This window comes from Balaenoptera acutorostrata, chromosome 7 (assembly GCF_949987535.1).
Source record: "Balaenoptera acutorostrata chromosome 7, mBalAcu1.1, whole genome shotgun sequence".
NCBI lineage: Eukaryota > Metazoa > Chordata > Mammalia > Artiodactyla > Balaenopteridae > Balaenoptera > Balaenoptera acutorostrata.
In genome coordinates this window covers 67550957-67695135 of record NC_080070.1, presented here as the reverse complement: position 1 = coordinate 67695135, position 144179 = coordinate 67550957, and the positions used below count along the sequence as shown (strand labels likewise).

At 38.1% G+C, this 144179-nt stretch overlaps 2 protein-coding genes across 2 annotated transcripts in view; both read right to left on the bottom strand.

Annotated features, from left to right (window-relative positions):
* Positions 1-32073: 32073 nt before the first annotated feature.
* On the bottom strand, positions 32074-114885 carry SCIN (scinderin). The gene is made up of 16 exons (XM_007164903.3): positions 114522-114885; positions 107792-107946; positions 102937-103098; positions 87508-87657; positions 68981-69073; positions 66598-66730; positions 66105-66193; positions 65080-65295; positions 62465-62586; positions 56648-56738; positions 50778-50948; positions 46639-46816; positions 46218-46339; positions 42931-43008; positions 40803-40863; positions 32074-33034 (listed from the first exon to the last, which is right to left on the bottom strand). The coding sequence occupies exons 1-16, from the start codon at positions 114718-114720 to the stop codon at positions 32907-32909; spliced, it is 2148 nt and encodes a 715-aa protein (XP_007164965.2). The 5' UTR covers positions 114721-114885; the 3' UTR covers positions 32074-32906.
* A 24049-nt stretch (positions 114886-138934) lies between these two features.
* LOC130708564 (uncharacterized) overlaps positions 138935-144179 on the bottom strand; it is an 18509-nt gene continuing 13264 nt past the window's right edge. Inside the window, 6 exon segments of the mRNA XM_057549655.1 lie at positions 138935-138985; positions 138987-139031; positions 139595-139734; positions 140961-141011; positions 141014-141044; positions 143261-143701. Coding sequence (XP_057405638.1) covers positions 138935-138985; positions 138987-139031; positions 139595-139734; positions 140961-141011; positions 141014-141044; positions 143261-143701 — 759 coding nt within the window.

The window sequence follows — 144179 nt, the reverse complement described above, 5'->3', positions numbered from 1 at the left end:
TTCCTCCCCTCCTTCTTTGGTCTCTTCTGCTCAAGCTCCTTGGAAAGCTTTATTTTCCCTCCCACCTACCTCTTAAATGTCATTATTCCCCAGCCTCTGTCCTTGACCTTACCTTTTCTTTCTCTCCACACCTCCACGGGCTTCTGCATTTCCTCTTAGGATTCCAAATATCATCTAAATGACAACGACTCTGAAATCTACATCTTCTCCGTGGAGAGATACACTCAGTTCCAGACCTGTGTTTCTGACACCTTAACTCACAGAGCCTCCTGGAAATCCCACAGGCATCACAAAGTCTGAATGCTCAAAACCGGGCTCCTGATTCCTCCCTCAAAGCCCACCTGTTCCCACGTCCATCTCCCTTCCTCACGGAATGACACACCATCCTCCCAGCTGACTGAGCCACAAAACTGCCATCACCTTTCACTCATCGAGTTCCTTTATATCCAGCCATTCGTGAAGCTCTTCCTACTGCTTTACCACTTCGGTATCTCTCAGAACTGTTCACTTCTCTCCATCCCTGAAGCGGTTACTCCAGTTTATGCCGTGACTGTCTCACATCTGGATGGCTGCCCAGTTTCAGTGCTTTCCCTGCCTCCTTTCCTGCCCCCTCCTGTATATTCTCTACACTGCTGCCAAGGGGGGCTTTCTGTTATGCAAATTTTGCTGCTGGCTTCTTTATCTAACATCTTTTACTGCTACCCCACAGGCTCCAAGGATAAAGTCTAAACTCTAACATGTTTTAAGGTCTTTCGTTGACCTTGCTCCTACTTGCTTTGTCAGCCTTAAGAGTCACTCGCCATGCACCAGCCACTGCAGCACTGTTTCTGTTAGCGATTACATCCAGCCACATGTAAACAGTGACCTGAATAACTGAATTGGGGAGGGCGGTGACATTATTATTATAATTTACCATATCAGGAAATCCAGGAGTAGACGGTTCAGGGCTAGAACTGTAGCTCCATGATATCATCAACCTCCCAGGCTCCTTATTATATCCTTCTATGCTACCACCCACAGCTCCTGGCTTTCCTCCTCATGGGTACCTCACGGTAACAGGATGGCTGCTTCACCTCCAGCAGTACATCCCCATTCCAGATAGGAGATGCGGGAGGAAGCAACAAGGATGAAGAGATAGCACCTACATCATGAAAGCAAAACCTACTCATAAATCACCTCAACACCCACTTATGTATTGGCCAGAACTCTGTCAAATAGCCCTTACCTCTAAGTCAAACAAGAAAAATGTAGTTTTCTGTTTGTTTTTATATTTCTTTTAACCTGGGTGTTTTGCTCTTTTGAACAAAATCAGAGTTCTGTTAAGAAGAACAAAGTAAATAAAAATGACATATTGACTAAATAACAGCACTTACCACAGGAATTTTTATGAATTCCTGAAATATTACAGCATTCTCTATCAGGCCCTTTTGTCATTGTCCCTACTGCTCTTTTCATCTGGAGCAATTTTTCATATCTCCGATTTGCCTGGCTAAATTCTACTTCTACTTCAGGTCTAGCCTAAATGTCACTTCTTTTAGAATGCCTGCTTTGAGCCACTCCTATCCCACCTTCCCTCAACTTCCAAACCTACCTTCCTATATACTCTCAGCATGAATGACTTTTTAAAATGTGATATAATTTCCTCTTTAATCCTCAGACTTTCCCACTAGACTGTGCCTATTTTGCTCACCACTGCATGTTCGAAGTACATAGTATATACACTCAATATAACTTGTTGAATGAATATGAAATAAACATGGATATGTTAGTGATTGAAAGGATATTGTATATATTAAAATATATATCTATTCAACACAGTATGCAGAGATCCAAGAAATTAGTACATACCTGAAGACAAATATGGGGTGAATCGTGTGGGGTGGATCAATTTTACTTGAAATTAATAATGTGTGCCCCCTGCCATCACCACCATCATGTTACTGGCATTATTCTTCCCTGCACCACTTGCTTATTTTTCTCAGATATATCATTCTTAAGATGTTAGTATATATAAAACAGATCAATGAGATTTAAAAGTGCTAACTATTTTGAAGAAATGAATGCCTAGCATAAAGATCAGGATTAAAGAATATATCAGGTAATCAATCAAAGGAGAGATTTTAATATTTCTCTCACCTTGACAATGAAAGCTCTCTAGTTGGAACATAATAGTTTTATTACCACTTTATGAAGTCTTACTCATGTTTTAAGCTATCAACATCAACTTTCAAATGTTATTACACATCCTCTCCCAATTTCCAGTGTCTTAGCACTTAGCAGATAGTAAGTAAATATTTGTTGGATAAAATATGTGCCAGGAAAGTGGCTGAATATGTCATTATTCCACATATTAGGGGAAAAACGGTGGAGATTGGTAAAACGTAGCTTTGAAATTCTTGTCTAGGAATTTCCATATTGTATTTTTCAGAAGACTAAGACTCCATGCAGGTTTCTCAGGTCTAATTTTTCATGGTGCAAAATTCTGTAGTTCTTTGCTAATCATTCTCTTATGACATGTACTGATAAGTTAACACAAAAATCCTCACTCTTAGATAAACAGGGGCTCAAAAATCTAGATTATTTAAGAATTAATGCTTTCTGAAAATTAAAGAAAATTTGAAATATAAGCTAAAAATTAAGATTCAGGAAGAGTTAATGTTTGCTAACCTCATTCCAAGTGGGACAGCCATCAGAGAATATGCTTTGGGAAAACAAGCCATATCTCCAAATGAAATATACAATTTCACTTCCAAGTTTCACTAATATGAATAATGTAAAACACTAAGTGATGACATCATCTGTGGTGAAGCATTTATATTTTCAGTGAGCTAGCATAAGATGAAAACATTTAAATAAAGAGTAACTTCAAGGTATAAGTGAAGTTAAAAGTCTACTTGTAAATAAACCATTACTTAAGCATTCTCTATATCTTCATCCAAATTCATCACCTGCTGTGATAGAAGGGAGGTCTCTATTGGCCAAATGTTTGCTCCTAAACTTAGAACCAATATTTTTCTTTTTTTCTCCCTCTTATTTTATTTTTTCCCCAGATTTACTGGGAGATAATTGACATATAACATCGTATAAGTTTAAAGTGTGCAGCATGTTGATTTGATATATTTACATATGGCAAAATGATAGCACTATAGCCCTAGCTAACACTCCCACCCCATCACATTATTACCATTTCTTTTTTGTAGTGAGAACATTTAAGATCTACTCTGTCCACAACTCTCAAGTGTATAATGCAGTATTATTACTATAATCACCATGCTCTATGTCAGACCCCCAGGACTTGATAATCTTATGACTGGAAGTTTGTATACTTTGACTACTATCTCCCCATTTCCCCCACCCAGACCCTGGTAACCATCACTCTACTCTGTTTCTCTGAGTTCTACTCTTTTTTTTTTTTTTTTTTAGCTTGCACATATAAGAGCAATCAAACAGTATTTGCCCTTCTTTTTCTGACTTATTTCGCTTAACATAATGCTCTCAAGATAGAACCAATATTTCTTAAGAAATCATTTTTTGCGTTCTCTAGGGAATAACCTTCATTTCATAACTTCAGTGGATTTCCCCAAAGAATGATGAGGAAAGCAGCTTTTCTGATTCACACAAGGCTAATACATTCTGTTTAATATCTGTATTTGATTTATCAGAAATTGTTTGGATGAGTGTCCAAAAAAATTGGGGGAAAGTAAATTCCTACATAATAGATAGTTGCCAAAGAGAAGTTTACATGATTAAAAAAAAAGAAAGCAAGAGGGAAGGAAGGAAAGAAGGGAGGGAGGAAGGGAGAAAGAGGGGGAGGGGAGGGGGAGAGGGAGAGAAAGAGAGAAAGAGGAAGGAAGGGAGGGAGGGAGGCGGGGAGGGAGGGAGGAAGGGAGGAAGGAAGTTGCTGCCCAACTGCCACTAGTTTTCCATCAGGGGATGAAGAGCTTTAGTGTTTGTTTCCCCATCATCACACCATGATACTGCTTCTACAAAAGGGAGCAGAGGCTAGCAGGACATTGCTCCACATACGTTAACAGGAGACCAAGCTACTGGTAAAGGCTCACTTTTTTCCTCTCACTATCCAAAATGCTTTACTTCTTCCAGTCCAAACACATTACTCTTCTTGTAAACGATTCTCCCTCAAAATAATGTGCTCACTGATAACACACAAGTGCCTCCATTCTTCACCATAAACGTTCTTGCATCACAACACATCACCCAGGTAGAGCAAAGTGTAACTGCCCCTCCATCCAGGCTGACTCCTGGTTAACCACACCCCTGGCCTCCCAGAAGCACCAAGCCATACATTCAGGGAGACACGACCACCAAAGCTCTGAGGGATGCTGAGCCATTTTCATGCCTCACCCTGTCACAGTCTCCTTTCTTAGAAGGTTTCAAGGACATTTCTTCATGTTGAACTGTCACAAGGTCACAATCTTCCTAACTCCCGAGAGATCAACATATAAATGCTGCATTGCTCATGTGCTCAAGATTTCTGAAGGTGCCCAAGCAATTCCCCTCCTCTCCTGACAAAGACAGGGAAGCGGGGTGCTACCATCTTAGTCCTGGCAGATTGAAACTGTCTTGATATAGGAAGACCCTTCCAGTTTTCAACCCCCGCTCTGAACCATATTCTGTATTTCAACTATGGAAAAGCTGTTCTAAGTTGTAGCGCAGGTCTGGGTAGCAGGGGTTTTCATTACCAAGTGGAGGAACTTATACACTCAGGAGCATTGGCTCCTGAGTGTACAAATGGGGCACAGAGGTTAGCATTATAGGCTGTGGGGCCAAGCTACCTACGTCCACATCACAGCTCAGCTAATTTTACCAGCTTGCACTCACAGCTCAGCTAATTTTACCAGCTTGCACTCTGTGCACTCTTGCACAGAGAACATAACAAGGGAAGATATATATAGATATATAGATATATAGATATATAGATATATATCCATTTAGGCTTTAACTCTGTGCATAATTATACAAAGAAATTTGAGTTGTAGTATGAATTTATACCTGGGAATGTGAACTTATTTAGAAAAAGGATGTTTGCAGATGTAATTAAGGACCTTGAGATTAGATCACCCCGGGTTAACTGAGTGGACCCTAAATCCAATGACAAGTCTCCTTACAAGGAGACCCAGTGAAAGAGGCCCTGTGAAAGAAGGAGTCAGAGATTGCAGTTATGCTGCCAAAAGCCAAGGAACGCCTGGAGCCACCAGAATCTGACAGAGGCAGGGAGAGACTCCCCAGAGCCTTCCTAGTGAGCACTGACCTGAGAACACCTTGATTTTGAACTTCTGATCTCCAGAGCTGCAAGAGAATAAATTTCTGTTGCTTTAAGCCACCAAGTTCGTGGTAATTTATCACAGCAACGTAAGATCTGCCACTCTTCCACCCCTTCTTCCCTTCTAGGGAAGAAAGCACCTTTGGTCAGCTCAGCCAGCTACCCTTTGTTTATTTTGGGGCTGGATCATGTTGAGAGGCAGAAAGGAGAGTAACACGAAGAGCAGGAAGCTGAGGACAGTGAGTGTGGGAAGAGAAGGAGAAAAAGTAGGAAAAATCAGCAGCTTCTGTGAAGAGTAGAAGATTCGGGGTAAGACTTGCTCTGTGTTCTAAAATATTAATCCTCCTTTTGTTGCCGTCTCAAGAGAACCTCATAAACACTGGAACGACTTCAGAGGCTCTCTGGAGCTGGTGTTTGTTTTTTTAGGACGTATTATCACGCTGGGATCAGAGGGCTGCTAAATTTAAGTGACATTTTTATAATCCGAAAATAAAGGTAATTTCTCTGACAAAACAGGATGTGTGAGTATGAACACCAGGCTACTCTTGATATCTCGTATTCAGGGAGGGTTACAGATGTTCACGAAAAGAAAAGATTTCTCCTGCCCCGACCAGGGGCACCCCGAATCCATCCAGACTTGCACCATCAGGGCTTTTGATTCCAGTTGGACAACCACTGTCCTCTCCTAGTCTTCAGAATTTCTATCCTTGCACAATTTGCCTGGGAAACTGAGCCCCGAAGTATTACTTTCTCATCTGGAAGTGAAAGTTGCTTGTCAAATCTGCCTTCTGGGCTGTGTGGCACTAATCCCGTTATAATCCACCGCAGCCTGGAGCAACTGCAGATAAGCCTGGAACTCTCGCTCCTCTTACCCCATAGCCTGCATATTTTAGCACAAGTGTAGCATATGTTTTGGGTACCACCCAAAACAACAATAGAAGCAGCAGCAACAGCAACAGCAATATTGTGAAACCTTCTGGAACCTCAGCAGCCAGTTTACCAGTGAGTCTATAGCACCTTTCTTTGGTGGGTCAATGCTCCAGTAAAAACTTGTCCACTTTCATCTCTTCCTCTGACCTTTCTAAGGAGTTAAGGCCATTCCCTGTCGTTCTTAGTCCATTCCAGCCAGGGCTCATCAGTCCCGTGGGGAAAAAAAGATCTGACAAAATATATTCCAGCTATAGATCTAGCACAAGCTAATGCCAATATCAGATAATTAGAAAAACTGAAATTAGTTCATTCTTGTTTACTTGTTTACTGAGGAGTTGGCATTAGCCAGAATGATTGGGATAACATCAACATTAATCTTAATTCATGAATTATTAAAACCTTAGACTGAGTCATAGTAAATTTTCAGGAATAATAATTTAATTTGGTACTGTTTGCAGTCAGTGCAGAAAAGATAGAAAAGCATTTTATGATCAAGCATTGGTAATAAAGGTGTCATTTTTATTATAATAACATTGAAAATAATCCCTCTAAATAAGATGAACTTTGTCATATTAACTAAATTAAAAAGCCCGTTTTTCACAGGCAACAGAAAACATTATGGCTACTGAATTCTTATTCTTGCACTAGGAGAAAAATATATTAGAAATCATCATTCTGAATAGCTAGAGACCTGATGAAATACATGCAAGTATCATAGCCAATTATATAGTGAGAATGACATCTTAAGAGGAGACTTATGTTGTCAAAGAACAGTCAGCTGCTTTTCATATCAGTATGAAAAAGAGAAACACAACAACGGACACAGGGGACAACAATAATACCTCTGATTTGTCTTCTACTGATTGCAGTATACAAGAAAATTGCCGATCAGTATCTTCATTTCTTTGCCAATGCAAGAGAGAAATTTATCACTTAGAAATTCAATTACATCCTTTGGTGCACTTCTGTATGCATTTCTGTTGGGTATATTCCATGGAGTGGGATTTCTGGGTCGTTGCATATGTGTATGTTCATTTTAATAGAAAGTGAAAGCTTTTCAAAACCCACACATCAATTCACACTTTCTCCAGCCTTGGATGAGAGTTCCAGTTATACCACATCCTCACCAGTATTTTTACTTGGTATTGTTATGTGACACATTTGATTTTAGCCACTCCCTAATGAATACTTGGTTTAAATCACTTTTCATAGGTCTAATGGCTTTTTTATATCATTCTTTATGAAGTGCATTTATAAGCCTCGGGTTGTTTGTCTTAACCAGGGGCGACAGCAAACTGGAATGAATGGTCATTCTGCATATTTTTGACATATGCAGTCTTTAAAATTCAAACCCAGTTCAAATGCATAATAAATACTTACCATGTTTTTTTTTAATTCTCAAAAATAAGTCTCAGCTTATTATTTTAGTAGAAAGGCTGGTTTCTTTATACAACGATATATGTTTACAGTGTGTAGCTTTGGAAAATGACCGATATGAAAACTGCTGTATGACTGAGTGATAAACCCAGGGGACAGATGCTTAATGTGTAAAGCTACAGTGGGTTCCTAACCATTACTAGAGTCGAAGCATTACTACAGATACAATGTGGAGGCAATTCTCTTTACCAGGACTGTTAGAAACAGGCGGTGTGAAAATTTATCTGAAGCTACTTGAGATAGGAGATGAGATACCAAGAATTACGCTTGTATAAATATTGATGATCTCAGTAAATGACTCTCTAAGGACAAGGGTAACTGCGCACCTCTGATTGATGGAGTAGAGTATGTACTTTGGGGATCAGAGCGGAAAAAAATGGGAGTGATCTCTGCTAACAGTAGATCTGGATCCCTGTTGGATCCAGGTAAAGGATATTCCTTTCCTTGCCTCTGATTATATATTAGATTAATATGCCAAAATATCAATTTGCAGGGACGTCAACTTATTAGCTTACTTGAGAACACACACATCTCTCTCTCTTCCACAGGCACCCAGTCAAATGTCTTCGATCTTAGATTCGTGCATATAGTTGACAAATATAAAATGTTTCAGGTGTATTTTTTTACAAAAATATTACTGCACAATAGATCAAAAGTTTTGAGCAATTTGCATAGTCATTAACAGTGTATTTATGAACCTGTGTCCCTATACTCTGATGACCACTAATATTTGGATGTTTTAACATTTGCCAGTTTGGTAGATAGACAAAAATATGTTTCTGATGTTTTATTTTGAATTTCTTCAATTATAAGTGTCATAGAACATCTTTTCCATATTTATTGGTCATTTTCATTCTTTTCTGTGGACTGTCTCTTCATGTCTTTTGACCATTTCTCTATTGGGCTGTTGACTATTGATTTGTAAGGGTTCCTTTTCAATGACGGAAATTAGTATTTGTGTAGCGATAATGTTAGCTATATGTATTATACATTATTTGCTAAGTTTTCCAGTGTTTGGTACTATTATGGCATATTTTCATCTAGTAAAATGTACCATATTTTTCTTTTATGCCTTCTGAGTGCATATGTGTTTGCTGTGATACATTCAGAAATTGTCTAGCTGTGTTTTCTTCTCTCTTCTTCTTTTGGGCAGGTTAAAACTCTCTGTGACAGGACTGAATAATCATTTTAGGCTCTCAAAACATTCTACTTTATTATCTCGCCACGTATCCCATTTTTGAGATTGCCATTCAATGAATATTAACTGAGACTCAACTATTTGGGTAGACCTATGCTGAAATTGGGGATGAGAAAAGCCACTAGCTAAACTACAGAAACGTGGTCAAATACAAATTACACTGAACCAGTAACCTTGCTCTTTACTAATTTCATGAAAAAGTCCTCTTTAGACATTTCCTTCTCACTAGCCTTAAACAAGTATAGAATTAAGCTTGCCTCATATGGTACTTATGAATATATATTTTGATTATTTTGCACTCCACTATTATTCCTGGAAATAAATGCCTTCCTATCATTCTTGTTGAATGCAGGGGAAGTGCTATCTTTATTAGTGTACATGGTAAGCTGCTGTAGCAAGATTACTTTTTAGGCAAACATCTCATTGGGTAAATGTCTGCACTGAGTCACATGGCCACAGTCTGCTCCAAGTGAGGCTGAGAAATTTCATTCTACTTAGACAGCCACATATTTGCTAAAATTTTGGTGGGTTCTATGATTAGAAGGAATTAAGAGATATTGGATACTAGGAGACACTTAGCAGCTTTTACCATAACCCATTTGTATGGTAACTCAACTATCTCTTGTTTCTTTCACCCTACATGAAGGACGCACCTCTTTTCCAAAGGTGAACAATGTAGAGTCCAACCCAGTTTAGCTCAAAATCTAGAATCTCTATGTGATGCAAAGTTCTTTCCATGAGTCCTGAGGAGGCTTCATCTGGTTCTGTGACTGACAAACTGGCAGATAATTTCCCTGCCACTCCCCCCAGCTCCCACGTCCCCACACACAAACACCCAAATACACTGATATACAGCAGTGGAACAGAACCAGAATAACCACAGTAAAAATTCCCACTTGGAGGAGAAGAATGGAAATTACACAGAGATGCTTGTCTCTAGCAAGGCTGAAATCTTGCTGGGCAGAAATCAATAAGACTCCCCTCACTAGCACTGGAGTAAGTTCCTTGATGAAATCCTGGCTCTGCCCTCTGGGAAACTCCCTTGTCCATTGTCCTTTTGGTCTCCTGGCTTTGTCCTTTGGGAAATTCTTCTCTGTCCATCATCCCCTAGGACACATCTATGGCGCACATTGGAAAGCATACCCTCTTGTCACTTTAGATGTGATGATGGACAAGAAGTTCTAGGGTTTAAATTGAATGCAGCACGAGTTTCTCAACTCTCTGCAGATGCAGGGTTAGAATCTCAGGAGGTGCCTTACCGTGAAACAATCCCAAACTTTTGTAGACTAGACTTGCAAGTTCTTTGGCAATATTATTTGCTCAAAAACATAGTTGATTCCTTGTCTATCTGGTTCCAGGTAGTTGTTTGTGAAAGAAATTATGGCCAAGGGCTTTATCTGGATATAACCCTGAAGATTCTATCATCTCTCTCTCCCTTGAATTAACAGCAGTTACACTGAGTATGAAAACAACACCCTTAATCTGATTTGGGATTGGCTCACATTGGCTCACCCTTAATCTGATTTTGGATTGGGTTCGGGTTGAGAACCCTTAAGGGAAGGCTCTTGAGCAAGGTCCTGGGTGACAACTTTATCTACTGTTATTTTGTTTACAGAAACAGTTGGCTTTTCCAAGTTACTAATCCGTCAGTCAATTTAGATTAAAGGCCACCTGCTGAGAATAGAGCAGAGTTATACTCCCCTTTCAGCTCTGCTTTACACTGATTAATTCTTGCCTGAGTCGTCTCTCTCTTTTAGTGCATTGCTAAAAGCTGCAAGGAACAGCCAACGCACATTAATATTCTGAAATTTCCTGACCTTTTCCAGGAGATACAGGCTTGGTAGGCACATGATCTGCCTTCTTAGTTACCATGGGTAACAGTTTTATTTAATGTTTACCATAAAAAGGATTACTGGCTTCCCAGCCTGCAATATCTATTTACTCACACTCAGCAAGTCTATCATTAAGGCAGGGCCACATATGTTAGAACAGTTTTACAGTGTAAAACTCCACTTCTCATACGAATGTTTGTATTAATTAGGGTAGAGGGTGAACTGCTCTAAAAAGAGACTCCAATGGCTCTAATAAGAAGAAAATTCTTTCTTTTTATCTATTCATCTTAAACAAGCAGATCCAGTCATAATAGGCAAGCTCTGCCAGCTGCTACATGTGGCTTCCATCTCTGAGTCCAAGGTGGCTATTCAAGCTCTTGCTGTTTCACAGCCAGTGGAAAAGGGAATAGAAATGTGGAGGACAAAGAGCTTCCTTTTCAAGGAAGTGACTAGACACCTGCCTTTATAATTCAAAGAACTTTTGCTCACGTCATTGGCCTGAATTTAGTCAGATGACCTTGCTGCTGGGAACACGAAGAATGTGACCTGCAAGTTATGCAGGTGGGTTTCTGTTATTAATACTAACATGAAAAAGGGAAGAATGGATAATACAGAATGATCAGCAGATACAGATAACACATGAACATATTTTGCTATTCCCTTGCTTGTTTTTTTTCTTAGGAGTGCCCTTAACAGCTTTATTTGTAACAGACAACGCAATCATATGTCATCAACAGGTAAATGGATAAACAAATTACAATATATCCATGCAGTGAAATACTACTCAGCAGGACTGGGATTAGAACGAAGCAAGTGAGGTGCCTAGGGTGCAAAATACAAGGAGGTGCCCACTCCCAGGGTCTTGGAAGTCCCAGTGCTGCCTTTGCAGGATCCTGAGGGTGAGCACCTGCTTGCACTTTGCACCCCAGGCACCTCCCTTGCCTCACCCTAGTCCCCCCTCTGCTACTCAGTAATAAAAAAGAATGCTCTATTGATACATGCTACAACACAGATAAATTTCAAAATAATTGTGCTGAGGGAAAGAAGAGTACGAACCAGGCAAAAAGAGTATATACCGTATGCTTCCATTTATATTGTATATTATACAATTCTAGAAAATGAAAACAAGTCAATCTACAGTGACAGAACCTTGCTTGTTTTTTTGACATCAGTTTGGGGAAATAGCATGCATATTTAGAAACACTATTTGTAGTTCTGAAGTTACATACAAAATTACATATTTTCAATCTAGATTTCATGTCTTTTGAATTCAGGCTGTTTATCAACACCAAGTCACTAATCAATAAAAATATTTTTTATCTGTGATACTTTCTGCTTTTTTATTGTTCTTTGCCCTTTAAATTACACTCAGTTTTTTTCAAAGCTCTCTAAACTTCTACCCTCTACTTTCTGAAATGTTCGATAAAATCAAAACTTCTTACTGATGTGTATGATGGTACGAGACTACATATGCTAAATGCAAAAGGTGAGTGAATATATAAAACAGTTGATGATATTCTTATAAGAAGTGGGTTTTTTCCTTCCAAAAAAAAATTCCTTCCAAATTCCAAAAAAAGAGGAATTCTCTCTACTTTCTGCATAGGTATTGCTCATCTTATTTTTTACTTCTCGCCTCTGCATATATAACCCATCTCATTGAGCACAAAGTACTGCAAACTAGTAATAGTTTTTAGCATTCAGTTTTGTTCCCCATCACCCCGCCCTCACCACCATTATTGTTTTATTCATTCTACTCAATCCTTGAGCTTTTCCCAATATCCCCTCCTTTCCCACCAAGGTTTCCATAAGTAGTTGGACAATTAGGTTTATAATTCCCTTCCTCAGCATAGCCACTTTCTGACATATCTGCTAATTTTGGTTGTGTTCAGATAGTCTTTCTTCACAATATTCTGCATGTCCTGAGACTGTGCCATGCTCTCCTCCCTCCTCCTTCTCTTCTCATTTGGCTTAACCTGGGGTAGCAGCTAAACCACCTCCCCCCACTTCCGGCAGCTATGCTGGGTTTTTTTCCCAGCACCCACGCTAACCACTGAAGACCATCTAATATGTGGATTGTAAGGAGAGTAGGCAGGCAGAGGCATGCTTAACCTTTAGAGAAACTGAGGTTAAAAAACAATTAAGTGATTTGCCTAATGTACTTGGCTCAACTAGTAATGGTGGAGCCAGGATTCTTCCCAAGAAACCTGACATCCTCTTAATTAGAGGATTAATTAAAAGACCTAACAGGACACCATACAGTGTTCTTTAGCATTGCACTGTTAATATAACCAACCACACTGCTTTCAGACAAAGCAAAGGAAGTCCAACAGCATCAGTTGGACTGTCAGTTATATTTAACTATTAGGTGTCATCCTGGGGATCTGGTTCTGTCAAGGCTGAATAGTTTACTTTCTGGGAGAAAAACCATGCGCAGAAAATTGAATGAAACTATACTCTTTTCTTTTCGGTCTCACTTAATAATTACCTTAAAAGCCAACAAGTACAAAATACATTTTAAAAACCTATAAAGCTGGATATTTTAGGATCTTAGAATATTTTAACAAACTACAGTGTACCTGTAATCCTTATTGGGAAACAGAACATAATTTCCATACTTTTCATTAATTCCTTTTTCATTAAAAATTGGGGAATCATTATCCTGTGGCTATTTTTCCCTACAAGTTCTTCTGAGTTTGTGTTAGTTTTGGTGCTGGAATACGGAATGATTTGCTCCAATGTATCATTTATGAAATTCCATGAGAATATATTGTGTTTGGCAGTGACCTCTTCTCTTAAGGAGTATCATCATGGGAACATAAAGAAGGGGGTTATGTGGATCCTACAGCAAATATAGGCATTATATAAATTTCCTGCTTTGAGTAACTGATGACCTCTTGGGGCTTGAAACATTACAGAAAGAAAGAATAAAATGTAGACTCAAATGAGCAGCTGATTCAACTACTGTTTAAAAAAAAAAAAGAACAAAGATGTTATCTCTGGTGTCCTCAATAAAAGTGCATGTAAAATAATACTTGACCTTATAAAAATATGACCTGTTTTGAAACACTTTTATATTCAGAAGTTATAATCTCAAATAAAGATTCTTCTCATTCAAACCTCGGCTGAATATTATGCACCATTAGAATGCTGTTGGCTAACCTCACTGATGACCCACTGAGAATACTGTCATTCTAGCAGTGTTCCTCCTGGCTCTTCAAATACATAAAATTCACAGATATCCCATGACTAAGAATAGAAAAACACTACTCTCAAACACCAAAGCTTGGGGATTGGTTCAAGATGGCGGAGTAGAAGGATGTGTGCTCACTCCCTCTTGCGAGAGCACCAGAATCACAACTGAACAATCATCAACAGGAAGACACTGGAACTCACCAATAAGGATACCTCACATCCAAAGACAAAGGAGAAGCCACAATGAGACAGTAGGAGGGGCGCAATCACAATAAAATCAAATCCCATAACTGTTGGGTGGGTGGCTCACAAACTGGAGAACAATTACACCACACAAGTCCAGCCACTGAAGTGAAGGTTCTGAGGCCCACGTCAGGCTTCCCAACCTGGGAGTCTGGCAACAGAAGGAGGAATTCCTGGATAATCAGACTTTGAAGGATAGTGGGATTTGACTGCACGACTTTGACAGGTATGGGGGAAACAGAGACTCCACTCTTGGAGGGCACACACAAAGTAGTGTGCGCATCAGGACCCAGGGGAAAGGAGCAGTGACCCCATAGGAGACTGAACCAGACCTTCCTGCTGGTGTTGGAGGGTCTCCTGTAGAGGTGAGGGGCAGCTGTGGCTCACTGCAGGGACAAGGACACTGACAGCAGAAGTTCTGGGAAGTACTCCTTGGTGTGAGCCCTCCTGGAGTCCACCATCAGCCCCACCAAAGGGCCTGTAAGCTCCAGTGCTGGGTAGCCTCAGGCCAAACAACCAACAGGGAGGGAACTCAGCCCCACCCATCAGCAGACAATCGGATTAAACTTTTACTAAGCTCTGCAATTAGCAGAGCAACGCCCAGCTCTACCACCACCAGTACCTCCCATCAGGAAACTTGCACAAGCCTTTTAGATACCCTCATCCACCAGAGAGCAGACAGCAGAAGCAAGAAGAACTACAATCCTGCAGCCTGTGGAACAAAAACCTCATTCACAGAAAGAGAGACAAAATGAAAAGGCAGAGGACTATGTACCAGATGAAGGAACAAGATAAAACCCCAGAAAAACAACTAAATGAAGTGGAGATAGGCAACCTTCCAGAAACAGAATTCAGAATAATGATAGTGAAGATGATCCAGGACCTCGGAAAAACAATGGAGGCAAAGATCGAGAAGATGCAAGAAATGTTTAACAAGGACCCAGAAGAGTTAAAGAACAAACACCTAGAAGAACTAAAGAATAAACAAACAGATGAACAATACAATAACTGAAGTGACAAATACACTAGAAGGAATCAATAGCAGAATAACTGAGGCAGAAGAATGGATAAGTGACCTGGAAGACAGAATGGTGGAATTTACTGCCACAGAACAGAATAAAGAAAAAAGAATGAAAAGAAATGAAGACAGCATAAGAGACCTCTGGGACAATATTAAATGCAACAACATTCAAATTATAAGGGTCCCAGAAGGAGAAGAGAGAGAGAAAGGACCCGAGAAAAGATCTGAAGAGATTATAGTCGAAACTTCCCTAACATGGGAAAGGAAATAGCCACCCAAGTCCAGGAAGTGCAGAGAGTCCTAGGCAGGATAAACCCAAGGAGAAACATGCTGAGACACATAGTAATCAAACTGACAAAACTGAAAGACAAAGCAAAATTATTAAAAGCAACAAGGGAAAAATGACAAATGACATACAAGGGAATCCCCATAATGTTAACAGCTGATTTCTCAGCAGAAGCTCTACAAGCCAGAAGGGAGTGACATGATATATTTAAAGTGATGAAAGGGAAGAACCTACAACAAAGATTACTCTACCCGGCAAAGATCTCATTCAGATTACACTGAGAAATCAAAAGCTTTACAGACAAGCAAAAGCTAAGAATTCAGCACCACCAAACCAGCTCTACAACAAATGCTAAAGGAACTTCTCTAAGTGGGAAACACAAGAGAAGAAAAGGATCTACAAAAACAAACCCAAAACAATTAAGAAAACGGTAATAGGAACATACATATGGATAGCTACCTTAAACGTGAATGGATTAAATGCTCCAACCAAAAGACACAGGCTCACTGAATGGATACAAAAACAAGACCCATCTATATGCTGTCTACAAGAGACCCACTTCAGACCTAGGGACACATACAGACTGAAAGTGGGGGATGGAAAAAGATACTCCATGCAAATGGAAATCTAAAGAAAACTGGAGTAGCAATACTCATATCAGATAAAATAAACTTTAAAATAAAGACTGTTACAAGAACCAAGGAAGGACACTACATAATGATCAAGGGATCAATTCAAGAGGAAGATATAACAATTATAAATATATATGCCCCCAACATAGGAGCACCTCAATACATAAGGCAAATGCTAACAGCTATAAAAGAGGAAAATGACAATAACACAATAATAGTGGGGGACTTTAACACCTCACTTACACCAATGGACAGATCATCCAGACAGAAAATTAATGAGGAAACACAAGCTTTAAATGACACAGCAGACCAGAGAGATTTAATTGATATTTATACGACACTCCATCTGAAAACAGCAGATTACACTTTCTTCTCAAGTGCAAACAGAACATTCTCCAGGATAGATCACATCTTCGGTCACAAATCAAGCCTCAATAAATTTTAAAAAATTGAAATCATGTCAAGCAACTTTTCTGACCACAACACTATGAGATTAGAAACCAATTACAGGGAAAAAACACAAAAAACACAAACATATGGAGGCTAAACATTATGTTACTAATTCACCAAGAGATCACTGAAGAAATCAAAGAGGAAATCAAAAAATACCTAGAGACAAATGACAACAAAAACACGATGATCCAAAACCCATGGGATGCCGCAAAAGCAGTTCTAAGAGGGAAGTTTACAGTAATACAATCGTACCTCAACAAACAAGAAAAATCTCAAACAATCTAACCTTACACCTAAAGAAACTAGAGATAGAAGAACAAACAAAACCCTAAGTTGGTAGAAGGAAAGAAATCATAAATATCAGAGCAGAAATAAACGAAATAGAAACAAAGTAAAGGAGAGCAAAGATTGATAAAACTAAAAGCTGGTTCTTTGAGAAGATAAACAAAATTGATAAACCTTTAGCCACACTCATCAAGAAAAAGAGGGAGAGGACTCAAATCAATAAAAAGGAGAAGTTATAACAGACACCACAAAAATACAAAGCATCATAAGAGACTACTACAAGCAGCTCTATGCCAAAAAAATGGACAATCTAGAAGAAAGGAACAAATTCTTAGAAAGGTATAACCTTCCAAGACTGAACCAGGAAGAAATAGAAAATATGAACAGACCAATCACAAGTAATGAAATTGAAACTGTGATTAAAAAATATTCCAACAAACAAAAGTCCTGGACCAGATGGCTTCACAGGTGAATTCTATCAAACATTTAGAGAAGAGCTAACACCCATCCTTCTCAAACTCTTCCAAAAAATTGCAGAGGAAGGAACACTGCCAAACTCATTCTATGAGGCCACCATCACTCTGATACCAAAAGCAGACAAAGATACTACAAAAAAGGAAAATTACAGACCAATATCACTGATGAATATAGATGCAAAAATCCTCAACAAAATACTAGCAAACAGAATCCAACAACACATTAAAAGAATCATACACCATGATCAAGTGGGATTTAGCCCAGGAATGCAAGGATTCTTCAATATATGCAAATCAGTCAATGTGACACACCATATTAACAAACTGAAGAATAAAAACCATATGATCTAAAGGAACTTCTCTAGGCAGGAAACACAAGACAAGGAAAAGACCTACAATAACAAACCCAAAACAATTAATAAAATGGTAATAGGAACATACATATCGATAATTACCTTAAATGTAAATGGATTAAATGCTCCAGCCAAAAGACATAGACTGGCTGAATGGATACAAATACAAGACCCGTATATATGCTGTCTACAAGAGACCCAGCTCAGAGCCAGGGACACATACTGACTGAAAGTGAGGGCATGGAAAAAGATATTCCCTGCAAATGGAAATAAAAACAAAGCTGGAGTAGCAATTCTCATATCAGACAAAATACACTTTAAAACAAAGACTATTACAAGAGACAAAGAAGGACACTACATAATGATCAAGGGATAAATCCAAGAAAAAGATATAACAATTGTAAATATTTATGCACCCAACATAGGGGCACCTCAATATATAAGGCAAATACTAACAGCCATAAAAGGGGAAATCCACAGTAACACAATAATAGTAGGAGACTTTAACACCCTACTTTCACCAATGGGCAGATCATCCAAAATGAAAATAAATAAGGAAACACAAGCTCTAAATGAGACATTAAACAAGATGGACACAATTGATATTTATAGGACATTCCATCCAAAAACAGCAGAATACACTTTCTTCTCAAGTGCTCATGGAACATTCTCCAGGATAGATAATATCTTGGGTCACAAGTCAAGCCTTGGTAAATTTAAGAAAATTTAAATCCTATCAAGTATCTTTTCTGACCACAATGCTATGAGACTAGATATCAATTACAGGAAAATAATCTGTAAAAAATACAAACACATGGAGGCTAAACAATACACTACTTAATAACCAAGAGATCACTGAAGAAATCAAAGAGGAAGTCAAAAAATACCTAGAAACAAATGACAATAAAAACACGACGACCCAAAACCTATGGGATGCAGCAAAAGCAGTTCTAAGAGGGAAGTTCATAGCAATACAATCCTACCTTAAGAAACAAGAAACATCTCAAATATATAAAAAACCTAACATTACACCTAAAGCAATAAGAGAAAGAAGAACAAAAAACCCTCAAAGTTAGCAGAAGGAAATAAATCATACAGATCAGATCAGAAATAAATAAAAAAGAAATGAAGGAAACGATAGCAAAGATCAATAAGACTAAAAGCTGGTTCTTTGAGAAGATAAACAAAATTGATAAACCATTAGCCAGACTCATCCAGAAAAAAAGGGAGAAGACTCAAATTAATAGAATTAGAAATGAAAAAGGGGAAGTAACAACTGACACTGCAGAAATACCAAGGTTCACGAGAGATTGCTGCAAGCAACTATATGCCAATAAAATGGACACCCTGGAAGACATGGACAAATTCTTAGAAATGCACAACCTTCTGAGACTGAACCAGGAAGAAATAGAAAATACAAACAGACCAATCACAAGCACTGAAATTGAAACTGTGATTAAAAATCTTCCAACAAACAGAAGCCCAGGACCAGATGGCTTCACAGGCGAATTCTATCAAACATTTAGAGAAGAGCTAACACCTAGCCTTCTCAAACTCTTCCAAACTATAGCAGAGGGAGGAACACTCCCAAATTCTTTCTACAAGGCCACCAGCACGCTGATATCAAAAACAGAAAAATATACTACAAAAAAAGAAAATTACAGACCAATATCACTGATGAATATAGATGCAAATATCCTCAACAAAATACTAGCAAACAGAATCCAACAGCACATTAAAAGGATCATACACCATAATCAAGTGGGGTTTATCCCAGGAATGCAAGGATTCTTCAATATATGCCAATCAATCAATGTGATACACCATATTAACAAATTGAAGGAGAAAAACCATATGATCATCTCAATAGATGCAGAGAAAGCTTTTGACAAAATTCAACACCCATTTATGATAAAAACCCTCCAGAAAGTAGGCATAGAGGGACCTTTCCTAAACATAAAGGCCATATATGACAAACCCACAGTCAACATCGTCCTCAATGGTGAAAAACTGAAACGATTTCCACTAAGATCAGGAACAAGACAAGGTTGCCCACTCTCACCACTATTATTCAACTTAGTTTTGAAAGTTTTACCCACCGCAATTAGAGAAGAAAAAGAAATAAAAGGAATCCAAATCGGAAAAGAAGAAGTAAAGCTATCACTGTTTGCAGATGACATCATACTATACATAGAGACTCCTAAAGATGCTACCAGAAAACTACTAGAGCTAATCAATGAATTTGGGAAAGTTGCAGGATACAAAAGTAATGCACAGAAATCTCTTGCATTCCTATACACTAATGATGAAAATTCTGAAAGTGAAATTAAGAAAACACTCCCATTTACCACTGCAACAAAAAGAATAAAATACCTAGGAATAAACCTACCTAAGGAGACAAAAGACCTGTATGCAGAAAATTATAAGACACTGATGAAAGAAATTAAAGATGATACAAATAGATGGAGAGATATACCATGTTCTTGGATTGGAAGAATCAACATTGTGAAAATGACTCTACTACCCAAAGCAATCTACAGATTCAATGCAATCCCTATCAAACTAACACTGGCATTTTTCACAGAACTAGAACAAAAAATTTCACAATTTGTATGGAAACGCAAAAGACCCCGAATAGCCAAAGCAATCTTGAGAAAGAAAAACGGAGCTGGAGGAATCAGGCTCCCTGACTTCAGACTATACTGCAAAGCTACAGTAATCAAGACAGTATGATACTGGCACAAAAACAGAAATATAGATCAATGGAACAGAATAGAAAGCCCAGAGATAAACCCACGCACATATGACCACCTTATCTTTGATAAAGGAGGCAAGAATATACAATGGAGAAAAGACAGCCTCTTAATAAGTGGTGCTGGGAAAACTGGACAGCTACATATAAAATAATGAAATTAGAACACTCCCTAACACCATACACAAAAATAAACTCAAAATGGATTAAAGACCTAAATGTAAGGGCAGACACTTATCAAACCCTTAGAGGAAAACTTAGGCAGAACACTCTATGACATAAATCACAGCAAGATCCTTTTTGACCCACCTCCTAGAGAAATGGAAATAAAAACAAAAATAAACAAATGGGATCTAATGAAACTTAAAAGCTTTTGCACAGCAAAGCAAACCACAAACAAGACGAAAAGACAACCCACAGAATGGGAGAAAACATTTGCAAATGAAGCAACCGACAAAGGATTAATCTCCAAAATTTACAAGCAGCTCATGCAGCTCAATATCAAAAAAACAACCAACCCAATCCAAAAATGGGCAGAAGAGCTAAATAGACATTTCTCCAAAGAAGATATACAGATGGCCAACAAACACATGAAAGAATGCTCAACATCATTAATCATTAGAGAAATGCAAATCAAAACTACAATGCGATATCATCTCACACCTGTCAGAATGGCCATCATCAAAAGATCTACAAACAATAAATGCTGGAGAGGGTGTGGAGAAAAGGGAACCCTCCTGCACTGTTGGTGGGAATGTAAATTGATGTAGCCACTATGGAGAACAGTATGCAGGGTCCTTAAAAAACTAAAAATAGAACTACCATATGACCCAGCAGTCCCACTACTGGGCATATACCCTGAGAAAACCGTAATTCAAAAAGAGTCATGTACCACAATATTCACTGCAGCATGATTTACAATATCCAGGTCACGGAAGCAACCTAAATGTCCTTCAACAGAGGAATGGATAAAGAAGAAGTGGTACATATATACAATGGAATATTACTCAGCCATAAAAAGGAACAAAACTGGGTCATTTGTAGAGACGTGGATGGACCTAGAGACTGTCATACAGAGTGAAGTAAGTCAGAAAGAGAAAAACAAATATCATATATTAACACATATATATGGAATCTAGAAAAATGGTACAGATGAACCGGTTTTCAAGGCAGAAATAGAGACACAGATGCAGAGAACAAACGTATGGACACCAAGGGGGGAAAGTGGGAGGGGGGGTGGGATGAACTGGGAGATTGCGACTGACATATATACACTAATATGTATAAAATGGATAACTAATAAGAACCTGCTGTACAAAAAAATAAAATAAAATTTAACCATTACCAAAAAAATAAAAAACAAAAGCTCAAAAATTATCTTAGTAAGTTAGGTGTTTAATTGTTCTAACTCTTTTGTTTTTGTTTAAACGCAAATGAAATATCATACCCACTCTCTTGTCTCCAAAGTGTCTCACAAAAGGATATATAGTAGCGTTACTGTAATTGTGAAAACAGCAAATGCCTTATGTGAATATAGTATGGGAAATTTCTCTCTGCCTCTGTTTATAAGATGGTCAGGTTGGAACTACAACAGCCCCTTGCAAGGAATAGGAAAGAGATGAAATGCTGACTAGATTTTCCCCCAGCTACAATTATATTTATTTTCTATTTTAGAAATTGGAGTCTAATTGGTGGAGCGGATAGAAGAGAGTGGGAAAATCTACCGGCTTCCCAGGTTATCAACTTTTATCCACTATGCCAACTGACTACAATACTGGTTTCATTGTATACCTTTCTACCCAGTGTGGTAGGTGAAATAACAACCCCCCAAAGATGACCACATCCGGCCCTGAACCTGTGAATGTATTACCTTACAAGGCAAAGGGACTTTACAAATGTGATTAAATGAAGGATCTTGAGAAGGGGAGGTTATCCAAGATTATTCAGGCGAGTCCAAGATAATTACAAGGGTCCTTATAAGGGAAGGAGGGAGGCAAGAAAGTCAGAGTTGCAGAAGGAGATGTGACTGATGGTCACATAGCAGAGGTCATATAGAGAAAGAGAGAGAGAGCTTTGAAGATGCTACACTGCTAATTTTAAAGACGGAAGAAGTAGCCACAAGCCAAGGAATGCAGGAGGGAGGCCACTAGAACCTGAGCTCCAGAACCAGAAGACAATATATTTGTGCTGTTTTACACCACTGAATTTGGGATAATTTGTTATAGCAGCAATAGGAAATAAATATACTATGATTCAACAATACCAATTTTAAATATAGAATATCAAAATTGTACTGTTTTAAAAAAAATTTTTAATATCAACTTATACCTGTATCCATATACTTTATTTTGTTTATTTTTGTTTGTTTTTTTTTTTTAAAGAGGAGGCGCCTCAGGGAGCAGTTTTGTTTTGTTTTTTTAAGAATTTTAAGTCATTACAACAGTCGCCTCTTTTTTTTTTAATTAATTAATTTATTTATTTATTTTTGGCTGTGTTGGGTATTCGTTTCTGTGCGAGGGCTTTCTCCAGTTGCGGCAAGCGAGGGTCACTCTTCATCGCGGTGCGCGGGCCTCTCACTATCGCGGCCTCTCTTGTTGCGGAGCACAGGCTCCAGATGCGCAGGCTCAGCAGTTGTGGCTCGTGGGCCCAGTCGCTCTGCCGCATGTGGGATCTTCCCAGACCAGGGCTCGAATCTGTGTCCCCTGCATTAGCAGGCAGACTCTCAACCACTGCGCCACCAGGGAAGCCCCTTTATTTTGTTTTGTTTTGTTTATTTATTTGTTTATTTATTTATTTATTTATTGGCTGTGCTAGCGTGGCTTGTGGCTTAGTTCCCTAACCAGGGATCGAACCCTGGCCCTCAGCAGTAAAAGCACAGAGTCCTAACCACTGGAACGCCAGGGATTCCCTATCCATATATTTTATATTTTTAAAATAATTAGGTCTTAGGTATAGGGTCTCTTATGTCATGATGACAAGAATATAGCAAGTTTAGTTAATTAATTAAGAGCTCTTATTTGGTCCTTCATGTGAAACATCATGTAAAAAAAAAAGGAAGCAGCTGTCCTACTGCATGGTATTACCTCATTTTAGCTTGTTCCCTTAAAATTTCTCTGAAGAAACAATAGATTTCCGTTTTGAAATGTAATGATTCTAGGTTAGGGATTCTCAGCCTTGGCACTATTGACATTTTGGACTAGATAGGCTTTTGTTGTGAGGGGCCCTCCTGTGCACAGTACAATGTTCAGCAGCATCCCTGGCTTCTACCCACTAGATGCCAGTAGCACTAGATGTCCCCCAGTTTTGACAACCATAAATGTCATCAGACATTGCCAAATATCCCCAGGGGAGCAAAATCGAACCTGGTTGAAAAAAATCACCGCTTTAAGAGTGAAGTAAGGGCTTTCCTAGTGGCGCAATGGTTAAGAATCCGCCTGCCAATGCAGGGGACACGGGTTCAAGCCCTGGTCCAGGAAGATCCCACATGCTGCAGAGCAACTAAGCGCATATGCCACAACTACTGAGCCTGCGAGCCACAACTACTGAGCCCGTGCACCACAACTACTGAGGCCCGCGTGCCTAGAGCCCGTGCTCCACAACGAGAGGCCACCGCAATGAGAAGCCCACACACTGCAACAAAGAGTGGCCCCCACTCGCTACAACTGGAGAAGGCCCACACACAGCAACAAAGACCCAACACAGCCAAAAATAAATAAATAAAAATTTAAAAATAAATATATATTTAAAAAAAAGAGTGAAGTAAGTCAGCAAGAAAAATAAATATTGTATGTTAACACATATATGTGGAATATAGAAAAATGGTACAGATGAACCAGTTTGCAAGGCAGAAATGGAGACACAGATGTATAGAACAAATGTATGGACACCAAGGGGGGAAAGGGGGGGGATGGGATGAATTGGGAGATTGGGATTGACATATATACACTAATATGTATAAAATAGATAACTAATGAGAATCTGCTGTATAGCACAGGGAACTCCACTTCACTGTACAGTAGAAACTAACACAACATTGTAAAACAACTATACCCCAATTTAAAAAAAAAAAGAAAAGAAAAATTACTGCTTTAGTTCATGCACAATCTGGGGAGAAATGCCCCATAAGCATCCCCTAGAATATTCACAAGAATATTTGGTTATATTATTAGGAAATCATCAGAAAGAACAGGTTGTTGTTTCCTTAAAATACCTTCAGTTTGTAACTAACAACTTCAAGAAAGCATTCTCTCATGGACTCCCTTCGTTTCCTTCTTGCCTCACTGGGATCTTCTCATCCTCTTTGCTGGCTCTCCCTCACCTCCCACACCTCTACATGGTGGAACATCCCAGAACTCATTTATCCTCTTAGACATCTTCTTTATCGACACTCACACCCTAGGTCATCACATCTACTCTTAAGTCTTTAAATGTATCTATACACTGACTCATAGCAAATATATGTCCCTGGCCATGAATTCTCTATTGAACTAGAATAGCTGCTCAACAACTTCGATTAACTGTCCAATAGGATAAGCATCTCAAAAATGAACATGTTCAACTCCCGTTTCCCCACTCAAACCTTCTCCTTCCACAGTTTCCCAGCTCAGTAAATGGCAACTCCTCCGATACTTGATTTCTCTCGTTTTCTCACACCCTCTATCAAATCAACTATCCTCCCATTGGCTCCATATTCAGAACATTTTGGAATCCAATCCCTCTTTGCCACCAGCACCATCAGCTCTGTCCTGGATTAGAATCATCACCTCCTAACTGGCCTCTCTTTTCAGGCTTGTCATCCTGAAGTCTCTTCTCAACTCAGCAGCCAGAGTGATCCTTTCAAAATGTCAGACAAATCATGCCATTCCAGTAAATCCCATCCAGAGGGAAAATGAAAATGCCACAAGTTCTATATGATCTATGCTTCTACTACCTTTCTGATCTCATCTCCCACACTTCTCCACCTCTCTCCATCACTCCAACCACACTGGCTTCCTCACAATTCCTTGAGCAAACCAAGCAGCTTCTTATGCCTCTGCACAGAAAGGCTCTGCTGGTCTCCACCCAGAGATGTGCCCAAGGCTCTGTGTTGGTCACTAGTCATGCTTCTCCACAGAACAAAACCAAAAGGATAGATAGATAGACAGACAGACATATAGATCTTGGTATCTACCTATATCTATCTATACAAAATAAGATTTATTATAAGAAGTTGACTTACGTGATTATGAAGGCCGAGAAGTCCCACAATATGCCACCTGCAAGCTGGAGACCCAGGAAAGCCAGTGGTATAAATTCCAGTCTGAGTCCAAAGGCCTGAGAACAGGAGACCTCATGGTGTAAGTCAGCCCAAGGGCAGGAGAAGACTGATATCTCAGCTCAAGCAGTCAGGCAGAGAGAGCCAATTCAACCTTCCCCCATCTTTTTGTTCCACTCAGGCCCACAGCAGATTGAATGATGCCCACTCATATTGGGGAGGACCATCTGCTTTACCCAGTCTACCGATTCAAGTACTAATCTCTCCAGGAAACACCTTCACAGACACATCCAGAAGTGATGTTTAACCAGGTATCTGGGCATCCCTTGGCCCAGTCAAGGTGACACATACCATTAACCGTCACAGACTCATTCCCTCACTTCCTTCAGGTCTCTGTCCAAATACCACCTCAGAAAGGCCTTCCCTGTTCACTCTATCTAAACTAGAATCCCTCATCTCACAATCCCTGGCCTTATTTTTCTCTTCCTGTCCTATTTTCCTTCATAACACTTATTGCTATATGGTAGCATATGTATTTTAGTGTTTGCATCTTCTCTTCTCCACCCACTAGGCTGTAGCTCCACTGAGGGAGGGCATCCTTAACTATCTGCTTTCTGTTGTATCGCCAGCACTAGGCTATATACCAGGATATATAGAAGGAGATAGATAGATACATATAGGTATGTATCTATCTCAGAAAGATATATACTGTATATATACATATCAGGATATACATGACAGGATAGCCTAGCAGGTAGCAAATACATTATAAAAGCAATATATGATTGCACTCCACTGAACCCCCAAATTGGAAGAGTATAAAATACTTCCACAGCCACATTTGACCTGCCTAGAAGCACTATTCATGTCCAATCTAAAATAAAAGTAAATATGACTGTATTTTTCAGTGTTTTCAGGACCATGTTTATTAACATGGACAAGGAGTGCCCTCTACTGTGCTGCTTGGATGTATACATCTCTGAAGGTACATGTATTTTTTAATTTCTTAATTTTTGCTTTAATCAGGCAGAACACTGTTTTAATGTACTTGAAGAGGTTTACAAATAGATAATTTTCACCCTTAATGCTATTCCTATTTTTAGAGTAAACAGAAAGTAAATCTTATGCTGCTGGGGTGTAGATTTTTCTTTAAAAGAGTATTCACTACCTCAAATTTGATTTGAGGCAAGAGTAGAACATGAACAGGGTTTTTAAGTCAAAGGGATGTTTTGCTGGTTATCAAATACTGTGAAGGATAAATAGTTACAGTTTTGGCTGTTCCTACAACTGAAAATAATCTAATCAGTCTCCCTGGAGAGTGAGGCCAGGCCTAGAGTCAGAAAGAGCTGTATTTGATTTGCAGAAGACTCTAGTAGGTATTTATCCTGGCTGCATATTATAATCACCTGGGAGCAGTTAAAGACTATTAACACCCAGATGACTTTCACCAAGAGTACTCCCATCTCCCTTTCCAATCTATGAAGCTTTTAGTTCTTTCTCTTGCCTCGTTGAAGTGGTTCTCCATTGGGGGCAATTTTGCTTCCCTCTCCCCCCAAGGACATTTGTAATGTCTGGAGACAGTTTTGATTGGTACACTGGAGGTAGGGGTGGGAGAGATGGGGGTTACGGTTTTCTGTTAAGCAGAGGCCAGAGATGATCCTAGTCATCCTCTAATGCCCGGACAGCCCGAAGAGCAAAGAATTGTCAAAATATCAGTAGTACCAAGACTGAGAAACCCTGCCTTCTCCGCCTGGCTAGGACCTCCAGTAAAACAGAAGAGATGAAAACAAACTTCTGTATCACGTTCCAGATCCTAGTGGGAAAAGTTTGGTCTTCTGCTCTTAAATATGTCAGCTGTACATTTTTTCATAGATACCCATTTTAAGATTGAGGAACTTCCATTTTATATCTCATTTCCTGAGAGTTTTCATTATCAGTGGTTGCTGAATTTTATCAAATGCTTTTCTGTACCTATTCAGACGTTCATATGGTTTTTCCCTTTTAGTCTATTAATATGGAGAATTCTTAATTTTTAAATGTTAAAATGGATTCCTGGAATAAAACCCATTGAATTTGGATTCAATTTGATAAACTTTAAAGATTTTTACCTCTATGTATTGAGGAATACGGGTATATAGTATTCCTTTCTTATAATCACTTTGTGTAGTTCTGATATCAGGGTAATACTGGCCTCATCTTCTATTATTGGGAACAGTTTGTATAGCATTGGTTTAATTGCTTTTTCAAATGTTGGCAGAAGTCACCAGTGAAGCCTAATTAGGCCTAGGCTTTTCTCTGCCAGAGGGGTTTACCTATGAATTCAATTTGTTTAATGTGTATGTGTTGCTACGTAAGTTCTGTTTCTTCCTGAGTTAACTTTAGTAGTTTGTGTCTCCCAAAGAATTTGCCCATTTCATCAATGTCAGATTTATAAGCATAAAATTATGTTTCTTATTTTCTCTTCAGTGTCCATAGGTTCTGTGGTGATACCCCTCTTTTATTCCTGATTTTAGTAATTGATATTTTCCCCCATTTTCTGTATTAGTCATTTTCTTCTCTCTGCTTTCTTTAGGTTTAATTTACTCTTCTTTTAGTTTCTTAAGGTGGAAGCTTACATCATTGATTTGAGGCCTTTCTATTCATCTAATGTTAGCATTTAATGCTATAAAATTTCTTTTAAGCCCTGAGTTAGCTGTATCCCACACATTTTAATAGGCTGTATTTCAATTTTCATTGAAATAAAAATATTTTCTTATTTCCCTTGTGATTTTTCCATTTATCCAAATATGTGCAAATTAGCAAGATATCTGCCTGTTATGAATTTCTACTTTAATTCCATTGTAGTTAGAGAACATAGTTTGTATGATTTCAATACTTCAAATTTGTTGAAATTTGTTTTATGGGCCAGAATATTTTCTCTCTTGGCAAATAATTTAAGTGCCCTTAAAAAACAGCTATGCTGCCATTATTGGTGGAGTGTTCAGTACACATCGATTGGGTTAAATTGGCTGAGAATGCTGTTGGAGACCTCTGGGTCCTTACTGATTTTCTTCTTCTGTCAGTTCTTGAGAGATGATTTCCCCATTACAGTGGAATTCCATGTTTTCATCTATTATTTTTCAGTTTCATTTTCACATCCAAATTTTTGAATCATATGGAATTTATCCAGGCATATACAATAAAATGTGGATCCAATCTTTAAAATATTTCATCATTAATATTTTAGGTAGCACAATAAGGATGGTTTTCAGAGAGAGAACTATTTTAGAGAATATATAAAATACGTAACATACTTTTAAAATACCTAACATAACTCTTTAAAACTAAAAGGGGAGAAATCATAATGGAGAAAAAAATCTGAAGATAACAGCAAGAAAAAACGTTTTGAAAATATATTTTTTTGAACAACAATATACCCATCCTGTATATATAATGAATACTAATATTCTTTTATTTTGACTAAAATTTAATCTCTGTGAGTAATCTGTCCAATATAGAAGTTATTTTGAAGCCAATTCTCTGATGGTCTTGCAAAACAAACAAACAATGCTAAGACGACAAAACAATAGTTCACTTTACACAGGTTCCTTGTTTCCTGCTCTTTTGCTCAAAGTTAATGTCATAATCTAACCTTATTTGAAATTCCTGAAATATGCTACTTCTGACTAGAATACTGATTTCTGATTAGCACTTGGTTTTCCTAGATTCACTAGTTTTTTTTCCTGTCACAAATTTCACAGAAAAACCAGTGTGCTATATTATTTGAAGCAAAGAAAAGTCTGGAAAGCACTAGTAGCTGAGGGCTAAATTTGTTATGATTTTTCATCCCAAAAATCTTTCAGGAAAATCAGAGGCAAGAAAGCTATCTAATGTTTCATGTTAAAAATTAGCAAGCAATAGTTCTATTCAAGAAAAATAGAAAATAAATTATGAAACTTTTATATTTATTAATTAGGCTATATGAAACTGCTTTTCATATCCAAGAGACTGATTTCTCTGTGGGTTTACATATAACTGGAGGGTTTTTTTGTTTTTGTTTTCTTGTTTTTTAACATCTTTATTGGAGTATAATCGCTTTACAATGGTGTGTTAGTTTCTGCTTTATAACAAAGTGAATCAGCTATACATACACATATATCCCCATATCCCCTCCCTCTTGTGTCTCCCTCCCACCCTCTCTATCCCACCCCTCTAGGTGGTCTCCCTGTGCTATGCAGCTGCTTCCCACTAGCTATTTATTTTACATTTGGTAGTGTATATATGTCACTGCCACTCTCTCATTTCGTCCCAGCTTACCCTTCCCCCTCCCCATGTCCTCAAGACCATTCTCTACGTCTGTGTCTTTATTCCTCTCCTGCCCCTATGTTCAACAGAACCATTTTTTTTTTAGATTCCAAATATATGTGTTAGCATATGGTAGTTTTCTCTTTCTGACTTACTTCACTCTGTATGACAGTCTCTAGATCCATCCACCTCACTGCAAATAACTCAGTTTCATTTCTTTTTATGGCTGAGTAATATTCCCTTGTATATATGTGCCCCATCTTCTTTATCCATTCATCTGTCTATGGACACTTAGGTTGCTTCCATGTCCTGGCTATTGTACATAGAGCTGCAATGAACACTGTGGTACATGACTCTTTTTGAATTATGGTTTTCTCAGGGTAGATGCCCCGCAGTGGGATTGCTGAGTCATATGGCAGTTCTATTTTTATAACTGGAGTTTTAAGACTACACAATATCATAGAACAATGGCCCTTCTATAATCCACCAAATTCGCCTTTTTAGAAGAGATTGGCTCCCCTCCCCGAGACTGACTTCACACGTGTTGTAGGTTTTTCCAGCCACATCAGTTTTAGGTGTGAAATGAAAACAGCAACTCCCTAGCTCACCCTTTCCAGGTAATTTTTACAAATGCTCTTCATCCCCTCTCTCCAGCAGCAGCCCTTCAGTTCACTAACACAGGACTCGTGAGCCTTCCTGATACAGCGGCTGTTGTTGCTGGTAATTTCTGTGAACATCCCCCATGGCTACATCCTCCCCACACTGCTGGTGCTGATGCCGCGCCTGCCTCGTCGGGCATCACCATCCCTGCCTCTGAGTACTTGGGTTTGGGATTTGGGAAAGCAACCTTTTCACAACTCAGGCTTAAACAGCAGGTCTGCTGAAGATGAATGTTTTGTAGCCCAGGGGTGACAGGAGAGAACCCCAAGGAATCTCCCCGCTTCTTGAGACTTCAGCCCCATTATATGGGGCTTGCTCCCACCTCCAGGCCTTAGTACTTGGCATTCCGTCTGCTCAGGTGTGATCACTAGGTTCGCTCCTGCCTAAGCACCCTATGAAATCTGTACCCCACCTCACTCTTATCCAAGTATTTCCTATCCTCCTTCCTTATCTTTTTCCCTCCACAGAACTTATCTTCTAATATATTTTTATAATATATCACTTATTGATTTTGTTTTTCTTAGCCTCTTGCCTGGAATATAAACTCCATGACCGTTGGGATTTTGTCAGTTTCATTCACGTTGTACCCTAGAGCGCCTGACACCAAGCAGATGCCTAATAAATATTTATTAAATGAACAGTCCCTGGGAGTACAGCTTCTCACTGCTTCCCTACCACCCACCTAAGCCCCAGGTCCCCACAAGACCATCCACCTTCAGGCCATAATGGACGCGGGTCCACGTTCTCAGGCCAGGACCCAGGCCAGGACCAAATTGAGACATACAGCCCTTCATTTCCCCAGCGAGAGGGTGAGAATTCCTCAGACGCCGTCTCTGTTCTGATTCCCCTTCCCATGGAAGTATAGCTTCCCCTCCCCACCCAGCCACCCCGTAGCTTACCACCAAAGCCGGTTTCTGTTTTCCTGGAGCGCCGCCTTCCGCCCCAAAGCCTGTTTTCTGTCTAGTTAAGCGAGGAGGCATTAGACTGCGGCGGCTCCAACGCCGTGGCAGCCGACGTATGCAAATCAAAATCTAAGCCTGTAAATGCCTCACGGTTACGAAATCCAAACTTACGCACAACCAATCACAGTCAACTAGGCTTCAAGCTGTAGCCAATCAGTAGTAATTTCCTTGCTTTGTTTCCACCTTTTCTCCACGAAAGTCTCCCTGGAGTGTTCGGTTTGGCGCTGCCCGATCCAAATCGATTTTTGCTCAAAAAAACCTCTTAAAACTGTTAATATGCTTCTGTGTATTTTTTAACAGGACCCAGGTTTCATTTGCACTGTGGTATTTAAAGTTGAAAATTATATAACCATGGAAAAGTTTAATTTTGACTATGTAATGAGAATGAATTTTTTTAAATTAAATTCATATTTATTTATGCATAAAAGTATTTGTAACCTTAAGGTTAACTGTGTAATTAACTGACACATGACACATCACACTTGAATAAAATGTCACAACAACCTTTTCAAAAAGATGTATTTTAATGAGGAAAGACAGGATTAGTGAAATATTTTTGTACATATCTTTTGTGATATTAAACATGTACTGTCAAATATATAGATATATATAAAAGTGGATATGAATACAAATTATTTTGTCATGAAAGAGCTGTGCTTTCAAAGGCTTTTTAAAAGGCCAAAAAGGTAAAGTTTCTCCTAGAAAATGACACTTGGGACTTCCCCGGTGGTCCAGTGGTTAAGACTCTGCCTTCCAATGCAGGAGGCATGGGTTCAATCCCTGGTTGGGGAACTAAGATCCCACATGCCGTGGGGTGCGGCCAAAAACTTAAAAAAAAAAAAAAAAGAAAATGACACTTAAGAGTTAATGGTATCAAAGTCACATTGGCTAAAGAAGGAAAACAACAAACTTTTAAAGCTATTTTAATGGAAACCTTACTGCAACTATGCGATTCTTCTGAACACAACACCCAGAAAGGAGAATAACCTCAAAGGCATTTATAACTTTCTTCTCTGATATATTAAAGTACAAGTTTGGCTAATCACTCCTGAATTGTAAAATTTCCTGACAAACTCCCCTAGACTGCCCATAGCTTTTCTCCTTTAAAAGGTCATATAAAAGATATAAGCCAGCATCCAGCAGAGCTAATACTGGTCCATAACAAAAGTTTAAGTTATTTAAAAACATTAACGTAAGAAAATTCCAGTTTAAAAGAAATTTCAAACCAGTACTAAGCATTAAAAAATAGCCACATGGCTGAGGTTAATTTTCTAAAGTCAAACAAACAAACAACTCCCCCTTTCTCCCCACCAAACAGCAATGGGACAGCTGCCCCATAATGTTTGTTTGCTTGCTTTTTCCTACAAAACTCAGTTTACCACCTGCTGGAATCCCAGCCCAGGAACCAGCCTGTGAATGTAGATGGCTCATGGCCCTGTTTTATGATGACAATCGGCGTCCCCTTGTCTCTTCCAGAAGGGTCTGTCTCAAGGTATATTTTGGCTAAAAAGAGTTTAAAAGACAAAGTTAGTTTCAATTAAAGTAAAATAACTATAGAATGAAAAGCCTGCCAATAAAATTAATAAATCAAATTTTCATTGCCCTAAAGTAGCCAATGCTACTCCATATGAACAATTCCTTATTGTCTTCTCTCATCTGCCATGGAATGTGCACGAGAGTCTCATTATTGCCTGAAAAAATTCCAGATTTTATGGAATTATTCTTACAGCATAATTATTCTTTACTTTGCAATAATACAAAAAGAACCCCACAAACACACACAAAAAAACTGTGCCAGAAAAAACAGCATTCCTCAAAAGGAATTTATAAAAATCTAAGTTGGAGGAGCTTCAAGATGGCGGAAGAGTAAGACGCGGAGATCACCTTCCTCTCCACAAATACATCAGAAATACATCTACACGTGGAACAACTCCTACAGAACACCTACTGAATGCTGGCATAAGACCTCAGACCTCCCAAAAGGCAAGAAACTCCCCAAGTACCTGGGTAGGGCAAAAGAAAAAAGAAACAACAGAGACAAAAGAATAGGGACGGGACCTGCACCAGTGGGAGGGAGCTGTGAAGGAGGAAAGGTTTCCACACACTAGGAAGCCCCTTCGCGGGCGGAGACTAGGGTGGCAGAGGGGGGAAGCTTCGGAGCCACGGAGGAGAGCGCAGCCACAGAGGTGCGGAGGGCAAAGCGGAGAGATTCCCGCACAGAGGCTCGGCGCCGACCAGCACTCACCAGCCCGAGAGGCTTGTCTGCTCCCCCGCCGGGGCGGGCAGGGGTTGGGAGCTGAGGCTTGGGCTTCAGTTGGATCCCAGGGAGAGGACTGGGGTTGGCTGCGTGAACACAGCCTGAAAGGGGCTAATATGCCACAGCTAGCCGGGAGGGAGTCTGGGAAAAAGTCTGGAGCTGCCGAAGAGGCAAGAGACTTTTTCTTGCCTCTTTGTTTCTTGGTGCGCAAGGAGAGGGGATTAAGAGCGCCCCTTAAAGGAGCTCCATAGACGGGCGTGAGCCGCGGCTCTCAGTGCAGACCCCAGAGACAGGCGTGAGACACTAAGGCTGCTGCTGCCGCCACCAAGAAGCCTGTGTGCAAGCACAGGTCGCTATCCACACCTCCCCTCCCAGGAGCCTGTGCAGCCCACCACTGCCAGGCTCCCGTGATCCAGGGACAACTTCCCCGGGAGAACACACGGTGTGCCTCAGGCTGGTGCAACGTCACCCCGGCCTCTGCCGCCACAGGCTCGCCCCGCATTCCATACCCTTCCCTCCCCCCAGGCTGAGTGAACCAGAGCCCCTGAATCAGCTGCTCCTCTAACCCCGTCCTGTCTGAGTGAAGAACAGACGCCCCCAGGCGACCTACACGCAGAGGCGGGTCCAAATCCAAAGCTGAACCCCAGGAGCTGTGGGAACAAAGAAGAGAAAGGGAAATCTGTCCCAGCAGCCTCAGGAGCAGCTGATTAAATCTCCACAATCAACTTGATGTACCCTGCATCTGTGGAATACCTGAATAGACAATGAATCATCCCAAATTGAGGAGGTGGGCTTTGGGAGCAAAGATATATATTTTTTTTCTCCCTTTTTCTCTTTTTCTGAGTGTGTATGTGTATGCTACTGTGTGTGATTTTGTCTGTATAGCTTTGTTTTATCATTTGTCCTAGGGTTCTATCCGTCCATTGTTTTTTTTTTTTTTACTTTTAAAAATATTTTTCTTAAAAATTATTTTTTATTTTTTATTTTAATAACTATTTTATTTTACTTTATTTTATTGTATCTTCTTTCTTTCTATTTTTTTCTCCCTTTTATTCTGAGCCACGTGGATGAAAGGCTCTTGGTGCTCCAGCCAGGCATCAGGGCTGTGCCTCTGAGGTGGGAGAGCCAACTTCAGGACACTGATCCACAAGAGACCTCCCAGCTCCATGTAATATCAAATGGTGAAAATCTCCCAGAGATCTCCATCTCAACACCAAAACCCAGCTTCACTCAATGACCAGCAAGCTATAGGGCTGGACACCCTATGCCAAACAACTAGCAAGACAAGAACACAGCCCCATCCATTAGCAGAGAGGCTGCCTAAAATCATAATAAGCCCACAGACACCCCAAAACACACCACCAGATGTGGACCTGCCCACCAGAAAGACAAGATCCAGCCTCATCCACCAGAACACAGGCACTAGTCCCCTCCACCAGGAAGCCTACACAACCCACTGAACCAACCTTAGCCACTGGGGACAGACACCAAAAACAACGGGAACTATGAACCTGCAGCCTGCGAAAAGGAGACCCCAAACACAGTAAGTTAAGCAAAATGATAAGACAGAAAAACACACAGCAGATGAAAGAGCAAGGCAAAAACCCAGCAGACCTAAAAAATGAAGAGGAAATAGGCAGTCTACCTGAAAAAGAATTCAGAAAAATGATAGTAAAGGTGATCCAAAATCTTGGAAATAGAATAGAGAAAATACAAGAAACGTTTAACAAGGACCTAGAAGAACTAAAGAGCAAACAAACAATGATGAAAAACACAATAAATGAAATTTAAAATTCTCTAGAAGGGATCAATAGCAGAATAACTGAGGCAGAAGAACGGATAAGTGACCTGGAAGATAAAATAGTGGAAATAACTACTGCAGAGCAGAATAAAGAAAAAAGAATGAAAAGAATTGAGGACAGTCTCAGAGACCTCTTGGACAACATTAAATGCACCAACGTTCAAATTATAGGGGTCCCAGAAGAGGAAGAGAAAAAGAAAGGGACTGAGAAAATATTTGAAGAAATTATAGTTGAAAACTTCCCTAATATGGGAAAGGAAATAGTTAATCAAGTCCAGGAAGCACAGAGAGTCCCATACAGGATAAATCCAAGGAGAAACACGCCAAGACACATATTAATCAAACTATCAAAAATTAAATACAAAGACAAAATATTAAAAGCAGCAAGGGAAAAACAACAAATAACAAATACGGGAATCCCCATAAGGTTAACAGCTGATCTTTCAGCAGAAACTCTGCAAGCCAGAAGGGAGTGGCAGGACATATTTAAAGTGATGAAGGAGAAAAACCTACAACCAAGATTACTCTACCCAGCAAAGATCTCATTCAGATTTGATGGAGAAATTAAAACCTTTACAAACAAGCAAAAGCTAAGAGAATTCAGCACTACCAAACCAGCTTTACAAAAAATGCTAAAGGAACTTCTCTAGGCAGGAAACACAAGAGAAGGAAAAGACCTAAAATAACAAACCCAAAACAATTAATAAAATGGTAATAGGAACATACATAGCGATAACTACCTTAAATGGAAATGGATTAAATGCTCCAACCAAAAGACATAGACTGGTTGAATGGATACAAAAGCAAGACCCGTATATATGCTGTCTACAACAGACCCACTTCAGACCTAGGGACACATACAGACTGAAAGTGAGGGGATGGAAAAAGATATTCCATGCAAATGGAAATCAAAAGAAAGCTGGCGTAGCAATTCTCATATAAGACAGAATAGACTTTAAAATAAAGACTATTACAAGAGACAAAGAAGGACACTACATAATGATCAAGGGATCGATCCAAGAAGATATAACAGTTGTAAATATTTATGCACCCAACATAGGAGCACCTTAATACATAAGGCAAATACTAACAGCCATAAGAGGGGAAATCGACAGTAACACAATCATAGTAGGGGACTTTAACACCCCACTTTCACCAATGGACAGATCATCCAAAATGAAAATAAATAAGGAAACACAAGCTTTAAATGATACATTAAACAAGAGGGACTTAATTGATATTTATAGGACATTCCATCCAAAAACAACAGAATACACATTCTTCTCAAGTGCTCATGGAACATTCTCCAGGATAGATCATATCTTGGGTCACAAATCAAGCCTTGGTAAATTTAAGAAAATTGAAATTGTATCAAGTATCTTTTCCAACCACAACGCTATGAGACTAGATATCAATTACAGGAAAAAATCTGTAAGAAATACAAACACGTGGAGGCTAAACAACACACTACTTAATAACCAAGAGATCACTGGAGAAATCAAAGAGGAAATCAAAAAATACCTAGAAACAAATGATAATGAAAACACAACGACCCAAAACCTATGGGATGCAGCAAAAGCAGTTCTAAGAGGGAAGTTTATAGCAATACAATCCTACCTTAAGAAACAAGAAACATCTCAAATAAAAAACCTAACCTTACACCTAAAGCAATTAGAGAAAGAAGAACAAAAAACACTGCAAGTTAGCAGAAGGAAAGAAATCATAATGATCAGATCAGAAATAAATGAAAAAGAAATTAAGGAAATGATAGCAAAGATCAATAAAACTAAAAGCTGGTTCTTTGAGAAGATAAACAAAATTGATAAACCATTAGCCAGACTCATCCAGAAAAAAAGGGAGAAGACTCAAATCAATAGAATTAGAAATGAAAAAGGAGAAGTAACAACTGACACTGCAGAAATACCAAGGATCATGAGAGATTACTACAAGCAACTCTATGCCAATAAAATGGACAACCAGGAAGAAATGAACAAATTCTTAGAAATGCACAACCTTCCAAGACTGAACCAGGAAGAAATAGAAAATATGAACAGACCAATCACAAGCACTGAAATTGAAACTGTGATTTAAAAATTTCCAACAAACAAAAGCCCAGGACCAGATGGATTCACAGGCAAATTCTATCAAACATTTAGAGAAGAGCTAACACCTATCCTTCTCAAACTCTTCCAAAATATTGCAGAGGGAGGAACACTCCCAAACTCATTCTATGAGGCCACCATCACCCTGATACCAAAACCAGACAAACATGTCACAAAGAAAGAAAACTACAGGCCAATACCACTGATGAACATAGATGCACAAATCCTCAACAAAATACTAGCAAACAGAATCCAACAGCACATTAAAAGGATCATACACCATGAGCAAGTGGGGTTTATCCCAGGAATGCAAGGATTTTTCAGTATATGCAAATCAATCAATGTGATACACCATATTGACAAATTGAAGGAGAAAAACCATATGATCATCTCAATCGATGCAGAGAAAGCTTTCGACAAAATTCAACACCCATTTATGATAAAAGCCCTGCAGAAAGTAGGCATAGAGGGAACTTTCCTCAACATAATAAAGGCCATATATGACAAACCCACAGCCAACATCATCCTCAATGGTGAAAAACTGAAACCATTTCCACTAAGATCACGAACAAGACAAGTTTGCCCACTCTCACCACTATTATTCAACATAGTTTTGGAAGTTTTAGCCACAGCAATCAGAGAAGAAAAAGAAATAAAAGGAATCCAAATCGGAAAAGAAGAAGTAGAGCTGTCACTGTCTGCAGATGACATGACACTATACATAGAGAACCCTAAAGATGCTACCAGAAAACTACTAGAGCTAATCAATGAATTTGGGAAAGTAGCAGGATACAAAATTAATGCACAGTAATCTCTTGCATTCCTATACACTAATGATAAAAAATCTGAAAGTGAAATTAAGAAAACACTCCCAGTTACCACTGCAACAAAAAGAATAAAATATCTAGGAATAAACCTACCTAAGGAGACAAAAGACCTGTATGCAGAAAATTATAAGACACTGATGAAAGAAATTAAAGATGATACAAATAGATGGAGAGATATACCATGTTCTTGAATTGTAAGAATCAACATTGTGAAAATGACTCTACTACCCAAAGCAATCTACAGATTCAATGCAATCCCTATCAAACTACCACTGGCATTTTTCACAGAACTAGAACAAAAAATTTCACAATTTGTATGGAAACACAAAAGACCCCGAATAGCCAAAGCAATCTTGAGAAAGAAAAACGGAGCTGGAGGAATCAGGCTCCCTGACTTCAGACTATACTGCAAAGCTACAGTAATCAAGACAGTATGATACTGGCACAAAAACAGAAATATAGATCAACGGAACAGGATAGAAAGCCCAGAGATAAACCCATGCACATATAGTCACCTTATCTTTGATAAAGGAGGCAAGAATATACAGTGGAGAAAAGACAGCCTGTTCAATAAGTGGTGCTGGGAAAACTGGACAGCTACATATAAAATAATGAAATTAGAACACTCCCTAACACCATACACAAAAATAAACTCAAAATGGATTAGAGACCTAAATGTAAGGGCAGGCACTATGAAACTCCTAGAGGAAAACATAGGCAGAACACTCTATGACATAAATGACAGCAAGATCCTTTTTGACCCACCTCCTAGAGAAATGGAAATAAAAACAAAAATAAACAAATGGGACCTAATGAAGCTTAAAAGCTTTTGCACAGCAAAGGAAACCATAAACAAGGCGAAAAGACAACCCTCACGATGGGAGAAAATATTTGCAAATGAAACAACTGACAAAGGGTTAATCTCCAAAATTTACAAGCAGCTCATGCAGCTCAATATCAAAAAAACAAACAACCCAATCCAAAAATGGGCAGAAGATCTAAATAGACATTTCTCCAAAGAAAACATACAGATGGCCAACAAACACATGAAAGAATGCTCAACATCATTAATCATTAGAGAAATGCAAATCAAAACTACAATGCGATATCATCTCACACCTGTCAGAATGGCCATCCTCAAAAGATCTACAAACAATAAATGCTGGAGAGGGTGTGGAGAAAAGGGAACCCTCTTGCACTGTTGGTGGGAATGTAAATTGATACAGCCGCTATGGAGAACAGTATGGAGGTTCCTTAAAAAACTAAAAATAGAACTACCATACGACCCAGCAATCCCACTACTGGGCATATACCCTGAGAAAGCCATAATTCAAAAAGAGTCATGTACCAAAATGTACATTGCAGCTCTATTTACAATAGCCAGGACATGGAAGCAACCTAAGTGTCCGTCGATAGATGAATGGACAAAGAAGATGTGGCACATATATACAATGGAGTATTACTCAGCCATAAAAATAAACGAAATTGAGTTATTTGCAGTGAGGTGGATGGACCTAGACTCTGTCATACAGAGTGAAGTAAGTCAGAAAGAGAAAAACATATACCATAAGCTAACATATATATATGGAATCTAAGAAAGAAAAAAAAAAAGGTCATGAAGAACCTAGGGGCAAGACAGGAATAAAGACACAGACCTACTAGAGAATGGACTTAAGGACATGGGGAGGGGGAAGGGTAAGCTGGGACAAAGTGAGAGAGTGGCATGGACATATATACACTATCAAACGTAAAATAGATAGTTAGTGGGAAGCAGCCGCATAGCACAGGGAGATCAGCTTGGTGCTTTGTGAACACCTAGAGGGGTGGGATAGGGAGGGTGGGAGGGAGGGAGATGCAAGAGGGAAGAGATATGGGAACATATGTATATGTATAACTAATTCACTTTGTCATAAAGCAGAAACTAACACACCATTGTAAAGCAATTGTACTCAAATAAAGATGTTAAAAAAAAAATCTAAGTTACCACAGTTATGGAGGTTTTACTATTTCCATAATAAAAAAAAGTGTTTAAGTGAATTAAAAATTTTCAGATTAAATTGATATAATTACATCCTAAATTAGATAACAAAATATTTTTCTTGTTCCTTTTCTGAAATTCTTCAGTTTAAAAAAAATTCCATTACTCTTTAGTTCTGAAGATGAAAGCTAAGATTCTTCTTGGTTTTGATATGTGGTTTTGGAGGACGTGGTAAAAAGAGAAGTCAGGAACTTGGTAACACCTGTTCAGAATTACTGTCATAATTGCCCACGGGATCTAGCTTACCAGACTTCAGAGATTCTGATCTCTCAACTTCATTGGCGTCTTTTCCAATCCAAATAAAAATCTGAAAAATGAAGCAATAATAATACACATTGTTTTGGGAGTGTAGATGTGGTGCAAGCCTTATGCAAAGTGCTTCTCATACAATCCCACTTAATCTTCACAGCAACCCCAAAGTCAGGGGTGTGGAGATGGAGGTTCAGAGAGGTTCAATGATTTTCCTAATGTATACACTTACTAAGAGACGTCTAAATTTATATCCAGCCAGTTTGACTCCAGATTTCACATTCTGGTATTTTTATGTTTATATAGTATTTTCTAGTTATTAAGTGAGCTTTCCTTAAAACCACACATTGGCTGGTTTTTTGCACTCAACCGTGGGGTGTGTTAGGCAGTCAGTATACCCATACTATTACCCTGGGGAAACAATATGTAGCTTGTTTGTGGGCACCACAGACTCCCTTTAGGATCACCTAACTTAGCCCTAGGGTTCTTGTCCTATGGTATTGTATCCTGTCACACTTTGGTAAAAGTGCTATAATGTTTAATATTTAAATACTGATTCTTAAAAACAGATATATGTTCTGTATGTATCCTTCTTGTCAAATGTGTAAGTCTTCTGCTTCAATGATGAAAAATTCTCCTGAATTCCCTTATATTTAAATCACTTTAAAATCACTTGTTGGCAGAGAAATTTTGGTCAAATTAGTTTTGATTACATTCTAATGCATACTGAAAGTGCTAGAATATTTGCTTGCAGGCACAGAACAAACCATGACAGCCTGGCCATGTAAATAAAAAGTATAATTGAAAAACAAATGAAATGTAGTACAGGAAATATTCTGAAGTATCCATGATTATGGAAGCAACAGAGCTGACTACAAATGGAAAAGATTAAATTCTTCTGAATAAGGAAACATTCTTATAATTCTTAAATACACCAAGGTGTTTTATTGACATAAGGTTTTAAATTTCACATCTAGAAATAAGTGATCCATTCACTTAGGGAGAATCTGTGACTAGATCCCAAACTCAAATATGGTAATTCTAAACCAAGAAGCTAAGTTGTAATATAACTGAATGACTTAGCAAGTAAGAACAAGCCTAAAAGTAACAAGTCTCTGTGGTTGGCTCCAAGACTAGGCCTAATTCAGATAAGTGTTTTATAATTGTTCTATATGATTTAGCTCCTAACATATTTATTTTTCCCTTTCACAGGAGAAAACAACTAACAGATGTGACATATAAAATCGCCATTAATTTTCTATCAAATAAAGATATAGGGCTTCCCTGGTGGCGCAGTGGTTGAGAATCTGCCTGCTAATGCAGGGGACACGGGTTCGAGCCCTGGTCTGGGAAGATCCCACATGCCACGGAGCAGCTGGGCCCGTGAGCCACAATTGCTGAGCCTGCGCGTCTGGAGCCTGTGCCCCGCGACGGGAGGGGCCGCGATAGAGAAAGGCCCGCGCACCGCGATGAAGAGCGGTCCCCGCACCGCGATGAAGAGTGGCCCCCGCTTGCCGCAACTGGAGAAAGCCCTCGCACGAACCGAAGACCCAACACAGCCAAAAATAAATAAATAAATAAATAAATAAATAAATAAATAAATAAGAAAATCCTTTAAAAAAAAAAAAAAAAAAAAAGATATATACATAACAGTAATATATTTTACTGTGTAGATTCAAAACTATTCTGTGTCTATTCCTTCCCCAGGGAAGGGGTCTCCTAGGACTTTTTGTCAAATTTCAAGAGAAATTCTGAATATTTTGGTCTTCCTGAGGCATCGTGCCCCCCCATGCATTGCAACCAACTAATGCATTTATTACCTAAATGAGTGGATGAATGAATGTATGAATAAATTAGGAACGAGTGAATTTTACAAATAAATGAAAAGTAGGGGATTTTGGGCCAAAACTATACAGCCAAAGATGGTAGCCGTGGAATTATTTCCATATTAAGAAACCAACTTGCCACACTGGTTTTATTTTTTGCCAAACTCTGGAGAGTTTCTTTTAAATACAGCCTAAATCCACGGGTCCGTTTATTAGTAGACTTGCTATTTCTCAAAGCAGGTTGTGTCAGGTCCCAACTATAAGTACCCTCTCTTGCTGTGAACAAAATACAGCTTTACCTGTTCCCAAGCATCTAGTAACATGACATCATCTTCTGCTAAATCATCCTGGGTGAACTCTCCTGGAACCTCTTCAACCTGAAATGTATAAAAAAGCTTGATGACCAAACAGTCAAGCAGTGATTTTTCTAATATACGGGATACAAACGCCTTGTATTATTTGGAGCATAGCAAAAAAAAAAGTTTGGTAGCCATTTTTTTCTTCCTTTTGGGCAGTTAAAGATTTAAATAATTGTTTATCTGTTTAATCAGGTATCACAAACTCAGGGTATCTTATTTGGGGAGGACAGTGCTTAACATAAACATTGCATATGGCCTTAGAGATACCATGTACAGTCAATCTGGCCACAGTTGTCTCTAATTCTACTTCCTTATGACAAGTTGCTTCACAGATTTCTAGATTTCTGTTGCCTTCCTAGTTCCTAAAGACATTTAAGTTTATGATCTGGGTATTAAATCGTCTTTCATTTTGTAGGTCAAGATTATTTTAATAAAATCAGTAAGTCTGGTCATTTTTATGAATCAATCATTTTCCATAAGATGATATTATAACAATATTCCATACGCAAAGCTTCATTATTTTTATTTTAAATGGGTTAAATTGTGTTCTCCATAGTTAACGTTAAAGGGTAATGGGGAGGGTTAGTTTAATGCACCCATTACCAGCAGGCATGCATTAATCCAAAGTTCAAATTTTTAAAAGAATTCTGGATGAACCCCCCCTGATCCTTAGGAAGGTATGGTAAATTGGATTATGGTTTGCTCCTTCCCTCTACTGTGTGACTCTGCAGGTGAAGTTGACTGTGGCCTTGCCCTTGTCATACTAGCAAATGCGACTCAGGGGCCCTCCTGTGCTCCTGGGCTCTGTCCTGGGAAGAACAGGCATGACCCCAACCTGAAGCCCCCTGAGCATGACAATACCTGTTTGTTGTAATCTGATGACATTTTGAGATTGTTACACAAAAAACAAACAAACACTAACCATTTACAGAGGGCAAATTTGTTTATATTTTCTTTTTACAGAATAATTACCAATTACATAATGCTTAAAAAAAGCAAAAACCTTAAATATCACTTACTCCATGCCTGGCACTGTTGTATATATGCAACAACTAATTTAATATTCACAACAACCCCATGAAGTAGGTACTAGGATTATCCCCATTTTTCAGATGAGAAAATTATAGCACAGAGAGGGTAAGTAACCAGCCTAGGGTCACACAGCCAGTAAATAATATTGCCAAGTAAGTGATATCAAACAGGCAGAATGGTTCTAAAAGCTGTGCTTTTTTTTTTTTTTTTTTAATTTATGTATTTATTTATTTATTTTTGGCTGTGTTGGGTCTTCGTTTCTGTGCGAGGGCTTTCTCCAGTTGTGGCAAGCGGGGGCCACTTTTCATCACGGTGCGCAGGCCTCTCACCATCGCGGCCTCTCCTGTTGCGGAGCACAAGCTCCAGACGTGTAGGCCCAGCAGCTGTGGCTCACGGGCCCAGCCGCTCCGCGGCATGTGGGATCCTCCCAGACCAGGGCTCAAACCCGTGTCCCCTGCATTGGCAGGCAGATTCTCAACCACTGCGCCACCGGGGAAGCCCAAAGCTGTGCTTTTAACCAATAGGCTCTGCTGTATTGTATGACTCTACATGTCTAAAGCCTGCTTTCTGGTGATGAGATCAAACACTTGTTAGTAACACTCCTTTTCCTTAAAATGTGAAGGGATTAGCGTTCCAAATATCAAACAAGAAAATGAGTAGGTGTAAAGGAAAAGTATATTTCTCTTAAATATGTGAATGACAAAAACCAAAAACTAATAGATTTTTTTAACCTAAGAACAAAGCCTAGGTATTATTTTTGTAACATATCTCCATTGGAAACAAACATGTTATTTACAGCATTATTAGTAGATAATGCTAATAAGAAATTATAGGAGCATATGCTGAAAAAGCCATTGTTTGGATGCAATAAAATCAACAGTCAAAAGAGTAAAACAACAGATTTTTCTGACAGCAAGTTTATAAAATATATGGATTCCCTGCAAAGTAGGTGAACAACTGTGGTGCCCAGCCACATAATATTTATCATAATCCATCATTTAAATCTTTAATTTTTAGGTCAAATCACATGTAAGCTTCAAGTGTGGTTCACACATGAGCAGTTTCTTCTTCAAAGCATTTTATTTCAAGCATGCCATGTACCTGGGAAAATACTTACTAAATTTTCATGTGTGTGTTGAAAAGTAAAGCTTGTATTTACCAAGACTTGCTGACCAAATCTTTAGTTCAGATTTTATAGGCAAGGAATTTGTTCTTTAAATGAAAGATTTACACAAAAACTTAGTAAGTCAAACAGAGAAAGCAGAATTTTTGTGATTAAACTGAGATGAGGGGCCACAGCCCAGGATATTTTAGAGACCCATAGACAATCACTCTTGTACACAAATACTTTTACTTTGAATTGCCTAGAATTCAAAGCTTGTGAATGGGACTATGACTATGACATAAAATATTCCTGCTGGGGCTTCCCTGGTGGCGCAGTGGTTGAGAATCTGCCTGCCAATGCAGGGGACACGGGTTCGAGCCCTGGTCTGGGAAGATCCCACATGCCCGTGAGCCACAACTACTGAGCCTACGCGTCTGGAGCTTGTGCTCCGCAACAAGAGAGGCCGCGACGGTGAGAGGCCCGCGCACCGCGATGAAGACTGGCCCCCGCTTGCCACAACTAGAGAAAGCCCTCGCACAGAAACGAAGACCCAACACAGCGAAAAATAAATAAATAAATTAATTAATTAATTAATTTAAAAAAATTCCTGCTGATTTCAGTTAATTTGCAGGTGTGTATGTAGCTTTCTGTGATTTTGCCCAAGGATCATATTTTTTATTCCATCAACATGGTGAAACTTTTTATTCCCGTGGGAAACTGCAATGTAAAATTTACATAGTTTAATGAGAGAAACCACTATTGCTGCGTACAGAAAGCATCAAATCATTAAATTAGCAAATCCAACCACACGCATATTCGTACCGAAATGACCACATGCTGACACAGGTGCAAAGCAGCTGATATATTTAAGAGCAGCTTGATTAATATAGTACATTACAGTATTCCGATGCTTTCACATCCATTACGTCACTGGCTCTTAAACCAACCCTGTGTGGAGCAAAGATTGTCACCTGTGGTTTGCAGGTAAAGTAGAACTGAGAATCAGGGCAGGAACGCGCTAGAGCAACACCAGAATGCTTCTCTCTCCCACGGCTGCTGGTTCTACCCCAGGGTTTCAGGGGACACTTACAAAGAATCTTCCAGTTTTGTTGGAGCAGGCGTAAAGCCGAGGTGGATGGTCTTCAGCCTGGGTTTCTAGCAGGGGAGAGGTCTGGTAGTCTTTTTTCCCTCCAAGGGAATTCCAAAACTCCTCTGTGGAAAACACAACAAGTTAGCCAGTGCATTTTCAGAAGCATATGGTCGGTACTGCTTTACCTTAACAAATAATCGTATCTCACCTCAACTTCACTGTTAAGAAGTTACTTAAATAGAGCAGAAGTTACTTAAATATAGTAGGTACCATCACCCACTTTTGCAACTAGTGAATGGGTTCTTAATGTCCTACAGCCATTACAAAGTTCCTATTTATGACAAAAATAAATAAATTACATGATTAGCAAGTATGCCAAATATACGTTCTGGCTAGTGTCCTTGGCCTCACTTATACACACCTGGTTCCTCGCCTTCCTGAATCCTCGTGGTTTTACATTTGAGGACACTTGCCACATACTCTGCTCCCTTCTCCTCCTCCTGGCTGGCCCCTTTTCCTCTCCAGATGTAGCCATTATTTTGTCGTAGTTTTAGGACAAAAGCATCATTGGAATTCAATGACTTTGCATCAACATCTACCTAGAGTATGAAGAAAAATAACACAATGATGTAAATTCACTGCTGCTCCCTCAATAAACATGTCCAAGAAGCTGTGACAGTGCCAAACCACCTACAGACTTCTGTCCTGACCCAGGATATTAATTCAGGGGGCACCAGGACACCTCTAGGGGGTTAGAAACATTAGGAGCACATTGCGCTGTGTCACTTTAACGCTCACCCGCCCAAAGACAGTAGCACAAGGCTCTGAGAATAAAATAAGGCAAACTTAAGTGATACATAACAAGGATAATATTCAAAGAGACCGCAAGAAGGAGGATGGGCTACAATTGATGTTTGGAAAGAGACTGTAATATTCACAAATGATAAACGTAAAGCACAGTGTTCAGTTTTTCTCTCCCCCCACCAAAGAGGTTTGTCAAATAATCAAAGGGACACAGAAAAATCATAAAACAGGGACTGGGGTCTAATACGGGCAAAGAGATAATAACATAGATTCACTAAAAGGTTCTCCAGGCTCAGATAAATTATAGCTCAAATTATAAGAGACTGTTTATAGGGGGTTAAAAACACAGCACTGACATACCCGCTTCCTTTCAGCTGAGAAGCTGTGGACACCGTCTGGGATGAGCCAGACGAGCACAGCTCCAGTCAGTGTGGCTGCAGCGTGAGTGAGAGGTACCTGGCTGAGACCAGACTCCAGCCTGAGGGTGAGGCTGACAGGGGAGCCTCGGGGCAGGGACGAGGCATGTGTGGAGTCTCAGGCTTGGGAGTGAGTCTGAGGTCCTAGGATGGGCTTGTGCCTTTGACTGAGTCTATGACCTTGTCATTTTGTGTCTCTGCACTGGCCTCTGTGAGACCCTCTGTCTGACTATAGGATTGTATGACTGTGACAGTATGTATATGACTCTCTGTGGGACTATGGGACTCCATGTGAGGTGTGCTAACAGGGAGATGGAGAAGAACCAGGAAACAAGACTGTGATAGAGCAGCCATGAGAGAGGAAGAAATCAAGAGTGTGGTGTCCTGAGGTCAAGTGAAGAGAGTGCCTCAAGAAGGAGCTGGTGGGGCTTCCCTGGTGGCGCAGTGGTTGAGAGTCTGCCTGCCAATGCAGGGGACACGGGTTCGGGCCCTGGTCTGGGAAGATCCCACGTGCCGCGGAGCAGCTGGGCCCGTGAGCCACAACTACTGAGCCTGCGCGTCTGGAGCCTGTGCTCCGCAACAAGAGAGGCCGCGATAGTGAGAGGCCCGCACACCGCGATGAAGAGTGGCCCCCGCTCGCCGCAACTAAAGAAAGTCCTCGCGCAGAAACGAAGACCCAACACAGCCAAAATAAATACATTAATTAATTTTAAAAAAAAAACAACAGGAAGGAGAAAAAATGGGTAAGATATCAAAAAAAAATTTTTTTTTAAAAAAAGAAGGAGCTGGTGATTGGCTGTCCAAATGATGCCGTTTGGCCAACTGTGTCGAGCTGCCAGAGGAAGGCATCAACCATGTGGAGAGTTGGGTTTCACCAGGTTCGTCAGGACCCTGTCCCCAGAGAGAGCACTAGAGGAGCAATGAACAGCTGCTGGAGGTTTTAAAGATGTGTCCCAGGTGCTGGTAACACTCAGAGAAGTGGTCATCATCCTCTTTCAGTAGGAAGGAGGCTCCATGGACCAAGCTCAAAGGAATCTATCAGATGTGATGATGGAGATTTATAGGAACTATGGCTTCCAATTTCTAATCCAAATGTCTCCTTACTGGTACAGAGGAAAGAGACAGGTGACAAGAGGCCCATGCCCAGACTGGTGTGGGATCCTGGCGGAAGTTCCAAAATAGAACATAAGAAAGCTTTAGCCTCCCAGGAGATGAAAACAGAAAGCCTTATAAACAATGTTTCGACTAGTGCATTTCAGAGAGGCTAGGAATGCAAAGGCTGGTTTGGGAGGCTGCAAGAAAATAAAGAATCTGCATTGCAAGCAGCTCAGGATGCCTCCTAAAGAAGTACCCACTGGGGGGCTTCCCTGGTGGCGCAGTGGTTGAGAATCTGCCTGCTAATGCAGGGGACACGGGTTCGAGCCCTGGTCTGGGAAGATCCCACATGCCACGGAGCAGCTGGGCCCGTGAGCCACAATTGCTGAGCCTGCGCGTCTGGAGCCTGTGCCCCGCGACGGGAGGGGCCGCGATAGAGAAAGGCCCGCGCACCGCGATGAAGGGCGGTCCCCGCACCGCGATGAAGAGTGGCCCCCGCTTGCCGCAACTGGAGAAAGCCCTCGCACGAACCGAAGACCCAACACAGCCAAAAATAAATAAATAAATAAATAAATAAATAAGAAAATCCTTTAAAAAAAAAAAAAAAAAAAAAAGAAGTACCCACTGGGAAGAGACCAGGACCATAACGATTCTCCTTGACTCTTGCATCTGAAATCAACTGAGAGGGCCTGTAGGTGAAGGCTTCACCGTCAGTTTGATAGATTAAAAAAAGTAGTCATAATTGAACACATGAGAATCCATGCACAGAAGGTTCTGGATGAGATCAATACCTAACAGTGTTTAAATTATATGACTAAATGAGATCACTCGGAAGAGGGCCAAGACTGAGCCTCGGAGGGTTCCAGAGCTTAGAGGACGAGCAGAGGAGGAGAACCCAGCAGAGCTAGATGGGAGTGCAAATACTCTTCAGAAGAGTGGCCCTCAAGTGTGGAAGAAATCCTGCTAAGTGAGGGGTTCCAGAAGCCTCGTAAAAAGATAGCGTTTTGAGAAGACAGAAAAGGGTGGCTCTGGCAAATGCTAGCAGGAGGCTGAGAAAAGCGGGGTCAGACAAGAGGCTTTTGACGGCAAAAGGCAGGGCTTTGGCAAACTAGATAAAGCCCATCCGGCTGGAGGGGCAGGAGGGGATGGTGGAGTGGAGTCCAGTACAGGACCACAAGTGTGAGATGAAGTGGAGTCAAGACACAACTGTTGGATGAGAGGAGCCAGACTGATGGAGACAGTGAGACAATGACTGAAGCCACCAAACAATAAGAGGGGAAGGATCGGGAGCTCAGACAGCACAGGGGGATGGGGGAGGGAGGCGGATAAGAAGAAGTCAAAAGGGCAAGGGTCGAGCAAAGAGGGGACCCCACCACCGGTCCCTGGTCAGCGGACACTGAGGGAAAACACAACTTCCACTTGAGAAGGCTGTATGGCAATCTGTGTCCTCAGAACACAGCCACGGAGCAAGAAGGCGGGGTGGCTTAGAGAAGAGGTTGAGGCGGGGAGGGATGCTGTGACCCACCTGGTTTTAAGGGCTCAGCTGAACAACCTGGCAAATGGTCCAGGTTTGGGGATATACAGAGAGTGCAGGGCAGTTAGGGGTGACTTGGGAGACTTGGGTTTCAACGGTGACTAAGGTGACCGGGTTACGAAGGGTGATGAATCCTCCCTGAGGTCAAAGCACTCAGCCATTTAAAAACTTGGGCCCAGTGGCCTTGCCCATACCTGGTGGTCTTGTGGTCTGACACTGTGATCTGGGGTTTGACTTCTTTCACAGCTGCTGTCAGAGACAGCTTGTGTGGCCTTAACAGCTGAGTTATGGTCCCGGCCCAGTGTGGTGAAGCTTGCTTTCCACGGTCCTTACACTTGTACAAATAAGGGCCCTCCCTCTTGAATTTCCCTAGTGTGGTCACCTGACCATCACCCTCAATCCATCTTCCCCCAGGCCTTTCAAGACAGAGCTTAAGCTGCCTCACGCCTTTGACAGCTTGATTTGTTACGTTACTCTTAAAATTCATTTGTTTTGTTATAAGCTGGTTGAAAAATATGAGAGGCCTGGTATCTGAAGTTAACTTTTTACTTGATTCTCCGGCTTTTAATACTTTTATGGTGAACGCTGGATTAATTATAGAAATGAAGGGGGTTTACTTGCCAATTTTTTTAAAGACTAGCATTTGTTGACGGCTCAGGTCCACTGGGAAGCCCATGAGCAGGGCAGGTTTTATTGAATGCATGATGTTACCTCCACAATTCTGGTGATCGATGCCAGATTTCTTCGGACTTGAAAGAGGCGTGTAGGGGGGGCCGGCACCTGACCTCCTTTCTTTGATGTTCCGTTCTTGTAAATAATGAGCGGTTTGTCTTTGAACAAACTCAGCAGGTGAGCAGGTTCTTTGCCTTGGGAGACTCGGATCTGGGGGCGGTGGGGATAAAAGAAATTAATAAAGAGTGCAATGAAAGAAGACCGTATTTCCAAAGGCATCCTTATTTTTCTCTTTGAAAACAAAATTAAAAATATATAAAAAGTCAAGAGCAGGAGGAACGATGAATCAACAGAAAATGTAGGTTAATGATAATCACGCAGAGCTTCCTCACTGACTTAGGAACCATTCGTTACTCCAGACACAGCACCTTCTCGGGGGACACACCACCACACTGCACCACTTTCTGCTTCCAGAAAGCACAAAGTTTCAAGTCTGTTCATCTACAACTCCAAAAGGGGAAAAACAACGAAGTGCTGATGTATGCTGTCTTTTATGAAAATTACTCTTTTTTTTACAAGGGCACCAAGCTTTCCAGATGTTTAGGGGTATACCTCTCTCTCACGTGTTTTGGATCTTGTTCAGTAGGTTAGGAGATGTGCATTCATTCAGATTCTTCCAAAAATAAGACAACACGAAAAGTGTACTCATTCTTTTTACATCCCTACCACTGTGAGATGAAAAAAATCATCGTAATCTGGGGATGAATAAAGATTTCAATCCAAACATCAAAAACTGGCAGAAATAAACAGAATAGACTTTCTACTTTTTAGCTTACCTATGGAAATGGTAATAGTAGATTTGCTTAATATAAGCTCTTTTTAAAATACAATATAAGGACTTTTCAGGATAAGGAAATGGAAGGAAATAAATGGCAAGTTATTTAATTTCACCTACTAGTTTAACAACAGATACTGGATCAGATCCGATATCTCTTGCATAATCTATTGATGCATGTATTTACATAAAGAGTTCAAAATTTGTGGCACTCTCCTGTTTTTTTCAATTATTTGCCCTATGCTAAAACTGAAATATCTCTCCTACCCTGGTCTGTCTTTTTCTAGAAGCCAAGTGAATGGGAATGCTGATGCACATACCATCACAGGGAAGCCTAGGGAGCACTGAAAGTAACTAACTCCACAAATATCTTTCAACTAGTAGACATTCAAATAAGCGAGTAACAAATTAAAACGTCTTTTGAGTCACACCCCAAAGCTTGGGGTGAGGTTAGCTAAGAGCTCCTAAAACTGCCGTTGGCTTGGCATTTCCCATAACACTGAGAAAACCGCAAGTGCCAACATGAAAGAAAGAGGGCTACTGATTAAGACCCATTCTCCACTGTGAAATGAAAATAAGAGATAGAAAGGTAAATTGAAAATTTTTCAGTACTGTTAATACAGTCTACGAAGGAATGTTTAAAACAGCAATTCAGGACTTTATTTATGCATTGTTGTAAACCACCGCCATCTCGTGGTAAAACTAAACATTACCATTTCATTGTCAATTTAGGATTCAATTGGCTGACACTGGAAATTCATTCATTGGGTATATCAAATATTTAACTCTGAAATATAGCATTTATAAGGCACAGGGCCTTACCTTCAAAGTTTTTGCATGATTTGGTAAGCACTACTTGAAAGATCAACTAAATGACATAGATGATGTCAGTTCTTATAAATATTTCATTCAAGAAATGAATATAAACTCTATGCCAATAAAATGGACAACCTGGAAGAAACGGACAAATTCTTAGAAAGGTATAGCCTTCCAAGACTGAACCAGGAAGAAACAGAAAATATGAACAGATCTATCACAAGTAATGAAATTGAAACTGCGATTAAAAATCTTCCAACAAACAAAAGTCGAGGACCAGATGGCTTCACAGGCGAATTCTATCAAACATTTAGAGAAGAGCTTACACCCATCCTTCTCAAACTCTTCCAAAAAACTGCACACAAAGGAACACTCCCAAACTCATTCTACGAGGCCACCATCACCCTGATGCTAAAATCAGACAAAGATACTACAAAAAAAGAAAATTATAGACCAATATCACTGATGAATATAGATGCAAAAATCCTCAACAAAATACTAGCAAACAGAATCTAATAACACATTAAAAGGATCATACGACCATGATCAAGTGGGATTTATCCCAAGGATGCAAGGATTCTTCAATATATGCAAATCAATCAATGTGAAACACCACATTAACAAATTGAAGAATAAAAACCATATTATCACCTCAATAGATGCAGAAAAAGCTTTTGACAAAATTGAACACCCATTTATGATAAAAACTCTCCAGAAAGTGGGCAGAGAGGGAACCTACCTCAACATAATAAAGGCCATATACGATAAACCCACAGCAAACATCATTCTCAATGGTGAAAAACTGAAACCATTTCTTCTAAGATCAGGAACAAGACAAGGATGTCCACTCTCACCACTATTATTCAACATAGTTTTGGAAGTCCTATCCACGGCAATCAGAGAAGAAAAAGAAATAAAAGGAATACAAATTGGAAAAGAAGAAGTAAAACTGTCACGGTTAGCAGATGACATGATACTATACATAGAGAATCCTAAAGATGCCACCCAAAAACTACTAGAGCTAATCAATGAATTTGGTAAAGTTGCAGGATACAAAATTAATGCACAGGAATCTCTTGCATTCCTATACACTAATGATGAAAAATTTGAAAGAGAAATTAAGGAAACACTCCCATTTACCACTGCAACAAAAAGAATAAAATACCTAGGAATAAACCTACCTAGGGAGACAAAAGACCTGTATGCAGAAAACTATAAGACACTGATGAAGAAATCAAAGATGATACAGATGGAGAGATATACCATGTTCTTGGATTGGTAGAATCAATATCGTGAAAATGACTATACTACCCAAAGCAATCTACAGATTCAATGCAGTCCCTACAAATTACCAATGGCATTTTCTACAGAACTAGAACAAAAAGTCTTAAAATTTGTATGGAAACACAAAAGACCCCGAATAGCCAAAGCAACCTTGAGGGAAAAAAACGGAACTGGAGGAATCAGACTCCCTGACTTCAGACTATACTACAAAGCGACAGTAATCAAGACAATATGGTTCTGGCACAAAAACAGAAATATAGATCAATGGAACAGGATAGAAAGACCAGAGATAAACCCACACACCTATAGTCAACTAATCTAAGACAATGGAGGCAAGGATATACAATGGAGAAAAGACAGTCTCTTCAATAAGTGGTGCTGGGAAAACTGCACAGCTACATGTTAAAGAATGAAATTAGAACACTCCCTAACACCATACACAAAAATAAACTCAAAATGGGTTAAAGACCTAAATGTCAGACCAGAAACTATAAAACTCTTAGAGGAAAACATAGGCAGAACACTCTTTGACATAAATCACAGCAAGATCTTTTTTGACCCACCTCCTAGAGTAATGGAAATAAAAACAAAAATAAACAAATGGGACCTAATGAAACCTAAAAGCTTTTGCACAGCAAAGGAAACTATAAACAAGACAAAAAGACAACCCTCAGAATGGGAGAAAATATTTGCAAACGAATCAATGGACAAAGGATTAATCTCTAAAGTATATAAACAGCTCATGCAGTTCAATATTAAAAAAAACAAACAACCCAATCCAAAAATAGGCAGAGGACCTAAATAGACATTTCTCCAAAGAAGACGTACAGATGGCCAAGAGGCACATGAAAAGATGCTCAACATCACTAATCATTAGAGAAATGCAAATCAAAACTACAATGAGGTATCACCTCACGCTGGTTAGAATGGCCATCATCAGAAAATCTACAAACAACAAATGCTGGAGCGGGTATGGAGAAAAGGGAACCCTCTTGCACTGTTGGTGGGAATGTAAATTGAAACAGCCACTATGGAGAACAGTATGGAGGTTCCTTAAAAAACTAAAAATAGAACTACCATACGACCCAGCAATCCCACTACTGGGCATATACCCTGAGAAAACCATAGTTCAAAAAGAGTCATGTACCAAAATGTTCATTGCAGCTCTATGTACAATAGCCAGGACATGGAAGCGACCTAAATGTCCATCGACAGATGAATGGATAAAGAAGATGTGTCACATATATACAATGGAATATTACTCAGCCATAAAAAGAAATGAAATGGAGGTATTTGTAATGAGGTGGATGGAGTTAGAGTGTGTCATACAGAGTGAAGTAAGTCAGAAAGAGAAAAACAAATACAGTATGCTAACACATATATATGGAATCTAAGGGAAAAAAAATGGCCATGAAGAACCTAGTGGCAAGACGAGAATAAAGACACAGACCTACTAGAGAATGGACTTGAGGATATGGGGAGAGGGAGGGGTGAGATGTGACAGGGTGAGAGAGTGTCATGGACATATATACACTACCAAATGTAAAATAGATAGCTAGTGGGAAGCAGCCGCATAGCACAGGGAGATCAGCTCGGTGCTTTGTGACCACCTAGAGGGGTGGGATGGGGAGTGTGGGAGGGAGGGAGACGCAAGAGGGAAGAGATATGGGAACATATGTATATGTATAACTGATTCACTTTGTTATAAAGCAGAAACTAACACACCATTGTAAAGCAATTATACTTCAATAAAGATGTTTAAAAAAAAAAACAAACTAAAAATAGAATTACCATATGACCCAGCAATCCCACTACTGGGCATATACCCAGAAAAAACCGTAATTCAAAAAGACACATGCACCCCACTGTTCACTGCAGCACTATTTACAATAGCCAGGTCATGGAAGCAACCTAAATGCCCATCGAGAGATGAATGGATAAAGAAGATATGGTACATATATACAATGGAATATTACTCAACCATAAAAAGGAATCAAATTGGGTCATTTGTAGAGACATGGATGGACCTAGAGACTGTCATACAGAGTGAAGTAAGTCAGAAAGAGATAAACAAATATCGTATATTAACACATGTATGTGGAATATAGAAAAATGGTGCAGACAAACTGGTTTGTAGGGCAGAAATAGAGACACAGATGTAGAGAACAAACGTATGGACACCAAGCGGGGAAAGCGGGGGTGGTGGTGGTGGTGGGATGAACTGGGAGATTGGGATTGACATGTATACACAAATATATATAAAACAGATAACTAATAAGAACCTGCTGTATAAAAAATAAATAAAATAAAATTCAAAAAAAAGAAATGAATGTAATAGTTCATGGGGAACTTCATGGGGAGTTACTGCATTTACAGAATTCAATCATCTTGTTAATTTGTTAATTAACAATTAACAAAGTTAGTTTATTTTTTAAAAGTTAATATGCACCTTTAAATTTAGGTCTAACTTGCTTTATTTAGGAACTAAAATCCAAGATGGAAAGAAAACCAGCTGGAAGACTGAATTCACTCTCCACATCTCAGTTTTTATGTACTAAAGTATCGGACTTCCTTTTCTAATTACTTTCTACCTTTGAAGAAGCCATTACACATTTATAAAGATTTGAAAACTGGAAAGTGATCACCTGGAAGTGATAACTCATGTAGAACAGTTTTAATAACCAGTGGCTATCATTGATCTGATATGATTTTAAAGGAATGATTCTTTGGGGCTCTTAAATCTGTGAATAGTTTATTTTTGTTTCTGTTTTTTAAATTTTGTTTGCTCCCTCTTTTCCAGAATCTGAGAGAACGAGTATGGCATGAGAATAGGAATATTTAAATTCTAAAATGAAAACAAGATAATATTTAGAAAGTGTCAAATTCCCATCCCAGCTTGGGAAAAGGGTTTTAACTAGACACTGGGCTAAGAAAACTTTAACTTGTATAAGTTTTGGGGTAAAAATATCCCAACCTGCACAGCCTGTCCTCCAAGGGATCTATCCAACTGAACGGTCAGGAAGGCGGAGGTCGTCAGCTCATCCCTCGTGGCATTTGCTCCCTGCCTGGAGGAACCAAAGTAAAATAAATTAGCTTGTATTTAAGTTTTAAGATCTTCTAATGTAGGCATTTCAAGCAGAAACTTAAGTTATTATGAAAGATCAAGAAGAAACCAGATGTTTTGACATGATAAAGCCATAGAAGCTATTGTTTTTTTAAAGTACTTAACTAAAATTGAGCCATGAACTATCCCATGTATTGTTTAGAACTACATATGATAGGTATCTTTAATCTCCATTTCATAGGTCCATTTTTAGTTCCATAATTACTTTGCTAAGTAGTCAATTCTCTCTGATTTCAAGTTGGAGGTGCCTATTTTGGGAAACCACCTTCACAGTGAAAATAATCCATTTGAGTAGAATACGAGCCAAATCTATTAGACTGGATGTTAGAAGTACTTTATCTTTCCATGAATATTTGGTGATCTTAGTAACAAATGTGTGGACCCAGAAAAATCAAGAAAATAATCATCAGAAGTAGGCAATGGTGAAGCCCCATTTTGTCATTCTAGCAATTCTTTAAAGGAATTTTTAATAAAACTGTACAAGAAGCTAAACTACCAGTGACCCAGACAAGGATCGATGAATCGGGTCTTCCCTGGTGGTCCAGTGGTAAAGAATCCACCTTCCAATGCAGGGGACACAGGTGTGATCCCTGGCTGGGGAACTGGGATCCCACATGCCACGGGGCAACTAAGCCAGTGTGCTACAACTACTGAGCTCACGCCTCAACGAGAGAGCCCGCATGCCACAAACTACAGAGCTCATGCGCCCTGGAGCCAGTGCACCACAACTAGAGAGAGAAATCCTGCACACCGCAACTAGAGAGAAGCCTACGTGCTGCAACGAAGACCCAACACAGCCAAAAAAAAAAGAGTCAATGAATCAATTCATCCAGTTCATCTGCAACTTCTCTTTCTAGGGTAGCTTGCGGCTATAACTCCAATCACTGGCTTAACTTATATAGCAACCTCTGGGAGATCTGCTTGTTTGATGACTTTGTGGGAGGGAAAAGCCAGTGAAAGCACTGAGCATTGTTTGGAGCCAATCCTCCTATCTTTGTGTGACTAGGGGTTAGCGGAAAGAACACTAATCCTGGAACTGGATTTTGAAAATTAATTATATCCTTTCTTCTGAAGGTCTGAGAGTGTGCTACCTGTTCCATACCCAGAACAGATTAACAATAGCCTCCCAACCTGGGCAACACACACAGACGCACACCCCAAAACACAGAATTCAGGGAGCACGTCTCATTTATCTCAGAATATTTCATTGCACCAACAGAGTCAAGTGATTGATATAAAAATGTTCTACAGTGGGGTGCAAAAAAAAAAGGAAGGATATGCTCATGTCAGGCATACGTTTAAAAAAATAAAAAATGCTTTTCATAACAAAGGCACACATAAAGATACAGTCTTTTAATGCTAATAGCCTAAATTTTCCATGAGCTTATCATGCTAGCAAACACTTCCGGGAGCCACTGGGAGCACCGGCTGGGGAGTAACACAGAGCTGAGGAAAGAGCTGGGTCTGTTATCGCCTGTCCTTCCTTCCTCACATCTGCAACTTCTTGGATGTTTCTTCATTTCCTTTTTTTTCTGCAGGAAAAAAAGTCAACTAACTAATAGACTACATCACCAAACTTTTGTCACCATTTTACTATTTTTTTTCCTGGAGTATTTCAACCAGCAAAACTGAAAACCCTCACCAAACTTTTGCCGTCTGACACTCTTAATAAATATTTCACTGTTCATCTCGAGCCCTTCTTCCTCTTCCTGTCAAAGTGACTCATGCTTCCATCCACACAGATTCAAACCAATTTGCTTTATTGAGCTATGACCCAGGAGGTCAAGGACTCCACTGTAATCAAGATATAATAAAGTTGCTCTTTGCCTCTAATTTTGAAATCCTGTGCCTAGGGGGAAAAAAAGCAATTTACTTTGATATGATTCCTTCTTTATAAATCTGTGGTGCTTGTTACTCATTAAAAATAAATGCTGCATGAAAATGGAATTTACTGCTTCAAGAGACTCATCATCGCCACTGTTCAAAGTTTGTTCAATTTCAACTACTTGACATTTCAGAGAAAAGATCACTGCTGAAATTATTTTTCTCCTATCATTTTAGAATATAAGTGGTTTCAGAAACAAAGAGACAAAGTGATTTAATTCTAGTTTGTCACCTTCTACTCTGCTTCTTGGATTTAACCTATTTACATCCCTGCATTGAAATTATCACATAAACTGGAAACCTGTTTAATTTGAAAGCTAGTCTTCAAGAGGCATTTTCTAAATGCCTCTTTGCTACCTTTATGGAAGTTTTCGAAGTTCTGCAAACCATACAATATTAACAAACTGACATATTTAACATCCATGATATTAAATGACAAAAACTCACAAGAGGACACAAGCATCTAACTTATATTCTTGATATCTCAAAAAGTCATACATTCTCATCACAGAAACCTTGAACACATCAAAATGAAAGAAGAAAACTAAATGACCACCTCCCCCAGCCCCAGTCTTACCCCAAAGGTCATGACTATTAAAAATGTGACATATTTTCATCTTCTTTTTCTCTTTGATTTCTTTACAGTGAGGACCAAACTTGTCCTCCTCCTGAGTTCCTTATCTCAGCGAATAAAACACTACACACCTGTGCACAGACCAGAAATCTGGGGCCACCCTTGACTCAGTCATCTTCTCCGTTCCCCGTAACCAGTCATTCAGATGTCAACTCCTTAATACTTTGCACACTTGCTCATCCTTTCCCTCCCTTACACTGATCTCTGGCCATATTATCATTCAGTTGGATTATTGCAACAAATTCCAAATGGCCTCTCTGCCAACAATCTCCCACCAGTCCATTCTTTAGGTGTTAACCAGAATAATTTCTCTAAGATGGAAACCAATCATGTCACTCCCCTGTGCAAACTCTTTGACTGGCTCCCAATGCCCTGAAAATAAAGTGCATCTTCCCCAGGATAGTTACAAGGTCATTCACCATTTGGCTCCTTCTAATTTCTCTGGTTTTATCTTTTGCTCCTTAACTTTGCTCTAGCCATACATCATTACGAACCGAGGAGAGCACGATCTTCCCGGCATTGCTTGGAACAACTTCCCTATTTGCTTGCTTCCATCGCTCCCATTTTTGCTCCCACTTAGATGTCACTTCTAAGAGCCCTTCACCAATAGCCTAGGAGTGAGCTTGAGTGTCTGTCCCTAATTCCCCAAAGATCACTCAGCTTGGTTTTATCTTAAGCCCTTCATATTTCATTGAAATGCCTGATAATCATCTTTCTCTCTTTAAAGTATAAATTCTTGGGCAAGGTTTTTTTTTTTTTTTTCACCACTGTATCTTTAGTATCTAGCTCAGTGCTTGGCACATAGAAAGCGCTCTATGAATACTTTCGTAGGATTGAAGGAATAGCTACTGCGTTTAAAATTTACGACCTGATTTAATCTGTTTAAGTTATATCCACATAGTTATTGATATGGATTACAAACTGCTAATTCCTCAAAACATTCTCTTGAATTACTTATTTAGTCTTTCTTCTTTGATCTGAGTGCTACAATTAATTATATTTTTTACATACCAAAAAGAAGACCAAGAAACAGAATGTAAAAGAAAAGCTGACTCGGAACAATAAATTTATCCCTACAAATGCCACACTTTGCACACACTCTTCTGAATTAAAATTTTAGAAAAGGAAATTGCAAAATAAGGACGCAGCTTCTACCAAGGTATAGCTGCACACAGGCCTTAAAGAGAGCTGCAGATCAAGGTGTGAAATGTTGCTTCACCAGTTACAAAAGTTGTGACCTTGGGTTAAATTACTTAATACTGCCTAAGTCCTCCTTCCTTTTTTATCTTTACCTTTCACTTGAAAATAATCTGGTTGTGAGGAAGAAAGATAATATATGGAAACATCTAGAACTTTGCTGGCACAAACATGCTGCTCAAAAAAATGGTTACTAAGAAGATGGCATCTTAAACATAGAGCTAAATAGCTAAATACATTCATCTTTGACAGGATATGATGTGACTGTGGAGTCAGAAATGTCCCTGGACACAGAGGTTCTCATTAATGCCACGGTGTACATTAGAATCTCAGGAGTCCTACCACCACCTTTATTTGGTATAAAGTGGAGGCCAGGCGTTTGGATTTGTGAAAAACTGTCCAGGTTAGTATGTGCAGCTAGTGTTGGGAACCACTGCCTAAGGCAGTGCCTATCAATCATTAAAGTGCATATGAATCATCCTGAGATCTTGTTAAAATGCAGGTTCTGCTTTAGTGGGTCAAAGATGGGGCCTGACATTTTTCTAATCAACTCCCTAGTGATGCCCATGCTTTTGGTTCACAGACCACCCTTTGGGTACCAAGAACTATGGGATAGGGATAATCATCTCATCTCCTTTACTTGGTTAAGCTCAAGGCACTGGCCAGTATAAGTGTTAAGTGGTCACACGGTGTGGACAGATGTCTCTGTCATCTGGTGGGACGCTCACCAGAGAGAAATGTCACGATATCAGCAGACACCTGAGTCTGCATACATTCAATATGTTCCCTGAAGATTGCCATCACCATGTAGGCAAAGGCAGGATCCTGCTTCACCCTTGCGCCTTTGGCCTACACCCCTCAGCTTTAAGATTTTTTTTTTTTAAGTATTTGTTTATTTATTTATTTATGGCTGTGTTGGGTCTTCGTTTGTGTGCGAGGGCTTTCTCCAGTTGTGGCGAGCGGGGGCCGCTCTTCATCGCGGTGCGCGGGCCTCTCACTATCGCGGCCTCTCTTGTTGCAGAGCACAGGCTCCAGACGCGCAGGCTCAGTAGTTGTGGCTCACGGGCCCAGCTGCTCCGTGGCACGTGGGATCTTCCCAGACCAGGGCTCGAACCCGTGTCCTCTGCATTGGCAGGCAGATTCTCAACCACTGCGCCACCAGGGAAGCCCCTTTAAGATCTTTTTTGAAAATTCTTTTCTTTTTCTCAGTCTTCTCAGAAATATTCTACTTTTCCTGATTTCACTTAAAAAAAAGTTTGAGAATCCCACATTGCATGATTTGTTGCAGAATCCCTGTCCCTTTGGAATAGTCCAGCATGCTATGTGTACTTCACTTACTTGGTTGGACACTCCCCATGGGCACTGACTCTCTCTAAGTAAACTTAACCTTCAATTAACTCAAGTCATTATGTGAAAACCATACGAGATATGGATGCAATGGCATTTTTCTTCATTACTGCTATGAATTTCATGAGGACAAAGAATAAGGATGCATCAATTTGAGGTCTCTGGAGTATGAAATAGAATCATAAATTATATACATGCCTTAGAGGATTTGCATCATTGAAATGCTGCAGCTCCAATCAAGATGGGCTCTGTGAATTTTAACAATAAGAAGACATGGTACCGGATGCCAGTTGGAGTGTTAGCTTGCATAGGAGATGAGTTATTCAACTGCATATCCACTAAAGGAACACTACCCTTGGGCTATCAGAACCTTTCTCCTAGATTAGAAAGGATGACACTTATCTAACCCCTCCTGCTTGTGGACAGCAGCTGCAGAATACAGTCAAAATCATATCGAAAGAATACTACTTGCATGCTATACAAACCTCACGGACGTATTTATAGGATAATTCTACCCCCTACTGCATGGAATTTAATGAAATTTGACTTTGGAGCAAAATGTGGCCTCTACGGAACTTGAGATCTTATGAAAGAGGGAGACTTACCAGGTGTAGATAATCTGTCCTCTGGGATAAGTGTAGAGTATAATGTAGCAGTCACCACCATAGAATTCACCATACGAGTTTCGGTCAATTCCGATCCTACCATTGTTTTCTACACGCCAAATCTAAAAGTAATGAAATATGTGTACCCAAATCAAAATTTTCTTGATCTAATGACACTTCTCAGAGGTTTAAAAAACAGTTTGGTTTAGATCTGTCATTAAGCAACTTTTAAATTATTTTTCTCACTAGTTTACAAATTAAGCAACAGGAAGAAATTTTTATCAATTTGGCAATTTGGTTATTGACTTTTTAAGCGCTTATAGTTCTTTGGTACCCTTCATAGTACTTAGCTCAGTTCTGAGCCTGTTGATTAATAAGTACATATTGTTTGATCGATTAGGGAAAATAACATGACACTCTAGTGGAATAACAAACGGAAATATTCCGCTCAGAAATACATCTCTTAACTTACATACAATTTTTCATCAGTTGGGAAGTAATTTTTTTTAAATTTCTTTTTCCCTGTGTTTTAAGCCATGAGACTATTGTTTCCCCAGGTAAGAGTGGCAGATTGTGACCAAGTAATAAAAACACCAGTTGCATGACTTCTATTTTCAAAAGCCACCATCTAGGCATGAGACTGATTAAGATAAAAGCGGGCAGGGCTTCCCTGGTGGCACAGTGGTTGAGAATCTGCCTGCCAATGCAGGGGACACGGGTTCGAGCCCTGGTCTGGGAAGATCCCACATGCCGCGGAGCGACTGGGCCCGTGAGCCACAACTGCTGAGCCTGCGCGTCTGGAGCCTGTGCTCCGCAACAAGAGAGGCCGCGATAGTGAGAAGCCCGCGCACCGTGATGAAGAGTGGCCCCCACTTGCTACAACTAGAGAAAGCCCTCGCACAGAAACGAAGACCCAACACAGCCATAAATAAATAAATAAATAATTAAAAAAAAAAAAGCGGGCAGAACTAGTTATTTTCTATTTCCTTATCCTCGTCACAGATTAAAGACACTTTTAATTAAGGATTAAAAGTTGGAGAGATGAGAGTTGTAAACGAAACGGGAAAGTTAACACTTGAGTGAGAGACTGCAGGCACTGTGCGCGAGCACCGTCCCGCCTGGGTCCTGGGGAGGCTCAGGATGGTCCCTTTGCTTTGAAATAAGGAGATGAGCAAGTGCAGAAGAGCAGTGCAGAGTTTTCAGAGAGCAGCCTTCCCACGCCATCCCAGAGCAACAATGGCAGCATGGCCTGGCTAAACCCAAAAACCTAGAGAAAGCCCTGGATGTTAATATCCCTGGGGTGGCATGGGAGGGCATCTCAGAGATGCTGTGCCCTAACGTGGAGACTGCAGCTGGGACACACTTGGTGCTGGGAGCCACGTGTGCCACGGGGTCTGCTGGCTGTGTTGACCTCCAGAAAAGGATGTCTGAGCAGGAGACAGACCCAGCCCCAGAAGCTAATACCCCTCTGACAGCGATCATGGTCGGGGGTGGGGGGGGGCACTTCTCCCTTTGCAGTTCCCACAACCCCTGCACAGCTTAGATTCACACTTCATGTCTTTGAAAAGAGAAAAAACTCTTAAATCTTTTTACTGTATACTTTGGTCCAAGCATTGTGATAAGCCCTGGGAATAGAGAGATAAATTATTCAATTCCCTCCCTCAAGGAACTGACAAGAGGTCTGGGAGGAGAAACCTGTAAGTAAATGAACAATTCTGTAGTACTTATATGATAAATTCTATGAAGAATATTACTTATGGCTTGAGCACAGAGAAAGGTCATTTCAGTGTGGAGGGAAGGCTTCTCGGAAGAGGTGCAGCTTGTGACTTAACGGAGTTACAAAGGAGGAATGGGAATGTTAGCCAGATGGCAGAGGGGAAGAGTGCTCAAGGCTGTGGAAGGCTGAGGTGCAGACAGCAAGAGTCAATCATGGAGGTCTGGGAGGCCCACCTGAGGATGGACGTTCCCAGGAAGACTGTGGAGAGCCACCAACATTATTCTAGAATGGAAGTGACATTATCCAGTTTCCCTTAAGTTAGATGACCCAACAGCAGATTAAATGTCAAGAGATTTTAGTTAGGGAGAATTCTTAGGAGGGTTTTAACAATTTCTGTCCAAAAATAGCAATAACCAACAAACTCAATTTGAATGCTCTAAAAATATCTGTGATTTTGGCACATGACACATGCCCAATTTGCCTTTGTGAATGCCTCTACGGTGCAAGGCAAGGACAGACTTATGTAGTGGGTGCTTTTGGAGCAATGCGCCCTCACTGGACAATCCCAGTTCCAAGGGCAGGAGCATTTCTGGACCAGGAAACAAGATGGAGACGGCTGGGTTGCACGGAGGCCTCTAAGGTGATAATTAGGTGATCTTGCACAAACCGCCTAACTTCTCAGAATCTCAGCACACACACCGTAAACTAGGCCTGAAGGCCAGACAACAGCTCTTCCAGCTTTAAACTCCCTGGTTTAATATACAGTCTTGAACCATTTTTATTAATAATAAAAATTCACAATTTACAAAGCTTGTAGTTTCCTGAAGTTATATTTCCACATATCTTGGCATAAATGGGCTTGACAAGGACAAACAAATGAACAAAAACATGTAAATACCTCCACTTTGCCGGAACCATCATCCACCATATTATGCTGGGCTGCCATTTGTGGAGAACTGTGTAATTTTGAGGCATCAAATGGAATTTGCTTTATTTGAGCCACTTTCTCTGTGACATATACTTTCCCAAAGCCATCACTCTGATCTTTATCTCTCCAGTCCTTAAAGAACTGTTTGAAGATTGGTGTTTCACCTCCTTCTGGAAGAACTTGAATCTGAAATTTAAAAAATAATAATAATCATAAACAGAAAAATAAGAGACCAAGGAAAAACATTAATCTAGTAGTGGAGAAAAAACCTGAGGAAATACAAAGATGATCCTCTTTTTTGTGATGACAGATGTAAACTTAGAAGCTGGGATCCTTAATTGAATGCAAAAGGGAAGGTTATCAAATACGAAGCTAAAACAATGCAACCTGGCTTTTGTTTTTTTCTTACGGCTAAAGTAATTGCCACTGAATCTGGATGTTTGAGAGAAGAATAAAGTTATTTCGTATGTTACCATTACAGTCAAATAAGTTTGACTGTTTTCCTACACTAGGTTTATAAGATGTCTATGACCTGAAAGAAATGATCTCATTGTGTTACTTGTGCCAGGACATAAAAATGAAGAGAAAAGATGAGGCTGAGCGATTCAGAAAAGAAGAGCAACTATCCAGTGTCTATGTTGATGTCCATGAAGGCAAATATTCTCTGGGCATTAGTCCATGTCTATACAAATTGCTCTAAGGAATAACTGATAAATGCTCTCAGTTAATTCAACTGTGGTTGATCATCTTGACTTAAAGGCTGTGGGGGAAGTGGATCACAAAGTCCCGTGGAAGGTCTGATCTCCAATTTCTGCAAAATCCCATCCTCCACACAGATGTAGTTCTAGGGACACATGATACAGCATGGCACACATGTGAGAATGACTTCCGTGCCTACGTTATTTTGAACCAAATTCTTTCATGAGTTTTGTGGCGATGTCATGAGCTCCCAGGTTTAAAAACATTTTTTCTAGCCAGTTCATTTCCACACGTACCTGAGTATTAGTAGAATAATGCATTTGTTCTAGGAATTCTTCAGCTGTCTTCATGGCAGCCTTTCTCTCCTGGGGATTAGCATCTCTACCTAACATGCAAGATATATGAAAGAGACAGAATTTCAGAGAAGCAAGGTATTATATGATTAAGAAATACTTGTGCACCAAAAAATAAACATAATTATAATTGAATTTAACTATAACCCTGAAAGAATAGCAGAATTTTCCTAGTATACTAAATATATTTAACAATATTGTAATGAACACTCTGTATAAAAAAAGATTCTTTTTATAGTGCCCAAAGGCTTTCTTTCACCCCATCATCCCTGGTAAATAATGCTGGTAGGAAGAAAATATGGTTTTGATGTCTGCATTTTACAGATCACGCAGAAAGGTAAGGTTTCTGTTAAGTCAGAAAAGATGTTTTATTTACCTTTCCGAAGAAATATGTATAAATCTGAAGTACATCAACAATACCAATGCCATTTTTTACCTTTCCATACAAAAATCTGTTTTGCAGCACCGTGGTCCAAAATGAAGCATTCTTCAGAAAGCAGCATCGCCATGGAGAAGGGGTTTTCTTCTGCCACCACGCTCACTTTCATGGATCCACTGGCATCTGAAACCTAACATGAAAACCATGAGCTTGCTTGGGGATGATCAATATGTTCTAAACTCTTTGATCATGGTGATGGTTGCACGACTCTGTACATGTAATAAAAACCACTGAATTGTACACTTTAAATGGATAAACTTTATAATCTGTAAATTATATCTCAACAAAGCTATTTCAAAGAAAACAAACAAACAAAAAACCCCATGAGCCCAGTTATACCCTTAGAAAGGCTTTTTAAAAATCCTCTGGGGTAAAAGTATTACTAATAAAAAGTTAAGTTTCAACACAGAAAATAATAATGATAATAATAATGTATAAGGTTTGCTGTGATTTCATATATACTAGGCACCACACAATGAGCTTTAGCAAGATTATTTAATTTTTATTAATACAACAATCTTTTAAATAGGTAATAACCTTACACTCATTGCACACACACAAAAAGCTGAAGCTTAAACATTCATTCATTCAACATTTACTGAGTACTATCATATGCCAGACACTGTGCTAAGGAAGGCATTGATACATTACAGTGTATGCTTACAGATTTTTTTCAATATGGGGCCTGTAATTTACCTCATTTAAATACTTTGTGTAAATTATCAAAATAAATATCTGTCACAAATAAAATTGTGTCACAAGTAAACTTACCTAGACTCTTGAAGTTTGTAAATGACTACAGAATTTTTTTTTTTTTTTAAGTTGCAGGTGATCTTACAAAATTTGCTACGTTAGAATTCACTGTTTTTCAAAGGCCTGGTAGGCTGCAAGGTAATCCACCCGGGCACTTGTTAAATATGCTGATTTGAGGGCCCTACCTAGATCAGTGGTGGGGTTTTGCAGCACTGTGGTAGGGCTTGAACTCTGTATTTTTAGAAATCACCCTTGGTGACTCTGCTTCCCAGCTCTGTTCAGCAATCCCAAATTAAAGTATTTTCAAAAGGACTTTAGAGTTGGATGTATGCAATACATTACAGATCCACTAGAGGGAGCATTGCTTCAGGATTAACATGTTCATATTTTAGAATTGGATGTATGCAATACATTACAGATCCACTAGAGGGAGCATTGCTTCAGGATTAACATGTTCACATTTTAGAATATTTCCCTTGTCCCATAATGCTATCCAAGAGGGAGAACAGTTTTGTTTGATGATGTGACATAAAAGATATTTGTTAAACTGTTGCAATTGGGTTTTAGAAACAGTAATAAAAAAAATAAGCAGCCACAAAGTCTTTAGAATAACAATTTCTGTGTGGCTTATATTAAAATTATCAGTATTTAGGAGTGGTAACCACATTTTCCTTTGCCATCTAGGAGGAAAAGAATCTACTTCCCCTTCCGTTCTACAAAAAGGAAGTTCTTCTATACAAGTTAGTAACTTGATCTTCATTTAAAATCACAGCGTGTCTGAGCCAGAAGATCCCTTTAATGAGCAGCAAATATAATTCCTTCTCCTAAGAGATGAGAAAACTATTCAGTTCTGCAGGGAGATTAAGGTCTGCTCCAAATCACATGCTTAGAAAGTTACAAGGGGAGGGAATGCTTGAAGGATCCCATCTGAACCATCTCCTCAACTGGTACATCTTGTGGATTTTGTTACCCTCACCAGCAATAAAATCAAAATTGTGGAGTTGGAAGGAACTTGAGTAATCTTCTAATTTAATTTCTCTCTCTTTTTTTTCAGATAAGAAAACTAAGACCCAGAATGGCCATGTCTTGCCCAAGGTCACCCAGGCAGTCCTTCCCACAGAGCTGACATGGAACTAAGTCTGCCAATGCCCAGGACAGTTTTTACCCTGTTTCCTTCCAGCTGTTTGATTTGATAGCCTTGCGCTCATAACAAAGAAAGTCTCCATGTTGGCTAAACAGGATATTTTAAATAAGGGGATGATTTTATAGCTTATTAAGATTTTATAAGAAAAAGCTTACAAGGTTTTTTTACTTCATGAAGGAAACATTTTATTGAATGTAATGTGTCAAAACATATTGTTGCAAACGAATACAGCAACAATATATAATTTTATTTAAATCACAGCAAATCATTATTTGCTGTTTTTAATAAAAATTTTAAAAGTAATAGAAAGAGGAATTTAAATAACTATGCTAGAGCAAAGAACGGATTCTGCCCACACATTTCTCTTTGAGGGCAATGAGGACACTTGCCATCTGTAGCAAAGAGTCCCTCCTAGTACAGCCCCCACCCCCCAGCAGCTTCCAGCCCAGTAAACACAACAGAACTCCCTCACAGTGAACCCACCATGTAGAGTTTAGCCATTTTCCTGTTAGTTATGTCTGCTATAATGTCGTCATCCTCTTCTCCATCCCTAAGCTCCGGCTTTTCCCCTAAAACCTGGAAAAAAAAGTGCACAAATGAAAGATAAAGACCTCTCATTAATGGTGCAAAGTTTTTAAAAAAAAAAAAAAAAGTAAAACAGCTTACATTTCTAAAGTCATAGATTATAAAATATTGGCAATCAAAATGACCAGGCTCAGACATGTCTCACCAGTCATATTAAATGGTCCTTTTACCATGGGTCAAATCAATCAATGGCATTTAGTAAACACTGAGTTTGCTGGTGATGTGAAGGAGAAAGTGAAATCCCAAACTTGAAAGTGTAGGTCTCCATATTACTGAAAACTAGTAGGAATTAATTAAAATTTGAGTTCTACGTTCAGTTCTACAACAGAATTTCTTCCATGACCTCTGCCTCTAGAAGCAATCTATAGGTTTTATTAATTTATTATCACGAAGACTTGGTCAAAATTACTATCTGAGGGTAGGGTACTATTATCATTATTGATTTAGACTAGATAAAGTGTAAGTTAACCACATCATGCTTTGTTTCCTGCTGTATTTTTGGCACAGAACAAATGAATGTCGAATGAATGAATGCATTTATTTATTCTTTGCATATCTGATGCAATCCAAAAGTTCAAGTAAAGCATTTGGTAGAAAATACATTTGAATCTGCTTTGAATTTCTGTACACCAAAATCACAAAAAATAAGTCTATAAAGCACCTTAATTAATTCATTTAATTAATTGACATAAATATCATAGGATGTTAAGGATGGGAATCAAATATAAATTTATTGAAAACAATGTGATTTTTATAACAATACATAGATATAAATTCAAGTTTAGAAAATACAAAGAAGCTATTCACTTAGATTCAATAAATATTTAATATACAATGAGATTCCTTGCATAATGCGTTTTATAGTCAGTATTCCTTACAATATATTGTGTGAAAATATATACTGCTGAATACCAGACAACAATAAAAATGTATATAAATTTTAGTCCTTGCATGAGCACGCCACAGCCTCGAGTTTAGAAATGCATTAAAGACTTATTTCCTCTCAGAATATGCCCATCTTTTTGTTTATAGAGTGATCAATGAAACCCTTTAATTACTGACCACACTAAATGATTATAATATAGTTTTTCTTTTTTTACTAAAAGTAGAATCAAGACAAAAATTAAAATACAACCAAAAGTGCTTTTTTTAAAAAACAGTTTTACCTTGGTAGAAATATGTGTAACTTATAAGAGCAGTGAAAGGTCTCATATACCCTTTAGAAATTGTACTTCAACCAAGACAGTCGTTTGGAATCAACAGTTTGGGTTAAGGACATATTTAATCCTGGGAAGTCTCCCAGTGGACTAAGTAAGTCTGAGATTTGGGGCATACTCGAACTTTTAATTTTCAGACAACAATTCCCATATTAGCTAGGGATCTTAATTAGCCTCTCAAAGGGCTGTAGCATAGTTGGAAATTGAACCCAGGGAATTTACCAGAAACAGGCTTAACTCCAGAGGTACAGGGAGGCTGTATATTGCCAGGTACCATTTTAAAATTCAGTTCAACAACTAAGCATTTACCAAACACCTCACTGGGATATACAAAAGAGTTTCCAACCACCCTGCACAACGCTTAAAAACTTTACATCCTTCCTAGAAAGAGGAAAATAGTTTAATACGTTCACCTTATCAACTATGCCATACATTTTGATCTTTGAAATAAACTGTAAATACAGCTTTTTTTTTAGGTAGGATAATGCCTAAATTTAAAACACCCATTTTAGGTTTCTCAAGTGATGAGCATTTAGCTCATGTAACCCTTTGTGTATGAAATAACATATACTTTGACAATCTAAAGAGGAAGGCGAAGAGAGAAGCCTTATCTCAGGATGTTCCATGAAAGTTTCATCTATTGTTCTAGCCAAGACCTGCCACTCCAGCTTGGAGCCCCCCCTTTCCTTCAATTATTTTCTATAAATTTCTACTTAAAAGTACCACCATCCTCCAACATGCTCCAAACTTACCTTATCTTTCCACAAAACTGACCATTCTCAATTCTCTGTTTGTGTCAGTGAATCTCTATTCCTCTATTCACCTGGACTTAAAATCATGTCGTCAGTTTTGAATACTTCCTGTCCTCTACTTTGAGTCTCCTAGCCTCTTAGTCATTAAATTCTCCTTCTTTATGATGATGCTTAGAGTCACTGTTTCCTATCTACATTCATCCCCACCCTAATGAAGTTCTTCATCACCCAAGTCACGGCGTATGCCTACTCCTGTCAATTCCCTCCTGCCTTCAGTCCCCCCTCATCTTTTCATCCAGAAAGTTATCCTGTGCAATGGCTGGAAGGCCCATCGTATTTCACTTTACTCCAATGCTTCAAGAATATGACTCCAGAAAAAGATTTATATCTTTTATCTGCAGCAGTGATTCTTAAGGTTCAATGTGCTCAAGCGACATCTGAGTAACTTGATAAAATACAGATTCCCAACTGCCAGCTATTAAGTCAGTGGATCTGGGGTGAAGTCCAGGATTCTGCACTCCAGATGATTCTGAATTGGATGCTTACTGACAGAGCCCCAACTCTTCTCTCTGGATTCCAAGGCTCCTCAAGAGGCTGGATGTGACCTACTTGGCATTATTTCCCAGCATCTAGCAAGTAGCCTTCTCTAATCAAGCTCATGTTTCCCATGTCCCCTGGGAGCCATGCACTGTCCTTCCCCAGGGCTGTACCTAATATTCTATGTAACTGCTACCTAGGTTGACTGACTGTGGCAGAAGCAAAACTGAACAATTATTCTTTGGTTGATTCAGTTAATTATAATTAGCACAGTAATAGTTACCACTCATCGGATGTCTACTATGAGTCACACACTGGATCAGGAGCTTTAGACACATGTAATTTAAATCTTATAAGAGCTCCCATTAACCAGATACTGTTATCAATCATCATTTTACAGAAAAGGTCACTGATGCTCAAAGAGGCAAAGCAATTGTTTCACAAAGCTGCTAAGTGTTGAGACTGAGATTCTGGTATAGGTTCCTTTAATGCCATTTCTGTAACTTTTAGAATAATTGGTTGCATACTTTCCTAAATCAAGAGAAACGAGGCAAGTCTTTGAAATGGACAAAAAGATTCTTTCCATGGATGGTGTCTAAAGGACCCTTCTGGTGATCCGATGTTACAGAGGTCTGCACCTTTCCTTCTCTTTGAGTTATTTTTTAATCCAGTAGAAGACTGATAGCAGCAAATGATTTTGCCCACAGAGATGCACAGGAATTTTGTCTGGTGGAGATGAAACTAATTTCTGCCGTGTGGAAGAGGCCAGTTTTGCACTTACTAGCAAATTCATTTCAACACTGATTGCCCATACCTTTGTCTGTTCTTTGGATCCTCTTTGAACTCATTATAATATCTTAGTTGTTTTATTAGTGAATGACTTAAATAACATCTTTGACATGGTTATTTTATATTTGTCTGAGATTCATGATTTTACTTCTTTGAAAACTATCCTTTAACACATAGTACCCCACTTGTCTAAACCACAGATACTGGAATCTGTTTATATATTTATTGCCTTTTACTTTGTTACATGTATTCAGCTAACACTTTTCAAGTCCATTATGTGCCACACTGAGTACTTTAAAAATTTAATGTAACCGATGCTCACGTTACTATGTACCAGACACCATTCTAAGCACTTTACATTTATTAAGTCATTTCATCTTCATAACAAGCCTATGAGGTGACACTGTTATTATCCTATTTTACGCCTTAAGAAACAGACTAAGTAACTTGACCAAGGTCACGCAGCCAGTAAGTGACAAAGTCGGGATTTGAGCTCTGGCTCCAGAGTGTGTGTTCTCAACTAACAGGCTGTGCTGCCTCTTGTAGATACTTCAAAAGATCTTCACTTAACTGTTTAGGCCTTGTCTCTGGAGATAAAGCAGAAGTTTTTTCATAGCAGAGACTGTACAGGGGCCACGTTTATTTCTCCCATTCGGATCAGAACAATGCCAGCAAATACCACAGGTGGCACGCGTCCCATACACTATGGTTACGGTGCTCTGCCTTCCTCTCCACGTAGCTTTCATCTTTCTCCAGATCCTCTCTGTCTACTCCCCTTTCCTCTTGGTTCTGCCTATGCTGTGGGCATTAAAGGTCAAAAGAGAGAAGTTCTCTCATCATATCAGAGTGCTGTGGGAGCAGGCAGCCCTTAAAGAGAAGATACAACAGGGTGCAACAAACATGAAAGAGCTACCGAAAAATGTAAAATAACAGAGCAACAATACTTCTTTACCCATAAAACTGTCAAAGGTCAGGAGAAAACTGACCGTATCTAGTGTTGGGAAAGATTCAGTATTCCACCAGGCACCCTGGTGAGAAGGAAAATTCTTAAAAGTGATGACCAGTAGGTAACAGAAACCTTAAAAGCATGCCTATCATTTAGTCCAATTATTCTATTCTAGTAGTTTATTCTAAAGAAATAATTTAAATGTATGCAAAAAATTAATTTAATGAATTCACCACAGCATTATATAATATTAAAAAATGCAAACCACCTAAATGTCCAACATGGAAGGAAGTGATTAAATAAATTAGGCTACATACAAACAATGGAAAACTATACAGTCATTATAATATCAAAAATTAGTTGATTATCAGGAAAATCTTCATAACATTTCAAATAAAAATCTAGATTTCAAAGCATTATCTACGGTATGAACTCTTTCTTGTAAAAGCACAGAGCTGCATATGTGAAAACAAAGATTAGAAAAAATTTGGTCACTCTTTTTTCAAAGGTGGGACTTGGGGTGATATTTTTCTCTACTACAGATATATTTTATAAAATTTCAACGAGAAACATGTATTTTTCTTTAATAAATAAAACTGTAAAAATTTTATTAGGAAAAACGCTGACCTCTTGAATTTGTTTTGCTCCCAGTAGAGTAAACTGCAGTATTTTATTACTTCAAATAGAGTTAATATCACTTCATTTTAACTTACAGTCTACCTTAGGCTTCTGCCTCAGCCTTATCCACTCGGTTCATCAAAGGATAGTAAATATTACTGGATTCCTAACTGCTCTAAGGCATTTTGATCAGAGAAGCATTTGTTAATGTAAAGGCCTAGAAGGAGCCAGCAGGGGCCCAGGGTTCTTAAGTTTTTAGCTAGGAAATTACGTGGCTCCAAATATCGCACGGGCTATTTTGTTACAGATGGGATGTGAATACAAAAATGGGAGCATCTATATCTTTTCCTCTCTGTTTTGTCAGTAACATAATGGAAATGCATAACAACTTTAAGACACTATTCCAAGTACGTTAAAGAGGTTGGAAATTTGCGGAAATACAATTTTGTTTTCTGCCTAAATAGACCTTCTTTCCTGCTGTTTACTCTTTGCCTTCAACAGGAGTTCAATTCAAAATAACTCAGAAGATATTTATATTAAATCATTAAAGCACATACACAATCCAACTTTAGATTCACAATCCTCTAGCTTCAGAATTTCTAGGTTTTCATGACCTGTCCCAAGACCGTCCTCAGCGTCTTGTATGTTTCTTCTATACGACCCACTGTGGCTTTGTTTTAAAACATAAGTTGGCCTATGTGTAAATTTGTTTTTTCAGAAAGAAGGATGAAGCAGTGAAAAACTTTGCCGTATTTCCATAATCCTTACTGAATTTTCACATTTGCAATTGTTTTTATTTTGAATCTTTTAGCCAGCTCCACATATTTTGGATACAAAATTCCAACATTTGCAATCTTGCTCACACAAGATGCATTTTCCCTCCTTCTGATGTCTGACAGAAAAGTCGAGATGCTTGGACGCTCTACAGTAAGTAATTAAAGTGAACAATAAGAAAAGAGGGGATAATACGTGGCCTGGAGGAAGAACAGTACGTAACTCAAAACTCCAGGTCACCTGGGATCAAAATGACCTACCCCGGTGTCAAGTCCTACAGACATTTAACATAGAGGGTCTTATGTACTTCCCAACCCGAGTTCATCTTGACAGATGAGGAAAATGAGGCTGAAAGAGGTTAGGAGTTTGCCTTAGGCCCAAATCTTATACACACGGAAGCGAGGATGTAAACCCCAGGGCTTCCAACTCCTACTGCAGTGCTTTATATAGATAATGAGACATGGCACTGTTATTACCTTAATTATTTTACTGTAAACGGCTCTGCTTCTTTTTTCACTAAAAAGAGTAAGCTTCCAGGTTCTAAGAGATAAAATTTTAATTACTCAGTAGTTTTTGTGTCTTATTTCCTTTCCCTAACTGGTAAAAAAATCAGTACATTTCAAGCATATGGAAAGAAATTGTTAAAGTGAAGTACAGCTTCATAGTTATGGTGTATTTACTTACTTCAACGCATTTTATGCCTTTGGTAAGACTACTATTTGATAATAGGGAAGAAACACATATAAAATGATAGGCAATTCTGAGAAGAGTCACGAACTCCTTTAGCCAGCTCCACCTAATCTGGGTATGGTTCCAACATTTGCTCTCCTGCTTTCTCTCAGTGGTGTGCTTCCCCGCCTTTAAAATACCTTTATCTCTTTATTGATATGGCAAATAAAGGGTAATTTAACATATCAAATAGTGGGTAAGGTATTTTAGACTGAGAGAAAGCATGTGAAATACATATTTGGATAAAAGGACAAAGTGAACCAAGCGTCTGCAAAAGAGGGTTCGCTTCATTATCTAGCTCAGGGCTGTCCAGTAGAGTTTTCTGTGACTGCAATATTCCATATCCGTGTGTCCAATACAGTAGTAATTAGCTACCTGTAGCTACTGAGCACCTGAAATGTGACTTATGCGACCAAATAACTAAATTTTAAATTTTATTTAATTTTAGCAAATTTAAATCAAACCCTAATTAGCCACACGTCTCACAGAGGCTGTATTTGACAGTGTAGCTCAGGAGGACTCAGAGAATACTGTGGCCTTGGGAAACTCATCATGATGCAGGTCTGAACCTCAACATTACTGTAACATCAACGTATTAGAGATTAGATTTAGAGGGTCAAACTCATGAGAAAGTTTACTCATAAATTATTATAATATGGAAAGCTAATCCACAGGTTACTATTACAGAAAGCTAACTTACAAGTTTCTTTAACATGGAAATCCAACTCACAAGTTATTAAAATATGTAAGCCAGAATGTCAACTTTTTAAACTACAGCAGCTGTTTTTCACTGGTTGCATATTAGAGCCACCTAGGAGTTATGATAAAGAACACTCAAGTTTGAATCCCATCCGAAGAGATTCTGAATGAAGCCCTGGCACTGTGTATTTGAAGAGCCCCTGGGGCCTGGTTTGGTGATATGATTTAAACCTTTAGTGGCTTCAGCTCTGTTAGCCTGGCTCACTCATCTTAACTATCAGGACAGGACAGGTCTGCCAAGTCTTTCTGATTTTCACGTACCTTCACATAAAGAATTTCTCTCCTGGACAAATTAGCAGGCCTGGTAGTCTGGAGACTGTCCTGGGTCAACTCTTAGGTCAAGATTTTAGGCTCTCTGCTCCTTCTGGGGATTATTAAACCCTTTTATTGTAAGATCTCAAAGCCATTTGGACATTTCTACCCGATCAATGCTTGAATGGACACTTTCATCATTGGCCTTAGGGGTTCCTAATCTCTATGCTTCACAATAGGCAACCCCACCTTTGTCTTTTTGACAATCCCTTCATTTGCTAAAATCAGACAACCTGAGCTGGATGGACCCACAACTAAGTGACTCTGTGACCTTACTCTCATATTTTAAATAGTATGATAAGTAATACCACTCACAATGATTATGATGATTAAGTGAGGTAAATAAACCTGATTCACGTATAACATTTAATGAGATTAGGTGGAGTTTTATGGCAAGAGAGTTGTGAGTTTCCTCTTTATCTACATAATTAAGAAAACTTCCAAGCACCAAAATTTAATTGAGCAAACTCAAAATGGCTTTCATGTACTCTGAGGTTCTTGAAAAATATTTGCATACCTTTTATAGTCACATTAAAAGAATGTATTTTCTTTCAAAGAAGATGTCTACCCCAATTACCCTGCACCTAATGCCTCCATAGTATGGATGAAAGGTTGAATGCTGACACTAAGAGATATGAAGGGTCAAGCCAGCCCACTGAGCGCAAAAATTGTGCTACAAAAGCTATTACTTATGATATGTAATAAAATAGGTATGATTGTCAAAAGTGTGTAGCAAAGTTTTGGAAGTTATAAAATAACTTCACAGCAGATGAGATTCCCATCTCTCTGCATATTTAAGATTTGCATGCTCTGGAATGAAGATCTGCCATGATCTGTGAACCACAGGTCTCCCATTCCCATTCCTACATGGGCAAGTTACATAGTCTCTCTACGACTTACTTTCTTCATAAAGTGAGGATGTAGAGATGCTACTGGGGCCCTGCCCATCTCACCTTGGTCTACCTCAGAGGTCATCGCCAGATAATTTCTTAAAGGCCAAAGCCTTCTGCTGTCTGTCTGATGGCATTATCTGGCCACCAGGCTGTACTGTATCTACATACAAGGCAGGCTAGAGGTTCTGGGGAGTTAAAACCCAAGGAGTGACCCTCAACAAATGAGGGATGGGAGTTACCAGCTAAATCCTGCAGCCACCTCAGCCTTCAGGGGGCCAGTTCTGAAGTGTTCTCCATACAGTTTCTCAGACGACCCCTCAGGGACTAAGTCCCAGTTGTCTGCAGCAGTAAATAACTTATTAACAAACTATTGCCTCATTTTACTCCTACTCCGCGCTTCCAGTATCATCTTCCAAATAACAATCTGCTCCCAAGTCCTTGTGTCCAAGTTGGCTTTTGGAGAAACACAGACCAAGACAGGGGATAATAACTGTATCCACTTCACAGGGCTGTTGTAAGAATTAAATTAGCTCATCCATGTACAGCCCACAGAAGAATGCCAGTCGTATGGTAAACACTGAATGTTTGTCCTGGTGGTGCTCCTGGTGGACCTCCTCTGCAGCAAATAAAATCCATGACAAATTTGTTTCTTAGATTATGGAACTTCTGTGTCAATGATAAGAAGCACTTGCATCATGTAAAGAAAAATGCAGCTAGAAAGAGTAAAAAGTGAACAGAAAATTCAGCTGACCAGTGAGCCATTTGCCCTTACCCTTGTAAGGCATGACAAGATGAAATTATGCCATCACCTAGCAATGGAGCACCAAGACACTGAATAGCAGAGCAAATGATATTCAATTGTGGGGCATTTGCTACTTGCTTTGGAACAGTTTTTAGTCAACATATTTGTCTTGTCCACATGTCCTCTATCAGATTTCATCAAAATTTATTTTTAGTTTTGGTTAGCTTTTTTAGTTACCAGCCTTCATTGAAATAGAGCATTGATATTTAATTTCACAGTTACACATGGTATAGGACTTCATTTCCCAGTATATTTGTATGGCTTTTTTGTGTACAGATACTAACAGATTTTCTGTTTAATAGTATGTTAGTACCTCTTTTCTGATTAGTAAAATGTTATGGAATATCCAGAACTGAGGATTTCCTATTGAGAGTTTCCACTGAGAGGATACTGTATTGACAAGAACAAACCATGCTTTCCTGACAAATCCTTCTTACATATAAATATATATATGTATATATGTATATATATACATACATATATATAAATATATATACATACACATACACACACACATCCAAAACAAAGTAATTGTAAAATTGTGATGCACTGGATACCCTTGCAAACATAACAGCAATTCTAATAGCAATAACAACAGTTTTGCATTTGCAGAAGTACTGTCAATATAACCCAGTTCCATCACAGTGCCATCCTTGGCTCTGGATAAACATGACTTAAAATCACAATCTAAATGGTCTCTAACTTAGGGAGTTCTTTCCAATACGTGAACACTTTTCCTCATGATATTAAACAATAATTACAAAATAAATACTAAGGAGTTGTGAATCATTGACTCTTGAAAAGTCAACCTTCTAATATCTGGGCTTGGTTAATTCTTAGCACAAGATGTTAACAGGAAACATATACAATTAATATTACAGTTAACTATTATTATATATTTTAACTATTTAATTTATAAAATGAATGTCAAGGAGTTGTGAATCACTGAATCTTAGAGATCTGACCCTTTGATATTTGAGTTTGGCTAATTCTTAGCATAGGAATAAGAAGAAATTGACCTAAAATTGCTGAAAGAAAACATAGTCTTACTGTAAGTTTTTTTTTACTATATATATATAAAATCACTAATATTATAACAAACATGAGGAGCAATATAAATAATAGCGAGACTAGAAACCTGCCATTCTAGTTTAATATTTGTGTTAGTTTATCATTTCAAATATAGAAAAGATCCACCCTTCCATACAACCCATCTGTCTTTGAATTGCATTATCCTGTTGATATGTTCTATCACTGTTCCCTTACTTCAGCTGCAAACTAAAGGAGAAATGACCTCATTCAGAAATGCTTGCCAAGTAGTATTAGTTTGGACTGATTATATAAAAGTGACATCTTATCAGTAAGGTCACAAGTCTTCAATGTTGAACTTGGGTGTGACAAAGTGGAAGATTATTTGAAAAATTATTATCTTATTGTTGTATATGGTTAACTATACTTTTACTCTATTTCTTATCTTTGCTCAGAATATTTCAACGTCCCCCACTGGATGAATTGGTGAGGAACAAAATGGATATCTGAATTAAATACTAGACATCCAAATAAAAGATTCATTCAAATAAATGACAATAAATGAATGGTGCCCTGAACAGTGCCTGGCACATAAAGTAAGCTCTCAATAAATGGTAGATACAAATAGCTACAGCAACTATTGTGCTCTTGGAAGCATCTTAACTTTGCAGCATGCACTACTCACCACCATAATCTTTGGATTTGGGGTGTGTACTAAGTATCATTGCTGTAAAGCAAAACGGGGGAAATGATTTAATTACAATGCAACAGATATAAGAAAAGGAAAGATTTCTATTTTCTGGTACCTCTGATACTTCCTCTCTATACGTAATATGAGGACTAATCTAGAGACAGTGGCAAATATTTTGGATCCCTTTACCTTAAAATTCTTTGAATGGTAAACCCATAAATGGACCTTCTCTCTCCACTTGGCTCTCATAATAATGTTATTTCAATCAGACAACAAATTCTGGTGAACGTCTCTGATGCGCCAGACACCATGCGATATAAATAGGAAATCCCCAAATACGTCTCAGACATTGTTCAATTTCCCAAAAACTTACAAAAGGAGGTTGGAAAATAAAGGAGGGATAAACAAGGAAGCTAAAACTACTTGGATAGCACACAAAGAGAAGTGTACCTCTCTCACAAAACGTTTTCTGTTGTCTCTTAGTGTTAAAGTGTTTACTGTGCCTATTGACCAAATTAGTATCTCAGGCAACTCAAATTTCCGTCCTCACAAAGTACAGAGTTGTGACTAACAGTGAAGTAAGAGGACAACAGAAAATAATTTAATGAGTGGTGTGTGTGCGTTACAAACCCACAAAATAACTATGTTTCACATTTAAGGGGCTCAAAACACCCATGTTTATTCCCTGATGCTAAAAAGCTGTGATTTTGATTCTTATTTATACTATTTTCCTATAAATCTTTAGACCCTTTAAAAATACTCTATACTCACTGTTCCAAAATGATCATGAAGGGGGTTTTCAAAACAGCTCCCCCACTTCTATTATTGGTACTTCTTTGGTTCATTTGATACTATTTTACAAAGATAAATGGGGATTGATTTATCTAATCAAAAATCATCCCCAGAAAATAAAGTTTCTCCCATTCTCTATGGCATCATTTTCAAAATGATTAAGCATGATTCAAATACACAATGTTATTTTAGTTCAAAGATTAAAATATAATGCCATGTAAATCCAGTAAACTCAAGGTTATGCTATGAAAGCAAACGTTTCCACAGAGAAGCTTCATGGAATGTTGACAAAACTCTAAATTCCCAAATTCCAGCTTGCTTTTTCTTCATCTTTTGCTTTACCTGCTGAAACTGTATTACTCTTCCAGTGCTTCAATGATTAAATGTTCAAAATCACTCCTGCTTTGACTTTCTGTAAATTTAAATTGTACAACCTTGGGAAGCGTTAGCACCACCGCCTTTGATGTTAAGCATTGATGTTAAGGATAAGACAAATATATTGGGTGATTTCAAAAACAAAGCTCTACATCTGTGTAGTTCCTTGGAGTGCACGGAGCACATTCACTTTTAACCCAGTGGTGAGGAGAGGCAGCACCGAGACTCTAGGCAGCGGCCACGCACAGCGGTCGAGGCCAGTGGACAGCAGTGATGTGTACTAAACAGCAAGAGGAGTGGACAAAGTGGACACTAAGTGGACGAAAACAGACATAGTGTCCAAGTTTGCTGAACACTAAATGGGGAGGTGACCTGACCTGGGAAGGAAGATTTTACAGATGGCAGAATCCAACTGCAGCTCCTGGGGACATGCTTTTTTATTCACAGAATGAACAGTTTTAGACACCTGCTGTCTTATTTCTTACTGTGCTAGGTACTCTCACCTGGAGTGTATGCAATCTACCTAATACGTGGGAAGGTAGATAAGCTCAAGACTCAGTTATCACTTTCCAGGAGATGAGTTTTAACTATCAATCTGTAGAAAGAAGACTAGCAGACTCTATGGATTATCCTTATCTAAACATTAACTGCTCCTATATAAACGCAGTTGGTTTTAAAACTTAATCCACCATATGGCTTTGTTCATATCTTCACCAACACTATCATCTAAAACACAGAAAATTTTTTAAAGCAATACTATCCTCTAGAAAACAGGAAGACAAATGTAATTGGTTTTCTAGAACCACAAAGTTCACAGTTAATTGTATTAATTTTCTAAATATTAATGAGCAATGAGTTAGATCTGTGAGCTTCCACAGATATAAAGGCAATGTCTTGTCCTCAAGGAATTTAGAGTAGCACTGTTAAGATATAAATTTCATTGGGCAAAGTACTTTGGGGAAGTATAACTAAAATTTTACTCTTTGCCTAAATAGACATCTAAAGGATAATTTAAGAAATATCTGCACAATTCAACTCTAGATTTTATTTACAAGATAACCAGATGAGCACATCATAAATATCTGATCAACTTCTCAAAAGAACGATTGAATAAATTTTCTTATTTTCAAGTAGTCAATTATGACTTATAGTAACAAGATGAACATAATTCCTATACTGGAAGATCCTCTGGAGATTAATCTATTTTATATGCTATTTTCATATAGTCTAAAATACATAAATTTGGGACAGATGAATTGGGAGTTTGGGATTAGCAGATGCAAACTATTATGTACAGAATGGATAAACTATAAGGTCCTACTGTACAGCACAGGGAACTATGTTCCATATCCTGTGATAAACCATAATGGAAGAGAATATGAAAAAGAATGTGTGTATGTATATATGTATGTGTATAACTGAATCACTTTGCTGTACAGCAGAAATGAACACAACATTGTAAATCAACTATACTTCAATAAAATAAATTTAAAAAAATAATAAAATAAAATACATAAGTTTTATCATGAGAAGTCTTTCAACCACTGGTGGTATCATTCTGACCATGTTTTCTCTGGCATTTGAGGACCCTCACAACCTGTTACCACTCTAGGACTATGTTTTAGATCGGGCGCATGCTTATCTTCTGAATCAGACAAAAAAATACAGTCTGAACTTTACTGGGAACCAACCCAGTGATCAATAAACACTTATTGGCTCCTCCTCATTAGGGAGGATGCCTACACCCTAGCTCTCCGGGTGTGCATCTCTGCCTTGCTTCTGTCTTAACTAAGCAAACTGTTCCTCTGCGTGCTCTCCCACTTGTTGTTGTGCTATGTCTCTAATAATAAACTTTGTACATGCTTCTACAAAAAGAAGAAAACACTTATTAACTGAGACATCATATGACATTCTAATTTTTCTTTCCAATTTTCTTCTTTTACCCAAAATCTAAAATAATGATTGTGCATATGACTTTCCAGGGAGCCTCAGTGTTTTTATAGAAGCAAGAAATCTAACAGTTCAACAACATAGCATCTGCTAACAATCTCCCTGTAGTATTTTTACTGCCAGGATTCCTTCACTACCATTTACAATGATTATAGACTTAACAAGTTAATTAAATTACATCGAAAAAAACTCTTTCCAGGTTAGAAGAATTCGTTGTTTTGTTGTTGTTTCAAACAACTTTCTCCTTCTTTATCCTCTTTTTGATATCTACCCAATGCTACCTTTTTAAAAATGAAAGTCTATAAAACATACTGATAAGTGATTCACCTTAGCCATTTTTCCTCAAGGGACTTTTAGCCTCCCTCCTAATGTTTCGAGAATGAGTAGAATCAACAAAGAAAGTTTGAGACCTTCGGGCTAGTGAGATATTTAATTTTCCTTCACATTCATTGATTATTTATTTTAAATATGAAAAGAAAAAAGACCAAGAAAAAAGCTTTGCATAATCTACATGCAGCTTTTCATGGTAAATATGTTTACAGTTAGGAGAAAACAAGCACTGAGTATACATGACTTTAATTACATGCTTTAGTTAGTTCTGCTTATAGGATTACTTTCATACTTAGGCATACAAGCTTTTAAAAGTGCTGAAGATACAAATAAGAGGCTGACCACACATCCTGTTTCCCCAGACGGTTCTTGTTAATGCATGTTGTGTCCTGTCTGGTTAGTGCCCACTATTACTCTCCAGAGTGTTTTGTTTGAAGGATAAATTTATGATCATCCTAGAGATAAGCCATATTAAAATTGTGTGAAAATAATATTGTGATCAAAAGATAGTTGAACTACCTCTAAATAAAGATCAATTTTTCAAAAGACTCTCCGAAAAAATTTTTTTCAATATTTTCAGTGTTGATCACTTGAATGTGTTACGAAGACATGTTCCAAAAATTCAGCATTGAATATGGAGTCATGACAATTGCATCATTTAACTGGTTGAAAAGTCCTTGATTTCAAGCCATTACCAAACTTTATATATACACTTTCAAAGTTTTTGGAAATAAACAATTGTTTTAAATTCTCATTAAAAATGAGTCATTTAACAGGTCAATTTTATAAGATATTTTGAAAGATTTTTAGATTTTTGGAATCCTCTAGCAAAGTCAACAGTTCCATTAGAGTCTCAGAAAAAGAAGTAGTGTTCCATTATCTTAAACGAGGTAACTCTTTTTGTCTGTGTGCTATGGATCATTCTGGACCATTTTTGAAGCCTATGAACCCCTACTGATAAATGTATTTTTTAAACGTATAAAATAAAATACTTAGTATTACAATGGAAATCAATTATATTAGAATACAACTATGAAAAAATCAAAATATATTTTAAAAAGCAAACATAAAGTAATAAATAAGCTTCTTCATTTGCTCATTAAATAATATTATTGAAAAGCAGGTCTAATAACTGCCATAATTACCAAGTAGTGATGAGCATAAATGATACTTTGAGGTTACCTGCAATACCTATAGTGTGATCTGAAAAGTCACAAGTTCTGCTCGTGCTACTGTGGTTTATCAACTACATTCACAATTGGAGAAAATTTTCACAAAGAAACTGGTGAAAATGAAGCTGTAATTTTTTTCCCAACCAAGTTCATGAGCTCTTTGAATTCTATTGTTACAGTACAACATTAAGAAAGCCTAGAAGTCAAACTTGTTTATCATAAGTCCATAGTTAATTCATCAAACAACTACCTACCCTTGTAATCAGGCCACAAAAGAACATTTCTGAAAACAAAACTTCCCACTGAACACTTTTTAACAAAAAAAAAAAAAGGCTTTCACTCAAAATTCAGTTCAGATCAATTGTGAGTGACAGCTGTCAATCATAATGCAGTATAAATTGAATGTACTGAATGGAAACAAAGTCAGTGTTTTCTAGGATTTTTTAGAAACCAAAAAACAAAGAGCCCCTAAAACACAGACATAGCATTTTATATTAAACAGTATGTCCCTTATCCCTATCACTGATATTTTAAAATCAAAGTTACATTTTTACAAATTTTTTTCTTCAGGTTTGCATTTTCTCATTTTAATTTAACAGCATAATATAGTCATCGACTATATTTAAGCTTTTCTTTCTCAGAACTCTGAATGAAATCCAATAAGCAAAGCCATCAAAAATACATATGCACAGTTAAGGCCCTCGGCCTCAGTGGTTTCGTTTCCTAGAACAGACTACAAATGACTGGTAATTAAACACAGCCATTGCCTGAGATCATTGGAATCTAAAGGGACCAAGAAGCCATTTTGTCTAACCCTCACTTTACAAATGAGGAACCAGAGACAATGAGAGTTTAAGGGACTTTCCAAGATGACCATGGAGAAGCTAGCCTGACAGTTAATGCAACACTCCCTCTAGCTCCCTACAAGGGCAAACTGTGTCCTTGGCTCCACTTCTATCAAAGTATAGCTATTGAGACAAGAGGTTATAATCAATTAGAAATATATCTTATTTATAGATTTTTGCTCCCAAATATGAGACTTAGATGACTTAAATGGTGATCACATCTGCAGAAGAGAGGTCTTTAAAAAATATTAAAAGATCAAGAATGTGCTCTAAATAGTTTCAAGGTCTAATGTGTTAGTAATGTTAGTCTGACTATTGAAAACTCAGGTTTCAATAGTCATCCCTTATTTTATTTTTCCAGATGGCCTTTTTTTTTCTAATTATAAAAGGAATACACATCCATTACAATAAATTTTGAAAACACAAAGACAAATGAAGAAGAAAATAACAAGAAGCCATATCCCCAGAGTCAAAGCCATATATTGGTAGTGTTGGTAATATTTCAGCGTATTTCTTTCCAGATATAAATGTATATATGAATATATAGCTACATAATGTAAACTTACATATTAAGATAATATTGTACCTAAAATTTTATAGCCTGCCTTTTCTCTTAGCATTGTACGGTGATCATCTTCCCATTGAATTAAAATTATTTCTAAAACATCATTAATGTGAAAGTCTGTGTTTGGTGGTTATTAAAGTAATAAAGTTTAAAGACATTATAATCAATAAAATGATCTCATTATATAATTTTCGATTGCTGGATTATGTAGGCTAGCATCGGATCAGGTAACTCTAATGCATTCAATTGCTCTAAATAAAAAATATTAAAAACATATGTTTACAGGATTGTCTTTAGAAAAATTTAAGTGCCCAATGGCTAAAATCATTGGGGGAAAATGCATAATATCCCAGGAAATTAGAGAAGGGAAAACTCAAAGAGATACCTCCTGCTACTATTACATGTGGGAAGATTCAAAAAGGTACTACAGGGCTTCCCTGGTGGCCCAGTGGTTGAGAATCTGCCTACCAATGCAGGGGACACGGGTTCGAGCCCTGGTCTGGGAGGATCCCACATGCCGCGGAGCAACTAGGCCCGTGAGCCACAATTACTGAGCCTGCGCGTCTGGAGCCTGTGCTCCGCAACAGGAGAGGCCGCGATAGTGAGAGGCCCGCGCACCGCGATGAAGAGTGGCCCCCACTTGCCTCAACAAGAGAAAGCCCTCGCACAGAAACTAAGACCCAACACAGCCAAAAATAAATAAATAATTAATTTTAAAAACTTTAAAAAAAAAAAAAAGGTACTACAACAGGAAATCCTGACAGTGCTCTGTAAAGTCATGAAGGAACACAGTGCTTGGGCAAGGAAGCAGCAATTGGTACAAACATTTAGTGCCTGGCTCATGTAGGAATTCAATAAATATTTGTTGCATGAATAAATGGGAATCAATTTACCAACATGTATCTAGACACCTGAATATGATTATACCCTTTGACTGATAATCTTACTTAAGGGAATATATACCATATATACACTTGGTCACAACTAAATGTCCAGGACTTGTACGTTGATTAAGTAAATGACAGAGGTATAAAGAGCCATACAGACAATTCATACTGATTTAACAACTATACTAAAATTATGTGTCTTGCCTATACTGTAATTCTTAGCTTAAAATGACTGAAATATTTAAAATATTGGTGTATTTAATCTCTTGGTATAAGATTTTATTTCATTCTTTTAATGAAATAATTGTTAATTTTAAAATTGAAGAAAATCACTGTGTTAAAAAAAATTTGAGAAGCCCAGATGAAAAAACTATTATGTTTCTTCCAAAATATTTTCTATAGTCGATCTCAAAGGTCTTGTCCACCTATTTGTCCTTGAATATCACAGAAGACAGGCACAAGACTTCCTTTGATAGTCATCCCAATGGTGGGAGAAAACAGTCGTGATGTTCTATTTTCCTAGTACCATGACTTAGAAAACTGATATCTCCTCTTACCTAACCTTAGCCTAAGTATTAGAGAAGTTGTTAAATCTAACACACACACTAACACACACAAAACTTAGAGTGGCAAGCTTTTAAAAACCAACACAACTCAATACCGTTATAAGCTCTGATGGTTCATGCCCTTCTTCCACCACAATTAGTTGAGATCTTCCTTTCCTTTCATTGTCCCGAATGCCAATGGCAACCTGGCTGGCTTTCAGACGCTCATATTTGTTGCAAGAGGATCCACACCACTGGTAAATTTCCTAAAAGAAAAAGACAGATCTTTTGACCCCAGGAATATGTGGAGGATATTCAGCCCTGGTGTAATACACACTGTGATTAATTAGGAGAAAAACAAAAAGGTCTAAACAATTAAATTAAATTGATCTATTGTTGAGGTATATATAATCTTATATATTTAATTTATACCTCATTCTGCATCCTGTTGCTTTCAGTTAGCATTATAAAGTAAGCATTTTTAAACATGGAAAATATAAATATATACCTCAGCATTCTCTGTGTATATAATCCACTAAGTACAATTTATAAAAGTAAATTTATATAAATTATTTAAATTTAGAATAATAAATCTAACATATTTCAGATAATCAAGAATCTGTTATAGTAGGAATATGCTCTTGATGGTCATAAAACATGACCTATCTCTTTTGTAAAGCAATTTAACAATTCTTATCAAGAATCATAAAAAGAGTTAAAACTTTGACCCAGTAATATCACTATCTGGAATTTACTTTAATAAATTATTCATAAAGAAGAGAAAACAACACATGTACAAGGGTTTTCACTGATGTCATTATATTCGTGAGGCATTGGAAACACATTAAATGTTCAACAATAGGATTACAGTTATATAAATTATGATATATAGAAAAAATACTTAAACATCAAAATTATACTTTAACAGAAATTTAGAAAAATAGAAACAGCAGTTTGATATATTGTAAATTATATACATTAGTTGCCACTTAGATTAAAATATATATTTTAGACTTAGGTACAGTGTTCAGAAAGTATACAGTAACAAATGTAAGATAACAATAAAATGTCATTTTCTCCATTAAATGTGGTTTAACAAAAGAAAGAAAGAAATTTAATGGTACCCAGGCCTGGTAGGATGTGGGAGTGGGTATTATCACATACTATTTGGGTGGTAGATACTGACACAGGCTTTTTTTGAGGGCACTTTGGTGTCATACCAAAAAATTATATATGCTTTTAAAATCAGGAAATTCCATTTCTAGGAATCTATTTTATTAGATTCTAGAACTATTCAAACTACTAGAATCTAGAACTATTCAAACATGGGATGCAAAAACAAAGAAACAAACAAAACAAACACAAATGCCCATCAATAGGGAGATGGCCATATAAATGTCATTATGTGGATACTACAGACTATTCTTCAGTGGTTAGAAATTGAGGGCAATGTTTAAACACCGATGTTAAAAATATTCAGGTATATCATAAAATAAAGCCACAGAATAATATAGCTCCATTAAAGTACAAAAACAAAAATATAAGCTCTGTTTCTGCCTTTGCAGAAAAATATTTTTAAAGATACACAGTATCTTTAATACATGGGAAGGGGCATGTATTTGCAGAAAGAAAGCCTTCAGTGTTTGCTGTATCTAAATCAGTGTTTTTTCCTTTTCTTTTTTAAATGTCACGCACATTTACTAGCTGCCTATTAGGAGCTAGATGTTGGGAATAAAGAGATGAATGAGCGAAAACTAGCAAGGAGAGACTGACATGTAGACAACTCATGCTAATAATATGTTTGCACTACACTTAGTTTTCAAAACGTTTCCGCACATACTTCCTCTAGTCAATCCGGAGAGACGGTTGCTTTGTGGTTAAGTACAATATAAAGGAGACAGACTTCAGCAGCCACTTTCTATGTGACTTTGTTTGCAATTTTTAAAAGAGGAAATAAATTAATAACAGCAAATAAAAGGGCACCCCAAAATTCAGAGAGACAGGCTCTTTTCTCTAATCACAAGACATTTCCAGTCCAGAGTCATTTCTCCATTCAAAAATAGTTCACTGATTACCTGAAATTGGGCAGGATCCCTCTCCCTGGGGCACAACCTGAAAGCACACAGGCCGGCGACAGTCTCTCTGTCCCCTTAAACCAGCCCCCCACTCCCATGATCCTGCTTCGCCTCTTCCACACTCCTCTTCAAGAATAAAACATGTCTTAGGAATTCAAGCCTTTATAAGAAGTAAAAGAAAAAGGGACTGTGCTTTGCAATTCCTTTCATTTTAGAATCTAACTTAGTTATTCAACGTTGTTAAGGGGTGTTTCTTTTCCATTTTTCAGAGGATTGCGTGCCGCTATTGTTTCCGCTCTAACCTCTTTTCTATACCTGGGCATCTGAACATGAGACTCACATTTGAATACCAGGCCCAGATGAACAGTTACAAAGAGTGAAAATAAATGGTTCCCAACGATCAGCCGACGCCTAATCACTGAGCATTAAAATCAGGTGGTGGAGTAAGAGGGTGATTTTTTTTTTTTTTTTTTTTTAAATGGATACCTGAGCCTACCCTTAGGGACTCTCAGGTGTGTTCTGGGCAGCCGCATTTATTGAATGCTCCCCAGATGATTCTAAGCATTAAACCAAGGCTGAGAACCTCTGCTGGTTCCCGGGAGCACGTTGCACCAGGCAGGTGTTACAGGGAATCTGTAATTTCTAATTACCCAATGCAGCCAAGCAGGCTACTCTGCCAGTACACTTAGGCTCTTAGCTTAGGTTCCTTTTCTACCTTATTCCATGATATTTTGCAAATGATTCTTTTCTTAGTAGACCTGAGAAAGCAAACTTCCAATTTTTACATAACAGTGAAATATAGGCAGTGGATCAGAAGTTAGCTCTCTAGATATCTCAGGCTTGTAAACAACTTCCATTATTTATTTGCTCTGTATTTTTATATTCATCTAATAGATGTTTATATTCTCCCTACCTTAGTTGTATAAATGGCCTCTCATCTTCTTCAAAGAGATTATATAAAATCACACTAAATTTTTTTTAACATCTTTATTGGGGTATAATTGCTTTACAATGGTGTGTTAGTTTCTGCTTTATAACAAAGTGAATCAGCTATACATCTACATATATCCCCATAATCTCTCCCTCTTGAGCCTCCCTCCCACCCTCTCTATCCCACCCAACTAGGTGGTCACAAAGCACTGAGCTGATCTCCCTGTGCTATGCAGCTGCTTCCCACTAGCTATCTATTTTGCAATTGGTAGTGTATATACGTCCTTGCCACTCTCTCACTTCATCCCAGCTTACCCTTCCCCCTCCCCATGTCCTCAAGTTCATTCTCTATGTCTGCGTCTCTATTCCTGTCCTGCTCCTAGGTTCTTCAGAACCTTTTCTTTTTTTTTTTAGATGCCATATATATGTGTTAGCATACGGTATTTGTTTTTCTCTTTCTGACTTACTTCACTCTGTATGACAGACTCTAGGTCCATCCACCTCACTACAAATAACTCAATTTCCTTTCTTTTTATGGCTGAGTAATGTTCCATTGTATGTATGTGCCACATCTTCTTTATCCATTCATCTGTTGATGGACACTTAGGTTGCTTCCATGTCCTGGCTATTGTAAATAGAGCTGCAATGAACATTGTGGTACATGACTCTTTTTTTTTTTTTTTAATTTTTATTTATTTATGGCTGTGTTGGGTCTTCGTTTCTGTGCGAGGGCTTTCTCTAGTTGTGGCAAGCGGGGGCCACTCTTCATCGCGGTGCGCGGGCCTCTCACTATCGCGGCCTCTCTTGTTGCGGAGCACAGGCTCCAGACGCGCAGGCTCAGTAATTGTGGCTCACGGGCCCAGTTGCTCCGCGGCATGTGGGATCTTCCCAGACCAGGGCTCGAACCCGTGTCCCCTGCATTGGCAGGCAGATTCTCAACCACTGCGCCACCAGGGAAGCCCCATGACTCTTTTTGAATTATGGTTTTCTCAGGGTATATGCCCAGTAGTGGGATTGCTGGGTCGTATGGTAGTTCTAGTTTTAGTTTTTTAAGGAACCTCCATACTGTTCTCCATAGTGGCTGTATCAATTTGCAATCCCACCAACAGTGCAAGAGGGTTCCTTTTCCTACACACCCTCTCCAGCATTTATTGTTTGTAGATTTTTTGATGATGGCCATTCTGACTGGTGTGAGGTGATACCTCATTGTAGTTTTGATTTGCATTTCTCTAATGATTAGTGAAAATCACACTAAATTTTATTAGTATCTGTAAAGCATTAAGGAAGCCTGGTAAAATGTCTTTAAAAAGCATTATAGCTAATGATAATTTTCTAAATATAATTATTATTTAACATAGAATTTTACAATATTCTTTGGATCCCAAAATATTTTCCATGATATTACTTTGGGTTGGGAGTTTTTATGTGCAGTATCAATTCACAGATAAATTTAATTGTGGAAAATATTCCTCACCATTGCTTAGAGACCAGTTTCAACCTTTAAAATAGCAAAAACATATCTAGGAAATACTCATAAAAATAATAAAACTTTTAGGGGCTTCCCTGGTGGCGCAGCGGTTAAGAGTCTGCCTGTCAATGAAGGAGACACGGGTTCGAGCCCTGGCCCGGGAGGATCCCACGTGCTGCGGAGCAACTAAGCCCATGTGCCACGACTACTGAGCCCGCATGCCACAACTGCTGAGGCCCGTGAGCCTAGAGCCCGTGCTCCGCAACAAGAGAAGTCACCACAATAAGCACGCGCACCGCAACGAAGAGTAGCCCACGCTCTCCACAACTAGAGAAGGCCCGCATGCACCAACGAAGACCCAACGCAGCCAAAAATAAATAAAATAAATAAATTATTAAAAATAATAATAATAAAACTTTTAATAGTGAAGTTTACCTTTTAACTCAAAGATGACTAAATCACTAAAGAAAGTGTTACCAAAAAAATTTCTTACTGAGCATGAAAATGAATGTTTTGTGTTATGCTTACTCTTTCATTATTTTCACCTTATTTTGTGCTATTTCTATAAGTGACATATTATCTTATTTACTAGACTTAATTTTCAGTGGTTAACTCAGACAAGAAATGCAATAAAATGTGGACTTTAATTTTAAATTGCTAAAAGCCAGAACTGTTTAAAAAATTAATTAAAAAACCCTTTTCAGACTCTACAGAGTGAAGTGAGTCAGAAAGAGAAAAACAAATACAGTATGCTAACACATATATATGGAATCTAAGGAAAAAAAAAAAAAAAGGTCATGAAGAACCTAGTGGCAAGACGGGAATAAAGACACAGACCTACTAGAGAATGGACTTGAGGACCTGGGGAGGGGGAGGGGTAAGATGTGACAGGGTGAGAGAGTGGCATGGACATATATACACTACCAAATGTAAAATAGATAGCTAGTGGGAAGCAGCCGCATAGCACAGGGAGATCAGCTCGGTGCTTTGTGACCACCTAGAGGGGTGGGATAAGGAGGGTGGGAGGGAGGGAGATGCAAGAGGGAAGAGATATGGGAACATATGTATATGTATAACTGATTCACTTTGTTATAAAGCAGAAACTAACACACCATTGTAAAGCAATTATACTCCAATAAAGATGTTTAAAAAAAAAAACCCTTTTCATTCAATGTTAATTAATTTTTTATACAAATATAGTTTGTTCAATAATGGTAGCAGTACATTAAAACATGTTTTAAATTTTAAACAGAATTTGAGCAATTCATTAAATTTGAGCAATTTCCATTCCACTACATGTAGATGATGTGTTTAAGACATCTTATTTTAACACAGCTGTACAGTGATGAGATGAATGTGTGTAGTACTATTAATAAACTGTGTTAGCCCAACACCTACTCTATTCAGAGGTAGTTGGTTAAGACTATTCACCACTGTGCACAAGGAAACTTTGTACTCAATCGGCCCCATGTTTGAAAAACTCTCCTATAATGTAACTTAACCTTTTTTTTAGAGGGCATGAGCTGAAAAAAAGAAATTCTGCAGAGAGCTAAAAAATGTCTGAATTGATATGATAGGTTGATATGTATTATTACAACCAGAAAAAGTTTTCATTATAATTTAAATTGTTTTATTTGTAATACTTTAATGGGATTTAGATGAAAAACCTTTTGTAAATCTTATTTAAGTGTACTAGACACTGAAAATTGTAGAGCAAACATGGTTTCAGAGGCAACTATTTTACCTTCTAAGATCCTAAGGGATTTAACAACTCAACACTAAATGTTATATTTGGGGAGGGAGGGAAGGATATAAAAACTCCCTGTAAATATGGAAATATCCATTCAATTTAGAATGAAGTCCACTTAAATTTTGGCTGAAATTTGCTGACGTACATGTTGCCCACGAGCAACCTCTAGTAGAAGTTTGTGAAACTATAATTAACTCAATGTACAAACTATTAAAGGAAAACAAAATCACACTGGATAGTTCAAAAAGGAAAAAATAAGGGAGTAAAGAGAAACTGTTACTGGCAATTAGTTCGGACCACCAGTAACAAGAAATAAAAGCAAGTGAGTGATATTCATAGAAACAACCACACTGGGGGCAGACCTAGAGGTTTCTAAAATTTCCTTTAAACTACATGGTCAGAGTTAACAAGTCAAACAACAAAGTGCAGCCAAACCTCATTTGGGGACAGGAAATAAGAGCAGAAATAAAACAATGGTCAATGATGCCCTTGAAGGGAGGCAAGGTTAAAGGAGACCCCCAAACAGCCATGTGATGGTGACTCATAACATGGGCAAAGAATTCAGATGGAATTGCTACTCTTTTGTCCTTTTCTAAGTTTTTTTATTCTAAATACATCTAAAAGTTTATAAAACGGGCGGGGGCAGATTTCTTCCTCTCCCTTGCTTCTATTGGCTTTATTTTTCCTGTGTTTAGTTTTCCCTTAGATCTAGTTAACCAAATATAGAAGTTCATTCAGATACCCCTCTAGGCTGGAGAGTCTCCAAGAACTGCTTAACAGCCACTATGCAGAACAGTATGGAAGTTCCTTAAAAAACTAAAAATAGAACTACCATATGACCCAGCAGTCCCACTACTGGGCATATACCCTGAGAAAACCATAATTCAAAAAGAGTCATGTACCACAATGTTCATTGCAGCTCTATTTACAATAGCCAGGACATGGAAGCAACCTAAGTGTCCATCGACAGATGAATGAATAAAGAAGATGTGGCACATATATACAATGGAACATTACTCAGCCATAAAAGGAAAAGAAATTGAGTTATTTGTAGTGAGGTGGATGGACCTAGCATCTGTCATACAGAGTGAAGTAAGTCAGAAAGAGAAAAACAAATACCGTATGCTAACACATATATATGGCATCTAAAAAAAAAAAAAGGTTCTGAAGAACCTAGGGGCAGGACAGGAATAAAGACGCAGATGTAGAGAATGAACTTGAGGACATGGGGAGGGGGAAGGGTAAGCTGGGACGAAGTGAGAGAGTGGTATTGACATATATACACTACCAATTGTAAAATAGATAGCTAGTGGGAAGCAGCTGCATAGCACAGGGAGATCAGCTCAGTGCTTTGTGACCACCTAGAGGGGTGGGATAGGGAGGATAGGAGGGAGATGCAAGAGGGAGGAGATATGGGGATGTATGTATATGCATAGCTGATTCACTTTGTTATAAAGCAGAAACTAACACACCATTGTAAAGCAATTATACTCCAATGATGGGGTGTGTGTATATGTATGGCTGATTTGCTTTGTTGTAGGGCGGAGGCTAGCACACCACTGTGGAGCAATTGTACTCCAATAAAGATGTTAAAAAAAAAAAAGATGTTAAAAAAATATGATAATGTCTTCTGCAATACTTCTAGGACCTACCTTTTTCTTTTTAACTTTAAAACATGACTTTTTTAACCTTTTGATAAACAAATGCTTATTTATATTCTATTTTGTTGTTGTTTAAAGCCAAGGCAACTCAATATCCTTCAATGACATGTATACGTGTTCTAAAAAACATCTCTGACTGAAGGATGTAAGTTGGATGCAGAGAGTGTGGATGGTCACTGAAGGCAGGGCGACCAGAAAGGAAGGAGTTATATGTGAGGTAGGACAAAGCAGTGGTGATGGAGAAGAGGAGAAGAATACAGGGATTTATAAGGTTAAAGCCTACAGGGTCGGTCAACCATGCCTTTGGATGGGTACTAGAGGACCGGGAATGGGGGAAATGACTTGGACAATTCTAGCTTGGCTGCGGCAGTGATGCCACTTACTGGGAAAAGGTGACAGCTTTTGGAGCATTCTTTTTGTAGCAAGAGAAGGTGAAATTGCGTTCTCTGTACTAGTCAAAGTATTTGGCAAATCATATATATTTATTTATCAAAAATAATTTCTTCCAGCCACAGAAGTAGGTGACTCAACTCTTTTTAACTGACTTATTGGTTCTTTGAACATATGATTGTGAATTTCCCAGCACCATTAGACATTTCCCATATTGAAATGGGGACGTTCACTGTACAATATAATAATCTGGGGGTGGAGCTTAAAAAGAACCTACACCAGGACTTCCCTGGTGGTCCAGTGGTTAAGACTCCACACTTCCAATGCAGGGGGCATGGGTTCAATCCCTGGTTGGGGAACTAAGATCCTAAATGCCTCGCAGCCCGGTCAAAAAAAAAAAAAAAAAACACCCTACACCAAAGGCCCGTCCTAAAACCTTAAAATCAGAATCTTCAGGAGTCAAATCACAGGCATCAGTATTTTTAAAACCTCTTCTAAATGATGCCAGTGTGAAACCATGATTGAGAATTAAAATATAACTCCTAATACCTTGACAGCCGTCTTTCCTAGGGCCCTCATCCATTCTCCAGTTACAGCCTGTGTGTAGCTCCATTCCAGCACTTCTCACATTCTACCTGGTCATACTCTTGACTTGTGTATGTGTTTGTGTCTCTCACCACTTCATGGCACCTGGAGGCCAAAGGCTATCTGGTTTTCATCTTTACACTCCAGGCACCCAGCATACACTAAGCACACACTAAATGCCATTCATCCATACTTTTATTGCAGGGTAAATTTCAGAGATTTAAAATTAGGTTTATCTTTCCCATTATCTTTTTTTGTGGCCTGAAGGCTCTCCCCAGTAAATCTAGTAGGATGCATTACTTTGGAGTAAGGACAAATTTATCCAGAACACAGAAGATATTGCTCAGCTTTCAGTTTTAAAATAAGCCTTCTTAAGTCATAGTAGAGGCAAAAGTCTGAAAGCCAACATAGTTTTAACTTAAAAGAACCTTGATTTTCCTAGAGTTAAGTGTTCTGCAGGGGAGGAGTGAGGATGTGGTCTAGAAAGTTGGTTTTGCATATCGAGAGCCACAGTCTTGGCCTCAGGGGCCAGAGTGTATTGCAGAAACCACGGAGAAGGCAACAGTGTGAAATGGTATAAGACTAGTTTGTCTGGTCCAAGAAAAGTAGGTGATTACAAGGGAACCAGGAAACTTGATCAGGTGCAATCAGTTTTTGAGAAGAGCTCGGTAAATGTCTACTCCTACTTATCTGTCATACATTCATCCATGATCCCAAGCATTAGAGCAGAAACAACTCTGGGCAGTGTCCAGGCAGTTGGACCAATGGGTACTGGTAACCATTTGGGTACACTGTCCCCACAACTCCAGTGTGGCATGGGAAAAACTAAGTAGAGTTCCTGAGGGCAGATGCAGTAGTGGCTGATAGAACCAGAAAGGGTCTTGCAGTGGATATGTGGGCATCTCAGAAGACCAAAGTGAGGCCATGAATATTTTCCAGCAAGTGTCTTAGGACAGAGGCCAAAGCCCAGAGCTCAAGATTCAATGAAATGGTGATGCCTCAATTAAGCTTAGAGAGGAGGGAGGCTGAAGACTGCAAACCAGACTCATGCTTCCATTCTCAACCCTGTCCCCTATCCCAGGCAATAATATTACATATGCATCCTCTGGGATGGGGAAGGGGGTGGGTGGGATAATCTGATTTTCTTTAATGACAAACATAATTCACCTTAATAAGGCAAGACACTTTTAACCTACCTGTGGAAATAGAAGGTTGACAATAAAGCAAGGTTGAGTTATAGATTGAAAAAAAAATTGCATCTCTATACACATGACTGCATTTGAGACTGTGTGGCTTTAAGTTGGACAGACAGACATTTGTTGAAATGTTTGTTGAGTGACTGTAAGTTCTGGGCCATAGACTAGGAACAAAGAGAGTGAGTGAGGCTAATAAATGTATGGGCAGGCAGTGTGGAAAGTGCTGAGAGGCAAGTCTCCGCATGGTGATAGGAAAGTTAAGAGCGTGCCCAACTCTACAAGGTGTGACATGGGACAGGGCAAGGGGGAGACGGGGATTAGTGAACACATTATAAAGAAGGCACATCTGAGTTGAATTTGAGGGTGAGATGATATTGGATGCTTGGCAGAGAAAGGTGAGTAGAAGAGGAGAGTATTCTAAGCAAGGGAAACCTGCAAAAAAGCAAAAGCATGGCGACTTGAGGGAAAGTGTAAGGCACAGGGTCCTGAGACAGTATTGTGATGATGAAGAGGACGGGAAGCATTCAAGGGAGACTTAGAAGGAAAAACAGACTGAATGTGATTGATCTCATGTGCAGCACTTGGGAGAAGTTGTCAGGATGTCTCCTGGATCTGGGGTTTGAGGGCCTGAGTGAGCAGTGGTTCTATTCACAAGAAAAGGACAATAAGAGGAGGAATCATTTTGGAATGAGAGGGTGAAACTGATGAGTTCTGTTTTTAGATTTATCGAGTCTGAGGTTCTCATGATATACACAAGATGAAATATCTCGGAGGCAATCTGAAATACTGACAGAGAGCTCACGCAAGAGGTCTGAGCTGGACTATAATGCTGAGATTTACTAGGGGGTGAGCAGTTGAAGCTCTGGGGAAGGATGAGTTTGCTCAGGAAGAATGTATAAAGAAAAGACAACGATCAAAAGTAGAATCCTTAAAAAAGCAACAACTTGTGGCAGTGGGCAGACCATGTGAAGAATGAGAAAGAGTGGCTTGAAAGGGAGGAGAAACAGGAAGCCAGGGAAGAAGTGAGACTGAAGGAAAAAGGAATAATCAAGTGTCAACTGAGCACAGGGGCAAGTGGGAAATGATCAGCGTCCACTGGATTTAGCAGAAGGCACTGATGCTCATAGGAAGAACAGTTGCAAAGAAATAGTGGTAGTGAAAGTCAGAAGACGTGGGTTGAAGGCCAACTGGTCAATGAGGAAGTGTAGGCTGCTTTTTCAAAGCAGCATGACTGACTATGAGAGAGGGCGGGATAGATTACAAATAGCAAAGGCAGTAGGGCAATGTTGCATAACTGACCAAACAAGTTAACAAGGAAACAGAACATGCAGAACACCACGATTAAAAACTCACCACAGGTTCCTACTCCTGTGAAACCTAATTCTCCACTAGTGGCTGGCTCTGACATGTATTTCTAAAAGAGTTAACTCCAGATACCAACCTCTAAGAATATGGGCTTTTTTCATCATCATTCACTTTCTGGGGTTACTGATGCTTTGTTGCAATATGGAGATGTAATTTTATTAATTTCTACAAATTCCTCATATCGTTAAAAATAGTGGGGAAGTAATGATTTATAAATTCACCAACATTAAAATATATATTTCAAAAGCATTTTCCAACAATTCAGTAAATTCCAATTTGCTGAAGTCTAGCCACATCCCATATTATTTTCTGAAAAGACACTAAATACAAGACAACTTATCCAAATCATCCTCCAAAATGTTGATGTTGTAATTAAATGAATAATTTTACGATCTCATGCTTTAGGTTGAAAAGGTTATGCTGTCATGTCTAGAGAATATTTACTGTGGTCTAAAATCCTATCACAGGAAATGTTTCTAAGGTATATGTCACATCGCCTTAATACTAGTGATTGTTTATCAAAAAAGGCTCACTTCCCTCAAACACAATCAAGATATGGGATTTAGGTTATATCCATAACCTTAGCATTGGCCAGCTGGCTTTAGTTTGGTGACAGCTCTAGACGTTCAACCTATCTTTTTCATACCTGGGTAATAAAACAAGATTGAAGAGATGGCATTGGCTTGCCTTTGTGCCCACTAAAGCAGAAAGTGGTCATGAAATAATTAACTAGTAACTGTTATAAAAATACTATGATAGAGAAAATTTTGATTCCCTTCTTCTTGGTTTACTGTGACACACCCTAAAAATAAAGTCCCCAAGGTAACGGCAAGATCTTATCACCTTTTAGAAACTTTTGGCGACATAACAACTGGTTAAAGGTTAATAACACAAACACAGATCATGTGGGTATTTGTTCTAAAGTACTTAGGAATCCAGGGCTTGATTCTTACTAGGATATCCCTGTGAGGTGTGGGAAAGTTCCACAACATAAGAGAAAATCAGCTTCAAGTATCTCTGCAACAAAATCATTCCAAATGTCTCTAACCAACCATGAGAGCAGGAGGTAACTTGAAATTCATGAAAGAAAATTAACTACATAAAATAAAGAAAATTTACTATTAAACAGGTGAATGTCCTCGAATCTTATTATAGAGACTCTGTCCCTATTACATGAGGCTGGATTTGTGGGGACTACTTCTATGCGCAGATACTACCTATGGGAAGAGAGCATATGTTACTAGAGCTAGAATTGGTCTATCACAGCATTCAACTATCTAGCCCATTGTGGAAACTCAATACTTGTCCAACAAAATAATAAATAATTTCATTAATAATACTACTTTCAGTAGATTCTAAGCTGTATTAGACATAATCAATTCTGAATTCAGCAGATTCTGAAACTATTGCAAGACACTCTGTTATAGAGCCACATCATCTTCTATACTACCAAGTTCACTTAGTGGAATGAAAAGGATGTGACAGGGACAGAAAAACCCAGGTCCTATCCCAGATCACCACTCAACCTGCATTAACGCAAGTGACTTGCTCACACCTTCTAAGGCGTTTCTTCCTCTTGTGAAACTGGGATGGTAACTGCCATTTCCAGATATGACTGTGTGTCAGATGGGACTGAATCAGAGTCAGCTAAGGTCAGTAGTGTCATTAGAAACCACAGTTAAGATGAAAAAAAAAGAAGGAAAAAGAAATAAGGAAGTCAAGTCTCCAAGGGGTTAATGACTTGCTCAAGATCAAAGAGCAGAGAGTTGGAAAGCTCAATTGGACATTATTCATGACAAAGAGATTATTGCATTTGTAGAGCAATTACATTACACATAAAATACTTTTTAAGAAAAGAAACATTTTCAAGTAATGGCAGTGATGAATTACATTATCAGTGGGAAGTAGATAGGGGCCTCAAAGCTCATCTAATCAAATACCCGACTTTTATAGATGAGAACCTGAGATTACACTAAACTCGGATGAAAACTGAGGTCCACTTTCTCCATGAACAATACCACCTTGTATGTAAAAATACTTTATAAATTATAAAGGGATAAAGGGCTATAAAATGTAAGTAGTTGAGGGAGACAATTATTGTGCATTGGCTTTGAGAGATTCTGAGTGCTGTTTTTGGAACTGCATAGCCTAATATACCTGATCATGTATTTGTATAAATTGTGGTTTTGGTTGCAGAGGAATGGAGGGAGAGACTAGTATCTGTTTTCTGCCTACCTGAAGGTTAGGACTTAAGCTTGGTTAGGGGAACAGGTTAGCATCTAAGGTTGAAAAGGATATTTCCATGAAATTCACTGTGAGATACAGGGCAAGAGTACTGCCATTTTGGGTGCAGATGTCTAAGTGTGACACTGGGAATTGTACTTTGGGCATTAATATCATAATTTCAACTGTGCACCCAGCTGGTATAATCCAAGACAGTCGAATTATACATTAGCAGTAATAAAACTAGAGGTGTATCCTAACTTAGAGAACCCAAAGAAGTTTATAATTTGTGTCATTTTCCAAACTATTTATAACCTTAGCATATTTAATCTCTATGCTGTTGCCAGATTAATATTGCTCAAACCGAACTTTGTGTAGCTGCATTTTTAAAATCCTCAGTGTCCCCTCTCTATATATATGAAATAAACTTTTTTGGCCTCTGTCTGATGCTCTTCCCCAAAATACTGCCCAAGGAGAGGCAGTAAAGCAAAAGGCTTAGGTGGGAATCAGACATATGTAGGGTCTAATCCTGGCTTCATTATTTACTGGCTGTGCCACCTTGAGCAAGTTCTATAGACAGTCCAAGCCTCATGCTAACTGAAGCAGTAAGTCCCTGAACATTGCTTGACCTAGAAATGTTATGGATGATGATTGGAATGCTGATGTATGTGGTGTGATGAGAATTATGATCCCTAGAAGAAAAAGGACAACATAAACATGCTCTGTGCTTCTTGCCTTCTTTGCCGTTGCACATGGGTTTTCAGTGGCAGGGAATACTTTTTTAGGTTTTTTAAAACCTTACAAAGTTTTAAAGACACAACTCAAATCCTACCTACTGGAGTCTAGCACAAGACCTTGCAATAATACTTCTTTGTCATGATAATAATGATAAGTATTCCTGACATTAAAGAGGCCTCTTTTCCTGAAGAAAAGTCAGATGTTGCCCATCCGACTAAGATGATACTTGACATTTGTACTTGTGCCTTTTCTTCTAATAATTCTGAGAAAGTTAAAAAGTGTGAAATAGGAACTCCCCTGGTGGCGCAGTGGATAAGAATCCACCTGCCAATGCAGGGGACATGGGTTCCATCCCTGGTCGGGGAACAAAGATCCCACATGCTGCAGGGCAACTAAGCCTGTGCGCCACAACTACTGAGCCTGCACTCTAGAGCCCGAGTGCCACAACTACTGAAGCCTGCGTGTCTAGAGCCCGCGAGCCACAACGACTGAAGCCCGTGCACCTAGAGCCCATGCTCCGCAACAAGAGAAGCCACCTCAGTGAGAAGCCCGCACACCGCAACGAAGAGTAGCCCTGGCTGGCTGCAACTAGAGAAAGCCTGTGCGCAGCAACGAAGACCCAACACAGCCAAAAATAAATAAAATTAAATCTTTTTTTTAAAAAATTGTGAAATAGTATTATGTGTGTGGATGTAAGGGATATACTAATATTTGTTAAAATATTTTCCCAAAACTCTTCAGGCAGGCGGTTTAGACTCATCCTACATCCATTTTAAATTCTAGAATCTTTGCTTCCTGGGGGAATCAATTTCCCCCTCAAGCAATGTTTTCCCACACACACTTAGGGACAAAAATAATTAGAGGAAGCTCTGTTCAAGGAGAAGGGGAAATATATTAAAATTTTCAATTTCTGTTCTATGGTAGGAAGAACTAAATCACTACTCCATTCTAAACCTATCAAAGAAAATAAAAACTTTGAAGTCCCGCTTTATGTGTCATTTAAATACTTGCCAATTAGTCATATGATATAATTGCACCTCACATAAACATGACCTTTTTCTAAGTGTGTAGAAAAAGTGATTATCTTCCATGACACATACATCTGATTTGATCTGAAGACAATTTACTTTCCTCTAGACATCTCCATGTGTGTATAAAACTTACAGTGCCAAGGTCAATGATGAAGCAGTCACCCTTGTTGAAACTGTCCCAGCTTAGAGGAACTTCTGTGGCCCTGACCACTCTCCGACCTTTCACATGCAGGAGCCTCTGGGCGGTCAAGTCATTTGTGAGAACATGATTGAGTCCAGACGCCACACCTCCAGCCTGATCAGTGGAAGGAAGATAGAAGACAAACAAACAGAAAAGGATGAGGCTTTGAACTAGACACAGCAGCTTAGAAAACCACAGGCGTTGGTGCCAAGCTGCTTGGTAGGCCAAGATAAAATACCCACTTAAGTGCGTGTGAAAAATTAAATATGCAGAAGAGAATTTCCTGGCAAATCAACAGGTTTTTGTTTTGTTTTGTTTTAGGCTCTTTATCCTTCCTATTTTAACCATTCAATTTAATACTGCAAATATTTACTGAAAACCTTCCATGTATAAAACCTGCTACATAAACTGAAAAGAGCTGTAGCTCTTGTCCTCTGGGAACTAACGATTCTCAAACCATTGAGTGAGAAGGCAGACAAGGATTTCAGGAAAAACGGTGACAGGAGGTTAACGGAGAGGCAGAGGTCAGAAGTACAGACGAGGAGAGCCTAGAGGACCAGGCAGCCCAAAACTCCCATGGCCACAGCCTCAGGTCAGAGAAGGGAGCTGAGTGCTGGCCAGGTATGGGCTGCTCCTAATTTTGGTCCTTGTTTTTTAGCATTAATAAATCACCTGTTGGGGCTTCCCTGGCAGCGCAGTGGTTGAGAATCTGCCTGCCAATGCAGGGGATACCGGTTCGAGCCCTGGTCTGGGAAGATCCCACATGCCGTGGAGCAACTAGGCCCGTGAGCCACAACTACTGAGCCTGTGCGTCTGGAGCCTGTGCTTGTAACAAGAGAGGCCGCGATAGTGAGAGGCCCGCGCACCACGTTGAAGAGTGGCCCCCGCTCGCCACAACTAGAGAAAGTTCTCGCACAGAAACGAAGACCCAACACAGCCAAAAATAAAAAATAAATTAATTAATAAAAAAAAATCACCTGTCTTATTTATTTAGGTAAAAAGAGTTTACAAAATATGCCAGGCTTAAGTATTTATACTCTAAATCTGGTTGCACATCCCCAACCAAAACAAAATGAAAATCAAAGTACAACCACACTGAATTAAGAAATGCTGAAGAAAAACAGATTAACTGTATCAAGCACATCTTCTTGAATCATTTGAAATCAGCTTTTCCCTTTTTCATTCTTTTCCCGAATTAAGTGTTAAGGACAATAATCTTTATTTACTTCCATAATTAACTATGAGGTAACGTGCAGAATAAAGGTGCAGTGTAAATAAAACTGTTACTTATTGATCAAAAGCCTCCCTGATAATATGGTAAGAAAATTAGCAGTATAAGAAGCCTATAAAATAATCCAACTTTCAAATTTATTACATCAACATTATACAGTAAATCCAAAGAAAGAAGTGAAGGTTCATATGTAATCAATAGCACATTCTTTAAATTTCCATTGACTTTAGACTTCTCCCCTTCTCCAAAAGGCCCTCATGAATAAAAAGGTTTTGTTAGTATATGCTAAATGTTGACTTCCAGACAATTACAACTGCAAGCTTTTACAAATATATAATAATTTCCCACTTCATAATTTTAAAAAGATTGTCATATTTCTTGACTGCACAAAGTATTATACAATAAAAATAAATTCAAGTTTTTCACCGATATATTACTATGCTTGGCCGCCTTCATTTTTTTAAATAAGAGGTACACTGCAATCTGATAAAAAATAGCATAAGAACACTGTGTTCTGTAAAAAAGTTATAAAATATAGAGTTGACTTAGACTGAGAATACATATATAACATTTAGGATAATTTCATATGGTGAACTATCAGAGAATATATAGTCTGTGAACATTTAATGGTATTTTAAAAATTAATTTTGTCTCTGATATTTGATGCCAAAAATGCACAAAAGAAAAACTTTTGTTTCATATATGTCTGTATCAGACAGTAATTCTTCTATGAATACTGTTTGAATGTACCCTGGAAACTCCCAGCCTCTTTCTACCTATTCCACAGAATGAAAGCAAGATGGATGATCCCCTAAATCAAGGGCACCATAAATACAGTTTTACTGGCTGACAGATGTCTGATTGTTGCTATTTACAATCATGATTGGGGCTGGGTCTTGTTCAGCTTGGGAAAGGTGCTTAGCCAGAGATTTAATATAAGGAAGTAGTAGTAAGTAATTATTTATTTATTTATTTATTTAATTTTATTTTTTTTTTTGGCCACACTGGGTCTTCATTGCTGCGCGCAGTCTTTCTCTAGCTGCGGCGAGCGGGGGCTGCTCTTCGTTGTGGTGCGCGGGCTTCTCATTGCAGTGGCTTCTCTTGTTGCGGAGCACGGGCTCTAGGCGCACGGGCTTCAGTAGTTATGGCTCACGGGGTCGGTAGTTGTGGCTCGCGGGCTCTAGAGCTCAGGCTCAGTAGTTGTGGCGCACGGGCTTAGTTGCTCCGTGGCATGTGGGATCTTCCCAGACCAGGGCTTGAACCCCTGTCCCCTGCATTGGCAGGCAGATTCCTAACCACTGCACCACCAGGGAAGCCCAGTAGTAAGTAATTAGTCCTCTGCAACCCCTCCCCAACTCCCTCACAGAGGAAAAAAAAAAACCTCAAGTCGATTAAATGACATGGGAAGATGATCTTAATGTTTCCTAGCTGCATCTTTATCTTATATATAGCAACTAAATGTGGTTGTTGCTGACTTGGGAATGGTAGACTTGGCCAAGTTTTACGCATTTCAAATAGACACAATATCCTTTCCATAGAGTATTCTTAAATAAAAAAATTCATCTGGGCATTTGAACGATTTACTTATGTTGAGAGCATCATAGCATCATGGTTACCAGCTTAGGCACTGAAGTCAGATAATCACCCAGTCACACAGCAGCTGTGAGAGCTTGGCAAGTTACATAGTCTCCCTAAGTTTCCATTTACTTATCTTAACAGGATGATAATGATAGAAACTGCACCACAGAGCTGTTTTTCAGATTAAATGCGATAATACATGTGAAGTGCTTAGTATATTCCTAGAAGCATGAAATTAAGTATAACGTAATAATCTTTGCTGTTCTGGGTAGTAAATGAGCTCTGCTTCCACGTTTCCTATCACATATTGTTGCAACTACACACGTTATCATCTGCTCAATGTCACTAGTGATAAGACAGTAAAATGATTTTTTTTGCTGATAAATTTGACCTCCATTTGCAGACATCCTCTTTCTAAAAACTGCTGATTTGTGGTGGTTTTAATGTTGATGATTAGGAGATAATTATCCAGTAATTGTAAAATTACTTTTATCATGTCCACTTTTAAGTATGTAACCAGAAGTTTGATTTCAGAAGTCCCGCTAATAGGCAGAAGGATTAATAATAGCATAAAATCCGAATGATGGCATATGTACTATAACATATGTATTTTTATTATTTAATTTAATCCTTAATCCTTACAACACTTACACAAGAAAGCTGTTGTTACACCCATTGCACATTTGAGGAAACTGAACACAGAAAGCTTATGTAATTGCCCTGAGGCAAACAAGCCATACGTGGCAGAAATGGGTTCATAACCAGGATCATGGCACAGTACGTGCTTCTAGTAACTACAAGCCCCAGCTTATTCAGAATCTTGGGTTCATGGACATACGAGATGTTTCAGGATCATTTCACATAAAATAACTCGTGAATTAAATAAAATAAGAGGTAATAGTTTCATATTTAATAGTTTCTAGCTTAGAGTAAAAAAATGATTTCAAGAGAGAGAAGAGAACTTTTAAGAGTTTTGTCCTGATCCCAATGGCATCACAAAATATTCAACTAAGGCTCTGATTAGGAAGAAGAAGAAATAAACTCGGGCATCATAGTAGGCAAATTTAGTATATATTCAGAATTCTAGTTTAGTTCTGAGGTTTTAGGTCTTCACTGGGCTAATATGGTAGACGGGTGGGGTGGTACGGTCTGCAGAACACCTGTTGGAAACGTTTGATTTTGAGAAAGATTGTTGCTGGAGTGTTTGTCTAGAGAAGGTGTTCCTCACATTTTAACTGAACATTCTTGGAGGCAGGGGGGATAGCGAAGGATGGCCAGTCTGCAAGCGCCACTGAGAGAATTCCAGGAAAAGCTATCCTTTGCTGAAGGTCGCCTTAAAGGCAGAGACTATTTAATTATTTGGGATTTTGTTTGTTTGTTTCAGAAGTAAAGCCATTTGATGATTATTGTTTCAGGCCAAAACACATAAATTCTATGTGTGTGTATGGGGGGGGGGCGTATGCCAGTGTATGCGTAGGAGTTTGTGAGACTCAACCACTCATATGTTCAACTCAGTGGTTTCATTTGTATCATTTCCAAGATCAAACTACACTATTTGGGAAATGCGTGTATAGTTCTTTGTATTAACTGAAGTTATAGTTGTTATAAATAATGTACTAATATATTCCAGAACAACTGAAATTCCCAAGTTATGGATTATTTGCAGCAAATTAAGTGATTCTTTCGAACAGCAAAAATGAAAACTATTAATGCCCAAGTTGCCCATATTTACTTAGCATCATTAAAAATTAACCTATCAAACGAAATTAAGTCAGAATATTTCACACATTATACCATATATTCCACAAACATTTATCAAGCATCTATTATGGGTCTCAAGAGTACTGGGGACACATCAGTGAACAAAACAGATTAAAACAAAAACAAAACAAAACAAAAAACCCTGCCCTCAATGAACTTTCATTCTATGAAGATATGAGGCATGGATGGATAGGAAAAGAAAAGGGGGTCATAAAACAGTTTGAGAGAGCTGCTCACCTTGTATTTCAGACCTCCTTTGAAGTAGCCAACAAAATCCATAGACTCATAGCCTTGAAGTTCTCTATTCTGCACGGGCTTGCCACCCAAATAGTCATCCATCTGAACAGTAAAGATGGCAGCTGCTGCGCTTTCATCCTGAGTACACTCCTTTCCTGAAACGGCCAATGACAGCACCTCATTTATCAAGCAAGAAACAGGATTAAGGCAGAATTTCTGATAAGAAAACACTCAGAAATTTTCTTTGAATTATATGCCAATACAATCAATTTATGCATAAATTGTTCATCTTCAACAGAACAATCAGCAGAAATGGTATAATATAAAATACTATTTTAATAACTAAAAGAATTGTTTTGTTCCCACTTTCCAATTCTTTTTTTTTTTTTTAATTTTAAAAGAAACGCCACTGTCAGACTATGTTCAGGAAGATATAATAATATATTCCATTAGGATTCACATTCATTTGGTATAGTCAATGATAAGGCTATGAAAACATTTTTCAATTGTTTTAGCCTTTCTCAGAATTAATCTCCAGGCTTCCAAAATGTCAATATGTTAATATTTGTAAGGAATACAAACATCATGGGCCAGAGCTAAACACCACTTTGAGAATGGGAAAATGGATGTAACTTGACTTTACCACTGTTTTTGAGTCCAATTGTCCCTACTTCACTATCTTATTGGCATAAGATAATATTCTCGGAAGGAAAAGGGAGGGTAAAGGAACCAGAATGCTAACATCTTTTGAATGTTAATGTACGCAGCATTACCCCGGGAATTTAACACACAACACACAGTTAATTTTCATAATTCTAATGCAGATCCCATCCAGGCAAACTCACTGAGGTCCAAACACCAATTCTTAAACCCAGTGTCTTCGACGTACACAAAGATCAGAGCCAGGACAGCCCTGATGGGACCTCAAAATTTATAAAAGACATTTAAAAACTTCCACTACTTAAGCTGTGTGAAAATCATTAATGATTCTAGAAATAATAATAATAGCTAACATTTATACCTTTATAGCACCCTTGCTATGGGCCAGGCACTACGCTAGTGTTTTACACGGATAATCTGATTTAATCTTCAAGTGATCCAATGTAGCAGAAACCATTCTCTACCATGTTACAGCAGAGGACGTGGAGGCTTAGAGAGACCAAGTAATTTCTCTGAGGTCATGATGTTGACCTTTGATAGAACATGACCCAGAGGCAGGTGTCTGTGACTCTGAAGCACAGGCTCTTAGAAATTACAATACTAGTAGATATTTTTTATACTCAGACTCTCATTACCAGTAAAATTTTGAGGTGATTGGGGAATGTTATTTTCCTCCATGGATAATTGATGCATAAATGTTCAGAAGCTGTAACCATACTATAGTTCAACTGGAACCCCAATTAAGAGTATTCACTAAAGTTGGAGAAAGGCAGTCAGTCAGGTATATTAAATAAAGAATTGGATTTATTTACAACTCCTCTCACTCTCAGAGGGGACCTATGTAGTAAGTGTCTTCTCAGAAAAAAAATCTAGTAGCTAGAAGAGTATCTGACATGATATCAATTTTGTGAGCTTGTGGTCAAAGAAAATTATTTAACACATAAAAAACACATGCAATTTTGCAGTCTGAAAGGGCCTAGTGTCATTCTTCTGTCCACTTTCCCATCCATAAATTAGATTACTAATAAGGGTATAGATGTAGATTTGTACAGAGAGGCTTTAAGAAGGAAACTTAAATCAAGGTTAATATGAAAGGTGTTGAGGATGATGTATTTGATATAAATATTCTTACTTGAGTACAAGTTGAAACCCTAATCTCTTTAGGTAGATGAAAATGGGCAGGCATGCGACTAATGAATGAACTAGAAGTAAGTTAGTTAAATTATGCTATAATTTGTTGATGCTTATGCACTGTGCAAGGCCAGGGAATGTCAGTATGAGTAAACCAGAGTCTTCTAAAGAGGTTGAAAGGTCTTAATGAAGCCAATACTAGCCTTTGAAAATGAAAACTAAAATCAAATTCAGTTATATTACGATGAAATTCTAATAAGTGTTCAAAAACTTACAAATGTTCTGAATGAGTTATGCTTATGACTTCATTTATTTTCCCTATGCTAATTTTCCCAATGCCTTCCATGTTATGTTGTTTTGTGTTATGTTATTTTATACTATGCTATATTATATTTGTAAATATGCTGTAAACTTCCTAAAATTGTTTTGGGGATGTGATTTTATATATAAAACATAAATAAAAAGAGAAGTTTAATGACTAAGTTAACTGAACAACCATTCATGATAAAAAAAAACTCTCGCCATGTTAGGAACACAGGGGAAAATCCCCAACTTGATAAACAGCATCTTCAAAACACATACAGCTAACATAAATTCTTAATGATCAAAGACTGAATCCTTTCTCCCAAAGATGGGGAACAAGGCAAGTACTCCTACTCAACATAACACAGGAAGTTTTAACGACTGCAAAAAGGTAGGAAAAAGAAATAAAAAACATACAGATTGGAAAGGAAGAAAAAAATGTGTCTATTTAGAGATGACAGGATGGCCTACATAGAAAATTCTATGGAACCTACCAAAATAAACCTCTTCAGAAAAAGTGCATTCAGCAAAATAGCATGATGAAGATTAATCAATAACAAAAAGCAGTCTCATTTTTATATAGAAACAATGAACATGCAAAAGTTGAAATTAAAAGCACAATACCATTTACAGTCACTTCAATGAAACTGAAATACTCAGATACATATTTAACAAAACAGGTACATGATCTACATGCTAAAAACTACAAAATGGTAATAAAAAAATCAGACCTTAATAAATATAAAGACAGTATTCATGGAATGTGAGACTTGTAATACAATAAATATGTCAATTTTCCCCAAATTGATCTATAGCCTTAATTCTATTCCTATCAAAATCATATTGAGGTTTAGTACAGATTATATGAGTTAGTTTGTTATAAAATTAATGTGAAAAGGCACAGGCCCTAGAATAGCTAATACAACCTTGACAAAGAAAAATAAGGTAAGAATACTAATTCTATCTGACATTAAGGTTTACTATACAGCCACAGTAATTAAGTAAGACAGTGTGGTATTGGTGGAAGACACCAATTGGTATAGACACACAGATCAATAGACCAAGTTTCCTCCAATGTAAAATTTTGTAAAACTTTAGTATGTACAGTTTAGTATACTACAGTATATTAAAGTATAAATATATAAGTACAGTACAGCACAAAATGCCACAACCAGGATATTGACATTGATACAACCCACTTATCTTTTTTATATTTTCCCAATTTTACTTGAACTCATCTGTGTGTATTTGTACATTTAGTTATATACAATTTTATCACATATGTAAATTTATATATCCATCATCATAGTCAAGATACTGCATAGTTCCATCACCAAAAAATCCCTTATGTTGCCTTTTTATAACTATACCCACCTCCCACCTGAATCCCCCTCCCCTACGTCATCTCTAACCTCTGGTGACAATAAATCTAAAATGTAGTCATTTCCAAAATGTTATATAAATGGAATCATATAGCATGAGACCTTTTGGCATTGTTTTTTTTTTCCACACGGCATAATTCCCTAAGGGATTCACCTGAGTTGTGTTTATCAATAGCTTGTTCCTTTTTGTTGCTGAGTAGTCTTCCTTGGTATAGATGTACCACTTGTTGAAGCAGTCACCTGTTGACAGGTATCTGGGCTGATTCAAGTTTTTGTCTATTCAAATAAAGCTGCTATGACATGCATGTACATGTTGTTGCATGAATATAAAATTTCATTTCTCTGGATTAAATGCCCATGAATGCGACTGCTGGATCACATGGTAGTGGCATGTACAGTTTTGTAAGAAACTGCCAAACTCTTTTCCATAATGGTTGTACATTTTATATTCTCCTCTACCTCCAGCAATGTATAAAACTCCAGTTTCTCAGCAACCTCTCCAGCCCTTGTATATTATAAGCTCCTTGTATTGTACATTGTATATTGTAACCCAACTTTTTGGATTCCCCCGTGCCTTACAAAGAGCCCAGCACAGATACATGCATTTAAACTGCTAGGTACAAAGCTGAAATGTGTTTTCAGGAAGGACCGATGCAACAACTTCTAAGTTACATGCAACAAATTCCTACTTTGTAAAGGAAACAAAAAATAAATTTAAAAAATGAAATAATCTGAGATATGCAAGGGTACTATGGAAAGACACTGAGGGAGAGACCAGGAAAGATGACTCTTCCTCTGTTCTCCCGTTTTGTGTCCCACTTCTTCCTGTTTCCCCTTTCTTCCTCTTACTTGGCCTGTTTCTTCATTTCTACACCAGCCATCTTTTTTATCCCAGGCTGATTTTAACTCTACTCTCTTTCATCTTCCTTCCAACTGACTTCCTTTAGTCAGACTTTCTCTTCCCTTGAACCTTCAGCTCTCCCACTTGGAACTTTCTCTCAATCTGTCCCTTTGAATAATCCTCATGAATTCACCCGAATTTAAGTCAGAGTAGAATACATTGGATGAAATCCAGCTTGCTTCAGGGAACTGAAGTAGGAAGAGCTGCTGAACAGTTCCACCTACAGGTCCTGCTGACTATCGTGCGCTAAACTTTCCACGGTTCCCATGATTTTCTCTTGGCACAAGATCCCTCCCAATTCCCCTCATTTTCCTTTTTTCCATCAAGGCTTCTCTGCTTCCCCATAACCGCAGACACGTGGTGTCTCTTTCACAGTGCTCATCACATTTTACCTGGGTTATATCACTTTTTGTTTTATTGCACCTTTGAAATTGTAAAGTTTCAGGGAAGGTTCATAAATCATTCATATGCAAAAATGCTGGGCACACGATGCTGGGCACGTTGAAAGTTACTGAATTAACCTATTAATTGACACACTATTAAGTTCAGTTTTAGTAGACCTTTAAGACCATAAAATGTTTCTGCCCAAAGCATTTTCTATTACATTTTTTGCAACTGGTGAGCACTGAATGAATGAGTTAATTCGAATCTGTAAACCCTACGAAACACAGTACTTGAAGAACTTACCTGGATGAGAAAGAACCTATAGAATTAAAACAATTGTGTTTAAAGCCCCCTTGGAATCCTCTGACAAAGTCAAACTTCACAGCTGTCTACAGCATGATATGAAGTTCTTTCACATTTTAATTCACCAAAATGACAGATGTGGTATTTCAGATACTTTTACTCATTCCAGATCCAAGTTCTAAACAGAAAAACCAAGGTAAGGACATTATTATTCTATGTGGCATCATTCATTCATGAACATAAGTTATACATTAAGGTTTCAGTGGGGAGTTTCTTTTGGAGGGTATAAAATATAAACAGATCACTGTCTGTGATAATAGGAACAGTGACATTACACTAGGAAACCAAAATGAGTTTAGATCTCAGCCTCAGCCTCCTCAAGCAAGCACAAAATTTTAATATCAAGTGCTATAATGAAACAGTGCTGTCTCCCTCTATGGATTTCTCATTTGGAGTGTTGGCTCCAGGTGTTCGCTAATATTGAGAACATCACTTCATGTTCTCTACCGTTTTGTTTCTTAAAATCTTCAAATGTTAGGGGAAAAAATGACTTTCAGGGACTTCAAAATGTGTATGTGTGTGTGGTTTTGTGTGTTTTCCCCATAAACCCATGAATAAAACTAAAAATAAACACAGTCTAGGGGAGGCAAGCTGATTTTAAAAGAAGGCAATAAGGCTCAGACAATCCGTGCGTTGTTAGACGGGGTGTGCCCACTGGCACAGGATCTCACAGGGAGAGGTTAGACATTCAGGATGTTTACGAGTAAAAGCAGAAGGTGGGAAAAGTAGAACACTCAAGGCCCGGTGTCCTGAGAGCCTGGCGCGGGTGAAGCCCAAAATAATTACTACTGATGAAGGAGCTGTTTTGTTCCAAACTGTCTTCTTGTTCAGATACATAAATAATAAATTTAAAAATAATCATATTATTATTATTATAAAGCAACTCATCTAAATACAAACTCTGCCATATAAAGCTATTTACTCATATTGATAAAGCCGCCAGCATCCTAATCAACAGGAATTTCTCTTAGCCAAACCTGCGAGCAGCGCGTGGCAGGCTGGAATCTGATTTAAAGCGGCCCAGAACATTAATCGCCGCAAATAATAGAGAACTCTAAGCTGACGCCCAAGGGCAAAAATAAAACTAAATAATTTTCTTAAAGGAATTCTCGCCGTCTGCGGCGAATGCCCACAAACTTGTTTGGCTTCATCTCCTCGCTGACAGGGGAACCAGGACTGAACCTGTCGGAAGGTGAGCCGAACTTGGCCAGCGCCACGGTGCAGCGGGCGGTCGCCCCGGGCGGGAGGTGGGTTTGGAGACTGGAAAGTGAAAGGGGGAGAAGCGAGAGAAAGCAGCGCCAAAACCCGGGAGATGGACACGACAAAAGTCAAAGCTAGTGAGGTAAGACTGCTCCCGACTTCGCTGCGCCCCGCGTTCGCAGCCGCGTTTGCAGGAGCGGACGCCGGCGGGGAAAAGGTGCCCAGGCCCAAAATGGGGCAGGGGGGGCGGCGGGGGGAGGCCTACGGGGGCTCAACCGGCGCGAAGGGTCTCCAGGCCCGTCCGGCTAGCGCTGCCCCGCCCCCCAGCCCGCAAACCTCAACCCCCAGCGGCCTCGCCCCTCCCCGACCTGGGCGCGCCCGGGCCCCGCCGCCCGCCGTCTCTCACCGAGCCAGAAGTGCAGGCGGTACGTGAAGCCCCGGCTGGCCTGGGTCGTGTGTAGCACCAGGTACGCATCCCCGACGTAGAAGTCACCGTAAGCGCCCTCGGGCACGGCCACCAGCTCCAGTTTCTCGATCCTCCAGACCTGCAGCCCCGCCTGCTTGCCCGCCCGGGCGAACTCCTCGTGGTACAGCCCCTGGGCCATGGCTCGGGCACGCGATGATCCGGGAAGTTGGCGGGGTACCTCGCTGACCCTGAAGTCGGACTGAACACAGACCGGCAGGAAGAACCCTAGTCGCAGCGGTTTTATAGGGTTTGCTCTGCGGGGGCGGAGCCCCGGGACCCCCAAACGGGAGGGGCTAAGTGCTCAGGCCGGAGTTGCTTTGGAGTAGGCGATCGGTTCTCCTCCGAAGCGTAGCGCCTGGTATCAACCTCCTACGTCCTTCCCCCGCAGCCCGAAGGAAATCGAATCTCAGAAATCATAAGATCCTAAGGAAACTTGCTGAAACTCCTGGAAATGCCTCCTCCAAGGAAGGACATTTTCCCAGGCAATAGCTGGAGGAGATCAACAATTAAAACTCAGGTTGGCGCATCGTTTAAAAAAAAAACTGGCTATCCAGGTAACAGTTAATCATCAACTCCATCATTTTATCAGCCTGTCTCGCCATTCCCGATGGGCAAAGTTTTTCCGTCCTGATCTTCCCAATTTGAAAATGCCATGAGAAACAGCATGTCAGGTTTCTTGGAAAGAGTGAAAACCTGGAAGGATAGTGGTCTTATCCGGGGGACAGCGCTCTCTAAGTCCCCAGGGGTTTAGGGAGCTGTGGTTAAGCTCTTTGTCACCTGCCTCCTTTGGGCAAGAGAGTTTTGTTTTAAAAACAACAACAACAACAACAACAGCTGTCCTCCTGGGGTGTTCTCAGGCTGGGCTGTTTGTGAGTGTGATATTATGCTTAGCCTGCCTTCTGAGTTAACTGTTACCTGGCTTCAAGGTGCTAATTTTCTCATTGTTTTCCCTACAGCTTTTGCTTTTGCAGCATGGGCAAAGCACTGTAAAATACAGACGGAAGTTTACTCCTTATTTTGCATTCATTTAACTGAAGCTGATATGGCAAAGGATTTTACTGTTATTGAGAAAGCAAATCGCTCATGACATAGAGTAAGAAAGCTGGTTTTTATGCATGTACATTTTCTGTCACTGTTTTCCAAATTACAGAAGTCCCCGGAAGGTAACTAATAACATACAATTTGATTTTTTCCTTAATTAATTTATGTTTTAAAATAGGTATTACATGACCATGGTAAAAAAAACTCAAAAGTACAGGTGTGCAATAAAAATGTATCTCTATTTCACCTGCCATCCGGTTGCTTTCCCCAAAGGCAACAGAGTTACCAGTTTCTTAAGTATTTTTCCAGACATATTTGATATTCTTTCAACTACAAGAATACAGATAACAGAGTAATTTTTATTTTCTAACAGAAATGGTAACATACACACTGTTCTGAGCCAATATATCAAAATATCAATAGCCAGTACTCATAGAGCTGCTTCTTTTTACTGACCACAAGGTATCAAGGTATTCCATCTTTTAAATGTACTATAACTTATTTAATCTGTTCAAGTTCATAGGCATTTAAATTTTGCCTATATTTTGCTAACACAATGTTGCAAACAACATTTCTGAACATACTTTGTTATACTCATGAATTATAAATATGAGATAAATTCCTGGAAATACAATTGCTAGAGGGGTTGGAATTCAATGGTGTTGATGACAGTGATGATAATTATGAAACTAGTCACTACCATTTTCTGTTCTTCTGCAATGATGGGGCATGGCAGAGATAGCTTTCATTCAATTCTCCTGTCCATTCTTGGTTCTGTAGTCACCTAACTACAGCAAGCCTCAGGTTCCTCATCTGTAAAATGGGAAAATAATAGTTTTCACCTTAAAAGATTGTTATTTGGATTAAATGCACAAGTGTTTTTGTCTGTTACATAGAAAATGCTCAGTAATTATGAGCTCTTATTATGCAGTGGTGAGCTTCCTTTTGCTCCTCTGAACCCCTTCTTCATCCTTCAGCTCCTGGCAGTCTTCCCTTAAGACCAGCCTGCATGGGCTAAAGCAACTGGGCTTCAATGCCCTCTAGCTTAGGGTTTGGTTGGAAATCAGAGGGAGAGAGGAGAGTAAGGTCAGAGTATTTATTTCCTTGGCTTCCTCCACCAAAGGTCACTACTTTTAAAGACAAATAACTCTGACTTTTCTCTCCTTTGGATTCAGGCAACTGTCCCCTCAGATGCATTAGCCCTTTAGGTTTCTCTGTCCTTCTACTTATATATATATAAAACCTCTTAAAAAAAAATCTCCTGAATTTTTCTGTTTTGTATGTACCATCTGTCATAGGTTGAGATCCTAATTGATAAATACTATTAGCTATGTTCTCTTTTTTTCTTTCTAACACAAACAATGATAGGTAGGTTTGAGAAGGCTTATTTTATAAATGAGGAAACTGAGGCTTCGGAACTTGTCAAAGATCACCCAGCTAGTGAGTGGCCGAAGGAGAATTCAAGCTCACTGTGTCTAATTCAGAAGCACATATTCTTTACAAAACCTTACTCTTTCGATCCAAATTATTTGGCCTAGATTTGTTCATATAAGTATACTTTATATTTTCATTTTCTTCAAACTTGTCCCTAGAGAAGCTTCTAATATGGTGTGTCCCATTCAGCACCAGGAAGCTTAGCTTTAACTTTGTGACTGAGCCATTACATGTCTTGGTTTTCTTATCTATAAAGTGATAATCATTTGTTCTCTTCTTTCTTCTAGGGAAAAAATATGAAAACTGGTGATCTGGACTTAAGATAATTTAGAAGTCAGAGTTATCACTTAAGTTCAGTTTCAGTTTTAGTCATAATTCCATTCCTTCTGGTGAAGGAATTCCTTTAATGATTAAATAAAAATAAAAGGAAATAATTTCTTTTTATTAAAGAAATAAAACGGGACTTTGATGTATAAGTGAAATTCCCTCTTACTTAGGCCGGCAATAGGGTGAGGCAAGTGAGGCACCTGCCTGGGATGGAAAATTTACAAGTGCACTAAAAAGTTCAATAATCAAGATCAATACTATTTTAAGGCATTATTTTTAATAATCAAAATTAATGCAAAAAAATCATAATAAAAATAGCAAAGTTTAAAATAAAGACAGAATTGTTAACAGTGCCAGATGGGGCCATATTGGAAGCTGAGACAAAGGAAAAATACTGATCTTCTTTTACTTAAAATTTTGATATTTTGGTTTATCATTTTTTTGCATTACTGTGTCTCATTTTTCTTATCTGTGACATGGGACTACTGACACAAATCCTTGTAAAATTGTCATGAGCATTAAATGGATAAATAAATATAAACCTGGAATAGTGCCTGGTATAAACTCAACTGAGATTGATGAATGGTCAAATCACTTCTCCCAATCCAATCTTGTAAGAATAATGTTTCTAAGTCTAATTCAGATAGGGACTGCCAATTTCCCATACAAAAAAGGTCTCTAAAACCAGATGCCATTTCCTTTCCATGCCTTTATTTTTTCTTTCTGTCTCTCATAACCTAGATTCTTAAAAGTAGATTATTTTCTCCTCTTCATGTTATTGCTGTTCTCCCATTATCTGTCTATTGAAGTTTTACCATTTCTTTAAGGTTTAACTAAAGATACTCATCTTCATCATCAATATTCTCTTGGATCCATTAAATTTCAGCATCCTCTCTGCTTCCAGTTCTCTTGATATGCTCTTACATTATAGCAATTACTACACTCTGAAGTGTGTTTTCTCTCACAACACTGTAGGCTCACTGAGAGACTTATATCTCATTATTTTATTCTCTGACCTTATGGTAACACATGCTGAAAAGGTGTGGTTGAATAGATGATTTTGGATTAAATTACTTTTTCTTTTTTTTTTTATAATTTACCAATCCTCTCTCAGCCCAGGTAGAAACAGCCAAGGTGAATAAGGTTTTTTGCTTTTGTTTTTGTTTTTAACAGGAATCTGGAGGTTTGAGGTGTGGAGCCTCATGGTTGAATTCAAGGTAGGTGTTTTTCTAGAATGTTAATGCCCAAGGGGATATGTTAGTTTAATCCTTGAAATAAATAACAGTGTTAATATATAATTAATTCATTGTGCAATTCATTGGAATGAGTTAGTAAAAAAACAAAACAAAACAAAAAGTTGGCTTCAAGTGGTCTTCATTATCTAAATCATAAAATCTTAGAGTTGAGAGGCATCTCATTTTATTTCCATTATTGTATCATGACCACAGAATTGTTGAAATTAAACATATGTGAAAGACAGGAAGTACACCTTTTTTTCCAAGAGAGGGAAATGCTTCAAGTATTTTATTTATTTGCTTTCCTTTGATTATAAATAATGAAAGAATGTAATTAAAAATACATTTCTTTTACTGGTCATCCTGCTAAATTGTATTAACATGTTTGATTTACCAAATGATTTGAGGGTTTAAGCATGGAGCCTGGAGTCAGAAGACTTGAGTGTTGTGAGGATTAAAAAGGTAATGTATGTAGAAGCCCTGTGAACACAGTCAATAAACACGGTTACTAATCAGCAAGGGCCCTTAACCCCAGTACTTATCAAAGGCAGGTGATTATTAAAAGTGAAAATGCACTCTAAGGAAGTGTATTTCCATCCCTCCTCTCCATACCAGACAAAGAAGAACTTTTAAAAAATTCACCTTTTTAATTTTAGATCAGCCAGGATCTAGGACTTTTTCTTTCACCAATTAGTTAGTTTAAAATTGCATATAATACTATAACTATAAACTCATGGTCATGGCTCAGTACTACAGTGAAGGTTTTATTGGTCTTGAACATCTGCTGTTGTGATAATTTATTTCCTGTAAACCTATTTACCACAGCAGGTTGATTCAGCACTTTCTTCATAATATTTTTATTATATATAAAATCACCTATTATTATTATTACATAGGAAATAGCTAACCCCTGTGAGATTACTGAGAGAAGACATCATCATTACTGTAGGCGTTTACAAATTAGAGAATGCATATAACCAAGAGAAGGTTTGAGGATACAAGGTCTCAAAGAGATTCATGATCTAAAATGATAGTTTTGCTTTAAGCTTATGTTTATGCAAATAGAGATCTGAAGGTAATCATGGTTTTAAAACTATGATAAAATTGAGGCTAAAGATGCTTGAGACTATAGCAGGAGTTTTTTTGCCTAGTTTTTCTAAATATATCTATTAACTAATAATCACAATGAACATTTTACTTAGTTTTGCTTGCTTGTAGCCCTGACTTTACCATCTTGTGAGAAATAACCTCAGATTTTCAAGGAATATGTCAACAAGTACTTAGAATGTTTAAATATCAGAACTGTGATCACAGAGAATAATGGAAATCAGGCATGATCAGATCATCATTTTCTTATACAGGTACTTACAAAAATAAGGTTAATTAACTCACCTAAACCAAATAGCAGTTTGTCAAAAAGAGTTAAGGCTTGACTATACCCTTCTCACTGACCAGAAACCACTTCCTTTAGCTAATTCTCTTCTTGACTCAGTATCGCTTTATGTGAGTTTAAATTAAGCAATCTGACCGGTATTCCTTTTACTCTTAGCTTTCCCCTTATTTCAATATTTTGAGGCTTCCCTAAAATCACAGGATTCTGTGAACTATTCAAATTGATTGGAAGGATTTTTGCTAGACATCTTATTTTTTATTTTATATATTTCAGAGAACACTATATTCCGAGCCTGGCAAAGGGAGCCTCACGTCCTCGATGTCTACCTAGTCCCTCTCCTGAAATGACCAAGATTAAAAATAAGCCATTCAATAAATACCCCCTGGATACTTGGTACTCATGCTTCCAGCCGAGGCCCACAGAGGAAAAATGGAAGGCGATTTGCCTCACCAAAGAAATCGTGGGGCACTGGGATACTTGGGAGACTTTTAAAAAGATGGGTGAGAGTTCTTTTATTTTTTTCTACAATTTTTATTTTAATATTTATTGTGCTTTTTCTGAAGACAATTTTGCAAGTTCCAATTACGAATGAGATTAAAAGTATCCCTGATCACACAACCTACAGATAGGTTCTGATAATATTTTAAACAAAAGTAAGGTCATGATATGAAACTCTACACTTTGATATGTAGTTTGTTTTATCATCTATAATACATAGATATTTTCACTGGGTGGGTGGAGCTGAAAACAATGTAGAATTTTCAAAAGTCCCATCCTCACCTTTGAGAAACCCTGATCTGTTAGGCATGAACAAATCCTGTGTCATTTTAGAATCTTTGAAAGCATAATTTTAACTTTTATTTTTATTTGAAAAATTATAAAGGAATCACACTAACCCATAATCACATCATTCTTACTCTCTCTATTTTAACAAACATTATATTATTTAAGAAGTGAATGCCCATCTTTGGCCCACTGAAGTCCACCTCTTAGAGGACACATTTTAACAATTTGATGCATATCCTTTTCAAGTTTTTGCATTGTTACAGACATATCCATGCATCATCCTTCTGACACTCTATCTGTCCATCTCTGTTCATCCATCCATCCACCCATATCTGTCCATGTTAGTGGTTAAAAGCATAGGCTTTGGAGCCAACTGTCCTGGGTTCAGTTCCCTGCTCTGCCAATTCCAGCTGTGTAACCTGTGGCAGGTACTCTGCACCTCAGTTTTCTCACCTCTAAAAAGGAGTACCACATGTTAGGATTGTTGTGTGGATTAAATTAATTAATATAGATGAACTTGAAAAAATTCTTGGCAGATAGTAAGCTCTCAATAAATGCATATTATTATTCACACATAAACACATATATACACATCCTCACATATTTCAACCAAAACGGAGTGTATATTCATATGTAGCTTGCTTTAAAAAATTATTAATAGATTATGAATGTCCTTTCAGGTAAGGATATATAGAACCTCATTAAAAATAATAAAAGCAGGCTTCCCTGGTGGCGCAGTGGTTGAGAATCCGCCTGCCAATGCAGGGGACACGGGTTCGAGCCCTGGTCTGGGAGGATCCCACATGCCACGGAGCAACTAGGCCCGTGAGCCACAATTACTGAGCCTGCGCATCTGGAGCCTGTGCTCCGCAACAAGAGAGGCCATGATAGTGAGAGGCCCGCGCACCGCGATGAAGAGTGGCCCCCGCTTGCCACAACTAGAGAAAGCCCTCGCACAGAAACGAAGACCCAACACAGCCATAAATAAATAAATAAATAAATAAATAAATAAATATTTAAAAAATAATAATAATAAAAGCTTTTGGGACTTCCCTGGTGGTGCAGTGGTTGAGAATCCGCCTGCCAATGCAGGGGACACGGGTTCGAGCCCTGGTCCGGGAAGATCCCACATGCCGCGGAACAACTAAGTCCGTGCGCCACAACTACTGAGCCTGTGCTCTAGAGCCCGCGAGCCACAACTACTGAGCCCACGTGCCACAACTACTGCAGCCCGCGCACCTAGAGCCCGTGCTCCGCAGCAAGAGAAGCCACTGCAATGAGAAGCCTGTGTGCCGCAACAAAGAGTAGCCCCTTCTCGCCACAACTAGAGAAAGCCTGCGCGCAGCAACAAAGACCCAATGCAGCCGAAAATAAATAAATAAATTTAAAAAAATAAATATAATAACAGCTTTGTATTCCACTGTATTAATATACCATTTTCCTAATTATGCACTTTTAGTTACTTCCAGAAGCACCAATTCAAATAATATGTCAATAAACAACCTTCCATATGTTTTATCCTTTATATATATGTGTCACTGTTTCTGTAGAATAGATTTCAAAAGTGCAATTTTTGGGTCAAATGACGTCTACCTATGTCTATTATTGATTTGAAATATATTTATCATACATAAAATTCTTATTTCTTAGCTTTCTATTCAATCTATGGCTTCTTTTATCACAATGATTATATTTTCCTTTAATTTCTGCTGTGGCAGGTCCTCAATATTTTCTTCAAACTTTCTTATCAATTCTTATATATTTTCCATGTAAAATTAAGAATCACTTAAACATTAAACTTCTTGAATGACATTTATTGTTTTCTTTCTGATGTTACAAGAAATACATAAATGCATAAAGTTTAAGAATCACCCATAATCCCCACCCCATAGAGATAACCATCATTAGCATTTTGCTGCATTTCCTCCCAGTGTCTACATATTTTTTAAATGAAGTATAATTGAGCTATATCATTATGTTAGTTCCAGATGTACAACATAGTGATTCAATATTTCTACAAATGATCACCATGATATGTCTAGTTACTATCTGTCACCATACAAAGATATTACAATAGAATTGACTATATTCCCCATGCTGTACATTTCATCCCCATAACTCATTTTTCTGTACTCTTAATCTCCCTCACCTTTTTCACTAGTCCACCCAAACCCTATCCCCTCTGGCAACCACCTGTTTGTTCTCTGTATTTATGAATTTGTTCTGTTCATTTTTTTTAAGATTCTACATATAAGTGAAATCATACAGTATTTGTCTTTCTCTGTTTGCCTTATTTCACTTAACATAATACCCTCTAGGTCCATACATACTGTTGCAAGTGACAAGATTTCATTCTTTTTTTATGGCTGAGCAATATTCCATTGTGTGTGTATATATATATATATATATATATATATATATATATATATATATATATACACCCACCCCCCACATTTCTTTTCTATTTTTAATTTATTATTATTATTTTTATTTATTTATTTTTGGCTGTGTTGGGTCTTCGTTTCTGTGCGAGGGCTTTCTCTAGTTGTGGCAAGTGGGGGCCACTCTTCATCGTAGTGCGCGGGCCTCTCACTATCGCGGCCTCTCTTGTTGTGGAGCACAGGCTCCAGACGCGCAGGCTCAGCAGTTGTGGCTCACGGGCCCAGCTGCTCTGCGGCATGTGGGATCTTCCCAGACCAGGGCTCGAACCCGTGTCCCTTGCATTGGCAGGCAGATTCTCAACCACTGTGCCACCAGGGAAGCCCCACACCACATTTCTTTATCCATTCATCTATCGACAGACATTTAGGTTGCTTCCATAGCTTGGATATGATGCTTCAGTGAACATAAGCGTACATATATCGTTTTGAATCAGTATTTTTTCTTTTCTTTGGAAAAATACCCAGAAGTGGAATTGCTGGATTTTATGGTAGTTCTATTTTTAATTTTTTGAGGAACCTCCATACTGTTTTCCCACAGTGGCTGTACATATTTCCATTTCCACTAAGAGTACACGAGGGTTCTCCTTTCTCCATCTTTACCACTGCTTGTTATTTGTTGTCCTCCTGATAATATCCATTCTGACAGGTATGAGATGATGTCTCATTGTGGTTTTGATTTGCATTTTCTTGATGATTAGTGATGTTGAGCATCTTTTCATGTGTCTGTTGGCCATCTATATGTCTTCTCTGGAAACATGTCTATTAATTTTAACATTAATTTAATCTACTATTTTGGGGACACAGCATAATCTTGGCGTTTGGTCATGTCCTGGTTTATAAAAGTCAATATTATTTCAGAATTAAAAAAAATTCTGGGCTTCCCTGGTGGCGCAGTGGTTGAGAATCTGCCTGCTAATGCAGGGGACACGGGTTCGAGCCCTGGTCTGGGAAGATCCCGCATGCCGCGGAGCGGCTGGGTCCGTGAGCCACAGCTGCTGAGCCTGCGCGTCTGGAGCCTGTGCCCCGCAACGGGAGGGGCCGCGATAGTGAAAGGCCCGCGCACCGCGATGAAGAGCGGTCCCCGTACCGCGATGAGGAGTGGCCCCCACTTGCCGTAACCGGAGAAAGCCCTCGCACGAACTGAAGACCCAACACAGCCAAAAATAAATAAATAAATAAATAAAGTAGCTATAAAATTAAAAAAAAAAAAAAAAAAAAAAAAAAGAACACAACACAACTGTAATTTAAAAAAAAAAAAAAAAAAAAATTCTTATTCCTAGATTTTGTATAATTGAATATATGATACATTTGTGTCATATATATACACATATACATATATACATATGAAACTAAATATATATATTTAGCTTTTATTTATGTTTGTTGCTATTCCAATAATAGGCTTATCTTCAAAATTAAAGGAGTAAAAATTATATAAGTGCATCCATAGATGATATGAAAGGATTTGATAATGTTTAAAAGTTACGAAAAGTTATATTTAGAATAATATGGAGCAACTGGAAAGTTTTTCATAAAAAGTGAATGAAAGAAAAGTAAAACAAGATACACATTGGTATGTTCAGATTTGGCTTTAAATTGTAAATAAACATATATTACTTTGAGTATTTTGTGTGTGCCATGTCCTGTTTAAGTGTTTTTACAAGCATTGCCAACCTAATCATACAACAATCATATCAGATGGGTGCTACTATTATCATCTCCCTTTTCATAAAGGAAAAACTGAGATAGAGATGGGATAAGAAATTTGTCCAAAGTCATATTTGTACTCAGTGCTGAGTTGGCACCTGAACCCAGGCAATCAGAGTGTTGAACTCACCATTTAAACCACAGGGATCTTCTCAACATCTACAAGTGTCAATACTAACATATCTAGGCCCTAACCAGGTGAGATAGCCTAATTCATGAAGAATAGTAAATTGAATTGACATGTATTTAGATTTACCTCAGTAAGACTATGGTTTTTTTAATCTTAGAATCAGAGATAGAGATTGAGAGTTGATAGGACCTTGGGGAATATATAGTTCTTGGTTCCAGGAAATGACATAATTTGTAAAAGTAATCTAACTACAGAATAACATGAATATTTTAAAAATCAAAAAATATTCTAAACTAATGTCAAGAAATTTGAAATTCAAAGCAAAATGGGTATATTTCTAGAAAATGTAAAATGCCAAAATTAACAAAAGAAGAAATAGAAAATCTTAACTGACCAATATATGCTAAATAAACAATGCCGCTTAAAAAGCATAAACTTTTCTTCTATAAAGTACCAGGTCCAAGAAGTTTTATATGTGAGTTTTACCATGTATATCCTCTATTGTATACTAATATATCTGGAAAACAGGAAAAAAGAAAAGCTGCTAAAATTATTTTCATGAAGCAATTACAGCACATAAACCCCAATGAGGGCAGTTCAAGAAAATAAAAGTACAGTTTAGTTTCATTTATGAACATTAACACCAATATCAGATCTAAAATTTTATCCAACCAAGTAAAAAGTGAGTTTTGTTTAAAGGAAAAAATAAGATAATCTCAATATATTAAAAATAAATAAAATCCCTTTATGTCAACATTTTTAGAAAACTAGATAGCTAGGAAGAAGGGAACTTTCTTAACCTAATGACATAATAATAAATTACAGCAATAACATATCAAATGGGAACATTTTAGAATGATTTCATTTAAGATTGGAAAAAACTAGTAAGAAAAGACAACAGGAACCCCAGTATCTCAGTAATTTTCAAGAGGGTACAGGAAGGTGTGGACAATGCAAGACCAGAAAAAGAAATAGAAGATATCAGGAATTGCTAGAAAGAAACAAAACTCATTATCTGCAGATGATAATCTGAAAATTAAAAGTCTAAGAATCCTACCGACAAACTGATAGAACAAGAAAGTTCAACAAGATTATCAAATGATTAGAATAATGTGATATAAAATAAGATACAAACTCAAAAAATTTAAAATATATAAAATTGGATGTGTCTATGATTTCAGAGAAGAAAAAGATTTCTTAAACAATACCAAAAATAGCATGAAATATAAAGGGAAAAACTGATAGCTTTGACTACATGGAACTAAAGATATGGCTTTAAAATTGGACAACAAAGACAAAATTAAATGATGGGGGTAGACTGAGTGAAAAATCTTTTCAACTTCTATAAATAACTAAGGATATCAAGAATATATACCAAAAAAGGAAAGCAGAAAGAATAAAGTCAAGGAACTTTATGAAAAAGTAATGTAAAGATATAGAGTCATGTGGCCACTAAATATACAAAGAGTGTCCATTGATTTGGGCCTCGCTATTAATTGAAGGAACTACATAAACAGCCAATATTTGAGTGCTTACAAAGGTCAGCCATTATTCTATGTGCTTTTAAAGTGTAACTGTTCTGTTCTGATCCTTACAGCAACTCTATGAACTAGGCATCATTATTGTCTCATTTTACAAATTAGGAAACCAGGAACAGAAAGTTCCACAAGTATTAAGCGGGAGAGCTGGAATTTGAGGCGACACCCCTCACCTCTACAACCACTACAACTTTACTGCTCTGTTACACCATTTCATAGCCAGCAGGTTGTTAAAAATTAGAAAGATAACACGAAAGGCTGGCAAGGATGTGGGGATATAAGAAATCTCATATAATATTGAGAGGGTCAGCTCTAACATGATGTAGCCATCTCGACAGCAATCTGGCAGTATTCAGTGAAAACTGTAGGCATATCCTTTGTGCCCCCAAATTCCACTCTTGGATGTGTACTCCAGTGATATTCCTCACAGATGCACAAGGAGGCATGTACAGTGATGCCCACCAAAGCATATTGTGCTAGAAAGAAGTTGAAGGCAACCTAGAAGTTCAAAAACAGGCAAATATTTTTTAGGCATAAGTAACGTATGGTATATGAATATGCAAGAGAGGAATACTAGTGCCAGAGGCAATGATCAGCATGGAAAAGAGCAGTGTAAGCAGATTTCAAAACTATAAAGTTGAATAGAATAGTAAGAAACAGAACGTGATGCCATTTGTGCCCTTAAAAGCATATCTACATTAATAAAAATGAATTTCATGAATGCACACATTGCAAATGACCATGAACCCTGTGGAATGTGGACTGGAAAAGCATACATTAACTGCGTGTGAGTGGGAGCCTGGTGGGGGTAGGAAGGGGACTGATGATGCAGGAAAGAATGAGAAAAATCATGAAATAAAACATAAAAGAGAGAAGGTGCACTGGTTGACAACAAAAACTTGCCAGGAACCAAGGAGTATAATCAATTCAATTCTGTGCACCTGAGATCCAAAATCCCAAAGCAAACAAAATTAAAAAGAGCAACAAAATTTTAAAAATCTACCTGTCTATCTATCTATCCATCCACCCATCCCTCCATTCATCCATCTATGTGACAGAGTTTTTTAAAACGTCGGCATGTCAATATATAAAATTTAGACCTATTATAATAAAAATTATGTAGGGATTTAAAGAATTTCGGAGGCCTAAAGAATAGCACAGAGAGGATTATTGAAGTTGAATGTAGTGATTCTAATTCCGTTTTTTTCCTGTATGTTCTTTTAGTTTGTGTGACAGAAAGAAACATCTTTAACCCAGGAAGTGTTTCACATGAATTTTAAAACCTGGGTTACTAATTTACTATTTTATTACTGTCTGGTTTAAGAATGTGTAGAAAAATACTTGTTTCTATGACATGAAATCTTGCACCCTTATAATAACCTATCATTACAAAAACGTTCAAATAATTAAGCATAATATGCTTTATATTGCATTTATGTTGGCCTTTCTTTTTTTCTAGTTTCAAAGCTTATAATGACCCAGAAAACATATTTACTTAATGAATCAAGGAAACTGCAAGAAGGAAACAGCATGGTGAGTACTTAAAGGCAGAAAAATGGGGAAAAAATTCCCTCCCTTTCAACTACATTCTTTCCAATGGTCTTAATTACTATCCTCTTGCATTTATGGCCTTTATTAAGTATTGCAATATCTAATTATTTAAATAATGGCAAAAATGCAATGTATATATTCCTTAACAATAAGAGGTTAAAAGATAAAAGCATCTCATTCTCATTTAGAGATATAGTAAAATACTTATGAGTAAAACAACACAGAGTCTGGGATTTACCTTTAAGTACACCAGGAAGAAAGTTGGGGAGGGATATTTGAAATGAAATTGGCAAAGTGGTATCAATTGTTGTTGTTGAGTGACGGGAGTATAGGGGTCCACTACTCTCTTAAGCCAACTTTTGTATAAGATTTAAATTCTTCATCATAAAAAATTTTCCTTAAAATAATTATAAGTTCTGGCTCTGCATGATTTTAAAAATTATTTTGCTATAATTGCATTCTGAAATATTTACGAAGCGAATAAAGTTCCTAGAGCTGCATGGCTGGACACATTTGGGAAAGCTTATGATGCCGGTCCAAAAGTCCAGCTACATTCAGGATGAAGCACGGCCTGACACACGTCTCCCATTTCCAAAACAACTGGCAGGTGTGGGCTGCTTTTCCACGTGTGCAGTAAGCATTAGCAAGATTTCTTCCTCTCCGAGTTTATGTGGGGCAGCTCCTGTCTACAAACGTTGCTTTCCCTTTCATTAAGCAATTTCAAAATTAAACTGTCAAGTAATGAGTATTTATTATAATCAAATAACTCTGCAAAGGAAGTTTCATTTTTTTGTTTGTTTGCAATTTCCAATAGACAGTACAGAGAACAGTTGCCCAAAAAGATTGGTGAGTGAAATTGGTTAATGTTATTGACACGGTTTAGACTGATGAGTATTTTGTTTCAGGGAGAATTTTCTACATTAAAATACCTGTTGAAAATTAGTGACATTTATTTTAAAGTTCATACTTTAAACATTTTAAATTATGAGTACTAAAATCTGAAGGAGAATGTTGAGAGGCTGATGAGAACTCTGGAGGTTTCTGACAAGCAGTCTTTCTGATATGACAATATAACTAGCTGGCTTCTTTCCCTTGTCATATCAAGTAAATTAAGCTAATTTTTTAGAGAAGGGTGACATCTTTCAAAAGGTCACCAGGAGGTTAACTTTCTTTTGTCATTTGGATGACCAGGACAGATTTTCAATTTACACAACCTTCAACTTTCCCACGTGGGATTATGAGACTAAAACTGAATCATTTCTGCAGAAAGTGCTCTGCCCATCTGCTAAGAAAGTTTTAAAGTTTCATGATGAAATAGAAATAGAAAAAAAAAGTTTAAAGTTCTACCTCAATAAAAGAAAAATAGTTTCAAATTTGAATATTTTAACTGTTTCAACCAGTGAAATAATTGAATGTTCTCCTACAGTCATTAAAAAATACGGCAGTTATATTTGTTTTTTCTTCTGTCCTAGAAAACATAGAAAAGGCTTTCTTCAAGTTAAAGAGAAGAATGAAAAACCGTTTTGTGCATCTAATTTTGTAGACAAATGAATATATCAAATACTTGGTAGTTTAGGAGATACAGTTTAGTGTGGTTTTTAGAGTTGGTTTTCCAGTGATAAAATTAGAGAGGAAAAAATGCTTGAAACCTGTTTCCTGCCCTTTGCATGCCTGTAGCTCTTATGGGCACTGAGTATAGTAGTTAGGAATCTGTACTTTGCATTTAAAAAAAAAACAAAACCCAACTACCTGGCTTTGATTTCCAGATGCTCCATTTATAAGCCATACGGCCTTCGGCAAATTAGTAACCTCCTCAACCTCCCCAACTATAAAATGGTGATGATGAATATATACTGAACACACACACACACACACACACACAGATATATGAAAACAGGCACATTGTTGTAAAGGTTAAATTAGATTGTGCATAAAATATACATAACAAGTAACTAGAACATTTATAGCATATGCTCAATAAACATTCAGTTATTATTTGCACTAGGATAGATAGCATTTACATTTAATTGAAAATATATAGCAATGTAGAGGGCATTATGCTAACTAAGTGAAATAAGTCAGACAGAAGAAGACAAATACTATATGATTTCACTTATACATGGAACCTAAAAAACAAAACAAATGAACAAACATAACCAAACAGAAACAGACTCATAGACACAGAGAATAAACAGGTGGTTGCCAGCGGGGGTGGGAGGAGGGGGAACTGGATACAGGTAGTCAAAAGGTACAAACTTCCAGCTATAAGATAAATAAGTACTCGGGATGTAATATACAGCATGATAAATATAATTAACCCTGCTGTATGTTACATATGAAAGTTAAGAGAGTAAACCCTAAGAGTTCTCATCACAAGGAAAAAATTTTTTTCTATTTGTTTATTTTGTATCTATATGAGATGATAGATGTTCACTGAACTTATTGTGTAATCATTTCATGATGTATGTAAGTCAAATCATTATGTTGTACACCTTAAACTTATACAGTGCTGTACGTCAATTATATCTCAATAAAACTGGAAGAAAAAAATAAAAATAAATAAATAAACTATATATAGCAATGAATATGTATAACTGGCAAAATAATTGTTTTGAAAAGATGTTTTAGAAACATATTTGTTGTACAGAATGAGATAAAAATGCAGCACGGTTGAATGATTCTAAAAGTTGTCCTAAAATTCCCTGAAAGAGACAAAATTTTTCTCATTGGAAAACTACTTTACTTGAGTTTTAAACTGCATCTGGTTTGAATTAGCTTTGGAAATCACTGCTCTGTTTTTCTAAAGTAAGTGCTGGATAATCTCCACATAATCCTGATGATGGCATCACTTTATTTTTTTTTTGATAGTCACTTCATTTTTCAAAAGTTTCACAAAGAGAAATATACACAGCAGTTTATACCTGGGTCTTTACCGATTGTTAATGCAATTGTTTGACCTTTGACAGTAAGCGTGTGACTAGGTCCATCGCTAGCTCACCACTGTTGTACAACTGTATGCAAATATTGAACATTTCTTCTCACTGCTTTCAACTCTTAATTATCAATATTCTCACCAACCTCAGAATTAAATCAATATTATTGTGGCACCAATAAAAAGCTTCTCATCATACAAGTGACAGTATTTTCCCCAAAATCTATTTCTTACCTAATAGGACCTTAATATTTTAAATTCACTAATCCTCCATTTTATTCCATAGAGATATAAATTGAGAGATCAGACAGAATTCAGCTACCTATTGTTGGAAAAGAAAAGGTGCCCAAGCCTTTAAAAAATGCACAAGAGCTCTCAAACTGCTCATGGATGACTCAGAGAAGAGAGGCTAGGACCCTTGGGATCCTGGGAGCTTGATGACATTAACCAGGCCAGGCCATTTGGTCTACTGTCCTGTTTCAGGCCGGACCTGTTCAGGGAATTTTAATTAAAGGTTTAAGAGATGCAGGTTCTGGAGAACAACTGTTGAAATCAATTCTAGCTCTGTCACTTACTGTGTGACTTGGGCTAACTGTTTGTGGTCTCTTTAAAAAAGGAGAATACTAATCTCTAGTTCATAGGGTAGTTCTGAGGATTAGTTAAATCAATCCATGTAAAGTGCTTAGTATAGTGCTTACCCCAAGGTAAGGGCCTAGTAAATATTAGCTATCATCATCATCACCATCATTATAAATACCCAGGCTAAATCCCATATAGACAGAAATACATAACTACATATATGCACACATGCACATACATACATATAAATATGCAGTATGAGCCAAAATAGTATGTCTTTTGGATTTGTCTTGCGATATTCACTTACCATGGACTACTTTTTCAGGTGAGTACATGTAGATTTATTTCATTAAAAAATTGCTGTGTTGTAACACATTATATTGATGTACTATTCTTACATTGGTGTACCTTTAGTTTTTCCTTCCAGGCTTTTTGCTTTACAAATAATACTTAAAGCTGCAATGTTCTATACATAACTTTGCATATAAATAGCACTCTTTCTGAAGAATAGATTCCAAGAAGTAAAAGTGATGGATCAAATTATATATCTATTTTTTTAAAAATTGATTGATACTCTATTCTCCAAGTATATTATGCCTATTTTATACTTCCAAAAACTGTAGAATACTATCCATTTCCACAGACCCTAACCAGCATTTAATGCTATTAATTTAATTATTGCAAATCCAATGCATATGATATTGTATTGCATTTGGTTTTCATTTATATTTCCCTGCTAATAGTGAAGATAGCATATTTCCTTATATTTATTGGCTGTCTATAGGTATTCTATGACTTTTAGGTTCATATTATTTATATATTTTTATATGTATGGTTTCTTTTCTTCTATTTCTTTCATCATTGTGTATATCAGGAATATTAACTCCTTGTCTCATATATGTGTTACAAATATTTTCTCCAAGCCTGCTGGTGGTTGTATCTAGACATTTCTCCTTTTTAAGTGGGCCTTTCCACACTGACCTTAAAATATTCGCTCCTACTGTCTTCTAATAATCTTATAGCTTTGTTTTTGCTCTTTAGATATTTTATCTGCATATAAAATAGTTTTGCATTATTCTGGTGGTAAATAAATAGCTTAAATATGTTGGTAGTGAATTTCCTCATAATTAAATAAATGTGAAATCAGAGATAGAAACTGAGAGATGGATGGGACTTTAAAGATTATTCAGCCCATAGTCCCATCTTGCTAGTCAGATGATTAAAGCCCAGTATGAGAAAAAGAAGTCATTTACTGCAGCACTAAGGGTAACATGATTTGAATGTTAAGGCTTGATCTGAAATTGCTTCATATGACCAGAGCATCTCTTCCCATGACATTTCCTGCCACACGGGTCTGTATTAAGCAATTTAGCTGGTAGTATTCTCATGTTTAGCTTCTCCTTCTCTGAAATCATAGTCCTTTACAGCATTATTTCAGGTAGATAGAAATTATTTTTGAACCCTTTTTCTTTCAACATAATTTTTTTTTTCAAAGGTCTTACTGAGACAGCCAACTTTTGATTTGGCTCAACCCTTCTGAAAGTAATAAAGTTTAATATTCCACCTATAAATATCTACCAGACACGAAAATATTCACTGTTCTAGGCCAGACCCAGGTAGGAAACATATAACTTGATTCTTAAACTATGGAAACAAAATTTTAAAAGGACAAAAATTTTAAAGGGACAATTAGTGGTACAAATTTGTTTGTTTTTGAGAGGGATGATTTTAGCTTGGTTTTAATTTTTGTTAGCATTACTTATTAGCTCTTACTGTTTCTTTTCTACTTGCTAAAGTAATGCATAAACTGAAGAAAATTTAGAAAATGTATAAAATATTAAAAAATTCTACTCTGTGTAATCACTTTAAATATTTTCATATATACTTTCTAATCTTTTGTGTATATAAATGTGATATTTTGAGCAAAATTAATATCGTATTGAACATGATTTTTCTTTTTGAAACTTACATTCATTATTTAAAATAGCATTTGAAAATTATGAGATTTAACATTAAAATCTGGGAAGATTTGTGGCAGCTCAATTTATAATCTGCTGTTGTCCTTGGGGAGAAGGTATCCCTTTTACATGATGTTAATTTTTAAAGCTTTTCTCAATTCTTAACCTTAATATTTTGTTCCTCCATCTTTGAGAAAACTAAGTAAATATAATAGCCAAATTGTCTAAGAAGGTCGCAAATACCTTCTGCACGCAAATACTGAGCCCGCGCACTCTGGAGCCTGTGCACCACAACTAGAGAGAAGCCCGCGTGCGGCAACTAGAGAAGCCCACGCGCCGCAATGAAGATCCTACCTGCCACAACTAAGACCCAACGCAGCCAAATAAATAAATAAATAAATATTTTAAAAAGGGACCATAGTATTTTGCTTCAACAGGAATCTGGGATGAAATGAATAATCTCTGTATCAAATTAAGGTTACTGAGAAAATTTTCCCTGTGAGGGGACAAGTATTTGAAAAAAATAAAGGATACCAGACCAATGCAGCAAGTGGAGCTAAGAAAACATAATGAACTGTTATAGAATGTGTACTTCTCAACCTAGGAGACAATTCAAAGCTAATACAGCAGTGAATAGAGGTAAACGTACGGTTTTGAAAACATTATTTAGAGAGTAAAAAAGAATATTAAATATCTAAGCTTTCAAATAAAGAAGACAGAAAAGGATTAACAGAATAAACAGGCGACAGCAAAAAACTAAACAAGGGAATAATAAAGATAATGTCATTAAATGAAATGGAAGACAGAAATATGATTTACAAAACTGAAAGCTGTTTTTTTTAAAGATCAGTAAGTCAGACATACATCTGAAAAAATTGATCATCACTAAGAGTGTGAATGCAAACAACATACAGAATGAAGGGAAATAACTAAAGATATAAAAGACATATTGAAACTTATCAAATTATGCTGTGAATAATATTTTAACAGTACATCAGAAAACCACATTAAATGGAAAATGTAAAAATGTAGTGACAAAATTAGTAAAAGATGAGAAAACAACTTAAATAGACTAATAGCCACAAAATATATCATATTACTAATGGTAAGTTTTCTCTTAGAAAGCCCTAGACAAGGAAAAGTTTATAGGTAATTCCTACCACATATTCAGGGAACAGTGCTAATCCCTATTTCTACAAATTGAACCAAAAAATAGGAAAAGGGGAAAAACGCCAAGCTATTGTCATGAGTCCACATTAATTTTCTTTGGCCACATTTTCTCAAGAAGACATCTTTTAAAAATCATTAAGAAAAGAGCTTTTGGGGGGGGCCAGAGGGGAATAGATTGGGAGATTAGGATTGAGATATACACACTACTATATATAAAATAGATAACTAATAAGGACCTACAGTATAGCACAAGGAACTCTACTCAATACTCTGTAATGACCTATATGGGAAATGAATCTAAAAAAGAGTGGATATATGTATATGTATAACTGATTCACTTCGTTGTACACCTGAAACTAACACAACATTGTTATGTTATGCAATGCCACTGCTGGGCGTATATCCGGAGAAAACTATACTTGGAAAACTCACATGCACCCCAATGTTCATTGCAGCACTACTGACAATAGCCAAGAATGGGATTCAAACAAAAGCCCATCAAAAGAAAAATGGATAAAGACGATGTGGTACCTATAAACAAGGGCATATTAGCCATCAAAAAAGAAGGAAATAATACCATGTGCAGCAACATAGATGGACCTATGGATGACCATACTAAGATGGACCTACGGATGATATACTACCTAAGTCAGAGAGAGAAAGACAAATATCATAGGGTATTACTTATAGGTGGAATCTTAAAACTGATACAAATGAACTCATTTGCCAACCAGAAACAGACTCACAGAATTAGAAAACCAATTTAGGGTTGCCAAAGGGGAAACATTGGGGAGCAGGGTTAATCAGCAGTTCCGGATTCACATATACACACTAATATATATAACACATACCATCCAAAAGGACGTACTGTATAGCACAGAGAAGTCTACTCAACAGCCTGTAATAACCTATAGGGGCAAGGAATGTGAAAAAGAGTAGACATACATCTATGTATACCAGAATCAAGTTGCTGCACACTGAAACCAACACACCACTGTTAAGTCAACTATGCTCCAAAATGAAATGGACATTATTTTAAAAAATAAAACGAAATGCCTACCATGTTCCCCTCAGGCCCCGGTGACCCGGCTGCTCTAACATCCCTGGAACCCGGGCAGCCTTGGCTCCCAAGGCTGGCCTGTCCTGGGGCTGAGGGAGTTGGGGAGGATGTGCCAGGAAATGAGCCCTCACTGGACCTCTAGTGACTATCGCCTCTGCACAAAAGCACAATCTCCAGACCCAGGCCGGCCCTCCACAGCTAATCCAAGCCGAGCGCACCCAAGGATGGTGGACCCTTTGGTCTGGAAGAGCTTTGAAAAGTCGCCTGGTCTCCAAGTCTCCTGGTGCTGGGGTTCCCACCTCCAATCTCCTTCCGCAGATTCACCCCACCTACTGACAACAGCATCCCCAGCATAGCAGGTTTGCAGGGGCTGGGATTTGGGGCGGGGAGAGGGTGAAGGGAAATAGGGAAAAAGTGTTCATTTCGGCACATTCCACTCTCATTTCCAACCCAGGAACAGGACCGACACTAAGGCTCTGGGGCCTCAGTAACCAGAGCGGGGCAGGAAGAAACCCTTCCGCCTTGTGGCCGTTTCTAATAACAACAACTTTAAAACCAGTACCTACTGGCATTTAATACTCACAAGGCCTGTGGGGTTGTAGAAGACACCTCCCTCAGAAATGGCCTGCGGTAGGCAACTGACTACGATTTCAAAACAGCGCAGGCTTTCAGAGAAGCACTTTCAAGAGGTCAAGTTTGCTCACACCATTTAAAAAAAAAAAGCACATGAAAATTTCTCAACATCACACACTATGAGAGAAGTACAAATCGAAATTACAAGGAGGTATCACCTCACAACAGTCAGAATGGCCGTCATCAAAAAGTCTACAAAAGGTACATGCTGGCGAGGGTGTGGAGAAATGGCAACCCTCCTACACTCTTGGTGGGAATGTAAATTAGTACAGCCACTGGGAGCACAGGATGGGGGTTCCTGAAAAACCTAAAAACAGAGGTAGCCTATAATCCGGCAATCCCACTCCTGGGAGTATATCGGAGAAAACTGTACTTGGAAAAGACACATGCACCCCAATGTTCATTGCAGCACTACTGACAATGTCATGACTTGGAATCAGACATAAAGTCCATCGACAGAAAAATGGATAAAGACGCTGTGGTACCTATACACAAGGGCATATTACTCAGCCATCGACAAAGAAGAAATGACACCACGTGCAGCAACATAGATGGACCTAGGGATGATCATACTAAGGCAAGTAAGTCAGAGAGAGAAAGACAAATATCATAGGGTATCACTTATAAGTGGAATCTTAAAACTAATACAAATGAACTCATTTACCAACCAGAAACAGACTCACAGAATTAGAAAACCAATTTAGGGTTGCCAAAGGGGAAACACCCCGGGGCAGGGATAATCAGCAGTTTGGGATTCACATATACACCCTAATTTATATAACACACACCACTCTGGTTACTGGGGCCCCAGAGCCTTAGTGCCGGTCCTGTTCCTGGGTTGGAAATGAGAGTGGAATGCGCTGAAATGAACACAAGGACCTACTGTATATAGTACAGGGAACTCTACTCAACAGCGCCTACAGGGGCAAGGAATGGGAAAAAGAGTAGATATACATCTATGTATACCAGAATCAAGTTGCTGTACACCTAAAACCAACACACCATTGTAAGTCAACTATGCTCCAATATGAAATGAACATTAGTTTAAAAATAAACCAAATGCCTACAATATTCCCCTCATGCCCCAGTGCAACAGTAAATATGAATATACTGAATGGTGAATGTAATGAAATACTACTCAGCCATAAAAAAGAAGAAAATTTTCCCATTTACAACAACATGGATGGCCTTGGTGGATATTATGCTAAGTGAAATATGTCAGACAGGGGCTTCCTTGGTGGCACAGTGGTTAAGAATCGCCTGCCAATGCAGGGGACGTGGGTTCCATCCCTGATCGGGGAACAAAGATCCCACATGCTGCAGGGCAACTAAGTCTGTGCGCCGCAACTACTGAGCCTGCGCTCTAGAGCCCGCAACTGACAACTACTGAAGCCTGCGCACTTAGAGTCCGTGCTCCGCAACATAGAAGCCACTGCAATGAGAAGCCCACGCACCACAACGAAGAGTAGCCTGCAGTCACCACGACTAGAGAAAGCCTGCACGCAGCAACGAAGACCCAATGCAGCCAAAAGTAAATAAATTTTAAAAAAAAAGAAATATGTCAGAGGAAGACAATTACTGTATGATATCACTTATATGTGGAATCTAAAAAATAAAACAAACTAGTGAATATAACAAAAAAGAAACAGACTCACAGATAAAGAGAACAAACTAGTGGTTACCAGTGGGTGAGGGATGGGGGAGGGACATCATAGGGGTAGGAGATTAAGAGGTACTAACTACTATGTATAAAATAAATAAGCTATTGTACAAGGTTATATTGTACAACACAGGGAATATAGCCAATATTTTATAATAACTATAAATGAACTATAACCTTTAAAAATTGTGTCACTATGTTGTACACCCGAAACATATAATAGTGTACATCAACTATAACTTAATTTAAAAAAAAGAAAAAAAAAAAAAAGCTATGCTAGGTATGCTCTGGGTGGTGTTCGTGCCTGGATGGACAAGGGTATTCAAACAAGATCGGTGAGTAGGGAAGGCCAGAAGAAGGCTGTTGGGAGGATGACTCCCAGGAAATGGCCAAAGGCATGTGAGGAGTTAGTGAGTTGGTACACCAGGCTTCTCAGATGACAGGAGATAGCGTTACTGAGGCAAGGAATACAAGTGTTAACAGTGCATGGAAATAGGGTGTTTCCTGTTTTCTTGAAAGGAGGCAAAAGAATGTGGAATGGTGACATGGTCACTGGTAGTTTTCCAGAATTCAGCTGAAATCTAAGAAAAATAATAATTATCTGATCAAGGGACTGGATTCTTTCAGACTCCACTTAAAATGGTTTAAGCACCATGCAAATACTTCACTTATAATTCCTAGGATAGTAGAGCTTCCATAGGATAAAGTACACAGTAGTAAAAAAAGGTCATTTGAGTAGTCATTCTCAAGAGTTAATCTAAGTGTTCAACAACAAATCTTAAAATTTTTGCCCACTGTTCTTGCATGTCTTAGTAAACTTTTCTTCCACAACGATCCATAAATGCCCTGTATGCATCTGGCCACCTTCTGTGTCTCTTAAGGAAGATGGTACAGAGGAAGTTAGCAAAAGCAAACGTGTATCGACTTTTTCATTTATCTTTTTTAAATTGCTATTTAATAATCTTTGCTTTAAAAGCTTGCTTTGCATGCCAAATGCACATCTTGTTCTGCTTGGTCATACAGGGCTGTTCAAAGCAGCCTTATTTGTCCAGGGGAGAATTTGAGCCATGAAGTATGTGTTTCAGCATCTTTTTTCTGAGTGTATGACAGAGTCTTCTTGTCGGTCCTTCTTACTTGAGTGCAATTCACTCAAAATGGGCTGCTCCAAATAAAGTGGGAGTAAACCTGGGTAAGATTCCTCACAATCTTCAGACCTCAATCCACCATGCCAACTATCTTTGTAATAAGAAAAAAAAAATCCAAAATTCTAGATAATCCCCTATTTGCATTTTAAGAAAAATCAGAAATCTGCATGCTTTACTTTTAAAGATAGAAGTAGCTTTCACTCCAATAAATGGAAAACTCCTTCATTAAAGCAATCATTAACGACAGTGCAGGAGACAAACCGCAACAGCCATAGAGAAAGAGGCAAACTCACTGTGTGTGACACAGATTTAATAGGCCACAGGGCTTTTGGTAAAATTAGCGTTGAATCCCAGGTGCATTCATGAGGCTTGTAGGTGATAAATCTTTCTGTAGTGTTCTGCTGACCTTCCTTCAGCAAAGGGCATCCACTTACTAGAGATAGGAAGACAAATGAGAAACTTAGCAATTACATTAGTCTTTGTTCATGATGTCTCTCAGAATATGGTCTCATTTTTGGAGATAAGGACCCAGGAGTAGTAAATTGCTGGGCAATTTATAAATGCTAATCTAAATAAAAATTTGCTTACCCTTTCCACCCTTTCTGCTGGAATTAATTTTGTCCTTCTTCTTCCAACTTCAATTCAAATCCTACCTTAGTTTATTTCCTTGGAAACCTCTTTTTAAAACTTTTTCACATTAGTGCTTTGTGACTCGAATGGCATATTGTGTATTCTATCTTATACTTGACTTAGACGTTTCTTAACATCAAAGGCTTGGTCTTATTGGTCTACAAAATATTCTTGGTATTTTCTCCATAGTGACTTATATATCAGGAAACTTGAGGTGTACCAATTTAATTACACACCTAGAGAAGACCTTTTAAATTTAATCCATACCAAAATGTATACATTGTTCGCAAATACATTATCTTAATTTTCCAATTATAAAATTATTTGCTACTCATTTTGAAAAGAAGAAAACAAAATTCAACCATTATCCCACTATCCAAAATCAGCCACTGTTAACACCTTATTGTTTTGTTTATAATTGATATGTAATTATAATATGTAAATACAGTATGTATTATTCACCCCTATCCAAATAAAAAAATGCTGGATTATACAAATTAAGTCTGCATAAACACTATACAAATGGCACCATAACAATAATAATGGTATGTATATTTACCATGTGTTAGACAGCACATGCTTTACATACATTATTAACTAAGTGCTTTACATATGTATAACAGATTTAATGGTCACAGTAATTCTATGATGAAGATTCAACTATTATCATTCCCATTTACAGATGAGGAAACCAAGATATAGACAGTTTAGGTAATTTAGGGCAATGAAGCCAAGATTCAAAGCTATGCAGCTTGCTTCTGAAATCTATATTTTAACTCATTGTTTCTCTACACAGAACACATTGAGTTACAAACTCAATCTTTAATAATATATTACAAGTTGTGGCTAAGAAAGCATATGGATTGTTGCCATTAATTAACTGGGCATTTAAAAAATTTACTGTATCATTAAAGGTGATAAGTAAAAAAATAGTTTTTAAATTATTTGCCTTTTTATGTATTACTATCAAGATATAATGCAGAAAATTTATTTTTTTGCCATATTCATAACTTTATTATAATAACTTACCTGTACTTAAGTGTTGTGACTTAAACTTTAATCATTTTGGTCCCTTTTCTAAGTTGTCACAAAATTTGGTAAATTATGTTGGTACTAGATATGCAAAGAGAAGATTGTGTTATTACTAATAAATATTGTTTCATATTGCTAACATTCAATTTGGAATTTGGTTTTTCCAAATATTAAATATTTCACCAGTAAAATGCAATATTGAGGATTTTGTTATAGCATTTAAAACTTGCCTATAGGGCTTCCCTGGTGGCGCAGTGGTTGAGAATCTGCCTGCCAATGCAGGGGACACGGGTTCGAGCCCTGGTCTGGGAAGATCCCACATGCCGCGGAGCAACTAGGCCCGTGTGCCACAACTACTGAGCCTGCGCGTCTGGAGCCTGTGCTCCGCAACAAGAGAGGCCGCGATAGTGAAAGGCCCGCGCACCGCGATGAAGAGTGGCCCCCGCTTGCCGCAACTAGAGAAAGCCCTCGCACAGAAACGAAGACCCAACACAGCCAAAAATAAATAAATAAATAAAAACAAAAAAACATAAGGCAGATCACTCACTCTTCTGCACAAAACCATCCAGTCCCTACCTCAGAGTAAAAGCCCAAATCTTAAAAAAAAAAAAACTTGCCTATTAACATTTGATAGAATAATCTAAGATTCAAGACAGTGTATAAGCAATTAATTTATGGTGGAGCGAGGACTTCGATCATCCTTCTGTGACTAATGAAATTAAAGGAATCTATTCAGAACTTGGTAAAGTAATCTTAAATGCAAATAGAGTTACATGTTTTATTTCTAGAGCTGAATTTATTTCAGGCAATAGGAAAAATATTGAACAAAGCTAAAATAATTTGCTGAGGCTGGAATAGAATAAATATTGACTGTTTTTAGTAAACTATAAAACAAAGTTTTTTTTAACATGGTTAAAAAGAACTAATATGAACTGAAAAGTCCCAGCTTGGCACTGACATATACACACTACTATATATAAAATAGACAGCTAATAAGAACCTACTGTGTAGCATAGGGAACTCTACTGAATACTCTCTAATGACCTATATAAGAAAAGAATCTTAAAAAGAGTGGATATATGTATACGTATAACTGATTCACTCTGTTGTACACCTGAAACTAATACAACATTGTAAATCAACTATACTCCAATAAAAATTTTTTCAAAGTCCCCTATTCCTTGAACTTTTACTTACCCAAGTCATGTAATTCTAACTGTAACTAGTGAAATATTTAAATAAACCAATGGCATTTGATATTTAATTGACCTCCCCTCATCTCCAAATGGTAACATATTTCATTCACTACATATAAAAGTGTTTAGATGCCCTGGACAAGTAGAGAAGGTTATGAATCAAGGCATCTTGAATTTCCCAGCTTTTATCCTAATAGCTCCTAAGAGTTCACTTTTATTGAATATCTCAATATTCCAAACCCTACTGTAAGAAATTTGTATATAATTGTCTCCTTCATTACTTAAAATAACCATATAAAACATATAGTATTGTTATCCTAAAGTATAAATAAGGAAAGAGGCTTAATAACTTGTACAAAATTATTAGAAAACAAGAGAACTGGGATACACTGATCCCAGAGGCCATGCTCTTAACTGCTTCCCTATATTTTCCCAATGGAATAAATTTTTTCCTTTTTCTAGAATTTTTTTTTGGTATTATCATTCCTATTGCTTCACTCTTTACCTAACAAGAATCATATTTATAAGTTAAATTATAGACCTAAGTATAGGATATATTCATATTCTAGTGGAATTATATTTTGACTTCATTTGCATCTCCTTAAATATATATTCCCCACCACCACTTTAAATTAGAAATTCTTACTCATATATTATTTAAATTATTAATTGTTAGACTCATTTAAATAATACAATACCCCCTCTTTGTCAATTTTCATTCACTCATCCATTCGTTCCATGATTTGATTTCATTATTACTAGACTGTAAACTCCTGGAAACTGAGGTCTGTTCTCCAATTACACCTCAGTCCAAACTCTTCTTGAGCCCTAGAAAAGCCATCCCTAGTTGGTCATTCCAACTGGCAGATAAAACCCCATCAGAAACATTAACCAGACTCTTACCTCTCCTTTCTCAATCATTTATTGCTGAATTTGAGTTGTATTGTTCCGTGAGAAATAAAGATGCAACTTTATACACATTATATTCACATATACTTTTTTTGCTCATGTAATAGTTGTTATAATTAAGAAATGAATAAAAACAATATATTTCCCCCTTACCTCTTTTAAGTTATTTAGAATCAGATGTTCTTTTTGTACCTGTCGAAAGTTATGTGGTTTTGGATTGAGGTATACACCATTTGGATATTTTCCACTTTCCACAAATATTAACTTCACTTTATGTGAATCCAGATGAGGAAATGTAGTTATAAATTTAGGAGACATGGCCTTGTTGGGATGATTCCTTATGCTGGGAAAGTGAAGCATTGTTCCTGGAAAAATGCATTTTTTTCTCCTTTCTTCTTCCTTAATGGTCCTTGATGGCTTTTCTGGAAGTCTCAAAGATGTATACAGTTTATAACTAAAATCAGGAGGCTTTATTTCCCATATATTGACTTTTATTTCAGATTGTGGTGCTTGCAGGACATTTTTGTTCTATTTGGAGTTGAGATCTAGTGTGGGACCCTGCTGCAGCCCCTTTGCAATATTCCTGCCTCTCCTGCCTTTCCGGGACTCAAGGGCGTGTTCACATGTTGGAATCTGCAACAGATATGGAAATTGGTGAAGTATGCTACTGTAGAACTGTGTATTGAATATTTTCTCTCTGGGCCAGGGTAATCTCTAAAAGATTTATGAAGCAGGAAAAAAAGCTCAGAAATGACAAGGAGTGTGTGTAGAGGGGATGAAAGTATCACGGCTGCTGCGAGTATTTTATTCAGCATCTTTGTCACAGTAGTCACCACACTAGAGGCTAGGGATTCAAAATGATTAACTTGAAATCCATGTCCTTAAGTAACCGAGAGGCTATTGGGAGAAAGGCATGAAAACAAAAGCCAAACCTGTGTAACGTGACAGATACTACAATAGTGTTATGAGAAGCAAGGAGAGTGCTCAGCTAATTCTATCAGGAAAATAGAAGTGACATCAAAAGAAAAATTATCATTTGAACTGATCTTGAAGAATAAGTAGAAATATGCCAGGGGGTAAAGGAAGGAAACATTTCACCGAGGCACAGAAA

What these genes read in the sequence shown, in the direction of transcription:
- SCIN (XM_007164903.3), bottom strand. Translation starts at nt 114,720, where the DNA reads ATGGCCCAGGGGCTGTACCACGAGGAGTTCGCCCGGGCGGGCAAGCAG. An exon ending in TCAGGAAGGCGAGGAACCAG is followed by an intron (nt 46,340 to 46,638) that starts GTGTGTATAAGT and finishes TGTTTTCCACAG; the next exon opens with AGGAGTTTTGGAATTCCCTT. An exon ending in ACAAAACTGGAAGATTCTTT is followed by an intron (nt 43,009 to 46,217) that starts GTAAGTGTCCCC and finishes TATACATTTCAG; the next exon opens with GTTGAAGAGGTTCCAGGAGA.